The following is a 144,179-nucleotide window of genomic DNA, read 5'->3' as shown; positions in this document are numbered from 1 at the left end:
GGAGCTGTGTTCTCTCTTTCCTGACTTTTCTATCCCTTCTGGTTGCTCCAGAAATGCTGCTGCCTAAGTAAGTTCCAAGAGGACACCTTCCTGACAAGATAGTCCTTCTGAAGGGCCCTGTGGATCAGAGCCGCTCACTCTGTAAATATTGCAGGTGTTGTGTGTCCTTCCCTGTCCTTTACTATCAACCAGAGTTTGCTAAACTCACGTCCATTGAGTCAGTGATGTCATCCAACCATCTTATCCTCTGTCACCTCCTTATCCTCTTGCCCTCAATCTTTCCCAGCATCAGGGTCTTTTCCAGTGAATCGGTTCTTCACATCAAGTGGCCAAAATATTGGAACTTCAGCTTCAACATAAGTCCTTCCAATGAATATTCAGGGTTGATATCCTTTAGGATTGACTGGTTTGCTCTCCTTGCCGTCCAAGAGACTCTCAAGAGTCTTCTCCAACACCACAGCTAGAAAGCATCAATTCTTTGGCACTCAGCCTTCTTTATGGTTCAACTTTCACATCCATACATGATTACTGGGAACCATAGCTCTGATTATATGGACCTTTGTCAGTAAAATAATATCTCTGCTTTTTAATATGCTGTCTAGTTTGGTCATAACTTTTATTCCAAGGAGCAAGCATCTTTTAATTTCATGGCTGCAGTCACCATTTGCAGTGAGTTTGAAGCCCAAGATAATTAAATCTGTCACTATTTCCTCATTTTTCCCATCTATTTGCCATAAAGTGACATGACCAGATGATGTAATCTTAGTGTTTTAATGCTGAGTTTTAATCCAGCTTTTTCACTCTCCTCTTTCACGTGCATCAAGAGGTTCTTTAGTTTCTTTACACTTTCTGCCATCAGAGTGGAATCATCCGAATACCATTGAGGCTGTTGATATTTCTCCCGGCAATCTTGATTCCAGCTTGTGAGTCATCCAGCCCTGCATTTCACATGATGTACTCCACGTATAAGATAAATAATCAGGGTGACAATATATACCCTTGACGTACTCCTTTCCCAATTTTGAACCAGTCCATTGTTCCATGTCCAGTACTAACTGTTGCTTCTTGTCCTGCATACAGGTTTCTTGGGTATCCCCATCTCTTTAAGAATTTTCCACAGTTTATTGTGATCCACACAGTCAAAGGCTTTAGTGTAGTCAATGAAGCAGAAGTAGATTTTTTAAATCCCCTTGCTTTTTCTGTGATCCAGCAGAAATTGGATCTGCTCTGGTTCCTCTGCCTTTTCTAAACCCAGCTTCTACAACAGAAATTCTTGGTTCATGTACTGCTGAAGCCTAGCTTGAAGGATTTTGAGCATAATCTTGCTAGCATGTGAAATGAGTGCAACTGTATGGTAATTTGAACATTCTTTGGCATCCATTTCCTTGAGATGAGGTTATTGGCAAAGAGAATATCCTGTACCCATTGAACACAAACAATACACACAATGCCTGCGATATTTACAGAGTGGGCTGCTCTCATCCACAGGGCCCTTGACAGAAGGAATATCTTGTCAGAAACTCTCCTCCTGGAACTTACTTAGGCAGCAGCATTTGTGGAGCAACCAGAAGGGATGGAAAAGTCAAGGAAAGAGAGAATAAAGCTCCAGTCACTGAAGATGGAGTGTCTGCAGGTGAAGCTCAGTAGGATACACAATCTTGGCCTGAATTTTAAAAACCAGAGACTAGCTTCCAGGTCACACAGTCATCCATCAACAATGTGCCCTGGAATTTTCCTTAACACATTGTAAAATATTTCAGCATATATAATCTGAATTGTCATTGAAGAGTTAATTTCACTTTAAGGGATTCTGTGCCATCTGGGGGGATATCAATGGGCTGAAAACAGGCATTTCTGGAGAAAAGCTCTTAGGTTCCTTTTTGCACTGTCCCACTCCAAATTCCTCTCTGTAGGACAGCCCAAGAATTCCTAGGTCCTTGGCTCTGAGGAGCAACCTGGAAGTGCTTTGACAATTTCTCTAGCATAGCACACTGGAGAGAGAAACAACACCCCCTCGCAGGGCTGCCCACAGCCAGAGCCCCATCTGCACTCTGGGTTTGCGCTTGGCTCCCCCGCAGCCCTGTGTCACTGTGTCACTCAGAGCACAGTAGTACACAGCCGAGTCTGATGCTTGCACTGCCCGTTTCTGCAGGTGGAAGGACCTGTCACTCTGAACAAGAGTGGCCTGAAAACCTTCATGCTCTGCCTTCTTGTCTGCTGTTAAGCCCTTCAGGAGGAGCTGAGGAGCTGTGCTGAGATGCTGGACGTACCAGAAAAGATAGGGAGAAAAACCAGCAGTCTGGTAAGTGCAGTTCAGGGTCATGAGAGCCCCCTCTGAGACAGTCACTGGGCCTTCTGTCTGGTTCACTGAGTCACCATTGGTCCCTCCTGGAAGAGAATCACTTTGTTATAGTAGAAATGTACAGGAGGAGAGTTTTCAGCCAGAGAAGAAATATAAAACCTATAATCATAGGAAAATGAAAAATCATTAACATTTAGGATAACATGTTACTTACTGAATATTAAGATGATCAGAAGTGAGTGAGTGGCAGAATGCATGTTCGCAAAAGAAAACGATCCTGTTCCCTGAAATACACAAATCTAATAAATCTAGTCTCCCTCTGAATGTTAAAGAAGCTCCTCGCTCAGAAACTGAGAGCCCCTTTCTGTACTGCAGCAATATTCTGTCTTGTGGCTACAAAGCAGGCAAGTGAAACCAGCTCCTGAATACAACGAGGAACCACATCTGAAGGAAGCCCCGCCCTCTGGTGGTGATCGTGAAAATTGCACCACAGTCCGGCCTCACCTATTTCTCTTGATAATAGCTTGTGGGGTACATATAGGAGAATGGGACAGGACCCCAAGAAGAGAGTCCTAAACATAAGCGTGCTTAGAGAAATATTATATTATTACTTCCATAATTTTATGCACGGTACAGGTATCTCTAGCTTCGCAAGAAACCCCAGTTACATTTTCTAGAAGGAATAGTCAGAGGTTCCTTCCTTCTGTCTCTGATTCCCATGGGTCAGAGAAGGATCCCTCTGTATGGAAAGTGTTTCCTCCTCTCCCCAAGTCATTTCTCTGAAGTAGTTATATTCGTGTTGACTCTGTCAACATACTGTGGAGAATATTTTATCTAAGGTAGGTGTCAAATAATGTGTAGTTAAGTGATAAGGTTATTATCCTGATTTATCATGGAATGACAGATTTGTAAAACACAATAAAAATATAATACATGACTTCTTTTTCACTGATAACAGTAGAGTTCATCTCCCAGTTGGAAAACTATTTTTGGACCTTGAACATCAGGTAGCAAAGAAATAAGGAAAACAGATGAGATGAGCACTAACATTGCCCAGCTTACCTGATGGAGGCAGCTTCCAGGCACCAATGCATGAGGGATTTACCGAAAATAGTGCAGCTGTCTCATTGTGGGATTGAGACAAAATAGAACGGAGATTCTGAAATACCTAAAAATTGTGGACCTCCGTACAGGAGAGGAGGAGTGTTGACAAAAAGAGGGAGAGAGAAGTGCAAGGCAGGGGTTGAGGCGGACAGGGGGGAGTTGGACCATCCTTGGATGACGGCAACCTTACACCTTTAGCCTCATGAGGGACAGGTAGCCTTAATTAGGTCTTGAAACACAGTCACTATCGTTTCACTTCTTGTCACATAGTTGTTTTAACTTGACTAAGTGTTTCTTAGAATGTCAAGTTTAGGTGCTTAATATGTTAGCCAGGCACTCTTCATTCCAGAGGCATGTGTACGTGGTATTCATATGTCTTCTATTTATTTGTTTTATTGAGGATTCAGGCATCTCTATGGAAAGAACTGTTTGCTGTGTTATCAGCCCATTTGTCTGGTTTCCTGTGCAATTATCTGGCTAGTGAAGTGAACCCAGAGAAGATTTAACACAGTCATTTCATAGGTTGTTTTCTCTAGGATTGGGTTTACCTTATGGAAAGTAAGACTGTATTGTGGTGAGAAGTTAAAACATGGCTCTTTGCTGACATACACCATTCTGAGGCGTGGGAACGCTGCGGCTGCAGCTGTGGGGTTGCCTTACATGGGCTCTCGGGGCAGTGCTGTCAGCCCAGGATCAATGCTGTGAGTCTTAGTTTAATAAAGTCCAATTTGTTTATTTTTCTTTTTATTTCCAATACTCTAGGAGGTGGGTCAAAACGGATCATGCTGTGATGTATGTCAGAGTGTACTGCCTATGTTTTCCTCGAAGACTTTTATGGTTTCTGGCCTTCATTTAAGTCGTTAATCCATTTTATTTTGTGTATGGTGCTGGGAAGGGTTCTAGTGTCATCCTTTTACCTGTAGCTTTCCAATTATCTTCCAATTAAAAATAAATGTTTCTAAATGGCAATAACCAAGTCAGTTGAACACAAGAGCAATCTTCTTCAAATGACATCTAATAATGGACACAGAATTTCTCAACAGTCAAAATGACCTGTTTTTCTAAAATTACGGTATTCTTTTAATGCACGCTATTTGCTGAGCTGTTCTGTTTTGTTTTTGGTTTCAGCTGCACCGGGTCTTAATTTCGGCTTGTGAGATCTAGTTCCCTGACCAATGATCAAACCCAGGCCCCTGGCATTGGGAGCGCAGAGTCCTAGCCCCTGGACCAAAGTTCCCCCTACAATTGGGGTCTTGAGTCAACTTATCATGCTGGCAGGACTCTGGCCCTAGGATGACCGAGATTCTATTAAACTGTTGTGCATGTTCAGGAATCCCTGGGCTCCAGCATTCATTCTGGAAACTTACAGAGTTCTCTACAACGCGGAAAACAAAACCAGACATGATTCCTATCTCAAACTGCTTTCAGTTGACTGAAGAGCAGGTTAAAGAAAGAAAAAAAAAGAATCATCTGCCCTGTCTGTAGTCCCACCAGCCTGGACCCAGAGGTGTCAGACCAGAAGTACAAAGCTGACACAGTTAGCACCAGGGGAATAAAAGCTGCTTCCATACTTCCCTTTCACTGTTCAGATTTTGTTTTGTTTTTTCATCTCCCTCTCCCTTCCTAGGTCCTGTTGATCAAGATGTTGAAGCCCCAGTGTTCAGGGGTCCAACACCCATTGTGCAAGACCCTAGGTTGTTTGGAGAAAATCTTCAGGTGGGTGTTCAGACATCCCCCCTGTTAAATAAGGATGGGGACTACATCCTCCAGGAATATAAAACCATTATAACTATTAAATTCTGCATTTTTATAGTTATGCCTATAAATTTATAACTGACAATGATTCAGTGTTTATGCCACATCTCCTAGACTGGCCAGAAATAAAACATATACCTCTTTTCTCCTTCTGTGTCCCCCACTGTCCTTACAGCAAGTCTTGCCCCGAAGTTGCAGACAGGAGTTCAGCCTACAGAGATGCGCAGGGTAAACTCTGTGCAATGGGCCCAATTGTAGGAGAGATGCAGAGCGCTGACCCAAGGGGCTCCACATTCCTGCTCATGAGCAGAGGAGTGGGGAGAGGTTCCTGCCTTGGGAGGGGCTGACACTTTCTCCTAGTTTGTTGGAGCAGGTGAGAAACTCAGTCCACTGCAACGGCAGCCTGTCTTCAAACTAGGGACAGGATGAGAATATCCTCTGCCAGTGATCACATCATCTCAGGGAAAATTAACTCGTCATTCAATGAAGTTTCAGATTATTGAAAAGGTGTTTATATACTCTTAAAATAATAACAGGAAAGAATCTCTCCTTAACTTACACAGAGATTTTGTATGTAACAAGTTATCCAAACAGTTCAGTTCAGGCGCTCAGTCATGTCCGACTCTTTGTGACTCCATGAATCGCAGCACGCCAGGCCTCCCTGTCCATCACCATCTCCCAGAGTTCACTCAGACTCACGTCTATTGAGTCCGTGATGCCATTCAGCCATCTCATCCTGGGTCGTCCCCTTCTCCTCCTGCCCCCAATCCCTCCCAGCATCAGAGTCTTTTCCAGTGAGTCAGCTCTTCGCATGAGGTGGCCAAAGTACTGGAGCTTCAGCTTTAGCATCATTCCGTCCAAAGAAATCCCAGGGCTGATCTCCTTCACAATGGACTGGTTGGATATCCCCACAGTCGAAGGGACTCTCAAGAGTCTTCTCCAACACCACAGTTCAAAAGCATCCATTCTTTGGTGCTCAGCCTTCTTCACAGTCCAACTCTCACATCCATACATGACCACAGGAAAAATCATAGCCTTGACTAGACGGACCTTAGTCGGCAAAGTACTGTCTCTGCTTTTGAATATACTATCTAGGTTGGTCATAACTTTTCTTCCAAGGAGTAAGCGTCTTTTAATTTCATGGCTGCAGTCACCATCTGCAGTGATTTGGGAGCCCAACAAAATAAAGTCTGACACTGTTTGCACTGTTTCCCCATCTATTTCCCATGAAATGATGGGACCTGATCCCATGATCTTCGTTTTCTGAATGTTGAGCTTTAAGCCAACTTTTCACTCTCCTCTTTTACTTTCATTAAGAGGCTTTTTAGTTCCTCTTCAATTTCTGCCATAAGGGTGGTGTCATCTGCATATCTGAGGTTATTGATATTTCTCCCGGCAATCTTGATTCCAGCTTGTGTTTCTTCCAGTCCAGTGTTTCTCATGATGTACCCTGCATAGAAGTTAAATAAGCAGGGTGACAATATACAGTCTTGACGTACTCTTTTTCCTATTTGGAACCAGTCTGTTGTTCCATGTCCAGTTCTAACTCTTGCTTCCTGACTTGCATACAGATTTCTCAAGAGGCAGGTCAGGTGGTCTGGTATTCCCATCTCTCTCAGAATTTTCCACAGTTTATTGTGATCCACACAGTCAAAGCCTTTGGCATAGTCAATAAAGCAGAAGTAGATGTTTTTGTGGAACTCTCTTGCTTTTTCCATGATCCAGCGGATGTTGGTAATTTGATCTCTGGTCCCTCTGCCTTTTCTAAAACCAGCTTGTACATCTGGAAGTTCACGGTTCACGTATTGCTGAAGCCTGGCTTGGAGAATTTTAAGCATTACTTTACTAGCATGTGAGATGAGTGCAATTGTGTGGTAGTTTGAGCATTCTTTGGCATTGCCTTTCTTTGGGATTGGAATGAAAACTGACCTTTTCCAGTCCTGTGGCCACTGCTGAGTTTTCCACATTTGCTGGCATATTGAGTGCAGCACTTTCCCAGCATCATCTTTCAGGATTTGAAACAGCTCAATTGGAATTCCTTCACCTCCACTAGCTTTGTTCATAGTGATGCTTTCTAACGCCCACTTGACTTCACATTCCCAGATGTCTGGCTCTAGATTAGTGATCACAGCATCGTGATTATCCGGGTCGTGAAGATTTTTTTGAACAGTTCTTCTGTGCATTCCTGCCACCTCTTCTTAATATCTTCTGCTTCTGTTAGGTCCATATCATTTCTGTCCTTTCTCCAGCCCATCTTTGCATGAAATTTTCCATTGGTATCTCTAATTTTCTTGAAGAGATCTCTAGTCTTTCTCATTCTGTTGTTTTCCTCTATTTCTTTGCATTGATCGCTGAAGAAGGCTTTCTTATCTCTTCTTGCTGTTCTTTGGAACTCTGCATTCACATGCTTATATCTTTCCTTTTCTCCTTTGCTTTTTGCTTCTCTTCTTTTCACAGCTATTTGTAAGACCTCCCCAGACAGCCATTTTGCTTTTTTGCATTTCTTTTCCATGGGGATGGTCTTGATTCCTGTCTCCTGTACAATGTCACGAGCCATAATATTTACCTGTGCTTAAAATTTTATTTCTATAAAACACAGAAGCAGGTGTGTTTGTATATAATTTAATTTTATAATGATTTTAAATAGAAATATATAGCTGATTTTGATTCTTAAGTCCATGAAGTAGGTTCTATTATAGCCATTTTACCTATTAAGAAACTGATGCACAGAGAGGCTAAGGAGTATCTCAGAAGTCATGCTGTGATGCAGATGACACGGTTTGAATCCGGCTAATTTCAATTCATCGTTTTATTAAGGATGATATCAAATGTATACCAAAGTTTTCGGGATGAAAGAACCAAGTCTGGGCCTGTCCTCCCCTCCTGCCTGCATTCCTGTCCCTTTTCCTCCTGCCTCTCCTGTCCAGTGATGCAAAACAGTATTTCTGATCTGTTTTCAAGCTCGTTTTGGAAAAGGCAGAGGAAGCAGAGATCAAATTGCCAACATCCACTGGATCATGGAAAAAGCAAGAGAGTTCCAGAAAAACATCTATCTCTGCTTTATTGACTATGCCAAAGGCTTTGACTGTGTGGATCACAATAAACTGTGGAAAATTCTGAAAGGGATGGGAATACCAGACCACCTGACCTGCCTCTTGAGAAATCTGTATGCAAGTCAGGAAGCAAGAGTTAGAACTGGACATGGAACAACAGACTGGTTCCAAATAGGAAGAGGAGTACATCAAGACTGTATATTGTCACCCTGCTTATTTAACTTCTATGCAGAGTACATCATGAGAAACGCTGGACTGGAAGAAACACAAGCTGAAATCAAGATTGCTGGGAGAAATATCAATAACCTCAGATATGCAGATGACACCACCCTTATGGCAGAAAGTGAAGAGGAACTAAAAAGCCTCTTAATGAAAGTAAAAGAGGAGAGTGAAAAAGTTGGCTTAAAGCTCAACATTCAGAAAACAAAGATCATGGGATCAGGTCCCATCACTTCATGGGAAATAGATGGGGAAACAGTGCAAACAGTGTCAGACTTTATTTTGTTGGGCTCCCAAATCACTGCAGATGGTGACTGCAGCCATGAAATTAAAAGACGCTTACTCCTTGGAAGAAAATTTATGACCAACCTAGATAGTATATTCAAAAGCAGAGACAGTACTTTGCCGACTAAGGTTCATCTAGTCAAGGCTATGATTTTTCCTGTGGTCATGTATGGATGTGAGAGTTGGACTGTGAAGAAGGCTAAGCAACGAAGAATCGATGCATTTGAGCTGTGGTGTTGGAGAAGACTCTTGAGAGTCCCTTGGACTGCAAGGAGATGCAACCAGTCCATTGTGAAGGAGATCAGCCCTGGGATTTCTTTGGACGGAATGATGCTAAAGCTGAAACTCCAGTACTTTGGCCACCTCATGCGAAGAACTGACTCATTGGAAAAGACTCTGATGCTGGGAGGCATTGGGGGCAGGAGGAGAAGGGGACAAAAGAGGATGAGATGGCTGGATGGCATCATGGACTCGATGGACTTGAGTTTAATTGAACTCTGGGAGATGGTGATGAACAGGGAGGCCTGGCGTGCTGCGATTCATGGGGTTGAAAAGAGTCGGACACGACTGAGCGACTGCACTGAGCTGAACTGAAAGGCAGGTGGCTTCCCATGTCACTCTACTCTCTACCTGTGCCTGTGGCTTCTTATTACACTGTGAAGCAATGCAAGCAGCATCTTGACAACTTCTACAGCATCTGATAGTCCTTTCTTAAGTAGGGAGGGTGTTAGGAACTCAAAAAAGGATAGTGAACTAAGCGGTCCTTTGAGGTGAATAAAATTTTGGAAAGGACTTCCCTGGTGGCTCAGTTGGAAAAAGTATCTGTTTGCAATACAGGAGACCTAGGTTCAGTCCCTGGGTCGGGAAGATCCCCTGGAGGAAAAAATAGCAACCCACTCGAGTCATCCTGCCTGGGGAGTGCCATGGACAGAGGAGCCTGGGAGCCTACAGTCCATAGGGTCACAAAAGACTTGCACACGACTGAGCAACTCACACTAGCTCAAAGCAGTTTCATAACTAACCTTCACACTTTACAGATGAGGAAGCAGAAAGTCAGAGTGAACGACTTGCTTGAGGTCACACAGTCTCTGGGATCAGACACAGTCGGACACGATTGAAGCGACTTAGCAGCAGCCAGAGGATGTTGTGCTCTTAGATATTTTTATAGAGTAGCTAGAAATCCAGGTTTCAATGTGATGTCTATTTTAAATAATAGCCATAACTGCTAGCTTCATATACACAGTCCAAGGTTGCTGCCTCCTTCTCCACCACAGAAATTGCAGACTGGACTTGAGTTACCTTCTGGGTCACGCTGGATCCTGCAGGAAAGAGCCTTTACTTATACCCGTGGTGGTGTAGGGGATGAAGTGCTTAGGACCTAATGCCCCGATTCCATTGCCCATTATCCCTGCCTTTCAAGATGCATCAGGTAACAATGCTCTGCACTCCCCACAACCTTGGCACTAAGAGAGGGGCATGAGCCCTGTGTGTGGCCACCCTCACCAAGACAGACAGAGGCTCTGCCCGCCCTCAGCGCACTGGCAACCAGCACATGGGCAGCAGTGACACGTCCTCTGCTGCATTTCAGATCCAGATCTGAATTCTGCACCCTGTGCTCAAGAGGTCCAGGCAGAGCTCCTGGGCTGTGAGATGCTTCTGCCCCACGCAGGAAACTGAGTCAGCAGCTGGAAGGCTGTGTGTCTGTGTCGTGTCACACACTTCCTTTCTAGGAGGGCAATGCTAGACTTCTGCACATCAGTTTGTCGAGTTAGAACACTATCAGACTAGAAATAAACAGTGGTAAAATGGAATCATGTTCAGTTCATTCTCCTTTGGATCAGAGAATCGAAAAGAACAATGGGGTTTCCACTCTAACAGAAAGGCAGAATTTTTCACTTTAATCTTTGTCTCTGCCTCCTATGGAATCTGGTAAATTTACCTGCAGAATATTTTGTTGTCTATGAATGATTTCATATCTTGCCTCTGCATCACAAAATCTGTCAAGTGTGTGCCATGTTAAATAGCAGCAAGGGGGAAAAATATATGTGTATGTGATCACAATTTATATGTGTGTATTTGTGTAAACAAAAGTAAATTCAGAAAATTTTAGTCAATGCCTAAATATAAGAACTCCTGTTAAAACTCAATACATGTATTTCTGAATCACCCCCAACTCTTGCAAACCACACCCATTAATTGTGGTGCAAATTAGGATAGGGAAAACCCTGAAAACACACAAATCCTGAGCAAAAGCATTATCAAAAGCAATAGAAATCCTGTTAGAGATGCCAGCAGAGTTCAGTCTCCATTGACATCTGTTGCTAGCATCATAGTCTAAAACTCTTTGACATCTTAAACATTGGGAGCTGTGTCTCACTGCTCTAGACATGGGTCCATGAGACCATGTAAGACCAAGATCATCAAAATTTTAAATGTATTCTTCTTCATAAGGGCTCAGTTGGTCAAGAATCCACCTGCAATGTGGAAGACCTGTTTGATCCCTGGGTTGGGAAAGTCCCCTGGAGAAGGGCATGACTACTCACTCCAGTATTCTGACTTGGAGAATTCTTGATAAATCAATTTTCTTAATGCTAGAGAGGAAGATGGATCAGCATTCTTTTTACCCTCCCTCTCAGCTTTATCAGGTAGCTTTCACTTGAAAACCCTAGAAATTCGTGAAGCCACTAAAGCAAACACTAGATTTTATGCTTTTTTATTGAGAGAAAATTGCCTTTGAAAGTTTCTGCTTTGGCACAAATTACTAATGTTTTAGAAAAAGCAATGAAACTTTCTCATCATGCCTGTATTGTTGCTGTTTAATAGCTAAGTTGTGCCCAACTCTTTGCAACCCCATGAACTGTAGCCCACCAGGCTCCTCTGTCCATGGGATTTGCAAGACCAGAATACTGGGGTGGGTTGCTATATCCTTCTCCAGGGGATCTGCTCGACCCAGGGGTTGAACTCCTCCTGGAGAAGATCTTCTGCATCGTCAGGCGGATTCTGTACCACTGAGCCCCCGGGGAAGCCCAGACCCATATTTACTAATTGTCTAAAAAAGAGTTTGCTTTAATAAGATATACACTGTAGCAGAACAAAAATGCTATGTCTTACAGTCCCAGTGAGGAGACATATTTGCCACACAAAGGGGTTTTTTTATTTGAAAAATATAGTCCTCTTTCCCATGGCAAAGACCTGTAATGTATGCCCCTTTCATATGGCTACTGAGGCTCAGCTACTAGCCCTGGAATAAGCAGGTTATTCAATCACAGAGAATCTGAGCAACTTTATGTTCAAAGACATAAATGATGATGACTGCATTTTTTTAGTTTCCGTATTCAGGAATATATATATATATATATATATATATATATATATACTCCTGTGATCACCCATTGAGTAAAGTACAGTTTTGATTATTGCATTAACTTATTTTTCATCAAATTAAAATTTTAAAAATTATAAAATTCTAAGAAGGCAATGGTATTTAACAACAACAAAAAAAAAACAGATTTTATAATGGTTCTATCAACTAGCTTTTAAGAATATTAGTCATGCATCAGAATGATTGACATCCTGCCCAAGCTCTGCTCCTAACTGGTTATGTAAACTTGATTAAGTTACTAAACATCTCTACACCTCAATTTTAAGATTTTTAAATTGGAAGTTTCCTAGTATCTGCATGAAGAGGTGGAGAGAGATTTTAAAAGCTTAGACCATTGCCCATAAACCTGTCAATGTCACATACTGGAGACAAACAGAGCTCAGTGAGTGAATAAAATGATTTGTGAAAGAAACATTATTTAAAGACATGTGTGGTGTCTTAAAGCAATACAGTCCTAAAGCAGGAGACTCGGTCATGTCTACTATATTCTCAACACTTATTCATATTTCTGATAAATATGAGTATGTGCTCAAAAAGTTTTCCTGAGTGAATGCAGGTATAGCTTGGAATGATTATATCTCATGTAAGCATGAAATCATAATTTTAAAGAGTATTTTCTCTTGTACTTACTCATTTCACATCCATAAGGAAATGTTGGTACCAAATAAAGCAAAATGAATTGAAGCAAATATGAAAACACAAAACATCAAACCTCTAACTGAAAGTACATTCGCTTAGAGCAATAGAGCTCCAGCACATGAGTGCTCATACTGGCATCATTTATAAGAACTAAAAAGTGGAAATAACCAAAATGTTTCCAAAACAATCATTCAAATGAAGAATGGATCAGGAGAATAGGTGGTATCTCAGAGTAGCCTATTAAGTGACCATAAGGAGTAGTGAAGAGCTGATATGGAGACACGCCATGGAGAGACTCCACGAGGCGAAAGAAGACAGGTACAAACAGTCATATGCGAGCTGATCCTATCTCTAGGAAACACCCAGATCCGTCACATCCACAGAGACAGAGAACAGAGGCGTGGATGCCCGTGTCTGGGGGAAACAGGGAACGGGAGTGACTGCTAATGGGTACCAAGTTTCTTCCTGGGGTGGCGTTCTGGAATCAGATAGTACTGATGACCTCTTGCCTGGAAAATCCCATGGATGGAGGAGCCGGGTAGGCTGCAGTCCCTGGGGTTGCTAAGAGTCGGACACGACTGAGCGACTTCACTTTCACTTTTCACTTGCATGCATTGGAGAAGGAAATGGCAACCCACTCCAGTATTCTTGCCTGGAGAAACCCAGGGATGGAGGACCCTGGTGGGCTGCCGTCTATGGGGTCGCACAGAGTCGGACACGACTGAAGCGACTTATCAGCAGCAGATGACTGCACAACCCTGTGAACATGCTAAACACCACTCAGCTGTACAGTTAAAAGTGTGAAAGTGATGATATGTGAATTATCATTATAAAGCTGTTATTTAAAAAGTGATAGAGCTGAAAATACTCATATTAATTACATATCAAGTGCTCGGACAGAAAGAGTCCTGGGGGGTTCTAATCTGCCAATATCAGGGCAAAGTAAGATGGTTATAATACTTCGATCTTAAAGAGGAGGGTAAAATTTATGAAGAGAGTTTACCATGAAGCTAATTCATCTTGTATTTCAGGATCCCTTAGTGTCCTGGGCCCAAGAAACTTGATTCTGTAATTTTATTTTCTTTTTCTTAAGAAGAGCCTCTGAAATCACAGAAGACTCAGGCTCTGAAAACCTTCATCTGTACCTGTCAGTCCCACAGAATCATGCAAGAGGGATAAAGCACAGGTGAGGATCAGAGACCTCCAGAATGCCAGAACGAATTTCTCTCGGTGAGTTTCATTCATTGCAAGTTACAGTGAGAGCCACACATTTCTCTGTTTTCTGTTCCTCTGCTGTGGGAACGTTGTGAATATGTCAAGAATTTAGAATCCCGGTCAACAAAAGTCCATGTGCCCTCTTTTCACTAATGGACTGAGTGTTCGCTTGGTCACTGAATTTGAGACATTTCAAAAGGATCAGAGGCCTCAATACAGCAATAAAGATAATATGTCAGGTTCCATGGTCATGCTTATGTTCAGAATTTCTCACAGCACAGATCCTCAAGACCAGAATCGGGATCATGACCCAGCATTCTGTAAAGAGCTGCCATGATGACAAGATGCGGGTGGAGCTGTGTCACCAACATATAAGCAAGACACCTCATGCACAAAAGGTTCACTGACTAGACTGCTCTGGCCCACAGGGCCCTTGACAGAAGGAATATCTTCTTAGGAAACCATCTTCATGGGACTCGCAGCAGCAGCATTTCTTGAGCAACCATAAAAGGTAGAAAAGTCAAGGGAAGAGAGTGTGAAGGTCCCAGTCACTAAGATGGAGTGTCTGCAGGTGAAACTCAGCAAGACACAAAATTCTGGTCTGAATTATAAAACTCAGACAGTAGCTTCAAGGTCATACATTCATCCTTGAACGAGGTGCTCTGGGAGTTTTCATCACAGGTTGTGACATATTTCAGCATATATCAACTGATCTGTCATTGAACAGAGTTAATGTCACTTTCAGGAATTCTATGCCATCTGGAGTAATGTGACTCTAAAAACAGGCATTTCTGGAGGAGGCCTTTTAGATTCCTCTTTTCACTATCCCTCCCAGATTCCTCTCTATAGACCAATCCAAGAATTGCAGGGTTCTTGACACTTAGCCTCAGAGCTGGAAGTACTTTGATGATGCCTCTGGCATAAAACAGGGTCTTCCCAGGTGGCTCAGTGGTAAAGAATCTGCCTGACAAACAGGAGACATGGGTACCATTCCTGGGTTGGGATAATTCCCAGGGAAAGAAATGGCAACCCACTCCAGTCTTCTTGCCTGCGAAATCCCATGGACAGAAGAGCCCACTACAGTCACAGGGTCGCAAAAGAGTCGGACATGACTTAGCACATAAACAAATGCACAGCTAGCATAAACACCTAAGACAGAAAGAGCCACCCCCTCGCAGGGCTGCCCACAGCCAGAGCCCCATCTGCACTCTGGGTTTGCGCTCAGCTCCCCCGCAGCCCTGTGTCACTGTGTGACTCAGAGCACAGTAGTACACAGCCGAGTCTGATGCTTGCACTGCCTGTTTCTGCAGGTGGAAGGACCTGTCACTCTGAACAAGAGTGGCCTGAAAACCTTCACTCTTTGGCTTCGGGTCTGACATCGAGCCTTTCAGGAGGAGTTGAGGAGCTTTGTTGAGATGCTGGATATACCAGTAAAGATAGGGATTCGAATAAGTGGCCTGGTAAGTGCAGTTCAGGGTCATGAGAGCCCCCTCTGAGACAGTCACTGGGCCTTCTGTCTGGTTCACTGAGTCACCATTGGTCCCTCCTGGAAGAGAATCACTTTGTTATGATAGAAATGCACAGGAGGAGAGTTTTCAGCCAGAGAAGAAAAATAAAACTTACCTGTAATCATAGAAAAATGAAAAAATCATTAATATGTACATAATGTTACTTACTGAGTATGAAGATGATCAGAAGAACTGAGTGAGTGGCAGAATGCATGTTCGCAAAAGAAAAAGATCCTTGTTCCCTGCAATACACAAATCTAATAAATCTAGTCTCCATCTGGATGTTACAGAAGCTCCTCGCTCAGAAACTGAGAGCCCCTTTCTGTACTGCAGCAATATTCTGTCTTGTGGCTAAAAGGCAGGCAAGTGAACCAGCTCCTGAATACAGTGAGGAACAGCATCTGAAGGCAGTCCCGCCCTCTGGTGGTGATCGTGAAAACTGCACCACAGTCTGGTCTGACCTATTTCTCCTAATAGCTTGTGGGGTACATACAGGAGAATGGGACAGGACCCTGAGAAGAGAGTCCTAAACATAAGCGTGCTTAGCGAAATATTCTATTATTACTTCCAAATTTTTTTGCATGGTACAGGTATCTCTAGCTTCACAAGAAACCCCAGTTACAATTTCTGGATGGAATAGTCAGAGGTTCCTTCCTTCTGTCTCTGATTCCCATGGGTCAGAGAAGGACCCCTCTGTATGGAAAGTGCTCCCTCCTCTCCCCAAGTCATTTCTCTGAAGTAGTGATATTCGTGATGACTCTGTCAACATGCTGTGGAGAATATTTTATCTAAGGCAGGTGTCTAATAATGTGTAGTTAAGTGATAAGGTTATTATCCTGATTTGTCATGGAATGACAGGTTAGTAAAACACAATAAAAGTAAAATACGTGACTTCTTTTTCACTGATAATGGTAGAGTTGATCTCCCAATTGGAAAACTATTTTTGGACCTTGAACATCAGGGAGCACAGGGATCAGGAAAACAGATGAGATGAGCCCTAACATTGTCCAGCTTCCTTCATGCAGGCAGCTTCCAGGCACCAGTGCATGAGGGATTTACCAAAAATAGTGCAGCTGTCTCATTGTGGGATTCAGACAGAATAGGAAAACGGAGATCCTGAAATACCTAAAAATTGTGAACCTCTGTACAGGAGAGGAGGAATGTTGACAAACAAAGAGAGAGAGAGAGAGAAGCGCAAGGCAAGGCTTTGGCGGGGAGAGTAGGGGCGGGGGGAGTTGGACCATCCTTGGATGAGGGCAACCTTACGCCTTTAGCCTCATGAGGGACAGGTGGCCTTAATTAAGTATCTTGGTTCTTCAAACACAATCACTATCATTTCAGTTCTTGTCACATAGTTGTTTTAACTCAACTACATACTTTTTAGAATGTCAAGTTTAGATGCTTAATATGTTAGCCAGGCACTCTTCATTCCAGAAGCATGTGTATGTGGTGTTCATCTGTCTTCTGTTTATTTGTTTTATTGAGAATTCAGGAAAATCTATGGAAAGAATTGTTTGCTCAGTGTCTGTCAGCCCATTTGTCTGGTTTCCTGTGCAATTATCTGGCTAGTGAAGTGAACCCAGAGAAGATTTAACATGGTCATTTCATAGCTTGTTTTCTCTAGGATTGGGTTTACTTTATGCAGAGTAAGACTGTGTTATGGTAAGAAGTCAAAGCATTGCTCTTTGCTGACATACACCATTCTAAGGCGTGGGGACGCTGCGGCTGCAGACAGCTGGGAGGTTGCCTTACATGGGATGTCAGAGCAGTGCTGTCAACCCAGGAACAGTGGCTGTGACTCTTAGTTTAATTAAGTCCGATTTGTTTATTTTTGTTTTTATTTCCAATACTCTAGGAGGAGGGTCAAAGAGGATCATGCTGTGATGTATGTCAAAGAGTGTACTACCTATGTTTTCCTCGAAGAGTTTGATGGATTCTGGCCTTCATTCAAGTCGTTAACCCATTCTGAGTTTATTTTGTGTATGGTGTTGGGAAGGGTTCTAGTGTCATCCTTTTACCTGTGGTTTTCCAATTATCTTCCGATTAAAAATAAATGTTTCTAAATGGCAATGACCAAGTCAGTTGAACTCAAGAGCAATCTTCTTCAAATGATACCTATTAATGGACACAGAATTTCTCAACAGTCAAATGACCTGTTTTTCAAAATTAGGGTATTCTTTTAATGCACGGCTGTTTGCTGAGCTGATCTGTTTTGTTTTTGTTTTTGGCTGTGCCGGGCCTTAATTTCAGCTTGTGAGGTCTAGTTCCCAGATCAAGGATCAAACTCAAGCCCCCGGCATTGGGAGCGCAGAGTCCTAGCCCCTGGACCATAGTTCCTCCTACAAATGGGGTCTTGAGTCAAGTAAGTTATCATGCTGGCAGCACTCTGGCTCAGCAGATCCCCGAGGTTCTCTTAAACTGTTGTGCATGTTCAGGAATCCCTGGGCTCCAGCATTCATTCTGGAAACTTAGAGAGTTGTCTACAACGTGGAAACCAAAACCAGACATGATTCCTGTCTCAGACTGCTTTCAGTTGACTGAGGAGCAGGTGAAAAAGAAAAAAAAATCCTCAGCCCTGTCTGTAGTCCTACCAGCCTGGACCCAGAGATGTGGAATGAGGAGTCAGACGGGAAGTAGAGAGCTGACATAGTTACCACCAGGGGAATAAAACCTGCTTGGATACTTTCCTTTCACTGTTCAGATTTCGTTTGGATTTTTCATCTCCCTCTCCCTTCCTAGGCCCTGTTGATCAAGATGTTGAAGCCCCAGTGCTCAGGGGTCTAACACCCAGTGTGCAAGACCCTAGGTCGTTTGGAGGAAATGTGAGTTTACCTTCAGATGGGTGTTCAGACATCCCCCCTGTTTAAGGATGGGGACTACATCCTCCAGGAATATTAAAACCATTATAACTATTAAATTCTGCATTGTTATAGTTGTGCCTATAAATTTTTAAATGACAATAATTCAGTGTTTATGCCACATCTCCTAGACTGGCCAGAAATAAAACATGTATCTCTTTTCTCCTTCTGTGTCCCCCACTGTCCTTACAGAAAGTTTGGCCCCGAAGTTGCAGACAGGAGTTCAGCGTGCAGAGATGCGCAGGGTAAACTCTGTGCAATGGGCCCAATTGTAGGAGAGATGCAGAGCGCTGACCCAAGGGGCTCCACATTCCTGCTCATGAGCAGAGGAGTGGGGAGAGGTTCCTGCCTTGGGAGGGGCTGATACTTTCTCCTAGTTTGTTGGAGCAGGTGAGAAACTCAGTCCACTCCAACGGCAGTCTGCCTTCAAACTGGGTACAGGATGAGAATATCCTCTTTGCCAGTGATCACATCATCTCAGGGAAAATCAATTCATCAATCAATCAAGTTTCAGATATATTGAAAAAGTGTTCATATACTCTTAAAACAATAACAGGAAAAAAATCTCTCCTTAACTCACACAGACATTTTGTATGTCACAAGTTATCCAATAGCAGTATATATTTTTTTTAAGGTGAAAAAAGCCATTTCTTCATTATCTTTTATCTTGACATGTGGAACTTTGTTGAATGTTCATTAACTGTGTGCAAGGCTGAAAGCAAATCAGTTTGAAGGCTGCAGTGAATAGTGATCGTGTCTTGGAGCATTTTTCCATTGATCTGTCAACAAATATGGGAAAATACACCTTCAGTTATATAGTCGGGGGAATTAAAGTGGCCCTGCCTGGCCCCGAGAAGGGCACTTTTATGTTGAGCATAAGTCACCTGCTCTTCTCTGTCAGGACAGGGGGCTTGTCTGGAGGGGCTGCTGAGATGGGAACGTTGACCACAGGGCTACCAAACCCTGTAGGCGACATTCCTAGCAGCGGCAGCACGGCCCTGGCTTTTCCCTGAGCTTCGGTTCCTTTCCTGAAAAATAAGGGGAAACTTTGTCTTATAAAAAGAATGACATGAATGAAAATCTGATGTAGGTACTGGAACAAACTCTGCCTTTTATGTTAATAATGGTCATCAGTGAGTGATCCCTGCTGTATCAAGATGCCATAATATGTACTGGTGCTTAAAATTTTATTTATATAAAACACACAGGCAGGTGTGTTTATATATAATTTAATTTTATAATGATTTTAAACAGAGAGAGATATATAGATGATTTTGATTCTTAAGTCCATAAAGTAGGTTCTATTATTGCCATTTTACATATTAAGAAACTGATGCACAGAGAGGCTAAGGAGTGCCTCAAAAGTGATGCTGTGATGCAGATGACAGGGTTTGAATCCAGCTAATTTAATTCATCCTTTTCTTAAGGATGATATCAAATGTATACAAAAGTGTTCGGGATGAAAGAACAAAGTCTGGGCCTGTCCTCCCCTCCTGCCTGCATGTCTGTCCCTTTTCCTCCTCCTTCTCCTGTCCAGGGAGACAGAACAGTATTTCTGATGTGTTAAAGGCAGATGGCTTCCCATGTCACTCTACTCTCTTCCTGCGCCCATGGCTTCTTATTACACTGGGAAGCAATGTGAGCAGCGCCTTGATAACTTCTGCATCTAATAGTCCTTTCTTAAGTAGGGAGGGTATTAGGAACTCAAAAAGGATAGTTAACTAAGTGGTCCTGTGAGGTGAGTAAAATTTTGGAAAGGACTTCCCTGGTGGCTCAGATGGAAAAAAATTCTGTCTGCAATACAGGAGACCTAGGTTCTGTCTCTGGGTCGGGAAGATCCCCTGGAGGGGAAACTGGCAACCCACTCGAGTCATCCTGCCTGGGGAATGCCATGGACAGAGGAGCCTGGCAGGCTACAGTCCACAGGGTCGCAAAAGAGTTGCACACGACTGAGCGACTCACACTAACTCAACAGCAGCTTCATGACTAACCTTCACACTTTATAGATGAGGAAGCAGAAAGTCAGAGTGAATGACCTGCTTGAGGTCACACAGTCTGTACTGTGAGGTCCTTTCTGCCTCCTATCCTGTATTGGAGACCACTACAGCCCACTGGGACATGAGCTCCACCAAAGCAACATCACATCTGTCTTGCCAACTAATGTTTCCCCAATGCTGACCAGAAAACTAAGAATTAATGAATAAACTACACTGAAATTTCTCACACTGGGATCCATGCTGTGATGATAAAAATCACAGGGAAAACAACAGGTATATTTCCATGAGATGTTAATTCAGATTTGTTTGCTTTGTGGATCAGCTCCTATATTATGACTAATAATTTAAAATTTTATTTTTTGTCTATTCATGTTGTAATTGGTAAATCTGGATAGATTTTAAACAGAAAATGAGTCTATATCAAAGGCATTATGCAATCAAACACGACTTTTGACCTCTACCCCAGAGGATGTTGTGCTCTTAGATATTTTTATAGAGAACCTAGAAATCCAGTTTTCAATGTGATGTCTGGTTTTTAAATGATAACCATAACTACTAGCTTCATATGCACAGTCCAGGGTTGCAGCCTCCTTCTCCACCACAGAAATTGCAGACTGGACTTGAGTTACCTTCTGGGTCATGCTGGATCCTACAGGAAAGAACCTTTACTTACAACCATGATGGTATAGGGGATGAAGTGCTTAGGACCTAATGCCCCGATTCCATTGCCCATTATCCCTGCCTTTCAAGATGCATCAGGTAACAATGCTCTGCACTCCCCACAACCTTGGCACTGAGAGATGACCATGAGTCCTGTGTGTGGCCACCCTCACCAAGACAGACAGAGGCTCTGCCTGCCCTCGGCACAATGGCAACCAGCATATGGGAGGCTCCTCCCTATAGAAATGTGTTCTCTGCTGCATTTCAGATCCAGATCTGAATTCTGCACCCTGTGCTCAAGAGGTCCAGGCAGAGCTCCTGGGCTGTGGGATGCTTCTGCCTCATGCAGAAAACTGAGTCAGCAGCTGGAGGGCAGTGTGTCTGTGTCGTGTCACACACTTCCTTTCTAGGAGGGCAATGCTAGACTTCTGCACATCAGTTTGTCAAATTAGAACACTATCAGACTAGAAATAAACAGTGGTAAAACGGAATCATGTTCAGTTCATTCTCCTTTGGATCAGAGAATCAAAAGGAACAATGGGGTTTCCACTCTAACAGAAAGGCAGAATTTTTCACTGCAATCTTTGTCTCTGCCTCCTATGGAATCTGGTAAAAGTTACCTGCGAAATATTTTGTTGTCTATGAACGATTTCATATCTTGCCTCTGTGTCACAAAATCTGTCAAGTGTGTGCCATGTTAAATAGCAGCAAGGGGAGAAATACATGTGTATGTGATCACAATTTACATGTGTGTATTTGTGTAAACAAAAGTAAATTCAGAAAATTTTAGTCAGTGCCTAAATGTAAGAACTCCTGTTAAAACTCAATACATGGTTTTCTGAATCACCCCCAACTCTTGCAAACCACACCCATTAATTGTGGTGCAAATTATCATAGGGAAAACCCTGAAAATACACAAATCCAGAGCCAAAGCATTATCAAAAGCAATAGAAATCCTGTTAGAAAAGCCAGCGGAGTTCAATCTCCATTGACCTCTGTTGCTTGCATCATAGTCTTAAAACTCCTTGCCATCTTAAACATTGGGAGCTGTGTCTCACTGCTCTAGACATAGGTCCACGAGAACATGTAAGACCAAGGTCATCAAAACTTTCAATGTTATTGTTCTTCATAAGGGCTTTGCCTGGTGGCTCAGCTGGTAAAGAATCTGCCTGCAATGTGGAAGACCTGGGTTTGATCCCTGGGTTCGGAAGGTCCCCTGGAGAAGGGAATGACTACCCACTCCAGTATTCTGACCTGGAGAATTCTTGATAAACCAATTTGCTTAATGCCAGAGATGAAGATGGACCAGCATTCTTTTTACCCTCCCTCTCAGCTTTATCAAGTAGCTTTCACTTGAAAACTCTCGAAATTCTTGACGCCACTAAAGCAAACACTAGATTTTAGGCTTTTTTATCCAGAGAAAATTGCCTTTGAATGTTTTTACTTTGGCACAAATTACTAATGTGCTTAGAAAAAGCAATGAAACTTCCTCATCATGCCCGTATTGTTGCTGTTTAGTCACTAAGTTGTGCCCAACTCTTTGCAACCCCATGAACTGTAACCCACCAGGCTCCTCTGTCCATGGGATTTCCAAGACCAGAATATTGGGGCGGGTTGCTGTATCCTTCTCCAGGGGATCTGCTCAACTCAGGGGCTGAACTCATCCTGGAGAAGATCTTCTGCATAGGCAGGCGGATTCTGTACCATTGAGCCCCCAAGGAAGCCAAGACCCATATTTACTAATTGTCTAAAAAAGGATTTGCTTTAATAAGATATACACTGTAGCAGAACAGAAAATGCTATGTCTTACAGTCCCAATGAGGAGACATATTTGTCACATGAAGGGTGTTTTTTTATTTGAAAAATATAGTCCTCATTGCCATGGCAAAGACCTGTAATGTATGTCCCCTTTCATATGGCTACTGAGGCTCAGCTATTAGCCCTGAAATAAGCAGGTTATTCAATCACAGAGAATCTGAGCAACTTTATGTTCAAAGTCATAAAAGATGATGACTGCAATTTTTTGGCCTCAGTGTTCAGGAATATATACAGACTCCTGTGAGTGCCCATTGAGTAAAGTACAGTTTTCATTGCTGCATTAACTTATTTTTCATCAAATGAAAATTTCAAAAATTATAAAATTCTAAGAAGGCAGTAGTATTTAACAAAAAAGAAAGAGATTTCATGGTGGTTCTATCAATTAGCTTTTAAGAATAAAAGTCATGCATCAGAATGATTGACATCCTACCCAAGCTCTGCTCCTAACTGGTTATGTAACCTTGATTAAGTTACTAAATATCTCTACACCTCAAATTTTAACATTTTTAAATTGGAAGTTTCCTAGTATCCACCTGAAGAGATGGAGAGGGATTTAAAATGCTTAGCCCATTGCCCATAAAACTGCCAATGTCATATACTGGAGACAAACAGAGCTCAGTGAGTGAATAAAGTGATTGATTTGTGAAAGAAACCTTATTTTAAGACACGTGTGGTGTCTTAAAGCAATACAATCCTAAAGCAGGAGACTCAGTCATGTATACTATATTCTCAACACTTATTCATATGACTGACACATATGAGTATGTGCTCAAAAAGTTTTCTTGAATGAATGCAGGTATAACTTGGAATGATTATATCTCATGTAAGCATGAAATCATAATTTTAAAGAGCATTTTCTCTTGTACTTACTCATTTTACATCCTAAGGAAATGTTGGTACCAAATAAAGCAAAATGAAATGAAACAAATATGAAAACACAAAAAGTCGAACCTCTAACTGAAACTACATTTACTTAGAGCAATAGAGCTCCTGCAGATGAGTGCTCATACCAGCATTATTTGTAAGAGCTAAAAAGTAGAAATAACCAAAATTTTTCCAAAACAGTCATTCTTCAAGTGAAGAATGGATCAGGAGAATAGGTGGTATCATGGAGCAGCCTATTAACTGACCATGAGGCGTAGTGAAGAGCTGATATGGAGACACGCCATGGAGAGACTCCGCAAGGTGAAAGAAGACAGGTACAAACAGTTATATGCGAGCTGATTCTATCTCTAGGAAATGCCCAGAACCGTCACATCCACAGAGACGGAGAACAGAGGAGTAGATGCCCGTGTCTGGGGGAAACGGGGAACGGGAGTGACTGCTAATGGGTACAAAGTTTCTTCCTGGGGTGGTGTTACAGTACTGATGACTACACAACACTGTGAACTGCTAAAAACCACTCAACTGTACAGTTAAAAGCGTGAAGGTGATGATATGTGAATTATCTTTATAAAGCTGTTATTTAAAAAGTGATAGAGCCGAAAATATTCATATTAATTACAGATCAAGTGCTGGGACAGAAAACGTCCTGGGGGGTTCTAACCTGCCAATATCAGGACAAAATAAGATGGTTATAATGCTTTGATCTTAAAGAGGAGAGTAAAATTTATGAAGAGGGTTTGCCATGAAGAAAATTCATCTTGTATTTCAGGATCCCTTAGTGTCCTGGGCCCAAGAAACTTGACTCTGCAATTTCATTTTCTTTTTCTTAAGAAGAGTGTCTGAAATCAAAGAAGGATCAGGCTCTGCAAAACCTTCATCTTTACTTGTCAGTCCCACAGAATCATACAGGAGGGATAAAGGACGAGTGAGGTTCAGAGACTCCAGAATGCCAGGACGAATTTCTCTTGGTGAGTTTCACTCATTGCAAGTTACAGTGAGAGCCACACATTTCTCTGTTTTCTGCTCCTCTGCTGTGGGAGCATTGTGAATATGTCAAGAATTTAGAATCCCAGTCAACAGAAGTCCATAACAGACTGAGTGTTTGCTTGGTCACTGAATTTGAGACATTTCAAAAGGATCAGAGGCCTCAATTCACCGATAAAGATAATATGTCAGGTTCCGTGGTCATGCTTATGTCTAGAACTTCTCACAGCACAGATCCTCAAGACCAGGATCGGGATCATGACTCAGCATTCTGTAAAGAGCTGCCATGATGACAAGATGCGGGTGGAGCTGTGTCACCAACATATAAGCAAGACACCTCATGCACAAAAGGTTCACTGACTAGACTGCTCTGGCCCACAGGGCCCTTGACAGAAGGAATATCTTCTCAGGAAACCATCTTCATGGGACTCACAGCAGCAGCATTTCTTGAGCAACCATAAGAGGTGGAAAAGTCAAGGGAAGAGAGTGTGAAGGTCCCAGTCACTAAAGATGGAGTGTCTGCAGGTGAAACTCAGCAAGACGCAAAATTCTGGTCTGAATTATAACACTCAGACAGTAGCTTCAAGGCCATACATTCATCCATGAACGAGGTGCCCTGGAAGTTCTCATCAACAGGTTGTGACATATTTCAGCATATATCAACTGAACTGTGATTGAACAGAGTTAATGTCGCTTCCAGGAATTCCATGCCATCTGGAGAAATGTGACTGGGCTAAAAACAAGCATTTCTGGAGAAGGCCGTTGAGATTCCTCTTTTCACTGTCCCTCCCAGATTCCTCTCTGTAGACCAATCCAAGAATTGCAGGGTTCTTGGCACTGAGCTTCAGAGCTGGAAGTACTTTGATGATGCCTCTGGCATAAAACGGGCTCTCAGGTGGCCTAGTGGTAAAGAGTCTGCCTGACAAATAGGAGACATGGGTACCATTCCTGGGTCGGGATAACGCCCAAGGAAAGAAATGGCAACCCACTCCAGTCTTCTTGCCTGCGAAATCCCATGGACAGAAGAGCCCACTACAGTCACAGGGTCGCAAAAGAGTCGGACATGACTTAGCAAATAAACAACAGCACAGCTAGCATAAAACACCTAAGACAGAAAGAGCCAACCCTTGCGGGGCTGCCCACAGCCAGAGCCCCATCTGCACTCTGGGTTTGCGCTCAGCTCCCCCGCAGCCCTGTGTCACTGTGTGACTCAGAGCACAGTAGTACACAGCCGAGTCTGATGCTTGCACTGCCCGTTTCTGCAGGTGGAAGGACCTGTCACTCTGAACAAGAGTGGCCTGAAAACCTTCACTCTTTGGCTTCGGGTCTGACATCGAGCCCTTCAGGAGGAGTTGAGGAGCTTTGTTGAGATGCTGGATATACCAGACATGATAGGGAGCAAAACCAGCAGTCTGGTAAGTGCAGTTCAGGGTCATGAGAGCCCCCTCTGAGACAGTCACTGGGCCTTCTGTCTGGTTCACTGAGTCACCATTGGTCCCTCCTGGAAGAGAATCACTTTGTTATCGTAGAAATGTACTGGAGGAGAGTTTTCAGCCAGAGAAGAAAAATAAAACTTACCTGAAATCATAGAAAAATGAAAAATCATTAACATTTACTATAAAATGTTACTTACTGAATATTAAGATGATCAGAAGAACTGAGTGAGTGGCAGAATGCACGTTCGCAAAAGAAAACGATCCTTGTTCTCTGCAATACACCAGTCTAAAAAATCTAGTATCCATCTGGATGTTACAGAAGCTCCTCCCTCAGAAACTGAGACCCCTTTCTGTACTGCAGCAATATTCTGCCTTGTGGCTACAAAGTAGTCAAGTGAAACCAGCTCCTGAATACAGTGAGGAACCGCATCTGAAGGAAGCCCCGCCCTCTGGTGGTGATCGTGAAAATTGCACCACAGTCTGGTCTGACGTATTCCTCCTGATATTAGCTTGTGGGGTACATACAGGAGAGTGGGACAGGACCCTAAGAAGAGAGTCCTAAACATAAGCGTGCTTAGGGAGATATTCTACTATTACTTCCATAATTTTTTGCGTTGTACAGGTATCTCTAGCTTCGCAAGAAATCCCAGTTACAATTTCTAGATGGAATAGTCAGATTTCTTCCTTCCATGTGTCTCCAAGATTCCCATGAGTCAGAGAAGGATCCCCCGAATGGAAAGTGCTCCCTGCTCTCCTCAAGTTCTTTACCTGAACTAGCTCTGTTCATCCCTAAGACTCAGTCAACATGCCATGGAGGAAATCTTATCTACGGCAGGTGTCAAATAATGTGTGGTTAATGATAAGGTTATTAGTACATACCCTACCATCATAAAATGACACATTTGTAAAAATACCAAAAAATAAATAAATAAATTACCATTACTTTTTTTCACAGTTAAATGTAGAGTTGACCTTACAACTAGAAAACTGGATAAAATATATGAAACAAATCTTGGATCTTGTACATCAGGTAGCACAGAGACAAGGAAGACAGATGAGATGAGCACTGACATTGCCCAGCGTACTTCATGGAGGCAGCTTCCAGGCGCCAGTGCATGAGGGGTTTACCAAAACTGTCTCACTGTGGGATTGAGATGGAACCTAGAAATTTGTGGACCACTGTACAAGAGAGGAGGGATGTGGACAAAAAGAGAGAAAGGGAGAGACAAGGGCAAGGCGGTAGCATGAGGAGGGAGGAGATCCAAGGTGAATCCTGGGCTGAGTGACAATCTGCAATAAAAGAGAGAAACCTCAGTGAGTTTGGTAAACCTCCCTGAAAAGATCTCCTTTGGGGCCCCTGGACCATACTTGGATGATAGCACTTGTCATATTCTTGTTTTAATTCAACTAAGTATTTTTTTGAGAAATTCAAGTTCAGATGCTTAATATATTAACCAGGCTTGCTTCATTTCAAAGGCATGTGTGTGGTGTTTATCAGGCTCCTGTTTATTTATTTTATTAGAGACTCAGGAATCTCAGTGGAAAGAACTCTCTGCTCAGTGTCTATCAGCCTGTTCATCTAGGTTCCTGTGCAATTATTTGTGCAAGTGAACCCAGCAGAAGATATAACAAAGTCATTTCATAGCTGCTGCTTTTTCTAGGATTTACTTTATGGAAAGTATGGTTGTATTATGGTAAGAAGTCAAAACATTGTTCTTTGCTGACATAAACCATTTTAAGGCATGGAGACTTTGTGGCTGCAGTCAGGTGTGAGGTTGCCTCACATGGGTTTTCAGGGCAGTGCTGTCAATCCAGTAACGATGGCTATGACTTAGTTGAACTGACTAAGAGCAATTTCAAGAACAATCTTCTTCAAATGTACCTTTCCAACTACAGAGATTTTCTCACCAGTTAAAATGAACTCCTACTAAAGTTAAAGTTATTTTTTAATGCACAGCTGTTTGCTGAGTTGTCACTTGTTTTGTTTATGGCTGCCCTGGGTCTTAGCTTCAGCTTGTGGGATTTAGTTCTCTAACCAGGGACTGAGCTTGGGACCCCTGCGTTGGGAGTGCAGAGTCCTATCCCCTGAACCAAAATTCCCCCTAAAATTAGGGTCTTGCGTCAAGTTATCATGCTGCTAGGACCCTCTGGCTCAGCAGATCACCAAGGTGCCCTTAAACTTTTGTGCATGTTCAGGAATCCCTAGGCTCCAGCATTCACTCTGGAAATTTAAAGAGTTCTCTACAACATGTGAACCAAAAACCAGACATGATTCCTAGCTCAAATTGCCTTCAGTTGACTGAGGAGCAGGTAAGCAAAAAATTTTTAAAAAAAGAAATCCTCTGCCCTGTTTGTAGTCCCACTAGCCTGGACCCAGAGATGTGGAATGAGAGATCAGACCAGAAGTAGAAAGCTGATACAGTTACCACCAGGGAAATAAACCCTGCTTGAATGCTTTTTTTTCCACTGTAAGATTTATTTTTGTTTTTTCATCACCCTCTCCCTTTCTCTGGCCTGTTTATCAAGATGTTGAAGCCCCAGTGCTCAGGTGGCCAAGACCCAGTGTGCAGCACTCTAGGATGTTAGAGAGGATGTCTGCACTGAACTTCAGGTAGATGTCCAGACATCCACTCTGTTAAATGAGAATGGGGACTACCTCCTCCATGACCATTAAAACTATTCTAATTATTAAACTCTGTATTTTTATTGCTGTGTTTGTAAATTATGAGATGACAAATAATCAGTGTCTAGGCCACATCTCCCTGACTGCCTGGCAGTAAAACATATCTCTTTCCACACCTTCTGTGTCCCCCACTGTCCTTCCAGAAAGGCTGGTCCCCAAAGGCATGGACAGGAGTTCAACCTTCAGAGATACAGAGGGGATGCTCTGTGCACTGGGCATGATTGTTGCAGGGCACTGACCCAAAGGGCTCCACATTCCTGCTCATGAGCAGAGGAGTGGGGAGATGCTCCTGCCTTGGGAGTGGGTGATACTTTCTCCTAGTTTCTTGGAGCAGGTGAAAAGCTCACTCCACTCCAAAGACAGCTTATTGTAAGAGTACATAAACACTTTTTCCATATATCAGAAATATGACTGATGAATAGATTTCCCCTGAGGTGACATTATTATTGGCAAAGAGAATATCTTGTATCCTGTTTGAAGACCAACATGCCTGCAATATTTACCAACTGGACTGCTCTGACCCACAGGGCCATTGACAGAAGGATTATCTTGTGAGAAAACTCTCCCTCTGGAGCTTACTTAGGTAGCAGCATTGCTGTAGCAGCCATAGGGATGGAAAAGTCAAGGGAAGAGAGAATAAAGCTCTTACTCACTGAAGATGGAGTGTCTGCAGGTGTATCTCAGCAAAACATACAATCCTAGTCTGAATTATTAAAACCAGAGACTACCTTCCAGATCACACAGTCATCCATTAACAATGTTCCTGGGAGTTTTCATTAACAGGTTGTGAAATGTTTCAGCATATATCAACTGAATTGTCACTGAAGAGTTAATGACACTTTAAGAGATTCTGTGCCTTTAAGGGGAATGTGAATGGGCTGAAAACAGGCATTTCTGGAGAAAAGCGCTTAGGTTCCTCTTTACACTGTCCCGCCCCAGATTCTACTCTGTAGGGCAATCCAAGAATTCCAAGGTTCTTAACTCTGAGCCTCTAGAATAAAACTCTGTAGAGGTGCCCACAGCCTGACCGCATCTGTGCCCTTTGGTTTGTGTTCAGCTCCCCCTGTAGCCTCTCTCACTGTGTCACTCAGAGCGCAGTAGTATACAGCTGAGTCTGATGTTTGCACGGAGGATTTCTGCAGGTGGAAGGAGCTGTCACTCGAGATATGAGTGGCTTCAAAACCTCTGCTGGTCACCTTCTGGTTACCTAATGAGCTTTTCAGGAGCAACTCAAGTTCTTTGTTTTTGTACTGGACATACCAAAAAAGAATATCTGAATAGCTGGACTGGTAAGTACACTTCAGAGTCAGAGATGCCTTCTCGGGGATGATAACAACGCCTTCTGTCTGGGTCACCGAGTCTCCACTGGTCCCTCCTTTAAAAGAAAAAAGAAACAAACAAACAAACACAAACACACAGTAAAGACTTTGTTAAGTTGGATAAGGAAGAGGAACCATCTCTCGCATGATAGAGATTACATGACATCCTAAAACCAAGGAATATAACATCTTAGAAATTTTAAATGTTACTCACGCATTATCAACAAGGTCACAAGTCCTAAGCACAAAGCAGAGAGCATAGTTGGCTCAGAAGCGGTGGGAGGCTGAGTTTGGGGATACACGAAAGTTGAAAAAACTATTCCTCTAGTTTCTTAATTCTTTGTTGAAATCTTCAAGAAAATCTTGGTTCAAGTGTTATGCAAGACGAACTCCCCTACAAGATCATGCTGTAGGCTGAGCAAGAGAGAAAAGTTCTCAGAAATGAAAGATGAATTTATATCAAACCACCAACGAAAGGGAGCAGCGCCCTCTGTCGTTCTCTCTCTGTTCCTGCAGTCTTCTGTGCATCTTTTGGTATTTAGCCTGAAAAGGAGCTCAGTTCAGTTCAGTCGCTCAGTCGTGTCCGACTCTTTGCGACCCCATGAATCACAGCACACCAGGCCTCTCTGTCCATCACCAACTCCCAGAGTTCACCCAAAACCACATCCATTGAGTCGGTCATGCCATCCAGCCGTCTCATCCTCTGTCTTCCCCTTTTCCTCCTGCCCCCAATCCCTCCCAGCATAAGAGACTTTTCCAATGAGTCAACTCTTCACATGAGGTGGCCAGAGTACTGGAGTTTCAGCTTTAACATCATTCCTTTCAAAGAACACCCAGGACCGATCTCCTTTAGAATGGACTGGTTGGATCTCCTTGCAGTTACACTCTCAAGAGTCTTCTCCAACACCACAGTTCAAAAGCATCAATTCTTCGGCACTCATCTTTCTTCACAGTCCAACTCTCACATCCATACATGAACACTGGAAAAACCATAGCCTTGACTAGACGGAACTTTGTTGGCAAAGTAATGTCTCTGCTTTTGAATATGCTATCTAGGTTGGTCATAACTTTTCTTCCAAGGAGTAAGCGTCTTTTAATTTCATGGCTGCAGTCACCATCTGCAGTGATTTTGGAGCCCCCCAAAATAAAGTCTGACACTGTTTCCACTGTTTCCCCATCTATTTCCCATGGAGTGATGGGACCAGATGCCATGATCTTCATTTTCTGAATGTTGAGCTTTAAGCCAACTTTTTCACTCTCCTCTTGCACTTTCATCAAGAGGCCTTTTAGTTCCTCTTCACTTTCTGCCATAAGGGTGGTGTCATCTGCATATCTGAGCTTATTGATATTTCTCCTGGCAATCTTGATTCCAGCTTGTGCTTCTTCCAGCCCAGCGTTTCTCATGATGTACTCTGCATAGAAGTTCAATAAGCAGGGTCATAATATACAGCCTTGATGTACTCCTTTTCCTATTTGGAACCAGTCTGTTGTTCCATGTCCAGTTCTAACTGTTGCTTCCTGACCTGCATATAGGTTTCTCAAGAGGCAGGTCAGGTGGTCAGGTATTCCCATCTCTTTCTGAATTTACCACAGTTTATTGTGATCCACACAGTCAAAGGCTTTGGCATAGTCAATAAAGCAGAAATGGATGTTTTTCTGGAACTCTCTTGCTTTTTCGATGATCCAGCGGAGGTTGGCAATTTGATCTCTGGTTCCTCTGCCTTTTCTAAAACCAGCTTGAACATCAAGCTGTAGGCGTAGAAGGGAAATAGGTATCAGGGGTGAGCATATGGCTCAAGGAAGGAAGCACTATTTAATTTCTGCAGACTTCTCAATGGTTCCCAAGGCTGAGACAGTTAGTAATTCCTCTGTCTAAGATGCACAGAAATACAGTTCCCTTAAGGCTTTCCAGGCCCACCATCTATTGTCTGATCACACTGAGCAATAAGCTCATTTAGGCAACTTAAGTTACAGTGTGAGTGTGAAGAAAGACTGAACTGAGATAGATCTCTTGTCATTCCCCTCACTGGTCCCCTAGAACCAGGGGATGAGCTGTCTCTGCTTAGAATGTTCTTCCTTTCTGCCCAGAATCTTTGCCTAGGCAACTTTTTATTCCTTCTTTAAGAACCAATTTACATGCCAACTCCTTATGAAAGTACTGATCCAGTCCTTCAGGCTGAATTAGGACCCACCTCTCTTCCCACCATACCTTGTATGTGCATATATCACTGTCATTTCTACACCATATTGGAATCAATTGTGTATTGTTTTTCAAACTAGGTTTGATGCACCTGAGATCAGGAACTTAATCTTATTCATCTCAGTGGCCAACTTCTCAAAACACACAGAACACTAGTTCAGAGAAAATGGCTTTAAAAATTTGAAAAATGAATGAATAAGTGAATGAGTGGACATGTCTGGGTGTACAATGATCTGTTTATGAAATATAGTCTCTATGAGAAATAGTTCTCAGGCCTACGGTATGATGAGCTTCTTCCAGCGGCATGTCTACGGTCTGAACACAGGGGCATTAGGTATTTCCCAAAACTAAGGCACAGTTCTTCATATAAGAGACCACTCTCATCCTGACTATTTTAAAAATATTATAGCACCTTTATACATACAAGACTTAGGTTAAGTATAAACGTCTTTGGTTCACAGTTCTTAATCACCAAAGTGAAAGTCGCTTAGTCGTGTCCGACTCTTTGCAACCCCATGAAACTGTATGGGGCTCTCCAGGCCAGAATACTGGAGTGGGTAGCCTTTCCTTTCTCCAGGGATTTTCCCAACCCAGGGGTCAAACCTAGATCTCCCGCATTACAGACGGATTCTTTATCAGCTGAGCCACGAAAGCAAAGCTCTAGAATATGGAGTGGTAATCTATCCCTTCTCCAGCAGATCTTCCCAATCTAGAAATCAAATCAAGGTCTCCTGCATTGCAGGTGGATTCTTTACCAACTGAATTATCAGGGAAGCCCATGCACATAAAATACAAAATTAATAAAATTCATATTAAAACGTTAATGTAGAAGTGATATTTTACTGAAATTAAAGAGGTGGTGAAATCTTATTAGAAGAAAGCTGTAGATTGTGTCATTCAGTAATTCACCTGATTAAGATGATTTGGAGCTTAATGCACTATTGTCTGCTGCTGCTAGGTCGCTTCAGTCATGTCCGACTCTGTGCGACCCCCTAGACGGCAGCCCACCAGGCTCCACCCCCCACCCCTACCCCCCCACCCCACATCCCTGGGATTCTCCAGGCAAGAACACTGGAGTGGTTTGCCATTTCCTTCTCCAATGCATGAAAGTGAAAAGTGAAAGTGAAGATGCTCAGTCATATCCGACTCTTAGCAACACCATGGGCCGCACTCTACCAGGCTCCTCCATCCATGGGATTATCCAGGCAAGAGTACTGGAGTGGAATGACATTGCCTTCTCTGCACTATTGTCTCAATTACTGTGATTAGTGATTTCCAGTATTTTTACTTCTATTCAAAAATATCTATTTAAGTCAGCATTATATAACTCTATTATTGAACAAAGCATCAAAAATTCAGCACTGAAAAAAATACTCTGCATGTACTGCTACTCTTTTTTCTACTGAATTGCATGTTGATACATTCAAACTTTTAAAATGTTTAAAAATATTTTTAAAACTTTTATCCATTTAAAGACCTATGATGCTTTTATTTGTAAAGTGTCATTATTCCATTTGTCTTTAATTAGATTTGAAAAATGACATAACACAAAAGCTTCAGAAAGATGAGGAGTATTCTAAATTGGTCCAACAGATGATTAGAAATATTAGAAATATGATAGAAATTATTTAATTTGTTGTCATCAAACAAAAAATCCAAATCAAAAAATTCTAATGTAATTCCTACACCCTGTAAGTTGGCAGACTTTTTTTGTCCATAAAGGGTCAAATAGTAAATAGTTTAGGTTTTGAAGTCGTACAGTCTCTGCTACAACTGTGCTGGTATAGCACAAAGCATCCATGGTCAATGCATAAATAAATGAGCATGGCTATCTTCCAATAAAGCTTCATTTATAAACATAAGTATCAAGCTTCTTTGCCTTGTGGCTATCCTTTGCCAATTTCCGCTATACTCCAAAAATTTATTCATAAACCTCTAAAGATTACTTTTTTCCACTAAATATTATCATAGCTTTTTGAGGAGGCTTAAAATAAAGAACACATTAATGGATAGAAAAGAAGAAGGAAATTGAGTGATGCTAATGCCAAAGATCCTTCCTGGGTGGCTCAGCGGTAAAGAATCCACCTGCCAATGTGGGAGATGTGGATTCGATCCCTGGGTCAGGACGATCCCCTGGAGGAGGAGGTGGCAGCCCACTCCAGTATTCTCACCTGGAATTCCAGTGGAGAGAGGAGTCTTGCAGGCTACAGTCCATGAGGTCACAAAGAGTTGGACATGACTTAGCAACTAAACAATAACAACAGATGCCTAAGATACATTGATGCTGAGTTTTCAAGAATGAAAAACACAGATATGGATACTATAGTTACTATATATACTATACTATACAGAGTAGGATTGAAAATAGACCTTAAACAAATAATGAGAGAAACAAAAATAAATTACAAACCTGAAAATGCAGAGGTCTATAATTCTAAAAATATCCACTAAGCTTTCCTTAGCTACTGACTCTTGGACAAGTATACAAAAATGAGTAGGCATTTACTTTTTTTTTTAACTCTTTTGAAGCAAGGAAAAGAATTTTAGGAAAAGAAAAAAATAAGAAAATCACCTAAAATATCTCTGAATGGGTTATATAAGAGGAAAATAGTGCCTTTGACAAACTTAGTATTGTTGAAGAGGGAGGGAGAGACAGAGACAGACAGATTAGGGACACATAATGAAATGAAGTTGGAGAGGTAGCTTCTCTTTGTCCTAAGAGCAAATGGGGATCCAGGTGACTGACATGCTAACATCTGCACTCTGGCAAAATCGCTCTCGTTATGGAAAAGGGACTACATGGAAGAGTGATGGGGTGTGTCAAGTGTTGAGCAAGAGACTGAGATGGATTTTTAATGATGATTGTGGAGGTGAATTGGGTTGTGGGGATTGTGACATCTTCTAGAGGACTTTTAGGAACCAAAGTCAACAGAACTGGGAATTAGACTAAATACAGTATCTCAAAAATGAATATCACTAAACAAACAAACAAACAAAAACACTACATGAGTCTTAATATAGCCTAAATTGAGAGTACAGCAGAAACTGCTATTTGCCTATAGAATGCTCATTTTCTACTACTTCTAATAGAACTAATTTTTTTTTAATTTTTATTTTATCTTGGAATGTAGTTGATTGGCAATGTTATGTTAGTTTCAAGTGTACAGCAAAATGATTCAGTTACACATAAACATGTATCTATTCTTTTTCAAATCTTTTCCTACTTAGGTTATTACAGAATACTGAACAGTTTTCCCTGTGCACTGCAGCGGGTCCTTGTTGAATATATACTTTATTTTTTTATTTTTAACTGGAGGATAATTACTTTATACTCTAGCGATGGTTTCTGCCATACATCAGCATGCATCAGCCATAGACATACACACGTCTCCCCCCCCCTTAAACCTCACTCCCACCCCCCTCCCATTCCACCCCTCTAGGGTGTTACAGAGCACCGGCTTGAGTTCCCTGCATCATACAGCAAATTCCCACTGGCTGTCTATTTTACACATGGTAATGTGTATATTCCAGTACTGCTCTCTCAAATCTTCCCACCCTCTCCCTTCCTCACTCTGAGCAAAAGTCTGTTCTTTAAGTCTGTATCTCCTTTGCTGCCCTGCAAATAGGTTCATCATCACCGTCTTTCTAGATTCCATATGGATGCACTAACACATGATATTTGTCTTTCTCGTTCTGGCTTACTTCACCCTGTGCAATAGGTTTTAAGTTCATCCACCTCATTAGAACTGACTCAAATGTGTTCCTTTTTATAGAGGAGCTACCCCACATCCGAGGTCAGGGGCGGTGGCGGAGAGTGCCAGGCTGCGACAGCACAGGAATGGCCAAGAGGAGCTACCCCACACCTGAGGTCAGGGGTGGTGGCTGAGAGGAGCAACCCCATGTCCAAGAAGCGGTGGCTGTGCTGGTGCACGAGGGCCAAGAGGAGCTATTCCACGTTCAAGGTCAGGAGGGGCGGAGGTGAGGAGATACCCCTCGTCCAAGGTAAGGAGCAGTGGATGCGCTTTGCTGGAGCAGCTGTGAAGAGATACCCCATGTCCAAGGTAAGAGAAACCCAAGTAAGATGGTAGGGCATCAGAGGGCAGACACACTGAAACCGTAATCACAGAAAACTAGTTAATCTAATTACACGGACCACTGCCTTGTCTAACTCAATGAAACTAAGCCATGCCATGTGGGGCCACCCAAGATGGAGGGGTCATGTTGGAGAGGTCCGACAGAATGAGGTCCACTGGAGAAGGGAGTGGCAAACCTCTTCAGTATTCTTGCCTTGAGAACCCCATGAACAGTATGAGAAGGCAAAATGATAGGATACTGAAAGAGGAACTCCCCAGGTCGGTAGGTGCCCAATATGCTCCTGGAGAACAGTGGAGAAATGAAGGGACACTGGAGAAATGAACACTGAAGAAGCTGAAGTTGAACGGTTCTATGAAGACCTACAACACCTTTTAGAACTAACACCCCCAAAAGATGTTCTTTTCATTATAGGGAACTGGAATGAAAAAGTAGAAAGTCAAGAAACACGTGGAGTAACAGAAAGAATGAAGGGATGGAGCCAAAACAAAAACAATACCCAGTTGTGGATGTGACTGGTGATAGAAGCAATGTCCGATGCTGTAAAGAGCAATATTGCATAGGAACCTGGAATGTTAGGTCCATGAATCAAGGTAAATTGGAAGTGGTCAAACAGGAGATGGCAAGAGTGAACGTCAACATTCTAAGAATCAGCAAACTAAAATGGACTGGAATGGGTGAATTTAACTCAGATGACCATTACATCTACTACTGTGGGCAGGAATCCCTCAGAAGAAATGGAGTAGACATCACGGTCAACAAAAGAGTCCAAAATGCAATACTTGGATGCAATCTCAAAAACGACAGAATGATCTTTGTTCGTTTCCAAGGCAAACCATTCAATATCACAGTAATCCAAGTCTATGCCCTAACCAGTAACACTGAAGAAGCTGAAGGGTTCTATGAAGACCTACAATACCATTTAGAACTAACACCCCAAAAAGATGTTCTTTTCATTATAGGGAACTGGAATGAAAAAGTAGGAAGTCAAGAAACACCTGGAATAACAGGCAAATTGGAATGAAGCAGGGCAAAGGCCAATAGAGTTTGGCCAAGAGAATGCACTGGTCATAGCAAACACCCTCTTCCAACAACACAAGAGAAGACTCTACACATGGACATCACCAGGTGGTCAATATCGAAATCAGATTGATTATATTCTTTGCAGCCAAAGATGGAGAAGCTCTATACAGTCAGCAAAAACATGACCAGGAGCTGACTGTGGCTCAGATCATGAACTCCTTATTGCCAAATTCAGACTTAAATCGAAGAAAGTAGGGAAAACCACTAGACCATTCAGGTATGACCTAAATCAAATCCCTTATGATCATACAGTGGAAGTGAGAAATAGATTTAAGGGTCTAGATCTCATAGATAGAGTGCCTGATGAACTATGGATGGAGGTTAGTGACATTGTACAGGAGAGAGGAATCAATACATTCCTCATGGAAAAGAAATGCAAAAGAGCAAAATGACTGTCTGGTGAGGCCTTACAAATAGCTGTGAAAAGAAGAGAAGTGAAAAGCAAAGGAGAAAAGGAAAGATATAAGCATCTGAAGGCAGAGTTCCAAAGAATAGCAAGAAGAGATAAGAAAATCTTCCTCAGCGATCAATGCAAAGAAATAGAGGAAAACAACAGAATGGGAAAGACTAGAGATCTCGTCAAGAAAATTAGAGATACCAAGGGAACATTTCATGCAAAGATGGGCTCGATAAAGGACAGAAATGGCATGGACCTAACAGAAGCAGAAGATCTTAAGAAGAGATGGCAAGAATACACAGAAGAACTGTACAAAAATGATCTTCATGACCAATATAAACACGATGATGTGATCATTCATCTAGAGCCAGACATCCTGGAATGTGAAGTCAAGTGAGCCTTAGAAAGCATCACTACGAACAAAGCTAGTGGAGGTGATGGCATTCCAGTTGAGCTATTTCAAATCCTGAAAGATGATGCTGTGAAAGTGCTGCACTCACTATGCCAGCAAATTTGGAAAACTCAGCAGTGGCCACAGGACTGGAAAAGGTCAGTTTTCATTCCAATCCCAAAGAAAGGCAAAGGATGCTGAAACTACCACACAATTGCACTCCTCTCACACGCTAGTAAAGTAATGCTCAAAATTCTCCAAGCCAGGCTTCAGCAATACATAAACCATGAACTACCTGATGTTCAAGCTGGTTTTAGAAAAGGCAGAGGAACCAGAGATCAACTTGCCAACATCCACTGGATCATCAAAAAAACAAGAGAGTTCCAGAAAAATATCTATTTCAGCTTTATTGACTATGCCAAAGCCTTTGACTGTGTGGATCACAATAAACTGTGGAAAATTCTGAGAGAGATGGGAATACCAGATCACCTGACCTGCCTCTTGAGAAATCTGTATGCAGGTCAGGAAGAAACACTTAGAACTGGACATGGAACAGCAGAGTGGTTCCAAATAGGAAAAGGAATATGTCAAGGCTGTATATTGCCACCCTGCTTATTGAACTTCTATGCAGAGTACATCATGAGAAACGCTGGACTGGAAGAAGCACAAGCTGGAATCAAGATTGCTGGGAGAAATATCAATAACCTTAGATATGCAGATGACACCACCCTTATGGCATAAAGTGAAAAGGAACTCAAAAGCCTCTTGATGAAAGTGAAAGAGGAGAGTGAGAAAGTTGGCTTATAGCTCAACATTCAGAAAATGAAGATCATGGCATCCGGTCCCATCACTTCATTGAAAATAGATGGGGAAACAGTGGAAACAGTGTCAGACTTTATTTTTTGGGGCTCCAAAATCACTGTAGATGGTGATTGCAGCCATGAAATTAAAAGACGCTTACTCCTGGGAAGAAAAGTTATGAGCAGCCTAGATAGCATATTCAAAAGCAGAGACAGGGTGGTCCTAAGATGGCGGAGGAATAGGACTGGAAGACCACTTTCTCCCTCACAAATTCCTCAAAAGAACATTTCAACGCTGAGCAAACTCCACAAAACAACTTCTGTAGGCAGGCAGAGGACATCAGGCAACCAGAAAAGCAGACCATTGTCTTCAAAAACAGATTACAAACCCAACAGTAACTCCCCCAGCGGAAAAGCAGCACAGACGCCTGCATCCGCCACTAGGAAGTGGGGGCAGGGCAGGGACGCGCGGGAGGCGCGGGCTGCAGTGCTTTGTAAGAATGGGGCAGGAATGCCCCACACGCAACCAGAACGATCTAACTTGGTCTAGCAAACCAGACTGTGTGATAGCTACCACACGAAAAGCTTGAACATAAGACACCGCCAGGACCGAGCACAGAACAACGGATGGAACGGAAAAAGCCGGCTGCAGACCATCCCCCACCGGGGACAGGCAGCCAGAGCCGTAAGGGCTGGAAAGGGGTAATTGCAGACCCGGAGAGACTTTACCTACCTAACTGCAAGCAGACTTCTTTGCTAAGACTTCTGGGGGTGCTGGACAGTCACCATCTGCCTCACAAGGGGCGCCAGCGGTCCACCCAGAAAACTGAGCAGCAGAGGCAGAAGAGGCGACAAGTCGCAGTGATCGTGATTGCCAAACTCCTGAGATCCTCGGACCTGGGAAGGGCACAAAACGCAGTCCCAACCGAATCTGTGCCTCTGAGAGCTACCTGAGCGCCGAACCTGAGCGGCTTAGACCAGGGAAGTGCATGCAGCCCAGGGCCGGCCTCAGACGGTTCCCGGCTGAGCGTTGTAGAGCCAGAGCGGTTTCTGCGCCGCGAGAAGGGACAGGTCCAGGAGGGCTGAGACACTGTGTGCACACGACAGTGCTATTTGTTTGCAGCATCCCCCCTCCCCACAGCGTGACTGAACTAGTGAGCCTAAATAACCAGCAAACAGAAGAAGTTAAACAGAGGGAACCGCCTGGGAAGTGACCCCACACTGCCCACATCAGAGAAGGGCCAGATATATTTTTACTATTTTTAAAATCATTCACTTTTTTTTCTTTTCTTTTTTTAAATTGTTATCTTCTATTTCTCCTCTAATTTATATTTGTATAATCTACTATTACTATTCAAAAAAAAGAAGGCTTTTTTTTTTTTTAAGGCAAACACCATATATAGTCTTTGGGTGGTTGTTGTTGGTGTTTTTTTAATAATTCTTGTGGCTTTTTTTTTTCTTTTTTCCTTTTTCCTTCTGCTCCTTTTCTTTAATATTGTATTTTTGAAAATCCAACCTCTACTCTAGATTTTTAATCTTTGCTCTTTGGTTTTTGTTGTCAATTTTGTACATTTAAAAACCCAAACTTCACCACCCAATTTTACCTGAGAACGAGATTAGTGGCTTGATCACTCTCTCCTCCTTTGGACTCTGCTTTTTCTCCACCAGGTGGCCTCTGTCTTTTTTCTCCCCCATCTCTTCTCTATCCAACTCTGTGAATCTCTGTGTGTTCCAGACGGTGGAGAACACCTAAGGAACTGGTTACTGGCAGGATTTGTCTCTCTCCTTCTCATTTCTCTCTCTTATCCTCCTGGCCACCTCTGTCTACTTCCTCCCTCTCCTCTTCCCTGTATAACTCCGTAAATACCTCTGAGCAGTCCAGACTATAGAGCGCACATTAGGAACTGACTACTGGCTAGCTTGCTCTCTCCTCTTTTGATCTCACCGCATCTCATTCCAGTTACCTCTAACTACCCCCTCCCTCTTCTCTTCTCCTTGTAACTCAGTGAACCTCTCTGACTGTCCCTCAATGTGGAGAAACTTTTCATCTTTAACCTAGATGTTTTATTATCAGTGCTGTTTAGATGGAGAAGTCTAGAGGTTATTGTAAAAATAAAACTGAAAACCAGAAGCAGGAGGCTTAAGTCCAAAGCCTGAAAACATCAGAGAACTCCTGAATTAAGAACATTAAGCAATAGGAGCTCATCAAATGCCTCCATACCTACACTGAAATCAAGCTCCACCCAAGGGCCAACAAGTTCCAGAACAAGACATACCACGCAAATTCTCCAGCAACAGAGGAACACACCCCTGAGCTTCAATGTACAGGCAGCTCAAAGTTACTCCAAAACCTTTGACATCTCATAACCCATTACTGGTCACTACACTGCACTCCAGAGAGAAGAAACCCAGCTCGACCCACCAGAACTCCAACACAAGCCGCCCTAACCAGGAAACCTTGACAAGCCACTGATACAACCCCACCCACAGTGAGGAAGCTCCATAATAAAGAGAACTCCACAAATTACCTGAATATAAAAAGGCCACCCCAAACACAGCAATATAACCAAGATGAAGAGACAGAGGATTACTCCTCAGGTAAAGGAACAGGAGAGTTGCCCACCAAACCAAACAAAAGAGGAAGAGGTAGGAAATCTACCTGAGAAAGGATTCCAAATATTGATAGTGAAAATGATCCAAAATCTTGAAATCAAAATGGAATCACAGATAAATAGCCTAGAGACAAGGATTGAGAAGATGCAAGACAGGTTTAACAAGGACCTAGAAGAAATAAAAAAGAGTCAATATATAATGAATAATGCAATAAATGAGATCAGAAACACTCTGGAGGCAACAAATAGTAGAATAACGGAGGCAGAAGATAGGATTAGTGAAATAGAAGATAGAATGGTAGAAATAAATGAATCAGAGAGGAAACAAGAAAAACGAATTAAAAGAAACGAGGACAATCTCAGAGACCTCCAGGACAATATGAAACTCTCCAACATTCAAATTATAGGAGTCCCAGAAGAAGACAAAAAGAAAGACCATGAGAAAATCCTTGAGGAGATAATAGTTGAAAACTTCCCTAAAATGGGGAAGAAAATAATCACCCAAGTCCAAGAAACACAGAGAGTTCCAAATAGGATAAACCCAAGGCGAAACACCCCAAGACACATATTAATAAAATTAACAAAGATCAAACACAAAGAACAAATATTAAAAGCAACAAGGGAAAAACAACAAATAATACACAAGGGGATTCCCATAAGGATAACAGCTGATCTTTCAATAGAAACTCTTCAGGCCAGGAGGGAATGGCAAGACATACTTAAAGTGATGAAAGAAAATAACCTACAGCCCAGATTACTTTACCCAGCAAGGATCTCATTCAAATATGAAGGAGAAATCAAAAGCTTTACAGACAAACAAAAGCTGAGAGAATTCAGCACCACCAAACCAGCTCTCCAACAAATGCTAAAGGATATTCTCTAGATAGGAAACACAAAAAGGGTGTATAAACCCGAACCCAAAACAATAAAGTAAATGGTAATGGGATCATACTTATCAATAAATACCTTAACGTAAATGGGTTGAATGCCCCAACCAAAAGGCAAAGACTGGGCAAATGGATACAAAAACAAGATCCCTGTATATGCTGCTTACAAGAGACCCACCTAAAAACAAGGGACACATACAGACTGATAGTGAAGGGCTGGAAAGAGATATACCACGCAAATAGAGACCAAAAGAAAGCAGGAGTGGCAATACTCATATCCGATAAAATAGACTTTAAAACAAAGGCTGTGAAAAGAGACAAAAAAGGCTACTACATAATGATCAAAGGATCAATCCAAGAAGAAGATATAACAATTATAAATATATATGCACCCAACATAGGAGCACCACAATATGTAAGACAAATGCTAACAAGTATGAAAGGGGAAATCAACAATAACACAATAATAGTAGGAGACTTTAATACCCCACTCACACCTATGGACAGATCAACTAAACAGAAAGTCAACAAAGAAACACAAACTTTAAATGATACATTAGACCAGTTAGACCTAATTGATATCTATAGGACATTTCACCCCAAAACAATGAATTTCACCTTTTTCTCAAGTACTCATGGAACATTCTCCAGGATAGATCACATCCTGGGCCATAAATCTAAACTTGATAAATACAAAAAAATCGAAATCATTCCAAGCATCTTTTCTGACCATAATGCATTAAGATTAGATCTCAATTACAGGAGAAAAACTATTAAAAATTCCAACATATGGAGGTTGAATAACACACTTCTGAATAACCAACAAATCACAGAAGAAATCAAAAAAGAAATCAAAATATGCATAGAAACTAATGAAAATGAAAACACAACAACCCAAAACCTGTGGGACACTATAAAAGCAGGGCTAAGAGGAAAGTTCATAGCAATACAGGCATACCTCAAGAAACAAGAAAAAAGTCAAATAAATAACCTAACTCTACACCTAAAGCAACTAGAAAAGGAAGAATTGGAGAACCCCAGAGTTAGTAGAAGGAAAGAAATCTTAAAAATTAGGGCAGAAATAAATGCAAAAGAAACAAAAGAGACCATAGCAAAAATCAACAAATCCAAAAGCTTATTCTTTGAAAGGACAAATAAAATTGACAGACCATTAGCCAGACTCATCAAGAAACAAAGAGAGAAAAATCAAATCAATAAAATTAGAAATGAAAGTGGAGAGATCACAACAGACAACACAGAAATACAAAGGATCATAAGAGACTACCAGCAGCAGTTATATGCCAATAAAATGGACAACGTGGAAGAAATGGACAAATTCTTAGAAAAGTACAATTTTCCAAAACTGAACCAGGAAGAAACAGAAAATCTTAACAGACCCATCACAAGCACGGAAATTGAAACTGTAATCAGAAATCTTCCAGCAAACAAAAGCCCAGGTCCAGATGGCTTCACAGCTGAATTCTACCAAAAATTTTGAGAAGAGCTAACGCCTATCCTACTCAAACTCTTCCAGAAAATTGCAGAGGAAGGTAAACTTCCAAACTCATTCTATGAGGCCACCATCACCCTAATACCAAAACCTGAGAAAGATGCCACAAAAAAAAGAAAACTACAGGCCAATATCAATGATGCACATAGATGCAAAAATCCTCAACAAAATTCTAGCAATCAGAATCCAACAACACATTAAAAAGATCATACACCATGACCAAGTGGGCTTTATCCCAGGGATGCTAGGATTCTTCAATATCTGCAAATCAATCAATGTAATTCACCACATTCACAAATTGAAAAATAAAAGCCATATGATTTTCTCAATAGATGCAGAGAAGGCCTTTGACAAAATTCAACATCCATTTATGATAAAAACTCTCCAGAAAGCAGGAATAGAAGGAACATACGTCAACATAATCAAAGCTATATATGACAAACCCACAGCAAACATTATCCTCAATGGTGAAAAATTGAAAGCATTTCCCCTAAAGTCAGGAGCAAGACAAGGGTGTCCACTTTCACCGCTACTATTCAACATAGTTCTGGAAGTTTTGGCCACAGCAATCAGAGCAGAAAAAGAAAAAAAGGAATCCAAATTGGAAAAGAATAAGTAAAACTCTCACTGTTTGCAGATGACATGATCCTCTACATAGAAAACCCTAAAGACTCCACCAGAAAATTACTAGAGCTAATCAATGAATATTGTAAAGTTGCAGGATATAAAATCAACACACAGAAATCCCTTGCATTCCTATACACTAATAATGAGAAAGTAGAAAAAGAAATTAAGGAAACAATTCCATTCACCATTGCAACGAAAAGAATAAAATACTTAGGAATACATCTACCTAAGGAAACTAAAGACCTATATGTAGAAAACTATAAAACACTGATGAAAGAAATCAAAGAGGACAATAATAGATGGAGAAATATACCATGTTCATGGATTGGAAGAATCAATATAGTGAAAATGAGTATACTACCCAAAGCAATCTACAGATTCAATGCAATCCCTATCAAGCTACCAGCCATATTTTTCACAGAACTAGAACAAGATTTGTATGGAAATACAAAAAAACCTCGAATAGCCAAAGCAATATTGAGAAAGAAGAATGGAACTGGAGGAATCAACTTGCCTGACTTCAGGCTCTACTACAGTAGAGCCACAGTCATCAGGACAGTATAGTACTGGCACAAAGACAGAAATATAGATCAATGGAACAAAATAGAGAGCCCAGAGATAAATCCACACACATATGGAAACCTTATCTTTGACAAAGGAGGCAAGAATATACAATGGAGTAAAGACAATGTCTTTAATAAGTGGTGCTGGGAAAACTGGTCAACCACTTGTAAAAGAATGAAACTAGATCACTTTCTAACAGCAAACACAAAAATAAACTCAAAATGGATTAAAGATCTAAATGTAAGACCAGAAACTATAAAACTCCTAGAGGAGAACATAGGCAAAACACTCTCTGACATAAATCACAGGAGGATCCTCTATGATCCACCTCCCAGAATTCTGGAAATAAAAGCAAAAATAAACAAATGGGACCTAATTAAAATTAAAAGCTTCTGCACAACAAAGGAAACTATGAGCAAGGTGAAAAGACAGCCTTCTGAATGGGAGAAAACAATAGCAAATGAAGCAACTGACAAACAACTAATCTCAAAAATATACAAGCAACTCCTGCAGCTCAATTCCAGAAAAATAAATGACCCAATCATAAAAAGGTCCAAAGAAGTAAATAGACATTTCTCCAAAGAAGACATACAGATAGCTAACAAACACATGAAAAGATGATCAACATCACTCATTATCAGAGAAATGCAAATCAAAACCACAATGAGGTACGATTTCACACCAGTCAGAATGGCTGGGATCCAAAAGTCTGCAAGCAATTAATGCTGGAGAGGGTGTGGAGAAAAGGGAACCCTCCTACACTGTTGGTGGGATTGCAAACTAGTACAGCCACTATGGAGAACAGTGTGGAGATTCCTTAAAAAATTTCAAATAGAACTATCTTATGATCCAGCAATCCCACTGCTGGGCATACACACCGAGGAAACCAGAATGGCAAGAGACACATGTACCCCAATGTTCATTGCAGCACTGTTTATAATAGCCAGGACATGGAAACAACCTAGATGTCCATCAGCAGATGAATGGATAAGAAAGCGGTGGTACATATACACAATGGAGTATTACTCAGCTGTTAAAAAGAATGCATTTGAATCAGTTCTGATGAGATGGATGAAACTGGAGCCGATTATACAGAGTGAAGTAAGCCAGAAAGAAAAACACCAATACAGTATACTAACACATATATATGGAATTTAGAAAGATGGCAATGACGACCCTGTATGCAAGACAGCAAAAAAGACACAGATATGTATAACGGACTTTTGGACTCAGACGGAGAGAGAGAGGGTGGGATGACTTGGGAGAACGGCATTGTAACATGTATACTATCATGTAAGAATCGAATCGCCAGTCTATGTCTGACACAGGATACAGCATGCTTGGGGCTGGTGCACGGTGATGACCCGGAGAGATGTTATAGGGAGGGAGGTGTGAGGGGGGTTCATGTTTGGGAATGCATGTACACCCGTGGTGGATTCAGGTCAATGTATGGCAAAACCAATACAGTATTGTAAAGTAAAATAAAGTAAAAATTAAAATTTAAAAAAAAAAAGCAGAGACATTGCTTTGCCGACTAAGGTCCATCTAGTCAAGGCTATGGTTTTTCCTGTGGTCATGTATGGATGTGAGAGTTGGACTGTGAAGAAGGCTGAGCGCCGAAGAATTGATGCTTTTGAACTGTGGTGTTGGAGAAGACTCTTGAGAGTCCCTTGGACTGCAAGGAGATACAACCAGTCCATCCTAAAGGAGATCAACCCTGGGAGTTCTTTCGAGGGAATGATGCTAAAACTGAAACTCCAGCACTTTGGCCACCTCATGCGAAGAGTTGACTCATTAGAAAAGATTCTGATGCTGGGAGAGATTGGGGGCAAGAGGAGAAGGGGACAACAGAGGATGAGATGGCTGGATGGCATCACTGACTCGATGGACATGAGTCTGAGTGAACTCCAGCAGTAGGTGATGGACCGGGAGGCCTGGCGTGCTACGATTCATGGGGTCGCAAAGAGTTGGACACGACTGAGTGACTGAACTGAACTGAACTGAAATCAGAAAGAGAGATATAAATATTGTATACTGACACATATATACGGAATCTGAAGAGAAGGCACTGATGACTTTATTTTCAGGGTGGCAATGGAGAAACAGACATCGAGAACAGACCTACGGACAAGGTAGGAGAAGAGGAGGGAGGAGGGTAAGTGTATGGACAGAGTAACAGAAATTTACAACACCATGTGTAAAACAGATAGCCAATGGGAATTTGCAGTAAGACTCAGAACAGGGGCGGAGGGAACAGGGAACTCAAACAGGGGCTCTGAGACAGGCTGAAGGCTGGGGTGGGAAGGGAGATGGGAGGGAGTTCTGGGAGAGAGGGGACACAGGTATAACTGTGGCTGATTCTTATTGATGTATGAAAGAAAATCACAAAATTCTGTAAAGCACTTATCCTTCAATTTAAATTTTTTAAAAATAACCAAAAGAATGACATCCATCATCTTGTAGATCTTGCAAGGAACGGATGGCAAAAAAAAAAAAAGATTTGTTGCTGGAGAGGCACATATGGGTTTGTGGGAATATTAAATAATTTTAAGATGAGAAAGCTTGAATATTTAAATGCTGAGAGAGAATTAGCAATAAAATATTGAAAAATCAGACTAAAGTTTGTATGATCGGTGGGCTGAAGTGCAGAGAATTCAGACAGAATACTGTGGGTAAAGCGTTTGCACAGAAGGGTACCATTTCAAAGTAAGCGAGACCCCTTTTTTATTATTATGGGAGAGAACGTAAACTATATGTGTAAAACAGGAATTTTTTACCTAGGATGCAGAAAGTTGAGGAAGATTCATTTAATGATACGACTTGTCTTTATTGTCACCTACCATGACTCATCAGATGTGGTAGGTTGGCTATTTTAGGAGAGTACAGAGTCAAAGGAGATATAAATGATATATTATAGAAACATGAAAAAATTTTCATTCACCATTTCATTTACTATTGATGTTAAAAGTCACAAATATATGGAGGCAGACTTCTGTAAGACTGTATGATTCATGTGGCTGGATGGAGTCACATTGTCTTCTGGGGATTATGGTTTAAGTACGTAAGAGTGGGAAATATAGACCTGTGTTGGTGTGAGGGATGTAATGAAGTTAAGGTGTCCTCCAGGATTCCCACAGTGGAAGGATTCCAGTCCACCTGTATAATCCAGCTTCACAAACCAGCTCTCATTCATCAGTGCACATGTCAAAAGCACCCTGTGGTCAAGCTGTAGGCCCATCTGCTGAATGTTTCTTATATGTCAGGGACAGTAATGACAGGTGAGATTAAAGAATAGTATGGAATGACTCCTATCCTTGAGGAACTTGTACTAGTAAAGAGTTAAAAACCAAACAATATTCATAACATTGTAAATATTGCTATTGCAAAATTGTGTACAAAATATTAAAAGAGGAAGAAGACAAATAAATATAAGGTGGAAAATCTTTTAAAAAGTAAGTGTGACATTTACTGACTCCTGAGGGTTGAGTAGGCTTTTGCAAAGTTGAGAAAAGAATAATATATATGAGAAGAAAATATTAAAGTGAGTTCACTATGTCTGATGTTAAGAAATCTTGGGGTAGTGGTGGGGATGAGGATGAAAATTTCCTGGAAGTAATACCGTAGATGGCCACAGAAACCTTAATTTTCACTTGTGGGCCATGGTGAGCTATAGAAGGTCTTGAAATAGAATAGCAATCTAATCCAAATGTGTGTTTTAGAATGATTACTTTAGAGAGTTTGGAATGGTAGGAGCTCATGGGTAAAGGGTATATTTAAGAAATTATTCCAATCAACTTGGTGAGAGATTATGAGAACCTGAACCAGGATAGTAACAAGGGAACTAAAAAGAGGTGGTTGAATGTGAGAGATATTTAGAAGACAGGATTGATGTGACTTCATATATCAGTCAACTTTCACTAGCATAAGACTTAGTTCAAAGAACCTCACAATCTCAGTGGCTCACAGGAAGAAAGCTTAATGAATGGTCCACTGTGTGTTACTTGTGGGTCAGCTGCCACTCCAACACTGTGGCTCTGCTCTTGCATACAAGTGGATTCAGGTCTGCTCCCATGAGTTGTCTCTTCATTCTGAAACTTGTGTCTGCTTCACATTATGGAATAAAACCTGAAAGGACAACTACTGTTTGGTATGTGCAGGGAAGAAACAAAACAGACATATCATGTAAATATATTTAGTTTTAACTAGGATCTACTCACATTTTATTGGTCAAACATGGTCACATTGTTATGTCCAAAGTCCACAGTTTGGTGAAGTATCGGAAGTACACTCTGGCTAAAGGTTAGCATAGCAAGAGTGAGAGAGAACAAGTAGTCAACAAACAATATACACTACTGCTCTTGGGCTTCCCAGGTGGCACAGTGGTAAATAATCTGCTTGCCAATGCAGGAGAGGCAAAAGACGCAGGTTCAATCCCCTGGGTCAGGAAGATCCCCTGGAGAAGAAAATGGCAACCCACTCCACTATACTTGCCTGGAAAATTTCATGGACAAAAGAGCCTGGCTGGTTATAGTCCATGGGGTCACACACACACATGCACACTTGGAAATGTGCTACATGAGAACAAGCTTATAGGGCAGTCACAGGTTAACCATCTCAGGGGGAAAAAAAATGTGTTAGCTTCAAATATTTAAGCAAGGTTTTTGTGAAGACCTAGGTGAAATAAAAAATAACTTGCTTTCTCCATTTCTCTCTTTTATTCTATTGGTAAAATTTGAAGAACATGCCTTAAGTGAATTAGTTGCTCACAGTAACAACCTCTTGTATAAGATCTTGTCCCCTTTATCAGAGCAGATAGTTCTGTTCTGGTGATGAAGGCTTTATGGCTGCTAAGTTTCCAGGTTCACACTCAAATACTTGGCTCGCAAAGTCATAACAGTGAGATATATGTGATTTAAAAAAAAAAAAACTGTTTTAGTTATCCTTTAATTTTTCTCAAGTGCATAGTGAAAGTGAAGTCGCTCAGTCGTATTCGACTCTTAGCGACTCCATGGACTGCAGCCCACCAGGCTCCTCCGTCCATGGGATTTTCCAGGCAAGAGTATGTAACTACACAATAGAGAAAACTAAAGGGCTAGAGTCCACCATATCAAAACATGTTACCTAATAATTGAAATTCAGACGTGAAATCTTTCCATCCACAATACTCAGCAACCAAAAACATTTTGGCTGCTGACTTACAGCTATTCAGAATAGTCCAGAATCTTGCTGAAAAGCCATATACTTTGAATCTTTATTTTCTTTCCTTGGGTATCACAACAGTCTCCAAATAAGCTAGACCAGACTCATTTTTCCATCTACTATCTTTTGAACACTGTCCTATGGCTCCTTTCTTTCTTTTAACTACCACAATATACAAATAACAAAACTAAGATTAAAATATTTATCAACTTCTTTTTGCTGTAATTCAATTGAGTTGGAATATGCATACACCTATCCTCTTAAATGTCTTTATATTGCTTTACTTATCAGGGATTATTTCTACTTTCCAGGTTATGATTATAATTGAATTACATACATACTCAAATAGTTTTGCATAATACATGCTGCATAGTACATACAAAACCAGAGAAACACCAAGAAAAAAGTTGAAGAGGGTAGACAGGGAAATTAGGAAATGGAAATTAGAAAATGATTTGAACTGTTCATAGTAAATATTTCTATGAGATGAAGCTCATAGGTTGAGTCTTCTTTTTGCCTTTTACTTTCTATATGGAAATTAACTTTTACAAAGTTAATTGACTTTACTTTTTTAAAGCTTTTTATTTTATATTCCTCTAGAGTAGGAAATGACAAACCACTCCAGTATTCTTGCCTGGAAAATTTCACGGACAGAGGAGCCTGGAAGGCTACAGTTCATGGGGTCACAAAGAGTCAGCACGACTGAGTGACAGATAGCCAATCAACAATGTTGTGATAGTTTCAGGTGGACCGTAAAGGGACTCAGCCATACATATACATATATCCAGTCTCCCTCAAATTTCCCTCCCACATAACATTGAGCAGAGTTCCCAGTGCTATACAGTAGGATTTTGCTGGTTATCCATTTAAAATATAGCAGTGTGTACATGTTGATCCCAAACTCCCTAACTATTCTTTTTCCTCATTCTTCCCCCCTGGCAATCATATGTTCATTCTCTAAGTCTGTGGATATGTTTCTGTTTTGTAAATAAGTTTATCTGTATCATTTCTGTTTAGATTCTGTATACAAGGAATGTCACACAATATTTCTCCGTTTCTGTCTGATTTGCTTATCTCAGTATGATCATCTCTAGGTCCATCCATGTCGCTGGAAATGGCATTTATGTCATTCCCTTTAATGGCTGGGTAATACTCCATTGTATACTTGAACCATATCTTCTTTATCCTTTTCTCTGTCAATGGACATTTAGGTTGCTTCCATGTGTTGACTATTGTGAATAACGCAGTGAACACTGGAGTGTATATATCTTTTTGGACCATGTTTTTTCCTCTAGGAATATGTGCAGGAGAGGGATTGCTGGTTATATAGGAACTCTACTTTTAGTTTTTTGAGGAATTTCCATACTGTTTTCAACAGTGACTGCACCAATTTACATTCCCACCAATGGTGTAGAAGGGTTCCCTTTTCTCCACACCTTCTCCAATGTTTATTGTTTGTAGATTTTTTTGATGATGGCCATTCTGACTGATGTGAAGTGATCCCTCACTGTCATTTTGATTTGCATTTTTCTAGTAATTAGCAATGTTAAGCATCTTTACATGTGCCTGATGGCTATCTGCATGTCTTCTTTGGAGAAATTTCTATTTAGGTCATATGTCCATTTTTCCACTGGGTTGTTTGCTGTTTTGTTATTGAGTTATATAAGCTGCTAGTATATCTTGGAAATTAGGCCCTTGTCTGTCACAACATTTGCAAATATTTTCTCCCAGTCTGTAGCTTGGATCTTCGTATTTATGAATTCTTTTGCTATACAAAAGCTTGTAAGTTTTATTAGGTCCCATTTGTTTATTTTTGCTTTTATTTCTATTTCCTTGGGAGACTGACCTTAAAAAACATGGTGAGATTTATGTCAGAGAGTGTTTTGCCTATGTTCTCTTCTAGGAGTTTTAGAGTATTGTGTCTTATATTTAAGTCTTTAAGCCACTTTGAGTTTATTTTTGTGTGTGGTGTGTGAGAGTATGTTCTAACGGCGCTGATTTACATGCAGTTCTCCAACTTTCCCAATACCATTTGCTGAAGAGTGTCTATGTCATAATATTTAAACTGGGTTTCAGAGTAATACATTTGAGAGATGAGCGTGGTTTGACCAAAGAAGTAGCCGTGAAAATGGCAGAGGTGGTTCGATTTGGCATTAATTTTTAACATATGGCCAATTGGATTTCTCTCCAAATTAGATGTAAGCAGTGAGAAAACAATAAGAGTCAAAGATAAGTTATAGCAAGAGATATGGACAGAATGGAGGTGCTATCAACTGTAAAGCAAGAGGAGTGGGAGAAGCATGTTGGAAGACAGTTCAGAAGGTGGAAGATCAGAAGTTTGGTGTTGCTCACATTGAATTGGGGCTTCCCAGGTGGCTCAGTGGTAAAGAACCCGCCTGCCAAGCAAGAGATATGGGTTTGATCCCTGGGTTGGGAAAATCTCCTGGAGAAGGAAATGGTAACCCACTCCAGTATTCTTGCCTGGGAAATCTCATAGACAAAGGAGCCTGGGGTTGTAAAATGTTGGGCATGACTTAGTGACTAAACAACAACCACAACACATTAAATTAGAATCCTGATCCTTCAGAATGCTATGTCACCAAGAAAAAGAAGACTATCCATACAAGTCTATTCCAGGTCTGCTCTTGCATAGCTGTAAAACAAGGGACACATTGAAAATCTTTTTCCTCAGGGACCAAGCACTCCCCAGGACTCTGCTTCTCCTTCTGCTTACTTTCATCAGATCAGAGACCTCTCTAAAACCAGGTCAGGCTGAGACCCTGAGTATTTTAAGCTACAATGTCTGAGAAAGTTTTTGTTCAGCTCCCCCTGCAGACTCAGGCACTGCGTCACACAGAGCACAGAAGTACTTGGCAGAGTCACTCCAACGGGCTGAAGCTTTCATCAGGTGGAAGGAGTTTTCATCCTTTCTGAATTCAGCCTCGAAGCCTTTGATACCTTTAACCCGGGTGGGCCCTGATAGATACTTCAGTAGAAACTGGAGGCCTTGGCTGGGGTACTGGACATACCAGAAGAGATAAATAGATCCACCATAAGAATAGTTGCATCTCAGCTCCAGACGGTTTCCTTCAGAGACGTTGATGTGACCGTCAGGCTGGGTCACTAACTGGGCTCCAGTTCCTCCTGCAACATCAATGCAGAGTCAGTGAATCCAGGACACACCTATCTACAGTGAGACAGTGTTTCCATTCAGATACCCTCAGAACAAAATTTCTTCTATATAGGCAGAAACATGGAACATAATGTTACTTACTTGCTGTGAAGAGTGTTCCAAGTAGCAGAAAAGTCACTGAGAATATGCTGTGCAGGGAGGAAGATCTCCCCTGAGGAGCAGAAAGGAATGTGCCAGGGTGTGCTGAGTCCTTGTAACGGGGAAAAACTGAGAGTTAAAGAGAGCAGTCATTCTGTCTATAGAATACAGAAATCTCTTTCCAGAGGCTGAACTGTGAAGGAGAGAAAAGACATGGTGCTGAGTAGACAAGGATGCTGAAGTGTAATTGTAGGGGTTTTAAAGGTTGAGATATATTTACATGTTTTGGAAATGTTCTATAGACAATGGATCAAACTTCTGAAGAGACAGCCAGGATGGAATACGGACCACAGGTAGGAGAATTAATTTGTGAGGAGAAACGGTTATTTCCAATTTTATTGGAGTGAAGGAGGAAAGAATTGGTTTGGATTTCAGTATTATTGCAAGGTATGAAGGCAGAAAGTTGACACATTTATTAATTGTAATGAATTTTTTTCTTCTTTTAGATAGAAATTAAGTACCTTCAAAGATAATTAATAGAAGAGATCCTGGGTTAAGAAATCGGATGAGTGTGAGAAGTTTTGAAAAAGTCACAGGGGAATTGACAATGAGAAATGATTACAGAGAAAAAGAATGCTTTCTTGGAAGCCTTGTAGATGCAGTTAGTGTTGGAGGTGATAATAATTTCAATGACACCAGTCTGCTCATCTGTGATTTTCTTGAACTCTGCTTTATCAAAGTAAATAGAAAGTAGGGTTTTTTTTTGTAATTTGATCTTTATGATGACTGAACAGTATTCCATGGTATGAGTGTAATATAGTGTTTTGAATCATTACCCCAATGAGGTGCATAAGAAGGCAGATATTAATACATGATTAGGAATTAATAAGATCATTGATATGACATAGAATTAACTCAAAACAATGAAGTTAGTGACTGAAGACTGATTGAAGGAGAGCTGTGAAGTTTAGATATTGTAGAAAGAGAAATAAAAGATCAGAAACATCTGAGATATAAAATAACAATAAAGACATCTGGGGACTAAATGATCATAAAGAGTCAAAGAATGAATGCAGCAGAAGTATATGAATCTAAGAATCTGAGGATGCAAGGTTTAGGTAGGATGTAAGATTTCAGAGGTGGAGCGTCATCTAACTGGAGAAATAGCATCACATCTTTCTGGAGTGTGGCCATGGGAGTTTGTGACTGAGAGGGATCCTAACTGATAGGCTTCAAAGTTAATGAGTTCAGGTTTCTCTATGAATTGTCCTCTCTCAATTTAAGTCAAGGAGTATTTTTGGTCACAGTAGAATCTTATGTATTTACATCTTCAGCATATAAGGAAGAGTGTGGTGGTGTCACACTGAATAATTCTCACAAATACACAGGGTTGTAAGAGACGGTGCTGGGAGAGTTCGTGGAAGAACAACTCTCTGAGAAAACGCTGAGCACATATTTATTTGTAACTTGTCATGTAATCTTTAACTAAGAGCAGTAAAGCAAGACAGAGACCAGCACTCTTGGGTTAAGGAAGCTACCTCCTGGAGGTGTGGAGGAAATCACATGAGAGTCATAAAGGAAGGTCTTTGAAGAAAAGGGGGTTTGTTTATGATGCAGAACAGCATCTTGCAATGCTGACGTGTCAACCAGAACATCTAACTTAAAGGCAGGGGAGAGCAAGCGAGGAAGAGGGAATGAGTAAGATTCAATTCCAGGAGACATTTCTGAGAAAACAGTAAAACATGGTTCCCACAGAAGAGTGTCTGATGTTTATAAAGAGGAGAGTGATAAAAGGAATAGGGAAAAGTAGGAATAAAAGGCAAAGCTCCAAAGAGTCAAAGACAAGAGTTTGTTTTCTAGGGGGTGTGGTAGTGACAAGAATGCTGTTCTCATCTCTAAATTTGAAGTTTTTTTTTTTTTACTTTATTTTACTTTACAATACTGCATTGGTTTTGCCATACATTAACATTAATCAGCCACAGGTGTACACGAGTTCCTGACCCTGAACCCCCTTCCCACCTCCCACCTCACATCATCTCTCTGGATCATCCCCGGGCACCAGCCCCAAGCATCCTGTATCCTGAATTGAGCATAGACTGGTGATTCATTTCTTACATGATAGTATACATGTTTCAATGCCATTCTCCCAAATCATCCCACCCTCTCCCTCTCCATCAGAGTCCAAAAGTCCCATTCTATACATCTGTGTCTCTTTTGATATCTCACATACAGGGTTATCATTACCATCTTTCCAAATTCCATATATGTGTGTTAGTATACTGTATTGGTACTTTTCTTTCTGGCTTACGTCACTCTGTATAATCGGCTCCAATTTCATCCATCTCATTAGAACTAATTCAAATGTATTCTTTTTAATGGCTGAATAATACTCCATTGTGTATACGTACCACAGCTTTCTTATCCATTCATCTGCTGATGGACATCTAGGTTGTTTCCATGTCCTGGCTATTATAAACAGTGCTGCGATGAACATTGGGGTACACGTGTCTCTTGCCATTCTGGTTTCCTCGGTGCGTATGCCCAACAGTGGGATTGCTGGGTCATAAGGCAGTTCTATCTGCAATTTTTTAAGGAATCTCCACACTGTTCTCCATAGTGGCTGTACTAGTTTGCATTCCCACCAACAGTGTAAGAGTGTTCCCTTTTCTCCACACCCTCTCCAGCATTAATTGCTTGCAGACTTTTGGATCCCAGCCATTCTGACTGGTGTGAAATGGTACCTCGTTGTGGTCTTGATTTGCATTTCTCTGATAATGAGTGATGTTGAGCATCTTTTCATGTGTTTGTTAGCCATCTGTATGTCTTCTTTGGAGATATGCCTATTTAGTTCTTTGGCCCATTTTTTGATTGGGTCGTTTATTTTTCTGGAATTGAGCTGCATAAGTTGCTTGTATATTTGTGAGATTAGTTGTTTGTCAGTTGCTTCATTTGCTATTATTTCTCCCATTCAGAAGGCTGTCTTTTCACCTTGCTTATATTTTCCTTTGTTGTGCAGAAGCTTTTAATTGTAATTAGATCCCATTTGTTTATTTTTGCTTTTATTTCCAGAATTCTGGGAGGTGGATCATAGAGGATCCTGCTGTGATTTATGTCAGAGAGTGTTTTGCCTATGTCCTCCTCTAGGAGTTTTATAGTTTCTGGTCTTACATTTAGATCTTTAATCCATTTTGAGTTTATTTTTGTGTGTGGTGTTAGAAAGTGATCTAGTTTCATTCTTTTACAAGTGGTTGACCAGATTTCCCAGCACCACCTGTTAAAGAGATTCTCTTTACTCCATTGTTTATTCTTGCCTCCTTTGTCAAAGATAAGGTGTCCATAGGTGTGTGGATTTATCTCTGGGCTTTCTATTTTGCTCCATTGATCTATATTTCTGTCTTTGTGCCAATACCATCCTGTCTTGATGACTGTGGCTTTGTAGTAGAGCCTGAAGTCAGACAAGTTGATTCCTCCAGTTCCATTCTTCTTTCTCAATATTGCTTTGGCAATTCGAGGTTTTTTGTATTTCCATACAAATTGTGAAATTATTTGTTCTAGTTCTGTGAAAAATACCGCTCGTAGCTTGATAGGGATTGCTTTGAATCTGTAGATTGCTTTGGGTAGTATTCTCATGTTCACTATATTGATTCTTCTGATCCATGAACATGGTATATTTCTCAATCTATTAGTGTCCTCTTTGATTTCTTTCATCAGTGTTTTATAGTTTTCTATATATAGGTCTTTAGTTTCGTTAGGTAGATATATTCTGAAGTATTTTATTCTTTTCGTTGCAATGGTGAATGGAATTGTTTCCTTAATTTCTCATTCTATTTTCTCATTATTAGCGTATAGGAATGCAAGGGATTTCTGTGTGTTGATTTTAAATCCTGCAACTTTACTGTATTCATTGATTAGCTCTAGTAATTTTCTGGTGGAGTCTTTAGGGTTTTCCATGTAGAGGATCCTGTCATCTGCAAACAGTGAGAGTTTTACTTCTTCTTTTGCAATTTGGATTCCTTTTATTTCTTTTTCTGCTCTGATTGCTGTGGCCAAAACTTCCAGAACTATGTTGAATAGTAGCGGTGAAAGTGGGCACCCTTGTCTTGTTCCTGACTTTAGGGAAAATGCTTTCAATTTTTCACCATTGAGGATAATGTTTGCTGTGGATTTGTCATATATAGTTTTTATAATCTTGAGTTATGTTCCTTCCATTCCTGCTTTCTGGAGAGTTTTTATCATAAACGGATGTTGAATTTTATCAAAGGCAATCTCTGCATTTATTGAGATAATCATATGGCTTTTATTTTTCAATTTGTGAATGTGGTGAATTACATTGATTGATTTGCAGATATTGAAGAATCCTTGCATCCCTGGGATAAAGCCCACTTGGTCATGGTGTATGATCTTTTTAATGTGTTGTTGGATTCCGATTGCTAGAATTTTGTTGAGGATTTTTGCATCCATATTCATCAGTGATAATGGCCTGTAGTTTTCTTTTTTTGTAGTATCTTTGTCAGGTTTTGATATTAGGGTGATGGTGGCCTCATAGAATGTGTTTGGAAGGTTACCTTCCTCTGCAATTTTCTGGAAGAGTTTGAGTAGGATAGGTGTTAGCTCTTCTCGAAATTTTTGGTAGAATTCAGCTGTGAAGCCGTCTGGACCTGGGCTGTTGTTTGCTGGAAGATTTCTGATTACAGTTTCAATTTCCGTGCTTGTGATGGGTCTGTTAAGATTTTCTGTTTCTTCCTGGCTCAGTTTTGGAAAGTGTACTTTTCTAAGAATTTGTCCATTTCTTCCACGTTGTCCATTTTATTGGCATATAATTGCTGACAGTAGTCTCTTATGATCCTTTGTATTTCTGTGTTGTCTGTTGTGATCTCTCCACTTTCATTTCTAATTTTATTGATTTGATTTTTCTCTGTTTGTTTCTTGATGAGTTTGGCTAATGGTTTGTCAATTTTATTTATCCTTTCAAAGAACTACCTTTTGGCTTTGTTGATTTTTGCTATGGTCTCTTTTGTTTCTTTTGCATTTATTTCTGCCCTAATTTTTAAGATTTCTTTCCTTCTACTAACTCTGGGGTTCTCCAATTCTTCCTTTTCTAGTTGCTTTAGGTGTAGAGTTAGGTTATTTATTTGACTTTTTTCTTGTTTCTTGAGGTATGCCGGTATTGCTATGAACTTTCCTCTTAGCCCTGCTTTTATAGTGTCCCACAGGTTTTGAGTTGTTGTGTTTTCATTAGTTTCTATGCATATTCTGATTTCTTTTTTGATTTCTTCTGTGATTTGTTGGTTATTCAGAAGCATGTTGTTCAGCCTCCATATGTTGGAATTTTTAATAGTTTTTCTCCTGTAATTGAGATCTAATCTTAATGCATTGTGGTCAGAAAAGATGCTTGGAATGATTTCGATTTTTTTGAATTTACCAAGGTTAGATTTATGGTGCGGGATGTGATCTATCCTGGAGAACGTTCTGTGAGCACATGAGAAAAAGTTGAAATTCATTGTTTTGGGGTGAAATGACCTATAGATATCAATTAGGTCTAACTGGTCTAATGTATCATTTAAAGTTTGTGTTTCTTTGTTAATTTTCTGTTATTTGATCTGTCCATAGGTGTGAGTGGGGTATTAAAGTCTCCCACTATTATTGTGTTTTTGTTAATTTCCCCTTTCATACATGTTAGCATTTGTCTTACATATTGTGGTGCCCCTATGTTGGGTGCATATATATTTTTAATTGTTATATCTTCTTCTTGGATTGATCCTTTGATCATTATGTAGTGGCCTTTTTTGTCTATTTTCACAGCCTTTGTTTTAAAGTCTATTTTATCGGATATGAATATTGCTACTCCTGCTTTCTTTTGGTCTCTATTTGGATGGAATATCTTTTTCCAGCCCTTCACTTTCAGTCCATATGTGTCCCTTGTTTTGAGGTGGGTCTCTTGTAGGCAGCATGTATAGGGATCTTGTTTTTGTATCCATTCAGCCAGTCTTTGCCTTTTGGTTGGGACATTCAACCATTTACGTTTAAGGTAATTACTGATAATTATGATCCCATTGCCGTTTACTTTATTGTTTTGGGTTCAGCTTTATACGCCCTTTTTGTGTTCCTGTCTAGAGAATATCCTTTAGCATTTGCTGGAGAGCTGGTTGGTGGTGTTGAATTCTCTCAGCTTTTGCTTGTCTGTAAAGCTTTTGATTTCTCCTTCATATTTGAATGAGATCCTTGCTGGGTACAGTAATCTGGGCTGTAGGTTATTTTCTTTCATCACTTTAAGTATGTCTTGCCATTCCCTCCTTGCATGAAGAGTTTGTATTGAAAGATCTGCGGTTATCCTTATGGGAATCCACTTGTGTGTTGTTTTTTTTTTTTTTCCCCCTTGTTGCTTTTAATATTTGTTCTTTCTGTTTGATCTTTGTTAATTTGATTAATATGTGTCTTGGGGTGTTTCGCCTTGGGTTTATCCTATTTGGAACTCTCTGGGTTTCTTGGACTTGGGTGACTATTTCCTTCCCCATTTGGGGGAAGTTTTCAACTGTTATCTCCTCAAGTATTTTCTCATGGTCTTTCTTTTTGTCTTCTTCTTCTGGGACTCCTATAATTTGAATGTTGGAGAGTTTCATATTGTCCTGGAGGTCTCTGAGATTGTCCTCATTTCTTTTAATTCATTTTTCTTGTTTCCTCTCTGATTCATTTAGTTCTACCATTCTATCTTCTATTTCACTAATCCTATCTTCTACCTCCATTATTCTACTATTTGTTGCCTCCAGAGTGTTTCTGATCTCATTTATTGCATTATTCATTATATATGACTCTTTTTTATTTCTTCTAGGTCCTTGTTAAACCTGTCTTGCATCTTCTCAATCCTTGCCTCCAGGTTATTTATCTGTGATTCCATTTTGATTTCAAGATTTTTGATTATTTTCACTATCAATATTTGGAATTCTTTCTCAGGTAGATTCCCTATCTCTTCCTCTTTTGTTTGGTTTGGTGGGCATTTCTCCTGTTCCTTTACCTGCTGGGTATTCCTCTGCCTCTTCATCTTTGTTATATTGCTGCGTTTGGGGTGGCCTTTCTATAATCAGGGAATTTGTGGAGTTCTCTTTATTATGGACTTTCCTCACTGTGGGTGGGGTTGTATCAATGACTTGTCAAGGTTTCTTGGTTAGGGAATCTTGTGTTGGAGTTCTGGTGGGTGGAGCTGGATTTCTCTCTGGAGTGCAATGAAGTGACCAGTAATGGGTTATGAGACGTCAAAGGTTTTGGAGTAACTTTGAGCTGCCTGTATATTGAAACTCAGGTGTGTGTTCCTGTGTTGCTGGAGAATTTGCGTGGTATGCCTTGCTCTGGAACCTGTTGGCCCTTGGGTGGTGCTTGGTTTCAGTGTAGGTATGGAGGCATTTGATGAGCTCGTATCGATTAACGTTCCCTGGATTCAGGAGTTCTCTGTTGTTCTCAGGATTTGGACTTAAACCTGCTGGTTCTGGTTTTCAGTTTTATTTTTACAGTAGCCTCAAGACTTCTCAGTCTATACAGCACTGATGAAAAACATCTAGGTAAAAGATGAAACGTTTCTCCACATTGAGGGACACCCAGAGAGGTTCACTGAGTTACATGGAGAAGAGAAGAGGGAGGAGGTAGTTAGAGGTGACTGGAATGAGATGAGGTGTGATCAAAAGAGGAGAGAGCAAGCTAGCCAGTAATCATTTCCTTATATGCACTCCACAGTCTGGACCGCTCAGAGGTGTTCATGGAGTTATACAGGGAAGAGGAGAGGGGGGAAGTAGACAGAGGTGGCCAGGAGGATAAAATGGGGAAATGAAAAGGAGAGAGACAGATCCAGCCAGTAACCAGTTCCCTAAGTGTTCTCCATCGTGTGGAACACACAGAGATTCACAGAGTTGGGTAGAGAAAGAGAAGGGGGAGGGAGGAGACAGAGGCCACCTGGTGGAAAACAGGAGAGTCCAGTGGAGGAGAAAGTGGTCAGGCCAGTAATCTCACTCTCAGGTAAAACTGGGTACTGAAGATTGGGTTTTTAAATGTACAAAATTGACAACAAATACCAAAAAGCAAAGATTAAACATCTAGAGTAGAGGTTGGATTTTCTAAAATACAATATTAAAGAGAAGAAGAAGAAGAAGAAAAAATAAAAGCCACAAGAATTATTAAAAAACAACAACCACAAAAAGACTATATATGGTATTTGCTTTAAAAATAGGTCTTTATTTTTTTTTTGAAAAGTAGTAGTATGTTATAAAAATTAAAATTAAAGGAGAAATAGAGGACTTAAAAATTTTTTAAAGTTTAAAAAAAAAGAAGAAAAAGAAAAGAAAAAATAATCACACAACAACATCAACAACAACAAAAAAGAATGATCATAAAAATAGTAAAAATATATCTGGTCCTTTCTCTGGTGTTGTGGGCAGTGTGGGGTCACTTCCAAGGCGGTTCCCTCTGTTTAACTTCTTCTGTTTGCTGGTCTCTTCAGTGTCTGATTTCTGCCCTGACACAGAGCGGGGGTGGTGGTGGACACTTTTTTTTTTTTTAAGGCGCACTTGTTCAGTCACACTGTGGGGAGGGAGGGATGCTGCAAACAAATAACACTGGCATGTGCTCACAGTGTCTCAGCCCCACTAGGCCTGCTCCTGCTCGCAGTGCACAACGCTCAGGCTCTACGTTGCTCCACCGGGAACCTTCTGAGGCCGGCCCTAAGCTGCATGCACCTCCCCGGTCTAAGCCACTCAGATTTGGCGCTCAGGTAGCCCTCAGAGGCGCAGATTCGGTTGGGCCTCCCAGGTCCGAGTAGCTCAGGTGTTTGGCGAGTGCAGTTGCTGTGACTTATCACCTTTCCCATCTCTGCTGCTCAGTTTTCTGGGTGTACCGCTGGCGTCCCTTCTCAGGCGGATGATGACTGTCCAGAACCCCCAGATATCTTAGTTAGCAAAGAAGCCTGCTTGCATTTTGGTAGGTAATGTCTCTCTTGGGCTGCGATTGCCCTCTTCCAGCCCTTATAGCTCTGCCTGCCTGTCACCAGAGAGGGATGACCTGCAGCTGGCTATTTCTGTTCCATCCTTTGTTCTGTGCATGGTCCTGGTGGTGTCTTATGTTCGAGCTTTTTGCGTGGTAGCTATCCCACAGTCTGGTTTGCTAGCCCAAGTTAGTTCATTCTGGTTATGCATGGGGCGTTCCAGCCTGGTTCTTAAAAAGCACTGCAGCCCGGGCCTCCTGCACCTCCCTGCCCAGCCCCCACATGCTAGTGGTGGATGCAGGCATCTGCACTGCTTCTCCGCTGGGGGAGTTACTGTTGGGCTCGTAATCTGTTGGTTTTAATTATTTATTTATTTTTCCTTCCTCTTATGTTGTCCTCTGTGCTTCCAAGGCTCACCACAGACTCGGCAGCAAAAGTGTTTCTTGGTGTTTGGAAACCTCTCTTCTTAAGATTCCCTTCCTGGGACGGGACTTCCTTCCCAGGATGGGACTTCCTTCCCAGGATGGAGCTCCCTCCCTAACTCCTTTGTCTCTTTTTTCATCTTTTATATTTTTTCCTACCTGTTTTTGAAGACAATGATCTGCTTTACTGGGTGCCTGATGTCTTCTGCCGGCATTCAGAAGTTGTCTTGTGGAATTTACTCAGCGTTGAAATGTTCTTTTAATGAATTTGTGAGGGAGAAAGTGGTCTCCCCGTCCTATTCCTCCGCCATCTTCCCTCTGTCTCCTGAAGCGTTTTAGATGAGGGAGGACCAGAAGTAACCACAAGCGAAAGAGCTCTATTACAAGCAGTCAGGTTTCAGTTAGGATATGTGGAAGGAATTTTTACAGGGGCTACTGAATGTTTATTTTCAATAGAGTGAGGATTTAGAGGGCAAAGTAGAAAGTAGTGTGGGATGGTAAGAGGTAGTTAGGTCAGTGTAGAAAATTAAACAGGTCAGACTCCTTGGTGAATCATTCCACTCTGTAAGGAGTCAACCAGGGGTAAAATTAAATGTGCCTTCAAAGGTCCTAATACAGGGGAATGTGGCCAAAACCAGAGCAACCGGTGCTCAAGTCTCTATGAAGATGTCATAAATCAGTAAATTTTGGCTATCCCAATGGATTGTTTTCAGAATTGTTCTTTTCTTTGTGTTCAGGGAATTGTCTTCTCCATGTGCTGTGTGTGTATACACTTGTTACGTGTTTCTTATAACCGTCTTACATTTTATCTACTTTGGGGCCAAGTCAATTTGAAATCACTTAGTATGTTGCACATTTCATGCAATTCTGATAGAATGAATTGGGTATTCTTCTAACTTAGAATCAGTCTCTCAGATGTGCCTAACAGATGGAGTTTGTGAAACATTAGAATCCTCAATGTGGCATCATTCACAGTGTATTCTTGGATATTCAAAAAAACTTAGAACTTTGTCCTGGTGTGTAGGATGTGTACAGAAATGTAAACGGCTATGTTTATCGTACTTTGAAAATTGTTTGGATTCTGTAAGTGCAGTCTAAGGCAACAGATGCTTGTCCTCAAGTCTTGGAAAGTACAATGAGAGCTGCTCCAGCACTTTCCAAAGGTCAGCACATCCCTCCATGACACGTTCAGTCACCTTTTCCCTCATTTCCTCCTCTTCATAGCATTAGAGCTCACTTGCTTATTTCCTCACTTTGCTTTTCCTAAAATATATCTTTCAGTCTGTTTCGTTTATTGAAGTGTTCTCAGTAATCAACATAGTACCTGACGAATAGTAGCTGCTCAATAAACATTTATTGAATAAAGAAATATTCTTGGCTGAACATTTTACTGATAATTGCTAGGGATGCAGTAAAATATAGAGGGCATGAGTTAGATCTTCTATAAAAATACAAGAAGACTCAAAGGACATCACATGGGATCTCATAATGAAGACAAGAATATATTCCAAAATCCTTATTTATTCATGGACTCATTAAATTTTTCCTTCCTATTTACCTTTTTTCTTTCCTTCTTCCCACCCTCTGTCTTTTCTTTTCTTCCTTTTTCTATTCCCCATTTCTATCATTATTAAATGTGAAATTGGTCCCCAACTATTTTGTTAGCCTCTTCCTGTGAACTTCAGTTCATTCCAATACAAACTTCCCTTTATCTCTGACATTCTTCATAGATTGTGATAAATAGCTTAAATTTCTGCTTGTTTTATTAAAATTTGTAATTATTGTGTTTGTCATAAGGTGGTTGACACCAGATAGTTTGAAAGATTATGATTGCATGTAGCTAGATAGAGTCCCCTGGAAAGATGCAAGGAATTCTCCTAAAACTTTGCAAAAAGGAATAACAAAAAAAAAATATTCATTTAGACATCAGTTGATACAGTCAATGTGTTTTCACAACTACAAGTCAATGAAAATGTAAAAAAAAAAATGCATATGATGATTCAGCAATGTGCCCAAGAAAGCACAGTGCTTGTCAATCCTAAAGTAGTGAACCAATTTGATTAATAAAAAGCCTCTTCTTATATTGGGGCTTCCCAGGTGGCACCAGTGGTAAAGAACCTGCCTGCCAGTGCAAGAGATATAAAAGACATGGGTTCAATCCCAGGGTTGGGAAGATCCCCTGGAGTAGGGCAAGGCAACCCACTTAAGTATTCTTGCCTAGAATTCCACGGACAGAGAGACAGTCAGGATACAGTCCAGAGGGTCACAAAGAGTCAGATATGAGTGAAACGACTTAGCATACATGCACATTGTGTATAGATAAAGTATACTTGGATTGTTAAAATAAAAAATACAGGTAATTTCCTATTTGTGGAGGATGCAAGATATGTCTTCTTACTCTGTTGAAGTATGACTGTTTACAGCACATAGAGGGCAAAATGCCACTTCTCCAAAAATTTTAAGTGTGCCCTTTATTGAACATCTAATCAAATTTTCTAGTATCTAATTTATATATCTAACTAAATTTTTCATGTACATGCCAAAGTGATTCTACAAAGATGTGTAAGACAACATTCTTTATGATAGCAAAGAATAAGAAACAATTAATCATTAATGAGTTAAAAATTAATTAATTATTAATTAATTTAATGATAAAATGTTTCAAAGTACTAAATAAGCATCAGAAAGAATGTAGTGGGTCACTCTACTTTGTTTCAACTGTAGAAAGAGCTCCAGGACATTATTAAATGAAAATTAAAAGGCACAGTGTAAAATATCCAAATAAATTCAATGTAATGGCAAATTGTTTGACCTGTGTGTGTGTACATGTGTATGTATGTGTATAAATGTGATGTGCAAAGATATGTGAGTGTGTGTTCAATTGTGTCCAACTCTTTGCGACCCACTAGATCAGCCGCTTAGGCTCTTCTGTCCATGGAATTTCTCAGGCAAGTATACTGGAGTGGGTTTCCATTTCCTACTCCAGGGGATCTTCCTGACCCAGGAATTGAACCTGCCTCTGTTGTGTCTACTGCATTGGCAGGCAGATTCTCTATCACTGCACCACCTGGGGTTCAATTTAGTTCAGTGGCTCAGTCGTGTCCGACTCTTTGCAACCCCATGGACTGCAGCAGGCCAAGCTTCCCTGTCCATCACCAACTTCTGGAGCTTGCTCAAACTCATGTCCATTGAGTTAGCGATGCCATTCAACCATCTCATCCTCTGTCATTTCGTTCTCCTCCTACCTTCAATCTTTCCCAGCATCAGGGTCTTTTCAAATGAGTCAGTTCTTCACATCAGGTGGCCAAAGTACTGGAGCTTCAGCTTCGGCATCAATCCTTCCAATGAATATTCAGGACTGATTTCCTTTAGGATGGACTGGTTTGATTTCCTTGCAGTCCAAGGGACTCTCAAAAGTCTTATCCAACACCGCAGTTCAAAAGCATCAATTCTTCAGTGCTCAGCTTTCTTTATAGTCCAACTCTCACACCCATACATGACTATTGGAAAAACCATAGCTTTGACTAGACAGACCTTTGTCACCAAAGTAATGTCACTGCTTTTGAATATGCTGTCTAGGTTGGTCATAGCTTTTCTTCCAAGGAGCAAGCGTCTTTTAATTTCATGACTGCAGTCACCATTTGCAGTGATTTTGGAGCCACCCAAAATAAAGTCTCTCACTGTTTCATTGTTTCCCCATTTATTTGCCATGAAGTGATGGGACTGGATGCCATGATCTTAGTTTTTTGGATGATGAGTTTTAAGCCAAGTTTTCCACTCTCCTTTTTCATCAAGGGGAAGCCTTTCATCAGGGAAACCTTTCACCTGGGGAACTGTGAAAAAATATATGTAATTGAAATAAACAGGCTGATATGATATACATTAAACTTTCAGAAAAGGACAATGGGAGGAATCTCCTTCATTTGGTGGAATGAAGGAGATACAGCTATGAGCCTTCGCTTTTGCTCTGCCTGAGACTTTATGATGAGATGGATCTATGTGCTGCTTAGAGAATATAAAATATGATGAAAACTCTTTATAGAGGCAGAACTTCTAGACAGATTAAAAATAAATATTCACTTAATTTTTGTTTTCTTAAAAAATTTTTTTATCATAAACATGTGTGTTCTAGAGTAGTAACAAAATAACATTTCAGATTTTCCTCTGAGTGAAATCAGTCTGCAAGTGAAACAACTGTAATAACAAGCATTTCTGAGTATGGATTTGTCCTGCATCCAAATGAAAGAAGCTTTGGAACAGGAGAATTATTTGTGTTTTCCTTATCTTTTCATCTTTAACACACTGAAACCAACATTTTATTGACACGAGGAGGAGCCATGAAAACATTAATACCTCTTCACTTTATTCCTGTGTTAAAATCATGATTCTTAATTTCCTTATCATTCATAGCCACATCAACCAATGGAGCACTTCTTTCCTGTCCCCTTTCTCTTCTTTTCTTTATCCATCTTCTTCCATTTCCCTTCCCTTCATTTACCTCATGTCTTACTGCTCTTCTAACTCTCCTTCCAGATGACTCTAGGTTTGCTCTTGTGACTGCTCCCCCAACTCTATCCCTCCCCACCATCTTCCCACCAGAGATACTGCACAGGTGCAGCCCCGTCTGTCCCCGTGTGCCTCTCTCAGGACACAGTAGTACACAGCGGCGTCTCTCAGGGTGACCTGGGGCAGGACAAGGTGCTGGACTTTCTGTCTGAAGCTATGTGCAGAGAGGCCATGCTGCTGTTCACTGTGCCTCGTAAGCCATGAATGACATACTGTGGGCTCTGATTGGGATTTTGCCGATACCAATGTATATAGTCATTTCCACCAATGGTAGAGTGGCTACAAGACAGGGTTACATCCTCTTCTTCAGCACAATCCATGGAGCTGGGCTGAGTGGTCTTAGCACCAGTCACAGTCCCTAAAGGGTCAAGAAAATGAAATTATCCCCTGACGACAAATCAGTCTAATTCTGTGGATCAAGGACACAACACTCCCCAAACTGTCTGGACCTATCCCCTGCTCCAATGTTTTTATCTGTGTCCTAAGAAATATTATTGGTGCTTATTATATAGGGACCAAAGACACATGGCAAGAATCTGAGAAGTCTGTAGGCTTTATCCTGGGGTCCTTGGCTCAGTAACCCCAGAGAGTTCTTCCAACCTGCTTATTACTAAGGTCTCTTTTGGATCATGTCTATGAATTAATCTGTCATATGGAAGTTTGTGCTCCCTAGCAAATGCATACATCTGTTCTCGATTCCATTGCTACAATGCTGAATAAAACACAGGGAGAGGAGCAGAGAGTAAATGACCCTTCACGGTTCCTTGGCCTCAAAGTCATCCCTTATAGACGTAGAACACTTACCAAAGGTCAGAAAAACAGTTACTCTAATCAACAGCCTCATATTTCAAGGACAAACCAGGACTGTGGGCTGAGAGCTCACACTTGTGTCTGCTCCTGGGCTTGTTTCCAGAGAACAGAAGCAACTGCTGCTGTTAGAGACTTACAACCAGTGCAGGTATCCATTGCAGTGTGTTGTCGCCAGGATCTGTCAGCCAATGATCAAGCAGTTCCCTGTCTAGGTCTTTCTGCCCTGTTTTAGTCTCATCTTGCAAAGAAGGTGAGACGTTCCCAACTCACAGGGTACTGACTGATATTTTTGTGAAGTTTAAAGTCTGGCTCTGGAAAAGGAACACCAATCACAATGGTGTGTCTATCCAGAACCTGTGTCCTATCATTTCTTCTTCAAAGAAATTTTCTGATGCTCCGTGAAGCTTGTGGAAAATATTGTTTAATCTCAGAAAGATTTACCGAGCTCTATATTGTAAAGAGATGAAAATTCCCATCCATGTTCTAGTAAATGTATGTGAGATTTCAAAGTAGGCTGTGGTTGTTCTGAGGGACAGGAAATATTAGTAACATTGAGACAAAAAGCTAAACATCTTGAGCTTGGACATTGGAACTCAGCGTCCTGAAAAGGTCCTTGGAATCATGCATCTGTCTCCATCTAGGAAGACATTTCTCAATGCATCGGTTCTTCATATAGTAACTGATGACACGGACGGTATTTTCCTCATCCTCCTTGAACAATGGTCCTTCATCCTTATGCCCTCTGTGCCCATGTTTGTAGGTGCTCTGCACCAAAGATGCTGAGACAGAGAGACACCAAGGATGCAGAGACAGAAAAGACAGAAGGGAAAGCAAACTATCTGGGGAGGACAAGGGTGGAGGTGGGTGATCCTGGCAGAAAAAGAGGAGTGAAGAGAAAAGAGCGTAAGGAATCGGGAAGGGAAGAGTTAACAGGGGTGGGAAATGGGAAAGCAATGTTTAGGGAGGTACATGGAAAAGGTTAAGGCTACAAGGCTATGACTCCCTGAATCCTTGACCACACGCACTTAACAAAGGATTATAAAATCAGTTTATCTAAAGACAATGAAAATCTGTCATTTTTCTTCACTTTTCTGTGGAACATCGATGGAAAACTTGTTTCCTTTCCTTTATAGCCAGAAAGGACCACTGTTTCCAAATGAAGCAGCTCCCTCTTGTGACTGAATAAATAAACTGCAGAGCTAAACTCCCACCAGAACTCAACCTTTTGAAAAGTTCCACATATTGAAAGGTAAATATCCCTGGTGGCTCAGCCGGTAAAGAATCCACCTGCAATGTAGGCAATGGGGTTCGATCCCTGGATCAGGAATATCCTCTGGTAAAGGAAATGGCTCCCCACTCCAGTATTCTTGCCTGGGTAAATCCATGGACAGAGGAGCCTGGTGGGCTACAGTCCATGGTGTCCCGAGAGCTGGACGCGACTGAGACACACCCATCGCAGTTGCACTGCCTCTGTACTCGGCTGTGTTTTCTGTGTTCTATACGCTCCACAGAAGATTTTAATTATTTTTGGCTCCTTTATTTTGTCATACCCCATTATGATCCTCAGTTGTCCGCTTCTTTGTAGTTTTCCTTTTGTCTTTAACCTTCCCATATTTTATGGTTATTCAATGTTTGTAAGATAAACCAAGATAATCACGATGGTATGATCACTCACCTAGAGCCAGACATCCTGGAATGTGAAGTCAAGTGAGCGTTAGAAAGCATCACTATGAACAAAGCTAGTGGAGGTGATGGAATTCCAGTTGAGCTCTTTTAATCCTGGAAGATGATGCTGTGAAAGTGCTGCACTCACTATGCCAGCAAATTTGGAAAACTCAGCAGTGGCCACAGGACTGGAAAAGGTCAGTTTTCATTCCAATCCCAAAGAAAGGCAATGCCAAAGAATGCTCAAACTACCACACTGTTGCACTCATCTCACATGATAGTAAACTAATGCTCAAAATTCTCCAAGCCAGGCTTCAGCAATATGTGAACCGTGAACTTCCAGATGTTGAAGCTGGTTTTAGAAAAGGCAGAGGAACCAGAGATCAAATTGCCAACATCCGCTGGATCATGGAAAAAGCAAGAGAGTTCCAGAAAAACATCCATTTCTGCTTTATTGACTATGCCAAAGTCTTTGACTGTGTGGATCACAATAAACTGTGGAAAATTCTGAAAGAGATAGGAATACCAGACCACCTGACCTGCCTCTTGAGAAACCTATATGCAGGTCAGGAAGCAACAGTTAGAACTGGGCATGGAACAACAGACTGGTTCCAAATAGGAAAAGGAGTATGTCAAGGCTGTATATTGTCACCCTGCTTATTTAACTTATATGCAGAGCACATCGTGAGAAATGCTGGGCTGGAAGAAACACAAGCTGGAATCAAGATTGCCGGGAGAAATATCAATAACCTCAGATATGCAGATGGCACTACCTTTATGGCAGAAAGTGAAGAGGAATTAAAAAGCCTATTGATGAAAGTGAAAGAGGAGAGTGAAAAAGTTGGCTTAAAGCTCAACATTCAGAAAACAAAGATCATGGCATCTGGTCCCATCACTTCATGGGAAATAGATGGGGAAACAGTGGAAACAGTGTCAGACTTTATTTTTCTGGGCTCCAAAATCACTGCAGATGGTGACTGCAACCATGAAATTAAAAGACGCTTACTCCTTGGAAGGAAAGTTATGACCAACCTAGATAGCATATTCAAAAGCAGAGACATTACTTTGCCAAAAACGGTCCATCTAGTCAAGGCTATGGTTTTTCCTGTGGTCATGTATGGATGTGAGAGTTGGACTGTGAAGAAAGCTGAGCACTGAAGAATTGATGCTTTTGAACTGTGGTGTTGGAGAACACTCTTGTGAGTCCCTTGGACTACAAGGAAATCCAACCAGTCCATTCTAAAGGAGATCAGCCCTGGGTGTTCTTTGGAAGCAATGATGTTAAAGCTGAAAGTCCAGTACTTTGGCCACCTCATGCGAAGAGTTGACTCATTGGAAAAGACTCTGATGCTGGGAGGGATTGGAGGCAGGAGGAAAAGGGGATGACAGAGGATGAGATGGCTGGATGGCATCACCAATTCGATGGATGTGAGTTTGAATGAACTCCGGGAGATGATGATGGACAGAGAGGCCTGGCGTGCTGTGATTCATGGGGTCGCAGAGTTGGACATGACTGAGCGACTGAACTGCACTGAACTGAATGTTTATAAAGAGAGATTGCTATATATAAAGCACTCAAGAGTTATCTGTTTTCTGAATGAGTAGATGATTTGTTATTCATGAACTTAGTGAAACAAATTATGCTGAGCAACTCTTGAAATTATTCTAAAAGCCATCTTTCCATCCTATGGAAGTCAAATTAAACACAAGATTCCAACAGGATAAATAGAGGGTTATATTTGTGGACAAAATTCAAGAACAGATAACAAACATCCCAACTCTAGGATGGAGGAAAATTTAACTAATGATATGGAAATAAATATCATGGTAATCACACTTCATTCATTTAACAAATAATCACAAATATTCTTTGAGAGCCTCTTTTTGGCGGATCACATGCACACACAGGTCAACACCCACTACTACTGAAAATATAGGAACAAATGAAAGTGAATTCATTTAAGCTATGTAAGAATATATTATTTTATTATATTAGCAAAAGGCACAAGAAAACTAGCATGAACATTTTGTTTGTTGCTTTCTTTGACTTTATTTTTTAGAATGGTACAAAACACTTCAAAGTGTTATTTTAAATAATACTGAAAACCAAAAATATATGGAGAATCTAAAAATAAGTTTTCTAGCCTATTGCCTCTTTTCAGAATTTTTCATTTTAGAAGATTATATCTTGACCATATGAGGTAAGGTTATCTTCCTTTGCTTGATGAAAACCAAAATTATGTACTTAATTTACTTTCAAATAATCAAGAGAATTTGCTATAAGGGTAACGTCTTTTTTGTATGTATGTATGATGGGAGTTATGGGAGTAACTATGATGAATACTCCCAACAATCCAAAAATAAAAGAGAAATTCCCAAATCTAATAAAGAGTATCATTGAAAATATCAAAGTCAATGTTATTCCAAATAGGATCACAAACAAGACAGGTAGACTATCACTACTTCTATTCACTGTCCTAATGGAGGGCATGGGATCAAACCAGGAAAGGAAATAAGATGTATTAAGTTTGAAAAGGAGAAGCAAAACTACTTAAATTTATAGATCATAAGTTTATACATGTAGAAAATACAAAGTACCTCTAAACAAACTGTAAGAACTAGAACATGTTAGTGAATTGATACAGTCACCAAACACAAAAATCAATTTTATTTCTAGATTCTAGCAAAAGCAATAGAAAATGCAATTAAAGTCTCATTTATTAAATGCTTGGGAACTAACTTAACATAAGGTATGCAAGTCCTCTTCTTGATTCCTCTTCAGTAACTCTAGCATAGTTTTGATTTGGGAGAAAAAAAAATCACAGATCATTTTAGGGAGATGAGAAAAGTCCTCACTTCTGAGGTCTGGGGTAACTAACATAAATCAAGGCCTGGTACTCAGTGGTGACCAGTCCTTGCCGCCTACAGACACTGATATCAGGAAAGACCATTTCCTAAGGCTGATCAATGAAATAGTGTTTTCAAAACCACAAACAAGAGGTTGGTACTGTCTATTTGGCTTTTGAATTGAATCTGTTGTCATATTGACAAGTACCTAGCTCTGTTCTGGCCATTTCAGAGAATAATTAATTCCCTGTATTCACATTTTTCTTAACCCAGTTAACCCTAGCTCTGGATTTGATGCTGGGTAGTTATGTCAACTAAAGGTAAAAATGTTATATGAAATAGAAGATAAAATTGTTATATCTATAGCAAGTAACCTTGCCTCCCAGGTGGCTCTGTGGTAAAGAGTCTGCCTGACAACCAAGTGGATTATTTTTATTTACACATTACACGTTTGTACATGTGGAAAATACCCCTCAGTTGGGAAGATCCCCTAGAGATGGAAATGGCAACCCACTCCAGTATTCTTGCCTGGGAAGTTCCATTGATAGAGGAGCCTGGCAGGCTACAGTCCATGGGGTTGTGAAGAGTTGGACATGACTGAGTGACTTTCACTTTCATTTTTAAAGATGCCTATGCAGCTCCATGGGGGGAAAGTTGGTCTTTCAAGGATAATAGCTAGAATAATTGGCTATTTGTATTTTTTGGAAGTAGCCGTGTTTTGTAGCTTTCTGTGTATAAGTTCTGTACATGTTTTCTTAGATTTATGCCTAAGAATTTAGGGTCTTTTTTGAGCCATTGTAAACAGCATTATATTATTAATTTATATATCCACATGTTTATTGCTAGTATATAGAAATGCATTTGATTTTGTGTTTACCTTGTATATCCTGAGACCTTCTGAACCCCAACTAACTAGTTGTAGGAGTTTTGGAGGGTATATTTGAGATTTTCTACATAGATAGAAAATAGTGGTAATTTGACTGCCTTTCTGGCTTAAAAGGTTGTTTATATATTTACTTGCTTTACTGCACTGACTACAACATGCAGCACTGTGCTGAAGGAGAGTGATTAAAGTGGATATTCTCCCTTTGTTCCCTTCCTTAGGGAAAAATACAGTCCTTTACCAGTAAACATACGAAGAGCTGTTGAGGAAACTCTCCATTATTCCTGTGTTTCTTAGAGTTTTCACCATGGTAGACTACTGGATTTGGGCAAATGCTTTTTCTACACATTGCTGCTGATGAACTAGCTCATCTTGTTGGTGACTCACAACTCGTCCACTTCCCATTAGATGTCCTCCTCATCTTCTTTGTCTTGGGCCAAGTGTGCGTGTAGCATGATGGCAAATGACAGCCGCTTCTCTTCAAGGTCACCCAGTATTGTGAGACTGAAGGAGGTGAGACAGACAAGTCTTTGTGGGTTCCAGGTGCCCTCACAGTTCAAGTACGACTTTATGTGTCACAGTTTGTCCATGCTTTCGTCCTCACCAAACTTTCCTTTACAAATGTTACTCTAAGCTCACTGAAAGTGAATTCAGGCTCAACATCAGATATAAAAACAACAGCTTTGTACAGACTTGTCCACCAGCTCTAGCCATTGCCTGAGATTTAGTCCTTATAACTTATCTCTTATTCCACATCACCCGTGGTTCTGCTTTTCTGATTGTGCCCTGACACAAAGTCTAAGAGGAAATGACTAAGGACATGGTTTTGATGGTGACTCCACACAACTAAACCCAGGTTGTGATTAAGTAAAACTGCCAGTTTAAAGTATTATGGGATAATCTAGACAACTTTACACATGTTCTGTATGGTTGACTTAGAAATAAACTAAAAAAAAAAAAAAAGAAAGAAAAGCAATTCAGTATATTACATGGAGAAAAAAATTCAAGAGGAGAATGTATTAGTAGAAAGTTACTCTGGACACCTGTTTCCAATGACATAGAAGGAGCCTTTATCTAGAATTAAATCTTCTGATCCAGACCACAACTTAAACAACCACAGGACTATCATTTCTTGTCTGGGGTCTGTGTGCATTTCAGCTGGGGTCCTACAGCAGGGAGGCTCTCTCTTATCAAGCTCTGGGTTTTTGTACAGCTTTTCCTATTACTTCAAGCACTGTGAGTCACAGAGAGCACAGAAGTACTTTGCAGAATCTTCCAGCTGTAAGGATGAAATGATGAGGCTGATGGATTTATCTGCTTTCTTAAAGTTTACAGAGTAGCGGCCGTTCCTTGCATTGCTGTATCCTGAATACTGTTGAATAAGGTAAGTCATCTGTCCACTGGGAAGTTGCTTGTACCAAACAAGGTAGTAATAGCTCCAGCTTGTTTCATACCAACAATTCAGGGCAATGGGTTGCCCCACTTGGCTGGATATATCTGGCTGGTTTTGAGTAACTTTCTGGGCCACACCAGATGCTGTGGGGAAAAAAAATCAGAAAACAAAGATAAAGCAGTGAATAAAATAGTGTAGGAGTTATTTAGGACTCAAAGACCAAAAAATTAAATCCTAAGATGCTTGCTTTTCTCCAATCCTCGTTTCCTTCACAAGTCCCTGTGAAGCTCCACGTGCCTGTGTGCAGGCCTTTCACCCTGAACACTCGCACCCACATTTGAACGCATCCCTACCAGAGAAGGTGAAGGCCAGGAACACCCAGAGCAGACTGGAGAGTGGCATGAGGCATGGATTTCCCTGAACAAATGTGCTTAGTTCTGCCTGAAGCTGAGAGTTCAGTGTCTTTGAGTGCCTGGCAGCACATATACATACTACCCGATACCTGTGTGACTCCCCAGAACAGGAAGTGGGGGTTGTCATGTTCATAGACCACGTGGTCTGTGCACACATGGGAAAAAGTCTGGCTCACCACAAACCTTTACTTTGTCTGCTTGTTTTTCCCTGGTCATTAAACTAGGCAGATCCTGAAACAAGGCATCAAAGAAAGCATCAGTATTAAAATTTGAGCTGAGGGGAACTGAATATTAAGCAAGTTGACATACATCAATAATTATTCAGCAAAATGGTTTTTCCAGCTGATTTAAAATATAATTTACTATAGCCTTTGAAATGTTCTGTTATCTATGAACTGGTCATTTATTTAGCCTATACTTTTCTCCATCCAGAATCTAATGACTCTTTAAGAAAACTTGCAGATCTTAGGCTTCCTGGTGAATGGAAATTTTATTCAAAATAATTATTGTATCTCTTTTTCTATGAGTTCTATGACTCTAGTTAGGTTTTTCAATAAATGAAGTTCAGTTCAGTTCAGTCGCTCAGTCGTGTCCAACTCTTTGCAACCCCATGAATCACAGCACGCCAGGCCTCCCTGTCCATCACCAACTCCCGGAGATCACTCAGCTTATGTCCATTGAGTCAGTGATGCCATCCAGCCATCTCATTCTCTGTTGTCCCCTTCTCCTCCTGCCCCCAATCCCTCCCAGTATCAGAGTCCTTTCCAATGAGTCAACTCTTCGCATGAAGTGGCCAAAGTACTGGAGTTTCAGCTCTAGCATCAGTCCTTCCAAAGAAATCCCAGGGCTGATCTCCTTCAGAATGGACTGGCAGGATCTCCTTGCAGTCCAAGGGACTCTCAAGAGTCTTCTCCAACACCACAGTTCAAAAGCATCAATTCTTTGGCGCTCAGCCTTCTTCACAGTCCAACTCTCACATCCATACATGACCACAGGAAAAGCCATAGTCTTGACTAGATGGACTTTAGTCGACAAAGTAATGTCTCTGCTTTTGAATATGCTATCTAGGTTGGTCATAACTTTTCTTCCAAGGAGTAAGTGTCTTTTAATTTCATGGTTGCAGTCACCATCTGCAGTGATTTTGGAGCCCAAAAAAATAAAGTCTGACACTGTTTCCACTGTTTCCCCATCTATTTCCCATGAAGTGATGGGACCGCATGCCATGTTCTTCGTTTTCTGAATGTTGAGCTTTAAGCCAACTTTTTCACTCTCCTGTTTCACTTTCATCTTCACCATAAATGACAAAAAATCAATCCATCTGACTTTCAGAGTCTATTCAGTTTTAAATTTTGAATGAAATTGTAACAGGAATAAAATATTCTTTTGAAATTTGAAATTAAGTCTCATTTATTAAACTTTGAGGAAGATCAGGATATTCAGTCCTGTCCCCTCCACAAGTAGAATTGTATTTATTAGATCATGTATCCTAGAATTGCCCTGATGTCACATTTTCTGTAGTTGGTCTAAAGTGTTCAGTCTCACTTGTTAGTGGCTCATTACTTTTGTCTCTGTAAAATAAATTCAAGATAAGTATGCCAGATATTTCTGTGACATAATGCTGTAATGCTCTCCTACAGAAGTTGTATCTACAAGTTTCAAACACTTTGTTGTTGTTGTTGTTCAGTTGCTAAGTTGTGTCCAACTCTTTGTGACCCCATGGGCTGCAGCACACCAGGCCACACTGTGCTTCAATATCTCCCAAAGTTGCTCTAATTCATGTCCACTGAGTCAATGATGCTATCTAATCATCTCATCCTCTGCCTCTCCCTTCTCCTTTCGCCTTCAATCTTTCCCATCATCAAGGTCTTTTTCAATGAATTGGCTTTTTGCATCAGGTGGCCAAAGTATTGGAGTTTTAGCTTCAACATTAGTCTTTCCAGTGAATATTCACAGTTGATTTCTATTATGACTGACTGGTTTGTCTTCCTTGCAGTCCAAGGGATTCTCCAGAGACTTCTCCAGCACCACAGTTCAAAAGTATCAATTCTTCAGCTTTAAGCCTTAGTTATAGTCCTACACTTACACCACACATGACTACTGGAAAAAACCATAGCTTTGACTATACAGACCTTTGTCAGCAACGTGATGTGTATGCTTTTTAATATGTCATCTTAAGCTTCCTAGGTGGCACTAGTGGTTAAGAACTTGCCTGCAACTTCAGGAGACATAAGAGATGTGGGTTCAATCCCTGGGTCAGGAAGATCCCCTGGAGGAGGGCATGGCAACCCACTCCAGCATTCTTGCCTGGGAAATCTCATGGACAGAGGAGCCTGGAGGGCTACGGTTCATAGGGATGCAGAGCCGGACACAACTGAAGCGACATAGCCCACCTGCTTGTCATATCTTTTCTTTCACGGGGCAAGCATCTTTCAATTTCACGGCTTCAGTCACCATCCTAGGGATTTTGGAGCCCAAGAAAGTAACATCTGTCATTGCTTCTACTTTTTCCCCTTCTATCTGCCATGAAGTGATGGGACCAGATGCCATGGTCTTAGATTTTTGAATGTTGAGTTTCAAGGCAGCTTTTTCACTCTCCTCTTTCACACTCATCAAAAAGCCCTTTCAGTTCCTCTTCATTTTCTCCCATTAGAGTGGTATCTTCTGCATATCTGAGGTTTTTGATATTTCTCCCAGCAATCTTGATTCCAGCTTGTGATTCATCCAGCCCAGCATTTCACATGTTGTACTCAGCATATGAGTTAAATAAGCAGGCTGACAATATACAGCCTCGAAAGACTCCTTTCCCGATTTGGAACCAGTCCGTTATTCCATGTCTGGTTCTAATGCTTCTTGACCTGCATCCAGGTTTCTCAGGAGACAAGTGAGGTGGGCTGGTATTTCCATCACTTTAAGAATGTTCCACAGTTTGTTGTTATCCACACAAAGTTTTCAGCATAGTCAATGAAGTAGAACTAGATGCTTTTCTGGAATTCCTTTGCTTTCTCCATGATCCAATGAATGTTAGCAACTTGATCTCTGGTTCCTCTTCCTCTTTGAAATCCAGCCTGTACATCTGGAAGTTCTTGGTTCACACACTGCTGAAAGCTAGCTTAAAAGACTTTAAGCATAACCTTACTTACATGTGAAATGAGCACAATTGAATAATAGTTTGAACAATCTTTGGCATTTCCCTTCTTGGGACTGAGTGAAACTGGTCTTTTTCAGTCCTGTTCAAACACTTAGTCAATGTCAAGACCACAGAGGCCGATGACTGAAGTGTTGTTACTGTGCATGATCATGAAGTGTGTGTCTCTCAGTCTTCCACTTAGTTTCATCATCTTAATAAATGAATTAATTTAAAAGAACCAAAAGCAAATAAGCAAGTAGAAAAGGAAGTATAGACACAGTCTCCAAAACAGTGCCAGTTCTTAAAATTTAAGGTCAAAGAACTCATTAATGAGTGATGCAGTGAGGAGAGTTTATATGCAGTTGAACCATCTACTCTTCTGTCCCATTTCAGCTCTGAGTGACAGGCAGCTGATGTCCTGGTTTCTAATTATTTACAAGGAAACAGGGGAGACCACAAATGCCCAGAGTAGTCTGGGGAGCAGAATGATAATACATATATTATATAGATCATTATATTATATGTATCATTTTATTATATATACCACATGTTTTTATATCTACCTTTTTATGCACAGCTGTGAAATTTATCCCTTTTGTAGGTTCTTGTTACTACTACTAAAATTAAGATACAGAATCATTTCATCACCCTAAAGAACTTAATTTGCAGACCATCTTCATCTCTACAACCCTTGAAAATCCCTGAAATCTGCTGATGTCCTGGTTTATAATTGTTTGTAACTAAGCAGAGGAGACCACAAAGCCTTGCAGCAGCCTGAAGAGCAGTTTGATATTCTAAAATATATATGCTAATATAATAATTACATATACATACCAGGAAATTTATATTGTCAAAATTTTATTAAAATATAGGGCACAATCTGATACCTCAGTTTAATACGCACCCTGGTTTTGATGCATAGCACTGTGAAACTTTATCACATATATAGGCTCTTGTTCAGTTCAGTTGCTCATTTGTTTCTGACTCTTTGCTACCCCATGAATCGCAGCCTGCCAGGCCTCCCTGTCCATCACCAACTCCTGGAGTTCATTCAGACTCACATCCATCGAGTCAGTGATACCATCCAGCCATCTCATCCTCATCGTCCCCTTCTCCTCCTGCCCCCAATCCCTCCCAGAATCAGAGTCTTTTCCAATGAGTCAACTCTTCGCATGAGGTGGCCAAAGTACTGGAGTTTCAGTTTTAGCATCATTCCTTCGAAAGAAATCCCAGGGCTGATCTCCTTTAGAATGGACTGCTTGGATCTCCTTGCAGTCCAAGGGACTCTCAAGAGTCTTCTCCAACACCACAGTTCAAAAGCATCAATTCTTCAGTGCTCAGCCTTCTTCACAGTCCAACTCTCACATCCACACATGACCACAGGAAAAACCATAGCCTTGACTAGACTAACCTTAGTTGGCAAAGTAACGTCTCTGCTTTTGAATATGCTATCTAGGTTGGTCATAACTTTCCTTCCAAGGGGTAAGTGTCTTTGAATTTCATGGCTGCAGGCTCTTGTTACCACCATTAAAATCATGACATAGAGTTGTTTCATCTCTCTAAAGAAACCCTCTTTGTACACCCTCCAGAGGCCTGCAATTCTTTACAATCCAGGTCACTACTGATCTCCTTTCATCTTTATATTTTGTCCTGTTGAGAATGCTGCAAAAGTAGAATCACACTACATATACAGTCATAATAATCCAATAAGTGTAATCATATACCATGTAGCCTCTGAGATTGATGTTTTTACTCAGCGTAACATCCTGAGACCCATCTGGACTACTGCATATATCAATAGTCTGTTCCTTTTAATCACTACAGACTGTCCCCAACTTATGATGATTCAGTTTAGAATTTTTGACTTTACAGTAGTGAGAGAGTGATATGCTTTCAGTACAAACCATATTGGAATATTGAAATTTTCTTTTCCTAGGCTAGCAACATATAGTATTATGTTTTCCTGGTGATTCTGGGCAGCAAGAATGAGCTGAGCTCCTGGCCAGCCTCAAAATCATGAGTGTAAACAACTAACACATTTACAGCCATTTCATACCCATATAACCATCCTGATTTTCACTTTCAGGACAGTATTCAATACATAGCATAAGATTTTCAATTATTTTAGTATAAAATAGACTGTGTGAGATGATTTTTTCCCCACTGAAGGCTAATGCAAGTATTGGTCACATTTAAGGGAAGCTAGGTTAAATATATTAGATGGATTTTCTTTTTTTAAATTTTAATTGATTTTTATTGGAGTATAGTTGCTTAAAATGTTAGTTTCTGCAGTGCAGCAAAGTGACTCAGTTTTACATGTATATATTTATCTCCACTCTTTTTAGATTTCCTTTCCATATTAAATGAACTTTTGACTTCCTATTGTTTCAACTTAAAATGATTTGTTGCAAAATAACCCACTTGAAGTTGAGAAAGATGTATAAATAATATTTCATTATGTGAATGTGCTACAGGATATTTATCTGTTCATTCAGTGAAGACCACTGGTTGATTTCCAGTATTAAGAATTCAGCAAGTGAATATTTAAGTGTATTTTAAATTATTGGACTGTTTTCTAGAATGCCTGGGCCATTCACCCACCAGCAATGCATGAGTGATCCAACTTCTCTGCATCCTTGCCAGAACTTGGTATTGTTGGTATTTTTAATTTTAGCCCTTATGATATATGTGAAGTGGTATCTCTTTGTGGCTTTAATTTGCATTTCCCTAATATAAATTTAGGGGCATATTCTTTGTATTTCCTACATAGGTAATCATGTTACCAGCAAATAGCTGCAGTTTTACTTCTTCTTTCAACTCTATAAAATCGTTACATCTACTTTCTTTATTGCACTTGCTCCAACATCTAGCACTGTACCGAAAGAGTGACAAGAATAGACACTCTGGCTTTTTTCTCTTTCTTAGAGAAAATTATAGTCTTTTACTAGTAAGAATACCATTAGCTATAGAGGAAATTCCCCACTATTCTTGTGATTCTCAGAGTTTTCAACATAACTGACTACCAAATTCTTGCAAATCCTTTTTTTCTGACTAGATTAATAATGATGAAATGATTCTTCTTTTCTACCCTGCTAATATGATGAATTATATCCATTGATTTTCAATATTTAAGTGTCTTGCACCCTGGAAAGAAATTATATTTGTGCTTGGTATATTACTCATTTTACATATCAATGAATTTTACTCGCTAAAATATTTTCAGAAAGTTGGGTCTATCTTCTAGATAAAAGATATTTCCCTGTAGTTTTCAGTTCTTTATGGTCTTTGTCTGATTTTGGCATCAGGGTAATATTAGCCTCATAAAATGAGTGAAGAATTATTTTCTTCCTATTGTCTGCAAGAAACTGTGTAATTCATGCTAATTCCTCTTCAATGTTTGCCAGAATTCTTCAATGACACTGAATTTGGGGATTTTTTTTAATTAAAATTCAATTTCTTCATAGACATCATGACTTCAGCTTTCTCTGGCCCCTGAGGAGAGATGAGGAGGAGTGACGGCTGGAGCCCACAGTGAGGTTTGGGGACAGACAGCAGGTGCTTCCAGAGCACTGTGCCTCTGCACAGAAGTAGGTTCCTGCATCTGAGAGCTGGGCAGCAGCGAGGTGCAGGGAGCTGTGCTGTCTGGTCTCTCCAAGCCGACCAGTCAGTCTCTGCTCCGTCTTCCCTTCTCCAGCCTTAGCTAATATCATCAAGAGGACAGGACTGCCCCCAGGCCTCTGCTTATACCACTGCAAGTTGTAAAACGTGCTTGAGGAATTGCAGTATGTGGTGAAGTTCTCCCCTTCTTGCAGAAGCAAGAATTCAGGAAAATGCTTTATCTGTTGTCCATTCATTTCTGTTCAGAAAAGCAATGAGAAGTAACAGAGAAAGTCTGATTAGATGTTTATTCTCTCAGCTATAATGGTCTTTTTCATTCTTCTTCTGTATTTTCTCCTTCTTTCCATGTCTCCCCCGCCAACTCCCTCTGTCTCCCTCCCACATTTTAGTTGTTATGTATTTCTCAACATCTGGCTCTCAGTCAGAAAATCCCACTCCTACAGTTTCCTGCAGATAAGATTCCTCTGTGCTGAATTTTCTGGGAGGAATCAAACTCACGTGATATTCGTATCCATAAGATCAACACTGGTGCTAACAGTAGCATCTCCCTTTTCTTCCTCTTCAGAAAGAGTTGCTGAATCTGCCTGCTCCTAAAAGGATTTCCCTTGTATCAGCTTCTTCCAGACCTACAGAAATGTAGTCTATACTGCCTTTAGGAAAGAAAATAGAAAGAAGTGACTACAATTTGAGACAGGCAGTCAGACTTACTACCTTATTACCCGCCCATCTTCCCCAGGGAGTGTCTATGTTTGCAGATGCTGCCCCTCTGTGACTGGATCAAAAATTGCTGATCCAGTAATACTTGGTAAATAGTGGTTACTCAAACATTTGTTGAATGATAAATAAATGTGTATGTTTACTTATGTGAGAATTTGAATGCAAATGTCCCAAAGAGTAATTTAATTAATTACTCTTTAATTTAATATAAAATGCCCTTCCATGAATGTAAACAATCAGGAGTTGCTTGTAGCTATTTAGAAATGTTACCTTTGGAAAACTGTGTGAGCCCCAGTAGCCCTTGTTCTACCATTACAAATTATCACAAATTTGATGGCTCCAAAAAGCAAGAGTTGGTTCCCTACAATCTGGAGGTCAGAAGTCTGACAACAAGGTGTCAGCAGGAACAGACTCCTTCCAAATGAGGAGAGAATCTTTCCTTGCCTCTTCTGGCTTCTGGTGGTTCCAGGTCCTCCTTTGCTAGTGACTGTATACCTCCAACCTCCTCCTCCATCGAGAAGACCTCACAAGGTCTTCTCACCTGTGTGTCTCTTAAAACGGCATTTGTCACTGGATTGAGGCCCCACCAAGATAATCCAGTAGGATTGGATTTTGATACCCTTTTCTCAATTACATTTGAAAAGTTTCTTTGTTAAATAAATTCACATTCACAGTTTCCATGGATTAGGATGTGAATGTATCTTTTGGGGCCCACCTTCTAACTCACTATAGGATCCTTAATATTTTTGAACTGTTGCCATGCAGTTATATAAATGGTAGACATCTCAAAACTTCTTTAAAGTCAAAAGTAAATCTGTATCTCAATGACTTTATATATAGAAACAGAAGGAGTAGCAGGTTTAGGATGTAATGGAAAAGGAAAATCCCATGAGTTAACAAAGCTCTTTGAAATGCACATCATTGGGATAACTCTTCCTTTTCAGGCATGTTGGATTTGGACTCCCAAATGAAGACAAATCTAGGAACGCTATGGTGGTGAAGGCTTCACTCCCACCCTAAAAGAGCAAGGGGTTTGCAGCAGCACTCGGGGATGTTTTAAAAGTTTCCTGGTCTTCATGCAGATCAGGAGCCCTGCCGCAGTTTACACAGAAGGATGTAAACCAAGACAGAATAGTCATCCACTGGAGAAGGCTGCCCTTTCCCAACTCACACCATCATATTTGCTATAGCCCATGTCCGGGTCTTGTGCTGTGAAGGAGATATTTGCTAAATGAAAAGAAGGGAACCTGACCATGCTTTTGTTTGTGGACTAAAAGGAATCTCTTCATGCCTCATAGGAAACAGTTTGAATGAATATAAATATACGATGGCCCTCAGTAGCAAATATTCTTGTCAAACCATCTTAAGAGGGGACCAGATTCAAGAATATTTATAATTAAAAATTAGCAATATTATCCATTAAGATTTGACAAAACCAATACAATATTGTAAAGTAATTAACCTCCAATTAAAATAAATAAATTTATATTTTTTAAAATAAATAATGTTGCTTGAACTGGGCTGTAAAGGTTGAGTACATATAAATGTTTTAAACAAGTATTTGGGAAAAACCATTCTGACCAAAGAGGACAGTATCTGGAAAGGTTCACATTAAGGAAAGAGCTTAATACTAGCATGAATGGTTTTATTTTAAAGTGGCTGATGTACATCTAGAGTATGTGGCAGAAAAGGGTGAATGAGAAAACTAGAAGTAACTCCGGGAAAAACTGTACATTGCCTTGTAATCCTTAATATAACATTTGACCTTTACAATTTCTAATGGTTCTTCATTATCCAAAGATGAGCAGGAAGCAAACTAATTTTATATGTTATTATTATTATTGTTGTTGTTATTGTTGTTCAGTCGGTAAGTCATGCCCAATTCTTTGTGACCCCATGAACTGCAGCACGCCAGGCTCCTCTGTCCATGGGATTTCCCAGGCAAGAATACTGGAGTGGGTTGCCATTTCCTTCTCATATATATATATATATATATATATATATATGAACTCTGTGGTCACGTAGAAGTCAGATTCAAAGAGTTCAGAATAAAGGCAGGAAGAGAGTGAAGAGGCCTTTGCAGTTATCCAAGTCAGAGGTGCTAAATGCTTGGATTAGGGGAGCTGCAAGGAGTATAGAGATGAGGAAGTGGATGTGGGTGCTATTTGAGACCTGACCTTGATGGTTATTAAGGTCTATGTGCTTCATTAGTGCTCTGGTGCCAGTTTGCCACAAGGAATGTATTTATTCTATCAGCTCACGTGGAAACTAGTGGCCAAAGTTGCCTCCAGTGACCCTGCTCCCTGATATCTGGGACCTTGTGTAGCCCCCGCACACACTGAGTCCAGGCTGTCTGCATGACTTACTACAGTAAACAGATGAGCAGAAGTTCACAGCATGCCGGTTCTGAGGCGAGAGGTGGCGACTCTTTGGCAGTTGGCACTTCTGTGGTTTTGGAAGCCCCGAGGCACAGTATAAGATGCCCAGCTTCCTCAGGGCCACAGAGAGATCACATGCATGGGCCATGGTCAGTCCTGAGAACATCTCAAGGAGAGATGAGCCTGGGCCTCTGCGATTTCAGCTGAGCCTCAGCTTCCAGTCAACCCCACTAATTAAGTGAGTAAATTGAGGGATTCCAGTGCAGTTGAGCCCCCTTTCACCACACTGAGCAGAGGTATCATGAGGTAATTAAACAGTAAGTTTTGAGGTGGTTTGTTGTGCAGCAAAACACAGTGACACTAAAGCTCATGAAGAGAATCCTGTTGGAGAATTGTGAGACATTAGCAAAAATAAAGTACGCTTTTCCTCTCTCTGATTTCTGATTGTCTCTAAGAGCTGGACCTAAAACATCTGTCTGTTTCACCAAACTTCATTTCACCTGTGGTCCGAGTGCTCCTGCCTTAGCAGAGAAGATTAGCTGGTGATGCTCAGGTGTGATAGGAGAAGGCAATGGCAAACCCACTCCAGTACTCTTGCCTGGAAAATCCCATGGACACAGGAGCCTGGTAGGCTGCAGTTCGTGGGGTCGCTAAGAGTCAGACACGACTGAGCGACTTCACTTTCACTTTTCACTTTCATGCATTGAAGAAGGAAATGGCAACCCACTCCAGTGTTCTGGAGAATCCCAGGGACGGGAGACCCTGGTGGTCTGCCATCTATGGGGTCGCACAGAGTTGGACACGACTGAAGCAACTTAGCAGCAGCAGCAGTTCAGGTGTGATGAGAGCCTTGGGCCCCACAGAACAGGAGCAGGTGGTTGGTTGCTCATGTTGGGGCCCTACAGTAAACAGGGAGATGTGAGCTTTCCTTGTTCAATTTTATTTTTATATTTCATTCATTCTTCTCTCTCCATGTGACTTTAAAAAATGAGGGACTACTTAAGAGGTCTGATCTGTATCTCTATAACTAACACAACAAACAGAATATTTTCAATTTCAAATCCATTTGAGAACCCAAAGAAACTGAAAAGTTTGGTGCATGTTTGCTTGGTTACATATGACTTTGATAAAGACACAGGTATTTTTTAAGGAATCTCACTTCCAGGTTAGCATTTTCCCCATGTTTATAAGCGTAGATTTTCAAAGTTATGTGCCGCTGCATCCAGGAATTGATTACCTGTGTGGAAAGTGCTATATCTCCTTACCCCCTAAGGTGAGGAAGAACCCAGGGAATGTGGAATCACAGGTCAGTCTCAAGCAGCATTCTATACTGAAGTGCTGTACAAATGTAATCAATTTCTATATGTTCTTTGGTATGAAAAATACATGAAGCACTGTGTCGCAGCAACACACAGTATAGACAAATTTTGTCCTTGCTTTTTCTCTGTGCTTTTTGTTTCTGCCAATTCAGAGTTAGCTAAAACACAGGGTCTTCACTGATAGTATTAGAAATTTCTTCCATTGATCTTTAGGCCAATAATGTTGAAGATCCAGTTTGTGAAGTTGACCAGCAGCTCTTTTTTTGCGCGTTGTTTAATTCCATTAACACTACTGTACAATGAACTACAGGTTCACCTCACTCACTTCTGTGCTCTACCTTCCAGTTCTATGCACATTCATATAGGAAAATGGGTTCAACTATTTGCAATCTGATGGACAGATAGATTCATTGCTACCTTGTGAATGATCTTTGAAAAAGAAATCTTTCATATGAACATCTCTTAAATAGTTTCGGCCTGAGGGATTTGTATGCAAACCAGTATTGTTTTTATAATATGTATTATCTTTCCTAAACATAATGACACTAATAAATCTTTTAATATATGAATTTATGAAAGAGAGAGAGCCCAATAGCACCATACTTCAGGAGGCTGGACAGAGGCTTGATATTAATTACTATTGTGTATGGTGGGGAGAAACCTGAAAGCATAAGCTATAAGATGAAGAGGCCCAGATCCAAAATAATCCGTGTTGACAAACCCCAGAAAGACACCAGAATTAGCAGCCTGTGCCAGAGGAGCCTGGCAGGCTACCGTCCATAGCAGCGCAGAGTCGGACACACCTGAAGCGACTCAGCAGCAGCACAGCACCAGTGCGGTATTAAGTGAAGGTGTTAGTCACTCAGTCGTGTCCAGCTCTTTGTGACTCCATGGACTATAGCCCACCAAACTCCTCTGCCCATAGAATTATCCAGGCAAGAATACTGGAATGGGTAGCCATTCCCTCCTCCAGGGGATCTTCTTGACCCAGGGATCGAATACGGATCTCCTGCATTGTGGGCAGATTCTTTACTGTCTGAGTCATCAGAGAAGCCCAATATGGTATTAAACTGGTGGGTTACTTGAAAATCTGCACAATGAGCTCAGGATTAGAAAATTGATCATCTTCATATACCTGGAAATTACTAAGTAAGAAACTTTGATCCTGGAGTTCAGTTACTTATTCATTATCACAGTTACAATATAAACTGGGGGAGAGACCAAGTTTAGTAGTGAATTTCCCCTATCAATGCTTCTTCCAGATATCAAAGTGATTTTTAAAAATGCAAACAACCACACAGTAAAGAAATGACATACAGATATTCATGTAGCGGGAAGTTTGAACTAAAGCAAACCAAAATCTCTGAGTTAAATGAGACAGAATTGACTGTTCTGGTAGAAAACATACAGACTTCCATGCCAGATGTGTGAGACAGCATATCCCCATATTACATTCATGCACATAAGGAAATACCATAAAGACTAGCTCTTAGGATGTAGCAATAGTGAGGGGTAAATATTACCCAGGAATAACCATATTATTTTAAATAGGTTTGAAACTATCTAGTTTACTTGGAATCACAGGGAAACAGGAGCCTAGGAATTGGAACCAATGATATGGCCAATATACTGGTGGTAGTGGAGACTAGTGATGTTTAGAAACAGTCCAGTTAGTTGAGGGAGCTACAGTGACTGGAATGCCTGTTTATCTATGTCTGCATTTCCCCCTGATTACTGAAAACACTGTCTTTCATTGAATTTCCCTTTTCCTCCTGACAATGGCTCTTTCTCAACGCTGGTCCCAGAGCAGCAGCAGGCACAGGTTTGGGTATGGGCTGCAGGGGGCTTAGTGGCACTGTGTGGAGGCACAGAGGTAGGTGGCTGAGTCTTCAGCCTGGGATCCTCTGACGTGCATGGAGCTGTAGCCCTCCTTAGTATTCAGAGTGACTCTCACTCGTCCTTGCTTCTTTTCATCCCCATTTACACTTATTACAAACAGGTTCGTGAGGTCCTTTGCAGGTTCCCATCTGTACCAGTGTAAAGCATAGAAAGAGCTGGAAGGGAAACGGCAGGTGAAATTGGTGCTCTCTCCTTCCTGAACCCACAGCGAGGGAGGACGCTGCTCCAGAGTCAAGAGGCTGCTCACTCCTGTTCAGAAAGACAAGGTCACACATAGAAACTGATTTCTCTACAGTGTTCATTGCCTTCACACATTCCCAAATATTAGAATCCTGAGGTGCCTGACTGCATCTCCCTCCTTCCCCATCACCACCCAGATTGTTCAGAATGTCTTCAGCAGCCCCAGGACTTAGGGCCAAGATGAAGCCACAGGATCAGCCATGAGGCTGGCAAAGTGTTCCTCTCCATTTATCCTGATCAAGTATCCTCAGCAGAGGAACGTTCTGCAGCCTAGATCTGTGAGAAAATAGGTTTCTGTACCTGGTTGCCCAACCAATCAGAGACAAGACCACATACACGTGCTAGAAACACACCAACCATTTCTGCCCTAGAATCAGTTGCCTGTGGTTCAAAATGAGGGATCAAACACTGCTTTCTTGAGACCAACTTCACAAACATTGAGATGAGCTCACCACACAAAGAGAACTGACAACCTTTCAGAAGTGGGCTGCTTAATCATGGACTGCTACTATTCAACTGGAGAGAGTGGGATGGTAGTATGTGACATGAATTCTGCTTTGGTTAAGAATCTTTATATGCATTTTAAACAAAATTTTTAAAACTTTCAAATTCCCCAAATAGAAATGTTCACCCACATAATGTGATAAATTTTCTTTTGCTTCATGTACATTATTCTAATATGAAAGTCACACAATAGAGTTACTATTATTCCTAATTTACAAATACCAAAACTGTAGCTCAAAGAGTTTGGGTGATTAACTCAAGGTGAAATATCAGGGAAGTGGCATAGTAAGAATTAGAACACTTATCTCTCTGGTATGGAGCATATCATGTTTGGAATTTGTCATGCCCCTACGTTTATAATATTCTGTAAATGTTTTAAATGTCAGAGGTTATATGTTTTAAAAATAATAGGAGTCTACTTGTTGATTTTCTTTCTTTTTTTAAAAAGAATTTCCTTGATGTCAATCATTTTTAAAGACTTTATTGAATTTGTTACAATATTGCTTCTGGGTTTTTTAATTTTTTGGGGGGTGGGGACAAGGCATGTGGGATCTTATCTCCCCAATCAAGAATCAAGCCAGCACCCCACCCACTGCACTGGATAAGCACTTTAAGGACAATACGATACTATATTAAGATAGAGAGTTACTCTTGGGATGAGGAAAGGTTTGTGCTCTAAGTAAGGTATGGAGGGAGGGCTCCACGCTGACACTTACTCTGCAACACCAGGCAAGGTATTGAACCTCTCTCATGTTCAATTTCCATTTCTGTGAATAGTCAGTATCCTTCTGCTGGGCACTGGGCTCACATTGGCATTCATCATCTCATTCACTTCTCCTAACAACCCTGCATGGTAGATTCTATCAATATCCACATTGCAGATACGAGGGAACTGAAGCATAAAATAATTAAGTGATACTCCCAAGATCACTCAACTAATGAGTGGTAGGTCTAGAAACATAATCCAAGTCTTCCATCTCAGGCACTGTTACATCGCCTCCCTAAAGTAGCGTGGACCCAACCTTGAAGGGTGAGGATAAGAACTGAGTGAGAACACACCTGAAAATCACCTCGCACAAGACTTTCCCTAGCATAGGTACTCAGTCAGATGCAAGCAATACACAGAACGTTGAGGATTTGGGAGCCAAACTTTCAAATTGCAAAGGAGTCTATCCACAAGATAGAGCTTAATATTTTTTGAGCTATATTTGGCAGTTTAAATGGTAGATTTCATGTATTTTTATAAGTTTCCATGGTCTATCATGTTCTTTGTGTTCAGGGAAAATCAGTTCATTAGGGTGTTATATTGAGAGATTGAGATGTTGTTGTTGGAATGAATATACCAAGCAGTGTTTGCTATGATTGCTTAATTTTTTCCCCATTTTTGAGTCTTGCTCCCATCCTCAGAATATTTCTATAGTATATTACAAGAAAGGACAGAGCAGTAGAAACAATTTCACCTACCAGAAGAAGAAGGAAAAAAGAAAACAACCCTTTGTGCAATTATTCTGAGCTTCCTCTCCAAGGTAGCCTATTACTTGCCAGCCAAAATCATCACATGTAAGATGTTACAAGAAAACATGAAGATACTTTTTAGCCAAACCAATATATGTCATTTGAAGTGGATCATTTTCACATCTGGTAGGCAAAGATTAAAAACCAGCCAGTTGTCCCGAATCTTCTCATCTCCTGTGATTTCTGCATTGAGACGTTTACTGACTTTGGTTCAACAATGGCAGCCCCTGTTTTGACTAGCGTGCATGCGTACTTGCTCAGCCTCTGTCTTTGAAACCTCTGGACTGTAGCCACTCAGGCTCTTCAGTCCATGGGATTCTCCAGGCACATTAAAACAACTGACTAGGTTTGCCCGCAGTTTAATCCATGATCACTAGAGGGCAGCAAGGTGCCCAGTGTCAGCCTCACAAAATATTTAGCAGGCCACCAGGTGGCAGTGTTTTCGCTTTCATTCTTGCTGCGCAGTCGCTGGAGCCTGATTGTCTGGGAATGCAAATAGTAACATTAAGATAAAGTATTCACAAAGGCGTGACAGTTGAGTTTTCAGAGGTGCACCATGTAAATGTTTTGAGGGATAGCATCACAGCAGAGAGGGCAAAGGCAACGGGCACAGGTCTTGATATACAAGATGCTTGGAGTGTTTAAGGAGTAATATCTCTTCCTGTAGCCTCTTGTTTTTCCAGGCACACTACAACTAACAAACTTGCTGAAGCATTTAGCACTTAACTGGATAGTGGATGATTTCCTCATCTACTGATCCTGGGGCAGTTTGTACCTAGGTTTACCATCTTCTTTCCTAGTTGCCTTTAGTTTCCAGTTTAAACTTGTATAATTTCACCATCACTGAGACATCCAGCTGCCTTGCCTTAGATCCAAGTGCCTCTCCATACCCAAACTGTCTCTTAAGGAGCCCTCTAAGATGGTACACTCTGGAAGACAATAAAAGTTTGGGACACTTTTCACAGTTAGAAAAGTTATGTCTCACTTCTCAAAGATTAAAAGATATGGAACAATAAAATCTGTCTCATAGGGTTTTAACACAAAAATTAGATAATGGATTGTAAATTCATCCCATGCCTTACTATATTATAGTAAGCTCAATAAATATCAACTTTCTTTATTCTGCTAAAGATTACCTTTCCTTCAAAGTCCACTTCTGTGACCTACTTTCCAATCTCATCCCCACCCCCCCACCCCCCACCACTACATTGCTTTCCATATAGTGTTATTCCTGAATAAGGAGCTTGTTTTATATGAAGTTAAGTACAACAGTGAGTGGAGATTCTGGCTATGAGCAAAGAGATTATAGAATAGGTAATACATGAGGTAGTTATAAATACCAGTTACAACCATGTGGCCATTTGCAGTAACAAAAAATATAATAGTTATGAAATTACTTTCATTTTATATGAATATATTTATGTATGCATTAACCATTTTTTAACTTCCATCTCCAGTTTTCCTTCCTGTAGTAGCATAAAATGTGCTACTACAAGTTAATTTGTATCTCCTTGTATCTCAGTAGTCAAGTTAAAGAATTCAATGGATCCTCTGATTCAGGTATCAGAGGAAAGAGCATCACCCCTAAATGGATAAATGAACTTGGTATTCTCTTTGAGGGAGAGAGGTTGCTTTGGTTGATTGAAGAAATAATTGCATCATATTAACAGGAAGCATAATTTTCCTGTTGTCCTTATTAGAAAGTTGTGTTGTTCAAGAAGGTACCGATGAATACCTAGTTAACAAGGAGGGAAGTTAACTAGTTAAAGTATTATGGTACCTTTGTACTGTTTCAGCTTAACTATCTGGAAATCTATTTCCTCGAATTTGCTTCCCTTTTTGTTCTGGGTTAGGGTTGGCCATGAAAGAGATTTGTGTGAGTTTTGGAAGGTACTTGTGATGAAGTAGCCATATTTTTATGTTCCGTGGGTTGGTGCAGAGCTCCAGGGGCTATGGCAATACATACTGTTGCTGCTGCTCTGATAGTTCAACTTATTATTGACTCACAACTCCTCTACCTCCCACCAGATCTCTTACTCATGTTCTCTTTGCATTAGACCAAGTATGCCTGTCGCATGATGGCAAATGACATCCACTTCTCCTGAAGGTCACCCACCACTGTGAGACTGAAGGAAGTAAGAGACAGACAAGTTTTAGTGTGTCTTGTGGGCTCCATTGTCCTCATACACTTCCATACATGTCACAGTTTCTCCATGCTTATGTCCACATCCAACTCTCCTTCACAAATGTTACTCTAGTTCACTTAGAGTGAATTAGACTCAACACCAAATACAAATACAACAGTTTTTATGGACTCTTCCACCAGCCCTAGCTACTGCCTGTGTTCTAATCCTTATAACTTATCTCTCACTCTGCATCACTGGTGGTTCCCCTTCTCTGATTGTGCCCCGACACAAAATCTGAGAGGAAAGGACTAAGGAAATGATTTTCACGACGATTTCAGCTTCTAGACCCAGATTTGTGATATGAGGATCTTTAGGTGAAATTGCCATTTTATATTCTTATGGGGAAAGTTTTCCAATTTAGACAACTTTACACATGCTCTGGATGGTTGACTTAAAAGTCAAAAATTCAAGATGAGAATATAGCAGTAGACAATTACCCTGGACACTTGCTTCCAAATGACATGGAAGGAGCTTTCTTTCAGTATTAAATCTTCTGATCCAGACCACAGATGAAACAAGCACAAGACTATCATTTCTTGTCTGGGATCTGCAGGTATGTATTTTGGCGGTAGTCCTGCAGCAGGGGTGGGAGGGGGTGGGGTTGTGGGGGAGGGGGGTCTTCTCTCTTATCCAGCTCAGGAGTTTTTGTTCAGCTTTTCCAATCACTTCAACCACTGTGAGTTCCCAGAGAGCACAGAAATACTTTGCAGAGTCTTCCAGCTTTAAGGCTGAGATAATGAGGCTGATTGATGGCTTTACGTGATCTCTGAAAATTTATGGAGTAGCGGCCATCCCTTGCATTTGGGCTATAAGAATTCTGGCCAATAAGGTAAATCATCTCTCCACTGGGAAGCTGCTTATACTAAAAAATGTTATAACTGCTCCAACTTGTCTCATACTGACAGTTCATGGTGGCTGACTCCCCATCTTGACTGGATATGTCTGGCTGGTCTTGAGTAACTTTCTGGGCCACACCAGATCCTGTGGAAAAAATCAGAAACCCGAGATGAAGCAGTGAATAAAATAGTGTAGGAAATAGACTCATTTAGGTCTCTAAAATAAAAACCAAACTGAAATCATAAGACACTTGCTTTTCCCCGGTCCTCCTTTCCTCCCCAAGTCCCTGTGAAGCTCCATGTGCCTGTGTGCAGTCCTTTCACCCTGAACGTTTACACCTAGGTTTAGAAGCATCCCTACCAGAGAAGGTGAAGGCCAGGAACACCCAGAACAGACTGGAGAGAGGCATGAGGCATGGACTCTCCTACACAAATGTGCTCAGTTCCGCCTCAAGCTAAGATTTCAGTGTCTTTGAGTGCCTGGCAGCACATATACATGGTAACTGGTTCCTGTGTGACTCCTTCCAAACAGGAAGTGGGGTGTCATGTTCATCGACCACGTGGTCTGTGTACAGATGAAGACTGGCTCACCACACACCTTTACTTTGTCTACTTGTCTTTCCCTGGTCATTAAGTTTGGCAGATCCTGAAAAGGGGCATGAAGAAAGCAATTAATATTAAAGGTTTGAACTGAGGGAAACTGAAGATTAAACAAGCCGACATGCATTGATTCAGTAAAATAATTTTGTCATCCTGTTTAAGATGTAATTTAGTATAGGTTCTGAAACATTCTTGTAATGTACTGATTGGTCATTCATTTAGCCTATACTTACTTTTCTCCATCCAGAATCTAGTGACTATTTTAAAACATTCACAGTACTTAGGCCTTCTGGGTGAATAGCAATCTTACACAAAAGAATTAATATATGTCTTTTTGTTTTTTTACTGTGTTCCAGGGCTCCACTTAGATTTTTCAATCAATAATATCACTTCAACATAAAATGATTAAAAAAAATCAGCCCATCTGAATTTCAGAGTCTATTCAGTGGTATATCAGTCAATCAGTGAAGTCACTCAGTCGTGTCCAACTCTTTGCGACCCCGTGGACTGTAATCTACCAGGCTCCTCTGTCCATGGGATTTTCCAGGCAATAGTTCTGGAATGGATTGCCATTTCCTTCTCCAGGGGATCTTCCCAACCCAGGGATTGAACCCGGGTCTCCCGCATTGCAGACAGACGCTTTACCGTCTGCGCCACCAGTCAGTGGTGTATATTTATATGAAATTATAACTGGAATAAAATATTATTCTTTTTAAATTTTATATTGAGTCTTATGTATTAGACTTTGAGGGCAATCAGGCTATTCAATCCTGTTACCTCTAAATGTAGAATTGTACTTATTAGTCATCTGTCCTAGAGTCATTGTCATGTCACATTTTCTGTCTCATTGGTCCAGAGTGTTCAGTCTCACTTGTCAGCTGCTCATTATTATTTCTACTTATAAAATAAAGATAAACATGCCAGATTTCTCTGGTGTAATGCTATAATGCACTCCTATACAATTTAATATTTACAGACTGTAGACACTTAGTACCTGTCAACACCACAGAAGTTGGTGACTGAAGTTCTCTGCACTGTTTCATGTTCATGTGGAATGTAGCTGTCTATCTTTCATTTGGTTTCATTGCTGTAATAGATGAATTAATATAAAAGAACCAAAGAAAGTAGAAAAGAAAATACAGACAAGGCCTAAAATAGTGCCAGTTTATGGAATTTAAAATCAAAATAACTCATGAATGACTGAAGCAGGGAGGAGAGATTGTATTTATCTGAGACATTTACTCTTCTGTCTCATTTCACTTCTGAGTGCTGACAGGCAACGAATGCCTGGACTTGAAATTATTTGTAACTAAGCAGAGGAGATCATGAATGACCACAGCAGCTTGCAAAGCAGAATGATATTATAAAATATAGATACATACTAATATAACAATTACATATACCAAGAAATTGATATTGATAAAATTTTATTAAAATACCATAACTTTATCATCAGTTTTTATTTGCATTTTTTGGTTTTGATGCATTAGTCCATGAAATTTTATCACACGTATTGGTTCTTGTACCACCACTAAAATCATGACACAAAATTGTTTTTTCTCTTAAAGAAATCCCCTGTGTATACTCTCCCCATCCCTGCAGCTCTTTCCAACCCTGAGTACTGATCTCTTTTTCATCTCTAATTTTGTTCTTTGAGAATGCTGTATAAGTAGAATCACACTACGTATACAATCAAAACAATCCAATAAGCGTAATCATGCACCATGTAGCCTCTGAGATTGACTATTTCTTCATTCAGCACATCCTGAGAGCCATCGAGGCTATTGTTTTTTAGTTGCTAAGTCATGTCCCACTCTTTTGCAACCTCACTAACTGTAGACTTCCAGGTTCCTCTGTCCTTGGAATTTTCCAGGGAAGAATACTGGAGTGGGTTGCCATTTCCTTCTCCAGGGTATCTTCCCCACCCAGGGATCAAACCCGCATCTCCTTCATTGTAGGCAAATTCTTAGCACTGAGCCACCTCGGAAGCCCCATCTAAGCTATCGCATATATCAGTAGTCTGTTTCTTTTAATCACTATAGACTGTCACCAACTTATGATGTCTTGACTTTGGATTTTTGACTTTACAGTGGTAAGAAAGTGATACACATTCAGTAAAAACCACACTTTGAAATTTTAAATTTGATCTTTTCCCATGCTAGCAACATTTGCTATATATTCTTTGGTGATCTGAGCAGCACCAATAAGCTGAGCTCCCGGCCAGCCCTGAGATCATGAGGGTAAAAAACTGACACACTTACCTTCATTCTGTAATCATACAACTATTCTATTTTCCACTTTCAGTACAGCACTCAATAAACTACATGAGATTTTCAACATTTTAGTATAAAATAAACTTTGCATTAGATGATTTCTCCCGTCTAAAGATAAAGTAAGTAGGCTAAAGTAAGTGTTGAGCACCTTTAATGTAGGCTGGGTTAGGTATATTAAATGCATTTTTGTTATTTTCAACTGAAAATGATTTATTGAGACACAATTCTACTACAAGTTGAAAAAAATCTATAAATAATATGTCATTGTACAGATGTATTACAGTGGACTTATTGATCTATTCACCCAATGAAGACTACTTGACTGGTTTCCACTTCTGGTCATCACGAATATAGCTGCTATGAATATTCATGTACAGATTTTTGTGTAAATATAAGTTTTTCATTTCTCAAGCATAAATACTCAGGAGTGTAATTGCAGAGTTGTAAGGTAAGTGAATATTTAAGTTTATGTGGAACTGCTGAACTTTTTTCCAGAATGACTGGGCCATTCACCCACCAGCAATATATGAGTGCTCCAATTTCTCTGCATCTTTGCCAGAGCTCAATATTGTCAGTATTTTTACTTTTAGTCTTTATGGTAGATGTGAAGTAGTATCTCTTTGTGCCTTAATTTGCATTTTCCTAAAGACTAATAATGTTGACCATCTTTTTTTCTCTTTATTTTTTAAATTACGAAAGTATATATTAGACTTAGAAAACACAGCACAAAATACAGTTCCACTATATATTACAACTATTCTTTAAGTAAATAAATAAAAATTTTTGGTTGGAGTTTCAATAGCAAACTCTCAAAAATTAATAGAATGAATATACAGAAAAGTAGGGGGGTACAGTAGACCTGAAAAGCACTGTGAATCAACATAGTTAAGACTTATGCGATTTTCACACAGTAGTAGGATGCAAACTCTATTCATGGTTCCATAGACTATAAACTAGGAGACATTGGTACATATCCAGGGACATAAAACAAGGTGCAAATTTTCATGGTCTAAAGATATTAAAATCCTACAGTCTGTTTCCTAATCATCGTGGAATTGTTAGAAATCAATATCAAAAAATATCTGAAAATAACCCACATATTTTCCAGGGCAATGTGACATTTACTAAGAGAGATATTTGACTTAGCCTGGCCGTCTTTTTATATGCTTATTTCCTTACCACATAGCTCTCTGGTGAAGTGTCTGTGTAAATCTATCGTCCAGTTTTCAACTAGATTGTTTTCTTCCTGCTGTCTAGAGAGTTCATTGTATTCGGAACACAATCTTTTGATGAAAATGTATTTCCTGTCATTTCTGCAGTTTATCTTTTTCCTTCTCTAAACAGTGTCTTTCACAGAGCAAACAGTGTCTTTCACAGAGTAAATTTTTAATTTTGATGAAATCTAAGTTTGTTTATGGATCGTGCTCTTGGTGTCATGTCAAAATTCTGTTTGTCTAACCCTAGGTCATGAAGATATTCTCTTATGTTTTTCCTAAAAGATTTGGTAATTTTACATCTTACACGTGGATGTATGGTTCATTTTGAGGCTGTACCCAAATTTTGTATAAGGTGTGATATTTGGCCAAGTTTTAATTATTTACCAAGAATATCCAATTGTCCCAACATCATTTGCTCATCAATTGCTCATTCATTACCCCCATTGAATTGTCTTTGAACTTTGTCAAAAAAACACATCTTCCCTACCTGTGTAAGGCTACTTCTATACACTTACTCAGTGACGTAAACTTATTAATTATATTCTTTTATTACCCTTTTAACATTATAGAACTTGAAGAATAATTTTCTTTTTAGTTACTTATATTTATAATTTGTGTTTTTTTCTTTTTTCCCTTGATAATTCTACCTAGAAATATTTCAATCTTATTGACCATTTTAACAAAATTAACTTTGTATTTCATGGCTATCCCTAAAGCTTTCTTTGTATTTCACCAATCCAACATTTTATTATTTACTTCTTTCAGTTTAGGTTGGGTTTAATTCACTTTTCTATCATCTTTCACTGAAAGCCTAGATGATAGTTTTTCAACCTTTTTTCTTTAGTTAAATAAGCATTTAAAAAGATAAATTTCCTTTTATGTATAATTTTAGCTGCATCTCATACATATCTATACAATGTGCTCTCACAATATTTACTTTCAAAATATGTTCTAAAGTCATAGTAATTGTTTCTTTAACCTATGGTTATCTTTAAGTTAGTGCATATATTCCAAATTTTGAGAGTTTCTACAGACATCTCATTGTACTAGATATTCTGTGTCGTTTCCATTTTGGTTGAAGAATAAATTCTATATAATTTCAGTTTTCTTAAATATGTTAAGATTTTTATGACCAAACAGATTTTGTGTGTGTGCGTGTGTGTGTGTGTGTGTGCATGTGTATTTCATCTACACAGCAGGGTGTGGCTACATCTGAGCTGCAGGTTTGAGTACAGACTGCAGGTGCCTGGGGAGCACTGTGCCCTTGCTGCACAGATGTAGGTGGCTGAGTCTCCAGGCTGCGAAGTTGTGATGTACAATGAGAGCTGTTTGGCACTCTTATTGAGGGAAACTGTGAAACTTCCATCTTCCATTTCATTCATAATTGAACTACGGCTATCAAGAACGCAGGGCCTTTACCAGGATATTGCCAGTACCACAGGAAGTAGTCAAATGCACTCTTCTCATAACTACAGTTCAGAATGGAAATCTCTCCTTCCTGGACTGTCAAAGATTGAGGGCTCTGTTTCACCTGCTCTTGGTCACTTTTTTCCTTCTGTTGTCCACTCACCCCTACTTAAAGAGATAAAAAGTCGTTAATTCCACAGACATCTATTTCCTTCTTAGAGTTTCTATCTGCATGAACTTGTTTGTAATCCAGTTTTCTCAGTCTGCCTAATTGATGAGATATCCTAGGTTTCCTCCTCCACTAGTCACAGCCTAATTGAAACCACAGAATCAAAAATGATGCTCCCAGTATCTTGCCCATTGTTTCTGGCGTCAGTACTCAGTGGCAGCTCAAGTTCCTCTTCTGTTCTTCTCAGCCAGCTAGAGCTCTAAGTTCATATCTGCTTTAATTCGTCAGTAGGCCCCACCCTCTCACACACTGGGTAGTATCTTTACTGGAGTGATTTCATTTAATTCCTTTCACTTTTTAACATTTTTTAGTTCAGCATGTGTACTTAGTCACTCAGTCAGTCCAACTCTTTGAGACCCCGTGGACTGGAGCCCGCCAGGCTCCTCTGTCCATGAGATTTCCCAGTGTTTCCCAAGAATACTGGAGTGGGTTACCGTTTCCTCCTCCAGAGGATCTTGCCAACTCAGGGATCAAACCCATGTCTTCCGCATCTCCTCCATTGGTTGGCAAATTCTTTACCCCTGGGAAGCTGTGGATAAATATTTATTTTAATTCTATCCTCTTATCAACTACTCTGCTAGTTCACAGTTAGAAGTTTCTAGTGCAGAAGGAGATACATGTTGAGAAGGAAAGATAAAGACGAAAGTCCATAATCTGTAGGGCCAAAAAGTGTCTGTGGTTAAAACTGTCCTGATAAAGGTGAGTAACATTAAGCACTGAAAATGCCCTCTGGTGGCCTCATGGTGTGACTGTGGCTGGAGGAGGGGCTGAGCCCCGCGGAGGGTTTGTGTAGAGGCTGCAGGTGCCTGGGGAGCACTGTGCTGCACAGCACAGAAGTAAGTGCCTGAGTCTGTGGTCTGCGAAGAGGAAATGTGCAGTGAGCTGCGGCGTTCTGTAGGAACTGTTGTGGCATTTAATCTTCCATCTCGCTTTGTCCCTGAAGTAATGTAAAACAGGTGGATGATGCGGCCCCCAGGGTTCTGAAGATACCAATTCATACTCTGTGGGAAAGTGGAAAAATTACACCGAAGAGTGTAGCTGGCTCCCTCCTGGAGATTCAGGGCTGGGGGACTCTGTTCCACATCCACCCCTCGCACACCTGATGAGGAAAGAGAAACAGTCACTGGTGACGGTCACTGTAACTCCTACTAAACCCTGAAAGTGCCCTCCCCATCCGCATAGATGATGAGAAGGATAAAAAGTCTGCAGGACTTGTCAGCTCCTCTCCATCCCCCAACAACAGAGCAGCGTCTCATTCCTTCAGATCCCCTGTGGGGCAGCCCCAACTCACAGCAAACCTGGGCAAACAAAAGCCCCAGCACAGTGCGTGCTAGCCTCTTCATGATGCTTCCTCTTCTAGATGGGACATTTTCACTGTAACATACTTAACAAAACCCCGAGGGAGTGAGTGTCGTAAGTCGTTCCTGCTCCTGCAGCCAATCAGCTCACCCAGCAAATCCTGCTCAGGTGACACTGACAAGACGCCCCACCCCCCCACCGCAACCCACTCAGAACGTGCTGGCCAGGGGTAGAGAAGGAAATAGAAAGATCATTATTTATGATTTGAGGGACATTTTCTGAGAACATTTAGGAGAAGGCAGACCCTGATTAGGATTTGGGAGAATTTAGGGAAAAGAAAGCAAACATTAATTACACAGCCCCATCTTGCTCTCACACGGCATGGATGCAGTAGGTTCTTCCCTAATGAAACACTTTTTCCCGGAAGAGCTGAGGATGCAGCTTTTGCTTCTCTTATGCACTTCCTTGTGGTTCTGAAGGGCATTCATGAATCAGCACGATCAGAAGTTGCTTCTATTGGCTGAAACACTTTGCTGTATTAAACAGTATTATTTTTAAATTTTATTTTTTTAATCAATTTATTTCTAATTGGAGGATAATTGCTTTACAATATTGTGCTGGCTTCTGCCATACAATGATGTGAACCAGCCAGAAATATACATACGTCCCCTCCCTTTTGAGCCTTCCACCCATCCCTCTAGGTTGTCACAGAGCTCCGTGTTCAGCTCCCTGCATCATACAGCAACTTCCCACTAGCTATCTCTTTTACATATGGTAAAGCATATGTTTCAATGCTTCTGTCTCAATTTTTCCCACTCTCTCCCTCCCCTACTGTGTCCAAAGTCTTTTCTCTATGTCTGTGTCTCTGTTTTTACCCCGCAAATAGAGTCCATCAACAGATGAACTGATAAAGAAGTTGTCATATACAATGGAATATTTCTCAGCCGTGAAAAAAACCATATTTGAGACAGTTCTAGTGAGGTGGATGAGCCTAGAGCCTGTTAAACAGAGTGATGAAAGTCAGAAAGAGAAAAAAATTGTATATTAGTGCATATATTTATTCTATAAAAATGGTACTGATGATTTTAAAAGTTATATATGTTTATTTTAGACTCAGCCTGCACTGAGAGCAATATTAGTTATCTTAACCACCAGCTGGACATTGAAAATTGAATTGTAATAATTTTATTTTTATTAAAGTGAAAGTGAATAAATTATTTTTTAATTTCTATTGTAAATACATTTTTAAACTGTTGATTACTAGTTTTGCATTATGCTTTTTAATTTTAGTAGGATATTTTAGAGAAAAATAAGTGCTTTTGAAACCAGATGAAGATAATTTTAGTTTGTGCTCTTATCTCAGACTCTGTAAATAATATCGATTCTCTGTCAGTAGATTTGGGGGTAAAAGGGATGGAAGATGAAGACCTGAATATTTTCACTGCAGTGAAAGGGAAGTGATCTGCAGACACTAACGTTCAGATGGACAGTTCAAGGATGGTTCAGTAGTAGCAACACATAGGCCTAGTTGCTCCAAGGCATGTGGGATCTTAGTTCTCCAACCAGGGACCAAACCTGGGTCCCTTGCATTGGCAGGCAGATTCTTTACCACTGAGCCACCAGGGTAAGCCCCACATGCTGCTTGCATGCTAAGTCGCTTCAGTCATGTCTGATTCTTTGCAACTCTAAAGACCGTAGTCTGCCAGGCTCCTCTGTCCATGGGGTTCTCCAGGGAAGAATACTGGAATGGGTTGCCATGCCCTCCTCCAAGGGATCTTCCTGAACCAAGGATTGAACCCGGGTCTCTTGCAGCTCCTGCATTGCAGGTGGATTCTTTGCTGCTAAGCCATGGGGGAACCCCCACGTGCTGCTTAGGAATTATCAAATTGATGAAAACTCCTTATAGAGGCAGGGTTTCCAGACCTGCCTAGAAAGAGAAAAATTATTATTCACTTAATTTTTGTTTCTTTCAAAAAACTTCACGGGAAATATGAATGTTCTAGACTAGCAACAATAACATTTTAGATCTTTCTCAGAGAGAGTAATTTGTTTCTGGTAAGTGGAAAAGCTATAACACATCAGAGTCTAGACTTGGCCTTGGATCCAAATGAAAGAAGCCTTTGGTACAAGGAGAATTATGTGTATGTTTCCCACTTCTTATGTGGGACTAGCACACTGACAGCAACATTTTATTGACATGAGAAAGAGTCGTAAAAATTATTAACACCACTTACTGTATTGCTGTTAAAATTATGATTCTGACGTTCCTCAAAATTCTTCTCAGATTCTTCAGTAAACTGGGTGCTTATACCTTGTCGTCTTTTTCTTCTGTTTTTAACCATCTTCTTCCCTTTCCTTTGCCTTCATTTTTCCCATCTCTTACTGTTCTCTGATTCTCCTGCTAGAAGAGTCTAAATTTGCTCTCGTGACTGCTCTCCCCACTCCGTCCCCCCATCTTCCCACCAGAGATACTGCGCAGGTGCAGCCCCGTCTGTCCCAGTGTGCCTCTCTCAGGGCGCAGTAGTACACAGCGGCGTCTCTCAGGGTGACCTGGGGCAGGACCAAGGTGCTGGACTTTCTGTCTGGAGCTATGTCCAGAGAGCCCATGCTGCGGTTCACTGTGCCTCGTAAGCCATGAATGACATACTGTGGGCTCTGATTGGGATTTTGCCGATACCAATGTATACAGTCATTTGCACCGATGGTAGAGTGGTTACAAGGCAGGTTTACATCCTCTCCTTCAGCACAATCCATGGAGCTGGGTTGGGTGGTCTTAGCATTAATCACAGTCCCTAAAGGGTGAAGAAAATAAAATTATCCCCTGACAATAAATCAGTGTAATTCTATGGATCAAGAGCACAACACTCCCCAAACTGTCTGGACCTATCCCCTACTCCAGTGTTTTTATCTATGTCCTCAGAAATATTATTGATGCTTATTATATAGGGACCAAAGACAGATGGCAAGAATCTGAGACCCTATAGGCTTTATCCTGGGGTCCTTGGGTCAATAACCCCAGAGAGTTCTTCTAACCTGCTTACTGCTAAGGTCTCTTCTGGATCATGGCTATGAATTAGCCTGTCATATGGAAGTTTGTGCTCCCTAGCAAATGCATAGAGCTGTTCTCGATTCCATTGCTACAATGCTGAATAAAACACAGGGAGAGGAGCAGAGAGCAAATGACCTTTCACGGTTCCTTGGCTTCAAAGTCATCCCTTGTAGACAGAGAACACTTACCCAAGGTCAGAAAAACAGTTACTCCAATCACCAGCCTCATACTTCAAGGACAAACCAGGACTGTGGGCTCGGAGTTCAGACTTGGGTCTGCTCCTGGGCTTGTTTCCAGAGAACAGAAGCAACTGCTGCTGTTAGAGACTTACAACCAATGCAGGTGTCCGTTGCAATCTGTTGTTGCCAGGATTTGTCAGCCAATGATGAGGCAGTTCCTTGTTTAGGTTTTCCTGCCCTGTTTTAATCATGTCCCCCGAAGGAGGGGATACATCCCCAACTCACAGGGTGTGTGCTGCCATCCTCTGTGAAGTTTAAAGTCTGACTCTGGAAAAGGAACACCAATCACAGTTGTGTGTCTATCCAGAACCATTGTTCTATCATTTCTTCTTCAAAGACATTTTCTAGTGTTCCATGAAGCTTGTGGAAAACATTGTTTAATCCCAGAAAACTGTACTGAGCTGTGCATTGTAAAGAGATAAAAATTCCCATCCATGTTCTAGCAAATGTATGTGAGATTTCAAAGTAGGCTGTGATTGCTCTGAGGGACAAGAAATATTAATAACATTGGGACAGAAAGCTAAACGTCTTGAGCTCAGACATTAGAGCTCAGCGTCCTGAAAACGTCCTTGGAATCATGGATCTGTCTCCATCTAGGAAGACATTTCTCAACGCATCTGTTCTTGAAATAGTAACTGATGACACAGACGGTATTCTCCTCATCCTCCTTGAACAATGGTCCTTAATCCTTATGCCCTCTGTGCCCGTGTTTGTAGGTGGTCTGCACCAAAGATGCTGAGACAGAGAGACACCAAGGATGCAGAGACAGAGAGAAGAGACAGAAGGGAAAGCACACTATGTGGGGAGGACAAGGGTGGAGGTGGGTGATCCTGGCAGAAAAAGAGGAGTGAAGAGAAAAGCGCGTAAGGAATCGGGAAGGGAAGAGTTAACAGGGGTGGGAAATGGGAAAGCAGTGTTTAGGGAGGTACATGGAAGAGGTTAAGGCTATAAGGCTATGATCCCCTGAATCCTTGACAACACGCACTCAACAAAGGATTATAAAATCAAGTTGTCTAAAGATGATGAAAATCTTTTTTTTTTTTTTTACTTTTCTGTGGAACATCAATGGAAAGCATAAACTTCCTTTCCTTGATAGCCAGAAAAGACCGCTGTTTCCAAATGACGCAGCCCCCTCTAGTGACTGAATAAATGAACTGCAGAGCTAAACTCCCACCGAATGCCAACCTTTTGAAATGTTTCTCAGACTGAAAGGTGAATATCCCTGGTGGCTCAGTCGGGAAAGAATCCATGTGTAGTGTAGGCAATGGGGGTTCGATCCCTGGATCAAGAATAGCCTCCTGAAAAGGAAATGGCTACCCACTCCAGTTTTTTCGATGAACCAGTGGATGTTGGCAATTTGATCTCTGGTTCCTCTGCCTTTTCTAAAACCAGCTTGAACATCTGGAAGTTCACGGTTCACGTATTGCTGAAACCTGGCTTGGGGAATTTTGAGCATTACTTTACTAGCATGTGAGATGAGTGCAATTGTGTGGTAGTTTGAGCATTCTTTGCATTGCTTTTCTTTGAGATCGGAATAAAAACTGACCTTTTCCAGTCCTGCGGCCACTGCAGAGTTTTCCAAATTTGCTGGCATATTGAGTGCAGCACTTTCACAGCATCATCTTTCAGGATTTGAAACAGCTCAACTGGAATTCCATCACCTCCACTAGCTTTGTTCGTAGTGATGCTTTCTAAGGCCCACTTGACTTCACATTCCAGGATGTCTGGCTCTAGGTGAGCATGAGCGATCACATCTTCGTGATTATCCGGGTCATGAAGATCTTTTTAATACAGTTCTTCTGTGTATTCTTACCACCTCTTCTTAATATCTTCTACTTCTGTGTGGTCCATACCATTTCTGTCCTTTATTGTGCCCATCTTTGCATGAAATGTTCCCTTGGTATCTCTAATTTTCTTGAAGAGATCTCTAGTATTTCCAATTTTATTGTTTTCCTCTATTCCTTTGCACTGATCACTGAGGAAGGCTTTCTTATCTCTCCTTGCTATTCTTTGGAACTCTGCATTCAGTTGAGTATATCTTTCCTTTTCTCCTGTGCCTTTCGCCTCTGTTCTTTTCACAGCTATTTGTAAGGCCTCCTCAGACAACCATTTTGGTTTTTTGCATTTTTCATGGGGATGGTCTTGATCCCTGTCTCCTGTACAATGTAACAAACTTTCGTCCATAGTTCATCAGGCACTCTGTCTATCAAATCTAGTCCCTTAAATCTATTTCTCACTTCCATTGTATAGTCATAAGGGATTTGATTTAGGTCATCAAAAAGCAAGAGAGTTCCAGAAAAACATCCATTTCTGCTTTATTGACTATGCCAAAGCCTTTGACTGGGTGGATCACAATAAACTGTGGAAAATTCTGAAAGAGATGGGAATACAAGACCACCTGACTTGCCTCTTGAGAAACCTGTATGCAGCTCAGGAAGCAACAGTTAGAACTGGACATGGAACAACAGACTGGTTCCAAATAGGAAAAGGAGTACGTCAAGGCTGCATATTGTCACCGAGCTTATTTAACGTATATCCAGAATACATCATAAGAAATGCTGGGCTTGAAGAATCACAAGCTGGAATCAAGATTGCCAGGAGAAATATCAACAACCTCACATATGCAGATGACACCACCCTTATGGCAGAAAGTAAAGAAGAATGAAAGAGCCTCTTGATGAAAGTGAAAAAGGGGAGTGAAAAAGTTGGCTTAAAGTTCAACATTCAGAAAACTAAGATCATGGCATCCGGTCCCATCACTTCATGGCAAATAGATGGGGAAACAGTCGAAACAGTGGCTGACTCTATTTTTCTAGGCTCCAAAATCAGATGGTGATTGTAGCCATGAAATTAAAGGACACTTACTCCTTAGAAGGAAAATTATGACCAACCTAGACAGCATATTAAAAAGCAGAAATATTACTTTGCCAACAAAGGTCCATCTAGTCAAGGCTATGGTTTTTCCAGTGGTCATGTATGGATGTGAGAGTTGGACTATAAAGAAAGCTGAGTGCCAAAGAATTGATGCTTTTGAACTGTGGTATTGGAGAAGACTCTTGAGAGTCCCTTGAACTGCAAGGAGTTCCAACCAGTCCATCCTAAAGGAAATCAGTCCTGGTTGTTCTTTGGAAGGACTGATTTTGAAGCTGAAACTCTAATACTTTGGCCACCTGATGCAAAAAGCTGACTCATTTGAAAAGACCCTGACACTGGGAAAGATTGAGGGCAGGAGGAGAAGGGGACAACAGAGGATGAGATGGCTGAATGGCATCACCAACTCGATGGACTTGGGTTTGGGTGGACTCTGGTAGTTGGTGATGGACAGGGAGGCCTGGCATGCTGCAGTTCATGGGGTTGCAAAGAGTCGGACACGACTGAGCAACTGAACTGAACTGAACTAAACCCACTCCAGTATCCTGCCTGGGTAAATCCATGCACAGAAGAGTCTGGTGGGCTGCAGTCCATGCTGTCCCAAGAGTTGGATTCGACTGAGATACACACATCTTAGTTGCATGACCTCTGGATTCATCTGTGTTTTCTTAATTCTATACCACTCCACAAATTGTTTTCATCATTTCTGGCTCCTTTCTTTGTCACACACGCTCAGTTGTTGGCTTCTTTGTAGTTTTCCTTTTGTCTTTTATCTTCCCATATTTAAAGTTTATTCAGTGTTTATAAAGAGAGGTTGGTACACATAAAGCACTCAAGAGTTCTCTGTTTTCTGAATGAGTAGATGAGTTGTTATTCATGAACTTAGTGAAAGAAGTTATACTGAACAACTCTTGAAATTATTCCGAAAGCAATCTTTCAATACTATGGCAGTCAAGTTAAGAAAAAGACTCCAACAGGATAAATAGAGGGTTATATTTGTGGACAAAATTCAAGAACAGATAACAAACATCACAAGTCTAGGATGGAGGAAAATTAAACTGATGATATGGGAATAAATATTATTATATATTTATAATTAATAAATAATATTATTATATGGGAATAAATATTATTCCCATACAAATATTTAACAAATATTCATAAATATTCTTTGGTAGTCTGTTGTGTGGTGGATCACACACACACAAGTCAACACCTACTACTACTGAAAATATAAGAACTAAAATAAACTAATTTAAGCTATATAGGAATATATTATTTTGCTATATTAGCAAAAGGTAGAAAAAAAAACATTTTTGTTTCTTGGTTTATTTGACTTTATTGTTTAGAAGACTGTACGAAACATTTCAAAGTGACATTTTAAATAATAACGAAAACCGAAAAAAAAAGGAAACCAAAATATGGAGAATCTAAAAATAAGTTTTTTAGCCTATTGGCTCTTTTCAGAATTTTTAATTTTAGAAGATTATATCTTGACCATATGAGGTGAAGTGATCTTTCTTTGCTTGATGAAAACCAAAATAATGTACTTAATTTACTTTTAAAAAATCAAGAGACTTTGACGAAAGGCTAACATCTCTGCATGATGAATACTCCCCACAATCCAAAAATAAAAGAGAAATTCCCAAATCTAATAAAGGGTATCAGTGAAAATATCAAAGTCAATATTACTCCCTGCAGGATCACAAACAAGACAGGTACTTCTATTTACTACTTCTATTCACTGTCCTAATGAAGGACCTGGGATCAAACCGGGGAAGGAAATAAGATATTTTAAATTTGAAAAGGAGAAGCAGAACTATTTTAATTTACAGATCGTGTTTATACATGTAGAAAATACAAAGTACCTCTAAACAAGCTGTTTAAGAGCTAGAACCTATTAGTGCATTGAAACAGTTACCAAACACAAAAATCAATTTTATTTCTAGATTCTAGCAAAAGCATTAGAAAATGCAATTAAAATGTCATTTATCGAATGCTTGGGAACTAATTTAAGATATGCAAGACCTTTTCTTGATTCCTCTCCAGTAACTCTAAAATAGCTTTGATTTGAGAGATAAAAATCACATAGGAGATGAGAAATGTCCTCACTTCTGAGGTCTGGGGTAACTAACATAAATCATGGCCTGGTACTCAGTGGTGACCAGTCCTTGCCGCCTACAGACACTAATGTCATCAAAGAACATATCCTAAGGCTGCTCAATGAAATAATGTTTTCAAAACCCCAAACAAGAGATTGGTACCACCTGTTTGGCTGTTGAACTAAATCTGTTCTCATATTGACAGGTATCCTAGCTCTGTTCTGGCTATTTCAGAACAGAAATAATTTCTGGCATAATTAATTCCCTGTATCCACATTTTTCTTAACCCAATTAGTCCTGGCTCGGATTTGATGCTGGGCATTTAGGTCAATTAAGATAAAAAAGCTTTATGAAATAAAAGATAAAATTGTTATAAGTAGCCTTGCTTTCCAGGTGGCTCAGTGGTAGTAGAGTCTGCCTGCCAACCAGGTGGACTATTTTTATTTAAACATCGTACGTTTGTACCTGTAGAAAATCCCCCTGCATTGGGAAGATCCCCTAGAGAAGGGAGGGCCAACCCACTCCAGTATTCTTGCCTGGGAAATCCCATGGACAGGGGAGCCTGGCGGGCTACAGTCCATGGGGTCGCAAAGAGCTGGACACGACAGAGACTAAACAACACAGCAATGCAGCCTCTACAGCAGTCTCAACATTAAAGAAGGAAATCAGAGAGGACCTAGATTACTGAAAGAAATCAGAGAGGACAAATAAAGAGGCTATGGACCCAAAGACTCCATATGTTAAATGTCAATTGTCCTAAATGAATTCATAAATTCAACACAATCCCAATCAAATTACCTCAATCTCTTGTGGTAGAAGATATTCTATACCTTACGTGGACATGCAAAGACCTAGAATAAGCCTTGAATAAGACAAAGAAGACAAGACTTGCATTTCCAGATTTCAAAATGTGTATGAAACCCCAGTAATTAAGATAGAATGGTCTGTTGATATGAGGATAAAATAAAGAAGTCAATAAACAGAATCAAGTCCAAAAAGAGGTCATAATACATGTGCCATCAATTTTTTTTCTCTAAAAGTGCCTATGCAGCTCCACTGGGGGAAAGTTGGTCTTTCTAGTATAATAGCTAGAATAATTGGCTATCTTTATTTTTTGGAAGTAGCAGTGTTTTGTAGCTTTCTGTGTATAAGTTCTCTACATGTTTTCTTAGATTTATGCCTAAGGATTTAGGGTCTTTCTTGAGCCATTGTAAATAGTATTATATTTTTAATTTAGGTATCCACCTGTTTACTGATAGTATATAAAAATGCATTTTATTTTGTGTGTTTACCTTATATATCCTGAGACCTTCTGAACCCACTTACTGGTTGTAGGAGTTTTGAAGGGTATATTCTTTGGGATTTTCTACATAGATAGAAAATAGTGGAAATTTGACTGCCTTTCTGGCTTAAAAGATTGTTTATATATTTATTTGCTTTACTGCACTGGCTACAGCATCCAGCACTGTGCTGAAGGGGAGTGATTGAAGTGGATATTCTCCCTTTGTTCCCTTCCTTAGGAATAGACAATTTGCGGGTTCCAGTTGTCCTCATAGTTCAAGGATGACTTTGTTTGTCACAGTTTGTCCATGCTTTTGTCCCCATCAGACTTTCCTTTACAAATGTTATCCTCAGTTCAGTTTTGTTCAGTTCAGTTGCTCAGTTGTGTCCAACTCTTTGTGACCCCATGGGCTACAGTATGCCAGGCTTCCCTGTCCATCACCAACTCCCGGAGCTTACTCAAACTCATGTCCATTGAGTCAGTGATGCCATCCAACCATCTCATCCTCTTTCGTCCCCTTCTCCTTCCACCTTCAATGTTTCCCAATTTCAGGGTCTTTTCCAAAGAGTCAGTTCTTCGCACCATGTGGCCAATGTATTGGAATTTCAGCTTCAGCATCAGTCCTTCCAATGAATATTCAGGACTGATTTCCTTTAGGATGGACTGGTTGAATCTCCTTGCAGTCCAAGGGACTCTCAAGAGTCTCATCCAACACCACAGTTCAAAAGCATCAATGATACTCTAAGCTGACTTAAAGTGAATTCAGGCTCAACACCAGATATGAAGATGACAACTTTGTACAGACTCATCCACCAGCTCTAGCCATTGCCTGAGTTCTAATCCCTAGAACTAATCTCTTATTCTACATCACTCATGGTTCTGCTTTTCTGATTGTGCCCTGACACAAAGTTTAAGAGGAACGATTAAGGAAATAGTTTTGATGGTGATTCCACACAACTAGACCCAGTTTTGTGATGAAGTAAAACTGCCAGTTTAAAATATTATGGGGCAAGTTTTCAAATTTAGACAACTTTACACATGTTATGTACAGTTGATTTAAAGTCAAAAATTCAAGTGGAGAATATATTAGTAGAAAATTACTCCGGACACCTGTTTCCAAATAACGTAGAAGGTGCCTTTAACTGGAACTAAATCTTCTGATCCAGACCACAACTTAAATAACCACAGGACTATCATTTCTTGTCTGGGGTCTGCGGGTGTGCATTTCAGCTGGGGTCCTGCAGCAGGGGGGCTCTCTCTTACTAAGCTCCAGGGTTTTTGTACAGCTTTTCCTATCACTTCAAGCACTGTGAGACAGAGAGAGCACAGAAGTACTTTGCAGAATCTTCCAGCTGTAAGGCTGAAATGGTGAGGCTGATGGATTTATCTGCTTTCTTAAAGTTTACAGAGTAGCGCTCTTTCCTTGCGTTTGTCACTTCTGAACCCTGACGAATAACATAAGTCATCTGTCCACTGGGAAGTTGCTTGTACCAATAAAGGTAGTAAACGCTCCAGCTTGTTTCATACCGACAGTTCAAGGTGACTGACTGCCCCACTTGGCTGGATACATCTGACTGGTCTTGAGTAACTTTCTGGGCCACACCAGATCCTGTGGGAAAAAAATCAGAAAACAAAGATGAAGCAATGAATAAAATAGTGTAGGAGTTAAATAGGATCCAAAGACAAAAAATTGAAATCCTAAGACACTTGCTTTACTCCAACCCTCCTTTCCTCCCCAAGTCCCTATGAAGCTCCACGTGCCTGTGTGCAGTTCTTTCACCCTGAACATGCGCACTCATGTTTGGAAGGATCCCTACCAGAGAAGGTGAAGGCCAGGAGCACCCAGAGCAGACTGGAGAGCAGCATGAGGCACGGATTCCCCTGAACAAATGTGCTTAGTTCTGCCTCAAGCTGAGAGTTCAGTGTCTTTGAGTGCGTGGCAGCACATATACACACTACCCGGTACCCATGTGACTCCCCGGAACAGGAAGTGGGGGCTGTCATGTTCGTAGACCACGTGGTCTGTTCATGCATGGGAAAAAGTCTGGCTCACCACAAGCCTTTACTTTGTCTGCTTGTCTTTCCCTCGTCATTAAGTTAGGCAGATCCTGAAAGAAGGCATGAAAAAAAGCAATCAGTGTTAAATCTGAGCGGAGGAGAACTGAATATTAAGCAAGTTGACATACATTGATAATTATTCAGTAAAATAGTTTTGCCATCCTGTTTAAGATATAATTTACTATAGCCTATGAAACTTTCTGTAATCTACTAACAGTCGTTCATTTAGCCTATTCTTACTTTTCTCCATCCAGAATGTAATGACTCTTTTAAAAAACTTGCAAAAAAATAAAAATAAAAAATAAAAAACTTGCAGATCTTAGGCTTCTTGGTGAATGGAACTTATATTCAAAATCATTAATATATCTCTGTCTTTGTATTGAGTTTTGTGACTCTATTTAGGTTTCTCAATAAATAAAATTACTTCACCATAAAATGGCAAAAAAAAAAATCAGTCCATCTGACTTTCAGAGTCTATTCAGTTTTAAATTTTGAATGAAATTATACAGGAATAAAATATTCTTTTGAAATTTGAAATTGAGTCTTATTTGTTAGACTTTGAGGAAGGTCAGGATATTCAGTCCTGTCCCCTCCACAAGTAGAATTGCATTTATTAGACCGTGTGTCCTGGAATTCTCCTGATGTCTCATTTTCTGTCATTAGTCCAGTGTTCAGTCTCACTTGTTAGTGGCTCATTATTTTTCTCTTTGTAAAATAAATTCAAAATAAGTATGTCAGATCTTTCTGTGACATAATGCTGTAATGTTCTCCTACAAAACTTGGTATCTATAGGTTTAAAACACTTTTTCGTTATTGTTCACTCACTAAGTCGTGTCCAAACTTTGTGACCCCATGGACTGCAGCACCCCAGGCTACACTGTACTTCAGTATCTCCCAAAGTTGCTCTAATTCATGTCCATTGAGTCAATGATGCTGTCCGTCCACCTCATCCTCTGCTGCTCCTTTCTCCTTCAATCTTTCCCAGCATCAGAGTTTTTCCAAAGAGCTGGCTCTTCACATCAGGTGGCCAAAGTATTGGAGCTTCAGCTTCAGCATCAGTCCTTCCAGTGAATATTCACGGTTGATTCTATTAGGACTGACTGGTTTGTCCTCCTTGCAGCCCAAGGGACACTCAAGAGCTTTCTCCAGCCTCACAATTCAAAAGCATCAATTCTTCAGCATTCAGCCTTATTTATGGTCCAGCTCTCACACCACATATGACAACTAGAAAAACCATAGCTTTGATTATACAGACCTTTGTCGGCAAAGTGATGTGTCTGCTTTTTAATATGCCATCTTAAGCTTCTTGGGAGCACAAATGTTTAAGAACCCGCCTGCAAATGCAGGAGACGTAAGAGATGTGGGTTCGATCCCTGGGTCAGGAAGCTCTCCTGGAGGAGGGCATGGCAACCCACTCCAGGATTCTTGCCTGGAAAATCTCATGGACAGAGGAGCCTGGAGGGCTATGGTTCATAGGGATGCAGAGCTGGACACGACTGAAGCGACCTAGCCCACCTCCAGGTTTGTCATATCTTTTCTTCCAAGGAGCAAGCATCTTTCAATTTCATGGCTTCAGTCACCATCCTAGGGATTTTGGAGCCCAAGAAAGTAACATCTGTCATTGCTTCTACTTTCCCCCTTCTATTTGCCATGAAGTGACGGGTCCAGATGCCATGATCTCAGATTCCTGAATGTTGAGTTTCAGGCCAGTTTTTTCACTCTCCTCTTTCACACTCATCAAGAGGCCCTTTAGTTCCTCTTCACTTTCTCCCATTAGAGTGGTATCATCTGCATATCCAAGGTTTTTGAGATTTCTCCCAGCAATCTTGATTCCAGCTTGTGATTCATCCAGCCCAGCATTTTGCATGTTATACTCCGCATATAAGTTAAATAAGAGGACTGGCAATACAGCCTTGATGTACTGCTTTCCCAATTTGGAACCAGTCGGTTGTTCCACGTCCGGTTCTAACTGTTGCTTTTTGACCTGCATACAGGTTTCTCAGGAAACAAGTAAGGTGGGCTGGTATTTTCATCTCCTTAAGAATTTTCCAGTTTGTTGTTATACATACAAAGTTTTTAGTGTAGTCAATGAAACAGAGGTAGATGCTTTTCTGGAATTCCTTTGCTTTCTCCATGATCCCATGAATGTTGGCAATTTGATCTCTGGTTCCTCTGCCTCTTTGAAACCCAGTTTGTATATCTGGAATTTCTTGGTTCACATACTGCTGAAGGCTAGCTGAAGGATTTTAAGCATAATCTTTCTAGCATGTGAAATGAGCACAATTGCATAATAATTTGAACAATCTTTGGTATTGCCCTTCTTGGGACTGGAATGAATACTGACCTTTTCCAATCCTGTTCAAACACTTAGTATATGTCAATACCACAGAACTTAATGATTGAAGCTTTGTATACTATACATGATCATGAAGTATGTATCTCTCAATCTTCCACTTGGTTTCATCATTTTAATAGATGAATTCATTTAAAAGAACCAAAAGCAAACAAACAAGTAGATAAAGAAGTATAGAAGTACAGTCTTTGTGCAGTATTGTAAAGTAAAATAAAGTAAAATTTAAAAAATAATAAATTTAAAAAAAGAAGTACAGTCTCCAAAACAGTGCCAGTTCTTAGAGTTTAAGTTAAAAAGAACTCATTAATGAGTGGTACAGGGAGGAGAGTTTATATGAGGTTGAAGCATCTATTCTGTCCCATTTGAACTCTGCGTGACAGGCAGCTGATATCCTGGTTTCTAATTATTTACAAGGAAGCAGGGGAGACCACAAATGCCCAGAGCAGTCTGGGGAACAGCAAGATAATACATGTATTATAGGTATCAGTATATTATATTTATCACATGTTTTATATCCACCTTGTTATCCATAGTTGTGAAATTGATCACATTTGCAAATTCTTATTACCACCACTAAAATTAAGATACAGAACCATACCAGCACCTTAAAGAACTTGCTTTGCCAACCATTCCCACCTATGAAACCCTTGAAAACTGCTGATGCCTTGGTTTCCAATCATTTGTAACTAGGCAGAAGAGACCACAAAGGCCCACAACATGATATTCTAAAATATATATGTTAATATAATAATTACATGTACATACCAGGAAATTTATATTGCCAAAATTTTCCTAAAATGCAGATCGTGATCTGATACCTCAGTTTTATATGCACCCTGGTTTTGATGCATAGCTCTGTGAAGCTTTATCACATGTATAGGCTTTTGTTACCACCATTAAAATCATGGCATAGAATCGTTCCATCTCTCTGAAGAAACCCTCTTTGCACACTCTCCTGAGGCCTGAAATTCTTTACAGTCCAGGTCACTACTGATCTCCTTTCATCTCTGTATTTTGTCCTGTTGAGACTGTTGTATAAGTAGAATCACACTATGTATACAATCATAATAATCCAGTAAGTGTAATCATACACCATGTAGCCTCTGAGATAGATTTTTTTTTACTCAGCATAACATCCTGAGATCCATCTAGACTATTGCATATATCAATAATCTTTTCCTTTTAATCACTACAGACTGTCCTCAACTTAATTTAGGATAATTCAATTTAGGATTTTTGACTTTACAGTAGTGAGAAAGTGGTATGCATTCAGTAGAAACCATACTTGGAATATTGAAATTTTATCTTTTCCTGGGCTAGCAATATGCAGTATGATATTTCCTGGTGATTCTGGGCAGCAGCAGTGAGCAGAGCTCCTGGCCAGCCTCAAAATCATGAGTGTAAACAAACAACACATTTACAGCCATTTCATATCCATATAACCATTCTGATTTTCACTTTCAGTATGGTACTCGACACATTCATAAGATTTTCATCATTTTAGTATAAAGTAGATTGTGTGAGACATTTTTTTCCCCAACTGTATGCTAATGTAAATATTGGCCACATTTAAGGGAAGCTACTGCTTCCCTGATAGCTGAGTTGGTAAAGAATTTGCTGCAAAGCAGGAGACCCTGGTTTGATTCCTGGGTTAGGAAGTTCCTCTGAAGAAGGGATAGGCTACCCACTCCAGTATTCTTGGGCTTCCCTTGTGGCTCAGCTGGTTAAGAATCCACCTGCAATGCAGGAGACTTGTGTTCAATCCCTGGATTGGGAAGATGCCTTCGAGAAGGGAAAGGCTACCCACTCCATTAGTGGAGAATTCCATAGACAGTCCATAGGGTCGCAAAGAGTCGGACACGACTGAGCGACTTTCACTTTCAAGGGAAGCTAGGTTAAATATATTTGATGGGTTATCATTTAAATTTTTTTAATATAAATTTATTTATTTTAATTGGAGGTTAATTACTTTACAATATTGTATTGGTTTTGCCATACATCAACATGAATCCACCACAGGTATACACGTGTTCTCTATCCTGAACCCCCCTCCCACCTCCCTCCTTCTTTTTTTTTTTTTTTTTTGAAGTATAGTTTCTTTACAATGTTAGTTTCTGCAGTGCAGCAAAGAAAATCTGTTGTGCATGTATATAATTATCTCCACTCTTTTTTAGATTTCCTTCCCATATTAAATGAACTTTTGACCTACTATTGTTTCAACTTAAAATGAGTTATTGCAAAATAACCCTATTGAAGTTGAGGAAGATGTATAAATAGTATTTCATTGTGTGAATGTACTACAAGATATTTATCTGCTCATTCAGTGAAGATCACTGGTTAATTTCCAGTACTAATGTACATATTTTTGTGTGAACATAAAGTTTTCCTTTCTCAAGCATAAATACCCAGGAGTGTGATTGCTGGGTTGTTCAGTAAGTGAATACTTAAGTTTATGTGAAACTCTTGGACTGTTTTCTAGAATGACTGGGCCATTCACCCACCAGCAATGCATGAGTGATCCGATTTCTCTGCTTCCTTGCCAGAACTTGGTATTGTCAGTAATTTTCATTTTAGCCCTTATGATAGATGTGAAGTGGTTTCTGTTTGTAATTTTAATTTGGATTTCCCTAATATAATTTTAGGGGTATATTCTTTGGATTTTCTACATAGATAATCATGTTACCAGCAAATAGTGGAAGCTTTACTTTTTCTTCCAACTCTATTAGATTGTTACATCTGCTCTCTTTATTGCACTGGCTCCAACATTTAGCACTGTACTGAAGGAGTGATGAGAATGGACACTCTGGTTTTGTTCTCTTTATTAGAGACAATCATAGTCTTTTACTAGTAAGAATACCATTAGCTATTGAGGAGATTCCCCACTCTTCTTGTGTTGCTCAGAGTTTTCACCATAACTGACTACTGACTTTTTGCAAATCCTTTTTTTCTGACTAGATTAATATGATGGTATGATTTTTCTTTTCTACCTTGTTAATATGGTGAATTCCATCCATTGATTTTCAATATTAAAGAGTCTTGCACCCTTGAAAGAAATTACATTTGTGCTCACTATATTATTCATTTTATATATCAATGAATTTTACTTGCTAATATATTTTCAGAAATTTGTGTCTGTCTTCAAGATAAAAGATATTTCCCTGTAGTTTTTGGTTCTTTATGGTCTTTGTCTGATTTGGGTCTCAGGGTAATATTAGTCTCATAAAATGAGTGAAGAATTATTTTCCTCCTATTTTCTGCAAGAAATTGTGTATAATTCAATGTTTGACAGAATTCTTCAGTGACACTGAGTTTGGGAATTTTTTTTTTAATTAAAACTTCAATTTTTTCATAGACATCATGACTTCATCTATCTCTGGCCCTTGCTCTGAGGAGAGATGAGGAGAGACCGCTGGAGCCCACAGTGAGTTTTGGAGACAGACAGCAGGTGCTTCCAGAGCACTGTGCCTCTGCACAGAAATAGGTTCCTGCATCTAAGAGCTGGGCAGCAGTGAGGTGCAGGGAGCTGTGCTGTCTGGACTCTCCAAACCGACCTGTCCATCTCTGCTGTGTCTTCACTTCTCCACTCTTAGCTAATATCATCAAGAGGACAGGACTGCCCCCAGGCCTCTGCTTATACCACTGTAAGCTGCTTAAAATGCTTGAGAAATTGCAGTACATGGTGAAGTTCTCCCCTTCTTGCAGAAGCAAGAATTCAGGAAAATGCTTTATCTGTTGTCCATTCATTTCTGTTCAGAAAAGCAATGAGAAGTAACAGAGAAAGTCTGATTAGATGTTTATTCTCTCAGCTGTAATGGTCTCTTTCATTCTTCTTGTGTATTTTCTCCTTCTTTCCGTGTCTCCTTCCCCAGCTCCCTCTATCTCCCACATTTTAGTTTTTATGTTTTTCTCAACATCCTGATTTCAGTCAGAAAATCCCACTCCTACAGTTGCCTGCAGCTAAGATTCCTCTGTGCTGAATTTTTGGGGAGCAATCAGGGAAACCCCAAACTCACGTGATATTTGTATCCATAAGATCAACACTGGTGCTAACAGTAGCATCTCCCTTTTCTTCCTCTTCAGAAAGAGTTGCTGAATCTGCCTGCTCCTAAAAGGGTTTCCCTTGTATCAGCTTCTTCCAGACCTATAGAAATGTAGTCTCTACTGCCTTTTGGAAAGAAAATAGAAAGGAGTGAGTACACTTTGAGACAGCCAATCAGACTTACGACCTTGTATATACCCACCCATCTTCCCCAGGGAGTGTCAATGTTTGCAGATGCTGCCCCTCTGTGACTGGATCAAAAATTGCTGATCCAGTAATACCTGGTAAATAGTGGTTACTCAAACATTTGTTGAATGATAAATAAATATGTATGTTTGCATATGTGAGAATTTGAACCCAAATCTCCCAAAGAGCAATTTAAAAGTGCCCTTCCATGAATGTAAAGAGTCAGGAGTTACTTGTAGCTATCTAGAAATGTTACCTTTGGAAAACTGTGTGAGCCCCAGTAGCCCTATTTCTCCCATAACAAATCATCACAAATTCGATGGCTCCAAAAAACAAGAATCGGGTCCCCTCAACCTGGAGGGCAAAAGTCTGACAACAAGGTGTCAGCAGGAACATATTCCTTGCAAATGTTCTAGGAGAGACTCCTTCCTTGCCTCTTCTGGTTTCTGGTGGCTCTATGTGGTCCTTTGCTTGTGACTGCATACCTCCAGCCTCCTCCTCCATCGAGAAGACCTCACAAGGACTTCCTGGTGAGGAAGGAGATGCTTCTTACCTGTGTGTCTCTTAAAAGGACACTTGTCACTGGATTGAGGCCCCACCAAGACAATCCAGTATGATTGGACTTTGATATCCTTTGCTTAATTACATTTGAAAAGGTTCTTTGTTAAATTTAAGTTCACATTCACAGTTTCCATGGGTCAGGATGTGAATGTATCTTTCGGGGCCCGCCCTCCAACACACTATAGGGTCCTTAATGTCTCTGAAGTGTTGCCATGTAATTATATAAACAGTAGAAATCCCAAAACTTCTTTAAAGTCTAAAGTAAATCTGAATCTGAATTACTTTATATATAGAAACAGAAAGAGAAGCAGGTTTAGGATGTAACAAAAACTGAAGCTCAAAGAGTTTGGGTGATTAACTCAAGGTGAAATATCAGGTAATTGGCATAGTAAAAATTAGAACACTTATCTATCTGGCATGGAGCCTATGGTGTTTGGAATCTGTCATGCCATCTATGTTTGTGATATTCTGTAAATATTTTAAATGCCAGAATAATATATTTCTTGTTGATTTTTGTTCTTTTTTAAAAAAATTTTCTTGATGTCAATCATTTTTAACATCTTTATTAAATTTATTATAATGTTACTTCTGTTTTTTTTTTTATGTTTTTGTTTTTTGGGGACAAGGGATATGGGGTCTTAGCTCCCTGAGCAAGTATCAAACCAGCATAGCACCCACTGCATTGGATAAGCACTTTAAAGACAATAAGATACTGTATTAAGATAGAGAGTTATTCTTGGAATAAGGAAAGGCCTGTGCTCTAAGTAAGGTATGGAGGGAGGGCTCCACTCTGACACTTACTCTGCAACACCAGGCAAGGTATTGAACTTCTCTCATGTTCAGTTTCCATTTCTGTGAATAGTCAGTATCCTGCTGGGCACCGGGCTCACATTGGCATTCATCATCGCATTCACTTCTCCTAACAACCCTGCATGGTAGATTCTATCAATATCCACACTGCAGATATGAGGGAACTGAAGCACAAAAATAATTAAGTGATACTCCCAAGATCACTCAACTAATGAGTGATAGATCTAGAAACATAATCCAAGTCTTCCATCTCAAGCACTGTTACATTGCCTCCCTAAAGTAGCGTGGACCCAACCTTGAAGGGTTAGGATAAGAAGTGAGTGAGAACACACCTGAAAATCACCTCGCACAACACTTTCCCTAGCATAGGTACTCAGTTACAGGCAATGCACAGAACGTTGAGGATTTGGGAGCCAAACTCTCAAATTGCAAAGGAGTCTATCCACAAGATAGAGCTTAATATTTTTTGAGGTATATTTGGCAGTTTAAATGGTAGATTTCATGTATTTTCATAAGTTTCCATGGTCTATCATGTTCTTACTGTTCAGGGAAAATCAGTTCATTAGGGTGTTCTATTGAGAGACTGAGATGTTGTTGTTGTTGGAATGAATATACCAAAGCAGTGTTTGCTATGATTCTTTGCTTTTTTCCCCATTTTTGATTCTTGCCCCCATTCTCAGGATATTTCTATACTATATTACAAGAAAGGACAGAGCAGTAGAAACAATTTCACCTACCAGAAGAAGAAGGAAAAAACAAAACCAAAACAACCTTTTGTGCAGTAATTCTGAGCTTCCTTTCCAAGGTAGCCTATTTCTTCCCAGTCAAAATCATCACATGCAAGATGTTACAAGAAAACATGAATATACTATTTGGCCAAATCAAAAACAATACCCAGCTGTGGATGTGACTGGTGACAGAAGCAAGATCCAATGCTGTAAAGAGCAATATTGCATAGGAACCTGGAATGTCAGGTCCATGCATCAAAGCAAATTGGAAATGGTCAAACAAGAGATGGCAAGTGTGAACGTTGACATTCGAGGAATCAGCAAACTAAAATGGACTGGAATAGGTGAATTTAACTCAGATGACCATTATATCTACTACTGCGGGGAGGAATCCCTCAGAAGAAATGGAGTAGCCATCATGGTCAACAGAAGAGTCCAAAATGCTGTACTTGGATTCAGTCTCAAAAACGACAGAATGATCTTTGTTCATCTCCAAGGCAAACCATTCAATACAACAATTATCCAAGTCTATGCCCCAACCAGTAATGCTGAAGAAACTGAAGTTGAACGGTTTTATGAAGACCTACAAGACCTTTTAGAACTAACACCCAAAAAAGATGTCCTTTTCATTCTAGGGGACTGGAATGCAAAAGTAGGAAATCAAGAAACACCTGGAGTAACAGGCAAATTTGGCCTTGGAATGCAGAATGAAGCAGGGCAAAGACTAATCGAGTTTTGCCAAGAAAATGCACTGGTCATAGCAAACACCCTCTTCCAACAACACAAGAGAAGACTCTACACATGGACATCACCAGATGGTCAAGACCGAAATCAGATTGATTATATTCTTTGCAGCCAAAGATGGAGAAGCTCTATACAGTCAACAAAAACAAGAGCAGGAATCGACTGTGGCTCCATCATGAGCTCCTTATTACCAAATTCAGACTCCAATTGAAGAAAGTAGGGGAAACCGCTAGACCATTCGGGTATGACCTCAATCAAATCTCTTATGATTATATAGTGGAAGTGAGAAATAGATTTAAGGGCCTAGATCTGATAGATAGAGTGCCTGATGAACTATGGATGGAGGTTCCTGACATTGTACAGGAGACAAGGATCAAACCATCCCCATCGAAAAGAAATCCAAAAAAGCAAAATGGCTGTCTGGGGAGGCCTTACAAATAGCTGTGAAAAGAAGAGAGGCGAAAAACAAAGAGAAAAGGAAAGATATAAGCATCTGAATGCAGAGTTCCAAAGAATAGCAAGAAGAGATAAGAAAGCCTTCTTCAGCGATCAATGCAAAGAAATAGAGGAAAACAACAGGATGGGAGAGACTAGAGATCTCTTCAAGAAAATTAGAGATACCAAGGGAACATTTCATGCAAAGATGGGCTCGATAAAGGACAGAAATCATATGGACCTAACAGAAGCAGAAGATATTAAGAAGAGGTGGCAAGAATACACGGAAGAACTGTACAAAAAAGATCTTCACGACCCAGATAGTCATGATGATGTGATCACTAATCTAGAGCCAGACATCTTGGAATGTGAAGTCAAGTGGGCCTTCGAAAGCATCACTATGAACAAAGCTAGTGGAGGTGATGGAATTCCAGTTGAGCTGTTTCAAATCCTGAAAGATGATGCTGTGAAAGTGCTGCACTCAATATGCCAAAAAATTTGGAAAACTCAGCTGTTGCCACAGGACTGGAAAAGGTCAGTTTTCATTCTAATTGTAAAGAAAGGCAACGCCAAAAAATGCTCAAACTACAGCACAGTTGCACTCATCTCACATGCTAGTAAAGGAATGTTCAAAATTCTCCAAGCCAGGCTTCAGAAATACGCGAACTGTGAACTCCCTGATGTTCAAGCTGGCTTTGAAAAGGCAGAGGAATCAGAGATCAAATTGCCAACATCCGCTGGATCATGGAAAAAGCAAGAGAGTTCCAGAAAAACATCTATTTCTGTTTTATTGACTATGCCAAAGCCTTTGACCGTGTGGATCCCAAGAAACTGTGGAAAATTCTGAAAGAGATGGGAATACCAGACCACCTAACCTGCCTCTTGAGAAATCTGTATGCAGGTCAGGAAGCAACAGTTAGAACTGGGCATGGAACAACAGACTGGTTCCAAATAGGAAAAGGAGTACATCAAGGCTGTATATTGTCACCCTGCTTATTTAACTTATATGCAGAGTACATCATGAGAAACACTGGACTGGAAGAAGCACAAGCTGGAATCAAGATTGCTGAGAGAAATATCAATAACCTCTGATATGCAGATGACACTACCCTTATGGCAGAAAGTGAAGAGGAGCTAAAAGCCTCTTGATGAACGTGAAAGAGGAGAGTGAAAAAGTTGGCTTAAAGCTCAACATTCAGAAAAGGAAAATCATGGCATCTGGTCCCATCACTCCTTGGGAAATAGATGGGGAAACAGTGGAAAGAGTGTCAGACTTTATTTTTTGGGGCTCCCAAATCACTGCAGATGGTGACTGCAGCCATGAAATTAAAAGACGCTTACTCCTTGGAAGAAAAGTTATGACCAACCTAGGTAGTATATTCAAAAGCAGAGACATTACTTTGCCGACTAAGGTCTGTCTAGTCAAGGCTATGGTTTTTCCTGTGGTAACGTATGGATATGAAAGTTGGACTGTGAAGAAGGCTGAGCGCTGAAGAACTGATGCTTTTGAACTGTGGTGTTGGAGAAGACTCTTGAGGGTCCCTTGGACTGCAAGGAGATCCAACCAGTCCATTCTGAAGGAGATCAACCCTGGGATTTCTTTGGAAGGAATGATGCTAAAGCTGATACTCCAGTAGTTTGGCCACCTCATGCGAAGAGTTGACTCATTGGAAAAGACTCTGATGCTGGGAGGCATTGGGGGCAGGAGAAGAAGGGGACGACCGAGGATGAGATGGCTGGATGGCATCACGGACTCAATGGATGTGAGTCTGAGTGAACTCCAGGAGTTGGTGATGGACAGGGAGGCCTGGCATCCTGCGATTCATGGGGTCGCAAAGAGTCGGACAGGACTGAGCGACTGAACTGAGCTGAACTGAAATTTTGTTATTTGAAGTCAATCATTTTCACATCTGGTAGGCAAAGATTAAACACCAGCCAGTTTCCCTGAATCTTCTCTCTCCTGCGATTTCCGCATTGAGATTTTTGCTGACTTTCGTTCAACAATGACAGCCCCTATTGTGACTAGCATGCATGCTTACATGCTTAGTCGCTCAGTCTTTGAAACCCTTTGGACTGTAGCCAGCCAGGCTCCTCAGTCCGTGGGGTTCTCCAGGCGCATGATACACGTGACTAGGCTTCCCCGCAGAGAAGGCAATGGCACCCCACTGCAGTATTCTTGCCCAGGAAATCCCATGGATGAAGGAGCCCGATAGGCTACAGTCCATGGGTTCGCAAAGAGTCGGACACGACTGGGTGGCCAAGTGGGGCCCAGCTGAGCGACTTCACTTTCACTTTTGACTTTCATGCACTGGAGAAGGAAATGGCAACCCTCTCCAGTATTCTTGCCTGGAGAATCCCAGGGACAGAGGAGCCTGACGAGCTACAGTCCATACGGTTGCTTAGAGCCGGACATGACTGAAGTGGCTTAGCACAATCTAGTGGTAGAACTAACTACAGTTCTGTTAAAAAGTGCTCATTAATTCTGCAATTTATAAAGATGATTTCAGTAGAATGTTTTAAAGCAAGACATATTTGGTACAAAGACAGCACATGAATTTTTTCAGTTGGTAGGGATTATTTCTGAATGGGGCTAAAAAACAGGAATAAGAAAAGGCTTTCTGGCAAGCACTGTCTCTCCTATGGACACAGCATTGCTGCAATATCATATGGACCTTTAACACCTCTGTTGGCTTATGGTTATGGAAAATGGATTGATTGAGAGTGCCAGTTGATATTTGAATGACTTTTTCTTATGAATTTTTCTAAAATGAGGAAAATTCCTACCTCTTTGTAGGGGTATATAGTTAAATGCAATTCTAATTTTTCAAAATATCTGGTGTCAACTACCTTATGACAAACACAAAGTATTAAGAATTTTAATGGAAAAAGAATTTTATATAGAAATAAACTGAAGATTCACGGGAAAAGCTTAGCCAAATGCTTGGGGACATATGTCACTAATAATGATAGGAAAAAAGAGTAAGGAGAGGAGGGAAGGAAAGGAGTGTGGGAAGAAGGAAAAGAAAGGGAAATAGAAGGAAAGCAGTAATGAGTTTATGAATAAATATTTTCAAATATATCCCTGTCTTCATTATGATATTTATGTGATGTTCTTTAATTCTCTCTATTATTTTCATAGGAGATCCAATTCACCCTTTCAATATTTTATTGCATCCCTAGCAATTACTAGTTACTAGCAATTGCTAGTAACATCAGTCATGAATATTTCTTTACTCAGTAAATATTTATTGAACACCTACTATATGTTGGGTACTGGGCTGATTACTGAGAATATTTCAATAAACAGAAGGAATGAAAAGATATGTTTCAGGAAAAGTGAAGTGAGGATAAAGGAAGTGAGCTCCAAGGCCATGAAGAGAAGGAAATGAGTGAGAAAGTGACTGGAGGGATGTGCCGGCCTTTGGAATGTGGTGCAGCACCTCTCATTGCACATCCCAAGACTGAGTACAAGTATCTCTTCCCCATCTCTAACTCACGAATCAAAGCAATTTCCAAAGCATGATAAACAAAGCAATTAACATTTAGGTACATGTCCTATGCAGCAGGATAGATTTCTCAGTCTGTTTGATGATTAAAGAACATTATGTTAGTGATGTCACTCAGATCAAGGACCGGAATGGCAAAGAGTCAGACACCACTGAGCATGCACAAACTGACTTTTTACTATAGGATGATTTCCTGCACACTCTATCAACTGAAAGTCAAAAGGGAAGTTGGAAAAAATTCAAATAAATCCAACTTGCCTGTCAAATTGTGTCCATAAGCATCTGCATGTATGTGTAAACATGTATGTAATTGCATAAAATTATATGCAAATATATAGATAATTGTAATAAACAGACTGGCATGCTAGCTTGAATGATCAGATTCAGTTTTCTCAGAGGAAGGTGGGAACTAGGCTGGAATGAAGATGATACAGCTGTGGGCTTTTAGTTTTGTTCTGTCTGGGTCTTTTATGATGAGATGGTTCTGTGTGTTGTGTAGAGAATATAAAAAACCATGAAAACACCATATAGAGGTAAAACTTTCAGACAAATTAAAACTAAATTAATATTCACTTAATTTTTGTTTCTAAAACAAATTCTGACTCATTGGAAAATACCCTAATTCTGGGAAAGTTGAAGGCAAAAGGAGAAGGGGGCATCAGAGGATGAGATGGTTACACAGCATCACCGTCTCAATGGACATGAATTTGAGCCTACTACAGGAGATATTAAAGAACAGAGGAGCCTGGCATACTGGCATCCATTTGGTCATAAAAAGTTGGATACAACTTAGTAACTAGACAACAACAAAATTATAGAGACCAAAGATACATGGCAAGAATCAGATTCCATAGGCTTTGTTCCCTGGGTCCTTGCCTTAATCAGCCCAGAGAACTCCTACAACCTGCTTACTGCTAAGGACTCTTCTGGTATCGTGGCTGTGATTTAAACTGTAATGTAGAAGATGGGCCTTTTTAGCAAACGCACAGATTGTTTCTCGGTTCCATCACGATAATGCGGAGTACAGCGCAGGGAGAGGAGCAGAGGGCAAGTGATTCTCTGTGGCCCTTTGGCCTCAAGTCACCCCTTGCAGGCACAGAACACTTACCCAAGGTCAGAAACACCGTTACTCCAGTCACCAGCCTCATACTTCAAGGACAAGCTAGACCATGGGCCCAGAGCTCAGGCTTGTGTCTGATCCTTGGCTTGAGGAGGTTCCAGAGAACAGAGGCAACAGCTGTCAGTAAAAACTTACAACCAGCGCAGATACTGCTGTGTTGTTGCCAGGACCTTCTCAGCCAATGATCAAGCAGTTCCTTATCTATGTCTTCCTCCCAGGTTTTAGTCATGTCCCCCAAAGATGGTGAAACATCCCCAGCTCACACTGAAATCATCTATGAAGTTTAATGTCTGGCTCAGGAAAAGGAACACCGATCACAATGATGTGCCTATGCACAACCATTGCGCTTTCATTTGTTTCTTAAGAAACAGCTGATGCTCCATGAAGCTTGAGGAATGCATGGTTTAGTCCCAGAAAAATGTACTGAGCTCTGTGTTGTAAAATGATGAAAAGTTCCATCCACATTCCAGAAAATTAATGAGAGATTTAAAAGTAGGCAGTGAGGTGCTCTGGGAGACAAGAAAAATTAATAACATTGAGACTAATAGCTACACATCCTAGAACTTGCAGCAGCTCTTGTAAGGGTTCTTGGAATCATGCATCTATTGCCAACTAGGTAGACATTTTCCAGAATTTGATCTTAATAAACTAACTGATTGACATAGATGGTGTTCACCTCCTCCTTGAACAGTGGTCCTTAATCCTCATGTTCCCTATGCCAATGCTTGTGGATGTTGAGCAGCAAGGATGCTAAGGCAGAGGAATCGACAGAAATGAAGGCAACCGAAGTGGAGGTGGGGTGGAGGTGCGTGTGAGTGGTAGAAAAAGTTGGAGGAGGGAAAAAAGGGTATCAGGAATAGAAAAGGGAAGGGATAATCAGAGCAGGGAAATGGGAGAGTGTGTTAGGAAGGTGCTTGGAAAGGGCTTAGGCTATTGGGCTAACCTGAATCCTTGACCACACACATTCAACAAGGGATAATAAGGCACAAGTTGTCTGAAGAAGATGAAACTATGTCATTTTCCCTTTTGGGGGGCACATCAATGGAAAATAAATTTCCGTTCCCTTCGCCCAGAAACACTGTTTTCGGATGAATCAGCCCCCTCTTGTGACTGAAGAGAAGAACTGCAGATCTAAATCCAGACCAAAAGTCAGCAAGGAACTTTCTGAAAAATCCCTCAAGTTTGCAGGTAAATGGGCTTCCCAGGTGGCGCGGGTGGTAAAGAACTCACCTGCCAATGCAGGAAACTTAAGAGACCCAGGTTCAATCCCTGGATCAGGAAGATCCCCTGGAGAAGAGCCCATGGCAACCCAATATTCTGCCTGGAAAATTCACTGGAAAGAGGAGCCTAGTGGGCTACAGTCCATGACTCGCAGAGTCAGTCGCGACTGAAGCATCTTAGCACACAGCACACACATCTTACTTGTAATACCTCTGTACTCATCTGTATTTTCTTGATCCTAAACACTCCATAGCAGTGTTTTAATTATCTTTGACTGTTTTACTGCAGTCATATGATTCTCATTGGTTGATCTCTTTAAGTTTTCATTTGTCTCTAACCTTCTTATGTTTAAATTTTACTTCAAAGGCCATGTAATTCAATCTTTATAAGAGAGCTTGGTACACAGTAGACACTTAAGAATTACTTGTATCCTGAATGAGCCGATAAATCATTATCATGATTTAATGAAAAAATTATGTTGAGCAATTGTTTAAATTATTCTGAAAACAATCTTCCAATTTTATGGAATGCATGCCAAACAAAAGGATCCAGTAGTATAAACAGAGGGTTATTATTATGAACAAAATAAACAATAAATTGTGAACAAAATGGACAATAAACAATGAATCCAAGTCTAGAGTTGAGGAAAATTCTACTGAAGACATGGGAGTAAATGTTATGGTAATCATGCTTTGTTCATTTAACAAACATTCACAAATACTCAATGGAAGTCTTATTGTTGTTCAGTCACTCAGTCGTGTCTGACTCTATGTGACCCCATGGACTGCAGCACACCAGACTTCCCTGTCCTTCACTATCTCAAGAATTGCTCAAACCCATGTCCACTGTGTGGATGATGCCATCCAGTCATCTCGTCCTCTGTCACCCCCTTCTCCTCCTGCCCTCAATCTTTCCCAGCATCAGGGTCTTTTCAATGAGTCAGCTCTTCACATCAGGGGGTCAAAGTTTTGGAGCTTCAGCTTCAGCATCAGTCTTCTTGATAAATATTCAGGGTTGATTTCCTTTACAATTGACTGGTTTGATATCCTTGTTAACAAGAAACTCTCAAAGGTCTTCTGCAGCCCCACAATTAGAAAGCCTCAATTCTTCGGCACTCAGCCTTCTTTAGCGTCCACTTCTCACATCCATACATGACTACTGACTCTACATAGCTTTGACTCTATGGACCTTTGTTGGCAAAGTGATGTCTCTGCTTTTTAAAATGCTGTCTAGGTTTGTCATAGCTTTCCTTCCACGAAGCAAGTGTCTTTTAATATCATGGCTGCAGTCATCTTCTGCAGTGATTTTGGAGCCCAAGAAAATAAAATCTGTGACTGCTTACACTTTTTCCCCATCTATTTGCCATGAAGTGATGGGATCAGATCTTAGTTTTTTGAATGTTGAGTTTTAAGTCAATTTGTCACTGTCCTCCTTCACCCTCATCAAGAGGCTCTTTAGTTACTTTTCCCTTTCTGCTATTAGAGTGGTATCATCTGCATATTTGAAGTTGGTGGTATTTCTCCTGGCAATCTTGATTCCAGCTTGTGATTCATCCAACCCAGCATTTCCCATGATGTATGATGTACTCTACACACAATGTAAATCCTCTATGATCCACCTCCCAGAATTCTGGAAATAAAAGCAAAAATAAACAAATGGGATCTAATTACAATTAAAAGCTTCTGCACAACAAAGGAAACTATAAGCAAGGTGAAAAGACAGCCTTCGGAATGGGAGAAAATAATAGCAAATGAAGCAACTGACAAACAACTAATCTCAAAAATATACAAGCAACTTATGCAGCTCAATTCCAGAAAAATAAATGACCCAATCAAAAAATGGGCCAAAGAACTAAATAGACATCTCTCCAAAGAAGACATACAGATGGCTAACAAACACATGAAAAGATGCTCAACATCACTCATTATCAGAGAAATGCAAATCAAAACCACAGTGAGGTACCACTTCACACCAGTCAGAATGGCTGTGATCCAAAAATCTGCAAGCAATAAATGCTGGAGAGGGTGTGGAGAAAAGGGAACCCTCCTACACTGTTGGTGGGAATGCAAACTAGTACAGCCACTATGGAGAACAGTGTGGAGATTCCTTAAAAAATTGCAAATAGAACTACCTTATGACCCAGCAATCCCACTGCTGGGCATACACACCGAGGAAACCAGAATTGAAAGAGACACATGTACCCCAATGTTCATCGCAGCACTGTTTATAATAGCCAGGACATGGAAACAACCTAGATGTCCATCAGCAGATGAATGGATAAGAAAGCGGTGGTACATATACACAATGGAGTATTACTCAGCCGTTAAAAAGAATTCATTTGAATCAGTTCTGATGAGATGGATGAAACTGGAGCCGATTATACAGAGTGAAGTAAGCCAGAAAGAAAAACACCAATACAGTATACTAACACATATATATGGAATCTAGAAAGATGGCAATGACGACCCTGTATGCAAGACAGGAAAAAAGACACAGCTGTGTATAATGGACTTTTGGACTCAGAGGGAGAGGGAGAGGGTGGGATGATTTTGGAGAATGGCATTCTATCATGTATACTATCATGTAAGAATTGAATCGCCAGTCCATGTCTGACGCAGGATACAGCATGCTTGGGGTTGGTGCATGGGGATGACCCACTGAGATGTTATGGGGAGGGAGGTGGGAGGGGGGTTCATGTTTGGGAACGCATGTAAGAATTAAAGATTTTAAAATTTAAAAAAAAATAATAAATTAGAAAAAAAAATAAAAATAAATAAATAAATAAATAAGCAGAGTGACAGTATACAGTCTTGACATACTCCTTTCCCAGTTTTGAACCAGTTTGTTGTTCCATGTCCAGTTTTAACTGTTGCTTCCTGACCTGCGTGCAGGTTCCACATGAGGCAGGTAGGGTGTACTAGTATCCTATCTATTTAAGAATTTTCCGGTTTGTTGTGGTCCACACATTCAAAGATTTTAGTGTAGTCAGTGAAGCAGAGGTAGATGCTTTTCTGGAATTCCCTTACTTTTTCTATGATCCAGTGAATGTTGGCAATTTGATTTCTGGTTCCTCTGCCTTTTCCAAATCCAGCTTATACATCTGGAATTTCTTGGTTCACATACTGCTTAAGCCTACTTGAAGGATTTTGTGCATTACCTTGCTAATCTATGAAAAGAGTGCAATTGTACGATAGTTTGAACATTCTTTGGTATTGCCTTTCTTTAGTATTGAAATGAAAACTGACCTTTTCTACCCCTGTGGCCATTGCTGAGTTTTCAAAATCTGCTGGCAGAATGAGTACAGCACTTTAAAAGTATCATCATTTCGGATTTTAAAAGGTTAGCTGGTGTTCCATCATCTGCACTAGCTTTGTTTGTAATAATGCTTTCTAAGGCCCACCAGACTTCACAGTTCAGGATGCCTGGCTCTAGGTGAGTGACCATCGTGGTTATCTGGGTCATTAAGACCTTTTTTGTACAGTTTTTCTGTGTATTCTTGCCACCTCTTCTTAATTTCTACTGCTTCTGTTAGATTCTTGCCATTTCTGTCCTTTATTGTGCCCATCTTTGCATGAAATGTTCCCTTGGTATCTCTAATTTTCTTGAAGAGGTCTATAGTCTTTCCCATTCTACTGTTCCCTGCTATTTCTTTGCATTGTTCACTTAAGAAAGATTTCTGGTCTCTCCTTGCTATTCTCTGGAATTCTGCATTCATTTGGATATATCTTTCCCCTTCTTCTTTGTCTCTTACTTCTTTTCTCGGCTATTTGTAATCCCTTCTTAGAGAAACATTTTGCCTTCTTTCATTTATTTTTCTTCAGAATGGTTTTGGTCACTGCCTTCTGTACAATGTTATAAACCTCCAACCACAGTTCTTCAGGAACTCCGTCTATGAGATCTAATCCCTGAATCTATTTGCCACCTCCACTCTATAATCATAAAGTTCTTGATTTAGTTCATACCTAAATAGTCTAGTGGTTTTCCCTACTTTTTTCAGCTTAAGGCTGAATTTTGCAATAAGGAGCTCATGATCTTAGCCACAGTTGGCTCCAGATTTTCATTGTGTGACTATATAGATTTCCTCCATCTTCAGCTACAAAGGATATAATCAATCTGATTTCTGTATTGATCTTCTGGTGATATCCATGTGTAGGGTGGGCTCTCGTGTTGTTGGAAGAGGGTGTTTGCTATGACCAGTGTGTTTTCTTGGTAAAACTCTGTTCGCCTTTGTCCTGCTTCATTTTGTACTCCAAGGCCAAACTTGCCTGTTACTCCAGGTATCTCTTGACTTCCTATGTTTGCATTCCAATCCCCTAAGATGAAAAAGACATCTTTTCTTGGGTGTAGTTCTAGAAAGAGTGTAGATCTTGATAGAACCATTCTTCATAGATTTGTTTAGGTTCCAGTTTAAACTCATATTTTCACTGGCACTGAGACATACATTCATCCTATTCTGGGTCAAGTCTTCCTCATATCCAAATCTTCTCCAAGGAGCCCTGTAAATGGTACAATCTGGATGACAATAAAGGTTTGAGACTCTTTTCACAGCTATGAAAGTTGTGTCTCATTTCTCTAAGATAAAAATAATTGGAACAATAAAACCTGTCCCATAGGGTTTTGATATTTAAATTAGATAATGAATAGGAAATGCATCCTACAGTGCCTGACATATCGTAAGCTCAATAAATAGCAACTCTTTTATTCTACTAAAACCTTCCTTTCCTTCAATGGCCAGGCTTGTGACCTGCTATTTCCCCCCACATCATTTCAGTAATGGAAGCTTCTAGGACATTTACTTAATCACTTACTTTCCTAGTTCAATTCAGTTCAGTTCAGTCGCTCAGTCATGTCCAACTCTTTGCAACCCCATGAATCGCAGCACGCCAGCCCTCCCTGTCCATCATCAACTCCCGGAGTTCACTCAGACTCACGTCTATCGAGTCCATGATGCCATCCATCCATCTCATCCTCGGTCGTCCCCTTCTCCTCCTGCCCCCAATCCCTCCCAGCATCAGTCTTTTCCAATGAGTCAACTCTTAGCATGAGGTGACCACAGTACTGGAGCTTCAGCTTTAGCATCATTCCTTCCAAAGAAATCCCGGGGCTGATCTCCTTCAGAATGGACTGGTTGGATCTCCTTGCAGTCCAAGGGACTCTTAAGAGTCTTCTCCAACACCACAGTTCAAAAGCATCAATTCTTTGGCGCTCAGCCTTCTTCACAGTCCAACTCTCACATCCATACATGACCACAGGAAAAACCATAGCCTTGACTAGATGGACCTTAGTCGGCAAAGTAATGTCTCTGCTTTTAATATATTATCTAGGTTGGTCATAACTTTTCTTCCAAGGAGTAAGTGTCTCTTAATTTCATGGCTGCAGTCAGCATCTGCAATGATTTTGGAGCCCCCCAAAATAAAGTCTGACACTGTTTCTATTGTATCCCCATCTATTTCCCATGAACAGATGGGACCGGATGCCATGATGTTCATTTTCTGAATGTTGAGCTTTAAGCCAACTTTTTCCATCTCCTCTTTCACTTTCATCAAGAGGCTTTTTAGTTCCTCTTCACCTTCTGCCATAAGAGTGGTGTCATCTGCATATCTGAGGTTATTGATATTTCTCCTGGCAATCTTGATTCCAGCTTGTGTTTTTTTCCTTATCCATTTGTTGTGATACCCAGCTCGTTACACTGATACACTTAGGGTGCTGAAAGGACACAGATGGATCAGGTGAGGCTTGATTTGGTTTTCCCTAAAAATAGTAAAATCAAGGACATATTGCATGTTTACTAGCTACTATCGGATATAATATTTCTAAATTGGATCTCCAAGATTTTGCCATTATTATTAACTATTTTCACTTCATTTTGGTTTATGAGCTTTTAATATATTCTGCATTTGATTCTCGTTTCAGTAATGTAGATTGCATATATAGCCTTCCAGTCACATTGACTTTCCACTCCCTTAGCAGTGATTTTTAACAAAAAAGACAATCAAAAAATATACTTTCATGCTCATAAGAAGCTTCCTTGACAGTTTTGTTTTCTTTAAAAACTTTGAGAATGTTTTCCTATTGTGACTGCCATTGCTTGTGATGAGAACTCAAGCATCATTCTTAATGGTGTTTCCCAGAACACAGCATATTGATTTCTCCTATTAGGAAGATTTTCTCCCACTAAATTAGACCCTTGGATTTGTCTTCAATGCCTTGCAAACTTCTGCCAAAACCACAGTGGTGAACTTTCAGAATACTTTATTCACCTTTATGACTTTTCACATAGCATTGCTCCTGAATAAGGAGCTTGCTTTATAGGAAGTCAAGTACAACAGTGAGTGGGGGGTCTTGCTATGATAAAGAGGTTATGGAATGGGTAATAGAAGAGGTAGTTATAACATCCAATTACAATCATGTGGTCATTTGCAGTAACGAAAGCTATAATAGCTATAAAATTATCTTCATTTTACATGAATATATTTATGTTTACATTAACCATTTTTTAGCTTCTCTCTCCTCTTTGCCTGCCTGTGGTAAAAGGAAACATGCCACTATAATTTAATCTTATATCTCAGTGTATCTAAGTAGTTAAGATACAGAATTCAATGAGAGAGTGTGATTCAGCTAGATGAGGAAAGAACATCACCTGTGAATGAATAAATGAACTCGGTAGTTTCTTTGAAGGAGAGATCTTTCTTTGCTTGAATCAAGAATTATTGCATCATATTAACAGGGAGCACGTTCAGACTTAAATTGAAGAAAGTGGACAAGACCACTAGACCATAACCTAAATCAAATCCCTTATGATTATACAGTGGAAGTGAGAAATAGATTTAAGGGACTAAATCTGATAGACAGAGTGCCTGATGAACTATAGACAAAGGATCATGACGTTGTACAGGAGACAGGGATCAAGACCATCCCCAAGAAAAAGAAATGCAAAAAAGCAAAATGGCTGTCTGAGGAGGCTTTACATAGCTGTGAAAAGAAGAGAAATGAAAAACAAAGGAAAAAAGGGAAAATATACCCATTTGAATGCAGAGTTCCAAAGAATAGCAAGAAGAGATAAGAAAGCCTTCCTCAGTGATCAGTGCAAAGAAATAGAGGAAAACAACAGAATGGGAAAGACTAGAGATCTCTTTAAGAAAATTAGAGATACCAAGGGAACATTTCATGCAAAGATGAGCTCGATAAAGGACAGAAATCGTATGGACCTAACAGAAGCAGAAGATATTAAGAAGAGGTGGCAAGAATACACAGAAGAGCTGAACAAAAAAATCTTCACAACCCAGATAATCATGATGGTGTGATCACTCACCTAGAGCCAGACATCCTGGAATGTGAAGTCAAGTGGGCCTTAGAAAGCATCACTACTAACAAAACTAGTGGAGGTGATGGAATTCCAGTGGAGCCATTTCAAATCCTAAAAGATGATGCTGTGAATGTGCTGCACTCAATATGTCAGCAAATTTGGAAAACACAGGATGAGAAAATGTCAGTTTTCATTCCAATCCCAAAGAAACGCAATGCCAAAGAATGCTCAAACTACCACACAATTGCACTCATCTTACAAGCTAGTAAAGTAATGCTTAAAATTCTCCAAGCCAGGCTTCAGCAATACGTGAACCATGAACTTCCAGATGTTAAAGCTGGACTTAGAAAAGGCAGAGGAACCAGAGATCAAATTGCCAACATCCTCTGGATCATGGAAAAAGCAAGAGAGTTCCAGAAAAACATCTATTTCTGTTTTATTGACTATGCCAAAGCCTTTCACTGTGTAGCTCACAGTAAACTGTAGAAAATTCTGAAAAGATGGGAATACCAGACCACCTGACCTGCCTCGTGAGAAATCTGTATGCAGGTCTGGAAGCAACAGTTAGAACTGGACATGGAACAACAGACTGGTTCCAAATAGGAAAAGGAGTACGTCAAGGCTGTATATTGTCACCCTGCTTATTTAACTTCTATGCAGAGTACATCATGAGAAACTCTAGGCTGGAAGAAGCACAAGCTGGAATCAAGATTACCGGGAGAAATATCAATAACCTCAGATATGCAGCTGACACCACCTTTTTGGCAGAGAGTGAAGAAGAACTAAAGAGCCTCTGATGAAAGTGAAAGAGAGTGAAAAAGTTGGCTTAATGCTCAACATTTAGAAAACAAAGATCATGGCATCTGGTCCCATCACTTCATGGCAAATAGATGGGGAAACAGTGGAAACAGTGGCTGACTTTATTTTGGGGGAGGCTCCAAAATCACTGCAAATGGTGATCACCCCATGGACTGTAGCACACCAGGCCTCCCTGTCCATCACCAACTCCCAGAGCTTGCTCACACTCAAGTCCATCGAGCCAGTGATACTGTCCAACCATCTCATCCTCTGTCATCCCCTTCTCCTCCTGTCTTCACTCTTTCTCAGTACCAGGGTGTTTTCCAATGAGCCAGTTCTTCACATCAGGTGGCCAAAGTATTGGAGTTTCAGCTTCAGCATCAGTCCTTCCAATGAATATTCAGGACTGATTTCCTTTAGGATTGACTGGTTTGATCTCCTTTCAGTCCAAGGGACTCTCCCCAGGTCTCCTGCATTGCAGGTGGATTCTTAACCAGCTGAGCCACAAGAGAAGTGGAATAATCCTTATAATTAACCTCTTACTCTACATCACTGGTAGTTCTCCTTCTCTGATTATGCCCTGACACAATCTAAGAGGAAAGGGCTGTATAATAAGTCGCTTCAGTTATGTCCTACTCTTTGCGACCCTATGGACTGTAGCCCACTAAACTCCTCTGTCCAGGGGATTCTCCAGGAAAGAATACTGGAGTGGGTTCCCATGCCCTCCTCCAGTGGAACTTCCCAAACCAGGGATCAAATCTCTGCCTCTTACGTCTCCTGCATTGGCAGGCTAGTTCTTTACCCCTAGTGCCTGGGAAGCCTTAAAAGGAAAGAACCGGGGTGGTCCTAAGATGGCGGAGGAATAGAATGGGGAGACCACTTTGTCGCTCACAGATGCATCAAAAGAACATTTCAACGCTGAGCAAACTCCACAAAACAACTTCTGAATGCTGGCAGAGGACATCAGGCACCCAGAAAAGCAGATCATTGTCTTCAAAAACAGGTAGGAAAAAAAATAAAAGATGAAAAAAGAGACAAAGGAGGTAGGGAGGGAGCTCCATCCCAGGAGGGGAATCAAGAAGAGAGGTTTCCAAACACCAGGAAACACTCACTGCTGAGTCTGTGGCGAGCCTTGGAAGCACAGAGGGCAACATAACAGGAAGGAAAAATAAATAGTTAAAACCAACAGATTATGAGCCCAACAATAACTCCCCCAGCGAAGAAGCAGCACAGACGCCTGCATCCACCACTAGCAAGTGGGGGCTGGGCAGGGAGGCGCGGGAGGCACGGGCTGCAGTGCTTTGTAAGATTCAGGCAGAACGCCCAGCCCGTAACCAGAGCGAACTAACTTGGGCTAGCAAACCAGACTGTGGGATACCTACCAGGCGAAAAGCTCGAACATAAGACACCACCAGGACCGCACACAGAACAGAGGATGGAACAGAAATAGCTGGCTGCAGACCATCGCCCTCTGGGGACAGGCAGCCAGAGCCGTAAGGGCTGGAAGGGGGCAATCGCAGCCCAAGAGAGACATTACCTACCAAAATGCAAGCAGGCTTCTTTACTAACTAAAACTTCTGGGGGTTCTGGACAGTCATTAGCCACCAGAGAAGGGACACCAGTGATACACCCAGAAATCTGAGCAGCAGAGATGGAAAAGGCAATAAGTCACAGCAACTGCGCTCACCAAACACCTGAGCTACTGAGACCTGGAAAGGGCACAAAACACAGGCCCAACCGAATCTGCACCTCTGAGGGCTACCTGAGCACCAAGCCTGAGCGGCTTAGACCAGGGAGGTGCATGCAGCCTAGGGCCGGCCTCAGACGGTTCCCAGTGGAGCAATGTAGAGCCTGAGCGGTGTGTGCCCCCGAGCAGGGGCCAGCCCAGCGGAGCTGAGACACTGCAAGCACACACCAATGTTACTTGTTTGCAGCATCCCTCCATCCCCACAGCACGACTGAACAAGTGAGCCTAAAAAAAAAAAAAAGTGTCCACCCCCACACCCGATGCCCCGTGACAGGGCGGAAATCAGACGCTGAAGAGACCAGCAAACAGAAGAAGTTAAACAGAGGGAACCGCCTTGGAAGTGACCCCACACTGCCCACAACACCACAGAAAGGGCCAGATATATCTTTACTATTTTTACGATCATTCATTTTTGTTGTTGTTGTTGTTGATATTGTTGTGTGATTGTTTTTTCTTTTCTTTTTCCTCTTCTTTTTTTTTAACCTTTGTAAGTTTTTAAGTCCTCTATTCCTCCTTTGATTTTTATTTTTATAACCTACTATTACTTTCAAAAAAAAAAGACCCTATTTTTAAAGCAAATGCCATATATACTCTTTGTGTGGTTGTTGTTGTTGTTGTTTTAATAATTCTTGTGGCTTTTTTTTTTCTTTCTTCTCCTTCTTCTTCTTTTCTTTAATATTGTATTTTTGAAAATCCAAAACTACTCTAGATTTTTAATCTTTGCTTTTTGGTATTTGTTGTCAATTTTGTACATTTAAAAACCCAAGCTTCAGTACCCAGTTTTACCTGAGAGCAAGATTACTGGCTTGACCACTCTCTTCTCCTTTGGACTCTCCTTTTTCTCCACCAGGTGGCCTCTGTCTCTTCCTCCCCCTTCTTTATCCAACTCTGTGAATCTCTGTGTGTTCCAGACAGTGGAGAACACTTAGGGAACTGGTTACTGGTTGGATCTGTCTCTCTCCTTTTCATTTCCCTTTTTTATCCTCCTGGCCACCTCTGTCTACTTCCTTCCTCTCCCCTTCCCTGTACAAATCCGTGAACATCTCTAAGTGGTCCAGACTGAGGAGTGCACATAAGGAAGTGACTACTGGCTAGCTTGCTCTCTCCTCTTTTGATCCCACCTCATCTCATTCCAGTCACCTCTAACTACCCCCTCCCTCTTCTCTTGTCCATGTAACTCAGTAAACCTCTCTGGGTGTCCCTCAATGTGGAGAAACTTTTAATCTTTAAACTAGATGTTTTATCATTGGTGCTATATAGATGGAGAAGTCTTGAGGCTACTGTAAAAATAAAACTGAAAACCAGAAGCAGGAGGCTTAAGTCCAAATCCTGAGAACATCAGAGAACTCCTGAATCCAGGGAACATTAATCAATAGAAGCTCATCAAACGCCTCCATATCTACACTGAAACAAAGCACCGCCCAAGGGCCAACAAGTTCCAGAGCAAGACATACCATGCAAATTCTCCAGCAACACAGGAACACACCCCTGAGCTTCAATATACAGGCAGCTCAAAGTTACTCCAAAACCATTGACGTCTCATAACCCATTGCTGGTCACTCCACTGCACTCCAGAGAGAGGAAATCCAGCTCCACCCACCAGAACTCCAACACAAGCCTCCCTAACCAAGAAACCTTGACAAGCCACTGATACAACCCCGCCCACAGTGAGGAAACTCCATAATAAAGAGAACTCCACAAATTACCAGAATATAGAAAGGCCACCCCAAACGCAGCAATATAACCAAGATGAAGAGACAGAGGAATACCCAGCAGGTAGAGGAACAGGAGAAATGTCCACCAAAACAAACAAAGGAGGAAGAGATAGGCAATCTACCTGAGAAAGAATTCCAAATATTGATAGTGAAAATGATCCAAAATCTTGAAATCAAAATGGAATCACAGATAAATAGCCTGGAGACAAAGATTGAGAAGATTCAAGAAAGGTTTAACAAGGACCTAGAAGAAATAAAAAAGAGTCAATATATAATGAATAATGCAATAAATGAGACCAGAAACACTCTGGAGGCAACAAATAGTAGAATAATGGAGGCAGAAGATAGGATTAGTGAAATAGAAGATAGAATGGTAGAAATAAATGAATCAGAGAGGAAAAAAGAAAAACGAATTAAAAGAAATGAGGACAATCTCAGAGACCTCCAGGACAATATGAAACGCTCCAACATTCGAATTATAGGAGTCCCAGAAGAAGAAGACAAAAAGAAAGACCATGAGAAAATCCTTGAGGAGATAATAGTTGAAAACTTCCCTAAAATGGGGAAGGAAATAATCACCCAAGTCCAAGAAACCCAGAGAGTTCCAAATAGGATAAACCCAAGGCGAAACACCCCAAGACACATATTAATCAAGTTAACAAAGATCAAACACAAAGAACAAATATTAAAAGCAGCAAGGGGAAAACAACAAATATCACACAAGTGGATTCTCATAAGGATAACTGCAGATCTTTCAATAGAAACTCTTCAGGCCAGGAGGGAATGGCAAGACATACTTAAAGTGATGAAAGAAAATAACCTACAGCCCAGATTACTGTACCCAGCAAGGATCTCATTCAAATATGAAGGAGAAATCAAAAGCTTTACAGACAAGCAAAAGCTGAGAGAATTTAGCAGCACCAAACCAGCTCTCCAACAAATGCTAAAGGATATTCTCTAGACAGGAAACACAAAAAGGGCGTATAAACCCGAACCCAAAACAGTAAAGTAAATGGTAACGGGATCATACTTATCAATAACTACCTTAGACATAAATCGATTGAATGCCCCAACCAAAAGGCAAAGATTGGCTGAATGGATACAAAAACAAGATCCCTATATATGCTGCCTGCAAGAGACCCACCTCAGCACAAGGGACACATACAGACTGAAAGTGAAGAGCTGGAAAAAGATATTCCACGCAAATAGAGACCAAAAGAAAGCAGGAGTAGCAATACTCATATCAGATAAAATAGACTTTAAAACAAAGGCTGTGAAAAGAGACAAAGAAGACATAATGATCAAAGGATCAATCCAAGAAGAAGATATAACAATTATAAATATATATGCACCCAACATAGGAGCACTGCAATATGTAAGACAAATGCTAACAAGTATGAAAGGGGAAATTCACAGTAACACAATAATAGTGGGAGACTTTAATACCCTACTCACACCTGTGGACAGATCAACTAAACAGAAAATTAACAAAGAAATGCAAACTTTAAATGATACAATAGACCAGTTAGACCTAATTGATATCTATAGGACATTTCACCCCCAAACAATGAATTTCACCTTTTTCTCATGTGTGCATGGAACCTTCTCCAGGATAGATCACATCCTGGGCCATAAATCTAACTTTGGTAAATTCAAAAAAATCGAAAACATTCCAAGCATCTTTTCTGACCATAATGCTTTAAGATTAGATATCAATTACAGGAGAAAAACTATTAAAAATTCCAACATACAGAGGCTGAACAACACGCTTCTGAATAACCAACAAATCACAGAAGAAATCAAAAAAGAAATCAAAATATGCATAAAAATGAATGAAAATGAAAACACAACAACCCAAAACCTGTGGGACACTATAAAAGCAGTGCTTAGAGGAAAGTTCATAGCAATACAGGCATACCTCAAGAAACAAGAAAAAAGTCAAATAAATAACCTAACTCTACACCTAAAGCAACTAGAAAAGGAAGAAATGGAGAACCCCAGAGTTAGTGGAAGGAAAGAAATCTTAAAAATTAGGGCAGAAATAAAGGCAAAAGAAACAAAAGAGACCATAGCAAAAATAAACAAAGCCAAAAGCTGGTTCTTTGAAAGGATAAATAAAATTGACAGACCTTTAGCCAGACTCATCAAGAAACAAAGAGAGAAAAATCAAATCAATAAAATTAGAAATGAAAGTGGAGAGATCACAACAGACAACACAGAAATACAAAGGATCATAAGAGACTATCAGCAATTATATGCAAATAAAATGGACAACGTGGAAGAAATGGACAAATTCTTAGAAAAGTACAACTTTCCAGAACTGAACAAGAAATAGAAAATCTTAACAGACCCATCACAAGCACGGAAATTGACACTGTAATCAGAAATCTTCCAGCAAAGAAAAGCCCAGTTCCAGACAGCTTCACAGCTGAATTCTACCAAAAATTTCGAGAAGAGCTAACACCTATCCTACTCAAACTCTTCCAGAAAATTGCAGAGGAAGGTAACCTTCCAAACTCATCCTATGAGGCCACCATCACCCTAATACCAAAACCTGACAAAGACGCCACAAAAAAGAAACCTACAGGCCAATATCACTGATGAACATAGATGCAAAAATCCTCAACAAACTTCTAGCAATCAGAATCCAACAACACATTAAAAAGATCATACACCATGACCAAGTGGGCTTTATCCCAGGGATGCAAGGATTCTTCAATATCCACAAATCAATCAATGTAATTCACCACATTAACAAATTGAAAAATAAAAGCCATATCATTATCTCAATAGATGCAGAGAAAGCCTTTGACAAAATTCAACATCCATTTATGATAAAAACTCTCCAGAAAGCAGGAATAGAAGGAACATACCTCAACATAATAAAAGCTATATATGACAAACCCACAGCAAACATTATCCTCAATGGTGAAAAATTGAAAGCATTTCCCCTAAAAGTCAGAAACAAGACAAGGGCGCCCACTTTCACCACTACTATTCAACTTAGTTCTGGAAGTTTGGGCCACAGCAATCAGAGCAGAAAAAGAAATAAAAGGAATCCAAACTGGAAAAGAAGAAGTAAAACTCTCACTGTTTGCAGATGACATGATCCTCTACATAGAAAACCCTAAAGACTCCACCAGAAAATTACTAGCGCTAATCAATGAATATAGTAAAGTTGCAGGATATACAATCAACACACAGAAATCTCTTGCATTCCTATACACTAACAATGAGAAGGTAGAAAAAAAAATTAAGGAAACAATTCCATTCACCATAGCAATGAAAAGAATAAAATATTTAGGAATATATCTACCTAAAGAAACTAAAGACCTATATATAGAAAACTATAAAACACTGATGAAAGAAATGAAAGAGGACACTAATAGACGGAGAAATATACCATGTTTATGGATCGGAAGAATCAATATAGTGAAAATGAGTATACTACCCAAAGCAATCTACAGATTCAATGCAATCCCTATCAAGCTACCAACGGTATTTTTCACAGAACTAGAACAAATAATTTCAAGATTTGTATGGAAATACAAAAAACCTCGAATAGCCAAAGCAGTCTTGAGAAAGAAGAATGGAACTGGAGGAATCAACTTGCCTGACCTCAGGCTCTACTACAAAGCCACAGTCATCAAGACAGTATGGTACTGGCACAAATAGAGAAATATAGATTAATGGAACAAAATAGAAAGACCAGAGATAAATCCACACACCTATGGACACCTTATCTTCAACAAAGGAGGCAAGAATATCCAATGGAGTAAAGACAATCTCTTTAACAAGTGGTGCTGGGAAAACTGGCTAACCACTTGTAAAAGAATCAAACTAGATCACTTTCTAACACCACACACAAAAATAAACTCAAAATGGATTAAAGATCTAAATGTAAGACCAGAAACTATAAAACTCCTAGAGGGGAACATAGGGAAAACACTGTCCGACATAAATCACAGCAGGATCCTCTATGATCCACCTCCCAGAATACTGGAAATAAAAGCAAAAATAAACACATGGGATCTAATTACAATTAAAAGCTTCTGCACAACAAAGGAAACTATAAGCAAGGTGAAAAGACAGCCTTCGGAATGGGAGAAAATAATAGCAAATGAAGCAACTGACAAACAACTAATCTCAAAAATATACAAGCAACTTATGCAGCTCAAGTCCAGAAAAATAAATGACCCAATCAAAAAATGGGCCAAAGAACTAAATAGACATTTCTCCAAAGAAG

At 40.4% G+C, this 144,179-nt stretch overlaps 1 pseudogene; it reads right to left on the bottom strand.

The window, feature by feature from the left end:
- Positions 1–25,732: 25,732 nt before the first annotated feature.
- Positions 25,733–85,687, bottom strand: LOC138096996 (uncharacterized; annotated as a pseudogene).
- Positions 85,688–144,179: the final 58,492 nt, after the last annotated feature.

This window comes from Capricornis sumatraensis, chromosome 2 (genome assembly GCF_032405125.1).
Source record: "Capricornis sumatraensis isolate serow.1 chromosome 2, serow.2, whole genome shotgun sequence".
NCBI classification, from domain to species: domain Eukaryota; kingdom Metazoa; phylum Chordata; class Mammalia; order Artiodactyla; family Bovidae; genus Capricornis; species Capricornis sumatraensis.
The sequence above is the reverse complement of the archived record's forward strand: the minus strand, read 5'-3'. Positions and strand labels throughout refer to the sequence as shown.